This window comes from Neolamprologus multifasciatus, chromosome 3 (genome assembly GCF_963576455.1).
Source record: "Neolamprologus multifasciatus chromosome 3, fNeoMul1.2, whole genome shotgun sequence".
In the NCBI taxonomy this organism is placed as follows: Eukaryota; Metazoa; Chordata; class Actinopteri; order Cichliformes; family Cichlidae; genus Neolamprologus; species Neolamprologus multifasciatus.
The window spans coordinates 32,791,291-32,935,469 of record NC_140441.1 but is presented as its reverse complement, the minus strand read 5'-3'; the positions used below and the strand labels follow the sequence as shown (position 1 = coordinate 32,935,469).

The 144,179-nt window shown below is 40.1% G+C and overlaps 5 protein-coding genes and 1 long non-coding RNA gene across 17 annotated transcripts in view; all 6 read right to left on the bottom strand.

Moving 5' to 3' along the window:
- Positions 1-21,636, bottom strand: part of LOC146522634 (uncharacterized) — a 518,363-nt gene extending 496,727 nt beyond the window's left edge. Inside the window, exons 1-13 of one of the 7 annotated variants that reach the window (XM_085153494.1) lie at positions 21,557-21,636; positions 21,227-21,382; positions 20,965-21,140; positions 20,593-20,760; positions 18,250-18,382; positions 17,979-18,159; positions 16,883-17,024; positions 16,503-16,646; positions 14,412-14,467; positions 12,483-14,309; positions 12,295-12,340; positions 12,180-12,206; positions 10,062-12,041 (exon numbers count right to left, since the gene is read on the bottom strand). In XM_085153494.1, the coding sequence (XP_085009620.1) occupies positions 12,203-12,206; positions 12,295-12,340; positions 12,483-14,309; positions 14,412-14,467; positions 16,503-16,646; positions 16,883-17,024; positions 17,979-18,159; positions 18,250-18,382; positions 20,593-20,760; positions 20,965-21,140; positions 21,227-21,367 (3,018 nt within the window). In that variant the 5' untranslated portion in view covers positions 21,368-21,382; positions 21,557-21,636 and the 3' untranslated portion in view covers positions 10,062-12,041; positions 12,180-12,202. Of the gene's footprint in view, positions 1-10,061; positions 12,042-12,179; positions 12,207-12,294; positions 12,341-12,372; positions 14,310-14,411; positions 14,468-16,502; positions 16,647-16,882; positions 17,025-17,978; positions 18,160-18,249; positions 18,383-19,636; positions 19,737-20,592; positions 20,761-20,964; positions 21,141-21,226; positions 21,383-21,556 lie in introns of those variants that run through there. The other 6 variants (XM_085153496.1, XM_085153495.1, XM_085153492.1 and 3 more) reach the window with 6 other exon arrangements.
- A 7,341-nt stretch (positions 21,637-28,977) lies between these two features.
- LOC146522633 (uncharacterized) lies at positions 28,978-36,369 on the bottom strand. 2 transcript variants are annotated; one of them, XM_085153541.1, is made up of 11 exons: positions 36,171-36,369; positions 35,895-36,082; positions 35,558-35,698; positions 34,552-34,690; positions 34,269-34,449; positions 33,996-34,137; positions 33,326-33,469; positions 31,260-31,348; positions 30,288-30,342; positions 30,093-30,114; positions 28,978-29,735 (listed from the first exon to the last, which is right to left on the bottom strand). In XM_085153541.1, the coding sequence occupies exons 1-10, from the start codon at positions 36,315-36,317 to the stop codon at positions 30,111-30,113; spliced, it is 1,230 nt and encodes a 409-aa protein (XP_085009667.1). In that variant the 5' UTR covers positions 36,318-36,369; the 3' UTR covers positions 28,978-29,735; positions 30,093-30,110. The 2 variants fall into 2 exon arrangements, with proteins under 2 accessions (XP_085009667.1, XP_085009668.1); XM_085153542.1 differs by lacking the exons at positions 28,978-29,735; positions 30,093-30,114 and having other exon boundaries at positions 30,284-30,342.
- A 13,005-nt stretch (positions 36,370-49,374) lies between these two features.
- LOC146522632 (uncharacterized) lies at positions 49,375-57,937 on the bottom strand. Of its 2 annotated transcripts, XM_085153547.1 has the most exons (11): positions 57,746-57,937; positions 57,474-57,661; positions 57,141-57,275; positions 52,717-52,855; positions 52,434-52,614; positions 52,161-52,302; positions 51,491-51,634; positions 50,980-51,056; positions 50,568-50,622; positions 50,373-50,394; positions 49,375-50,039 (listed from the first exon to the last, which is right to left on the bottom strand). In XM_085153547.1, the coding sequence occupies exons 1-10, from the start codon at positions 57,887-57,889 to the stop codon at positions 50,391-50,393; spliced, it is 1,209 nt and encodes a 402-aa protein (XP_085009673.1). In that variant the 5' UTR covers positions 57,890-57,937; the 3' UTR covers positions 49,375-50,039; positions 50,373-50,390. The 2 variants fall into 2 exon arrangements, with proteins under 2 accessions (XP_085009673.1, XP_085009674.1); XM_085153548.1 differs by lacking the exons at positions 49,375-50,039; positions 50,373-50,394 and having other exon boundaries at positions 50,564-50,622.
- A 12,877-nt stretch (positions 57,938-70,814) lies between these two features.
- On the bottom strand, positions 70,815-134,441 carry LOC146522629 (uncharacterized). Of its 3 annotated transcripts, XM_085151963.1 has the most exons (12): positions 87,861-90,745; positions 87,592-87,730; positions 87,317-87,504; positions 86,929-87,066; positions 86,615-86,753; positions 86,194-86,374; positions 85,842-85,983; positions 85,375-85,518; positions 79,728-79,780; positions 76,565-79,633; positions 75,739-75,815; positions 70,815-74,894 (listed from the first exon to the last, which is right to left on the bottom strand). In XM_085151963.1, the coding sequence occupies exons 2-12, from the start codon at positions 87,709-87,711 to the stop codon at positions 74,784-74,786; spliced, it is 4,362 nt and encodes a 1,453-aa protein (XP_085008089.1). In that variant the 5' UTR covers positions 87,712-87,730; positions 87,861-90,745; the 3' UTR covers positions 70,815-74,783. The 3 variants fall into 3 exon arrangements, with proteins under 3 accessions (XP_085008089.1, XP_085008080.1, XP_085008098.1); XM_085151954.1 differs by lacking the exons at positions 87,592-87,730; positions 87,861-90,745 and adding an exon at positions 132,399-134,441; XM_085151972.1 differs by lacking the exon at positions 87,861-90,745 and having other exon boundaries at positions 87,592-87,854.
- LOC146522631 (uncharacterized) lies at positions 97,723-111,501 on the bottom strand. Of its 2 annotated transcripts, none has more exons than XR_014872473.1 (4): positions 105,810-109,380; positions 105,695-105,727; positions 103,436-104,678; positions 97,723-103,391 (listed from the first exon to the last, which is right to left on the bottom strand). XR_014872473.1 is itself a non-coding variant. In XM_085151986.1 (4 exons), exons 1-4 carry the CDS (start codon positions 111,411-111,413, stop codon positions 104,506-104,508), a joined length of 324 nt encoding a protein of 107 aa, XP_085008112.1. In that variant the 5' UTR covers positions 111,414-111,501; the 3' UTR covers positions 97,723-104,505. The 2 variants fall into 2 exon arrangements, 1 of the variants encoding a protein (XP_085008112.1); XM_085151986.1 differs by adding an exon at positions 111,349-111,501 and having other exon boundaries at positions 97,723-104,678; positions 105,810-105,862.
- LOC146522630 (uncharacterized) lies at positions 113,916-115,373 on the bottom strand. The gene is made up of 4 exons (XR_014872475.1): positions 115,090-115,373; positions 114,829-115,001; positions 114,573-114,713; positions 113,916-114,210 (listed from the first exon to the last, which is right to left on the bottom strand). It is a non-coding gene; the product is annotated as an uncharacterized LOC146522630 (long non-coding RNA).
- Positions 134,442-144,179: the final 9,738 nt, after the last annotated feature.

Genomic DNA, 144,179 nt, shown 5'->3' with positions numbered 1-144,179 from the left:
ATCGACAGTAGCTCCCCCTGGTGTTAAAACTAAGAAGTGCAATACACTCAAGCAAAAGTTGAAGTGCGGGCCATATTCGATTCTATTTATAAAATTACTTGCGGGCCAATTAAAAATGGATCGCGGGCCGCAGTTGGTCCGCGGGCCGGAGTTTGGACACCCCTGACTTAGATGTTTATTACATTCAGTATTCTGTATATGTTCTGTTCACAGACCACACACCCACACCCCTCACCACTCTGTAAGCCTGCGGTTGCATTACTATGTTGCTGTACTGTGCTGTTAAGCTGAGGAATCACAGTAAAGACGGTATAACCTTTATCTGTGCGTCCTGTGTGTTCTGACCGACACCCCAAGGTGAACACCACTGCTAATCAGCCAACGCCTATACAGTCCTGGGTTCAACCCCAATTAACATTGGAAATACAAAAATTCCACGTTATAGGTCAGAATTGTCTTCTATCTGTTTAATCAGAGATCACTCAAAACATGAAAAGCAATTTTGCCTAAATCCATTTATAATTTGGTGACAGGCAAACCAGTCATACAGTGTGTTGTAATCTCTCCATGAGTCTCTGCTTTACACAGCTAACATTGCTGCAAGCAGCTGCATTTGACAAAAATCAGTGGATCTTACGTTTAGATAAAACACAATGGTAGATATACAAGGTAAATTTAACACCATAAAAGATTTAATCCAGGAACTTGTCTGATCATTATTCACACTGTAGGTTAGCTTCCTAGCTAGATGACATAAAAGCCCCTAAAATTTCACCGCTCCTGTATAACATTTGTTACTCCATAACTTACTTTACATTAACTTCTAGGCTTTGTTTAACAGCTATGAGTTAACTGAAACAAACAAGTCACTGTTGCCCCAAATCTATCAATCACACAGCGCACACAGATATAGGACACACGCACACATTTGCTCATATTAGTTATTATGCACACACATAGTCAGACCTATGGAGCTTCTTGCCGCGCATTTTCGTCTCTTTACTTGCAAAAAAAAAAAAAATGATGTGTTTCCATTTTCCTCACCCGTCTAAGCGAGACACACAGCGTACATCATTAGCCACAAACACAACTATGGGCATGCTGAGATTTGTCACATGGAATGTGCATGGAGCTGGCTCTAGGGAAAAAAGGTTAAAACTACAATTTACTTACTTACAATTACAGGCAGACGTTGTTTTATTACAAGAAACCCACATGCCTGTCACAGGTTTGAATAAACTTAAAACACCTGAGTTTCCTAATGTGTTCTCAGCCTGTTATAATTCTAGAGAAAGAGGAGTAGCAATTCTAATACATAAAAATATTAATTTCACAGTACTCGATACAGTTATAGATCCAGAGGACAGATTCCTAATCGTCAAACTATCTATACTTAACCAAAAGCTAGGTATTGTAAGTATATATGGTCCAAATGTTGATGACCCCTCATTCTTCCACGTTTTTTTTAGTACACTCTCCGAACACCTAGATTGCACAATTGTTCTTGGGGGAGACCTCAACCTGGGACTAAATGAAGAAATGGATAGGCTCAATACAGCAGGAACTCAGCGTAATTGGCAGTCCACAAATATAATCAAACGACTTTGGTCTTTGCGATGCATGGCGCTCCCTTCACCCCAACAGTTAGGAATATTCTTTCTTCTCACATGTCCATCACTCCTACTCTCGTCTGGATTATTTTCTGGTCAGCAGCTCACTGCTGAGTAACATTTCAGACACTGAGATTCATCCTATAGCTGTCAGCGATCATGCTCCTGTATCTTTAACACTAATACAGATGAATAATATTACACCAAGAAAAAACTGGAGATTTAATACATCACTGCTCACAGACGAAGTTTATCAAATACTTTAAAAAAGAATGGACTCTATATTTAGGCTTTAATGACATGCCTGGAACATCAGCATCTGTCCTCTGGGAAGCAGGGAAAGCCGTGATGAGAGGTAAAATAATCTCTTTCTCATCACATAAGAAGAAAGAAGAAAACAAAAAAATTCAGGAACTAGAAAAAAACATCAAATTCTTAGAAAAAGCCTATGTGTCACACCAAGATCAAGAAATATTAAACAAAATACGCAAGACAAAACTAGAATTAAAGGAAATTATTAATAAAAAGACTAAATTCTTAGTACAAAGACTTCGCCTGCAAAATTATGAACACGGTAACAAATCCGGACAATTTCTTGCTAACCAGTTAAAAATCAATAAAGAAAAAACAACTATATGTGCTGTTAAAGATTTATCTGGGAATACAATATATGATCTTAAAAAAATAAACAAATTTTTAGGCATTTCTATGAAACTTTATATACACCACAAATAAACCCATCTAAAAACGAAATTGATCAATTTCTCGACAACATAACTCTTCCAAAATTATTAGACACCCAAGCAATGGCGCTGGATTCGCCACTGACGCCAGGTGAACTCCAGGAAGCTCTGATAAGTATGCCCAATAATAAGGCTCCAGGTCCAGATGGTTTTCCAACAGATTTTTACAAAGAATTCTGGACAATTCTGGCACCAGATTTTCACAGGATGTTGCAGGAAATCAAATAAAATGGTAGACTACCACCAAATATGAACTCTGCAAATATCAGTCTCTTACTAAAACCAGGCAAAGACCCTGTATTTCCTTCAAGCTATCGTCCAATATCCCTTATTAATGTAGACCTTAAAATAATCTGCAAAGCTCTCTCAAAAAGATTAGAGAAAATAACCCCCCTTTTAATTCATCCTTACCAAACTGGTTTCATAAAAGGTAGGCACTCATCAACAAATACACGTAGATTACTTAATTTAATAGACTACTCATGCAGTAAAAACATTGAAACCATAATATTTTCTTTAGATGCAGAAAAAGCATTTGACAGAGTTAACTGGAAATTTCTATTTGCAACTTTACACAAATTTGGTTTTGGATCCTCTTTCATAAACTGGTTAAAAATATTATATAACTCCCCAACAGCTTGTGTCAGAACAAATGACCAAACATCCTCCAGCTTCTCTCTTCTGAGGGGCACCAGACAGGGATGCCCACTCTCCCCTTCACTGTTTGCAATTTTTATTGAGCCACTAGCAGCAGCAATTAGACAGGCTACAACAATTAAGGGCATAAAATGTAAGAATGTAGAACATAAAATCAGCCTTTATGCGGATGATGTGTTACTTTTTCTCCAAAATTCACTAACCAATCTCTCTGGGGTAATTGCATTGATAAATTCTTTCTCAAGTGTCTCAGATTATTCAATTAACTGGTCAAAATCAACAGTTCTTCCGATTAATTGCTCCTTCCATAATTCTTCTCCTTCCCCACTGCAATGTGGAAATATAAAATATTTAGGTATTAATGTCTCTCCTAAACTTTCAGAATTGACTAAATTAAACCACATCCAACTTTTAAAGACAGTAGAAGGCGATCTGGCTAGATGGAAATCTTTACCCATATCACTCATGGGAAGGGTCGCTGCTATAAAAATGATGGTCTTGCCAAAAATAAACTATTTATTTTCAATGATCCCAAATAAGCCATCACAAGATTGGGTCAGATCTCTAGACTCGTATATTTCTAAATTCCTTTGGAAAGATAAACCCCCACGTATCAGCTTAAAAACACTACAAAAGACCAAGATTAAAGGAGGATTAGAGCTGCCTAACTTTAATCACTATTTTTTAGCCAACAGGCTTCAGTTCATCTCTAGATGGTTTAAACACACCCTCTTAGATGAACCTTGGATAGATGTAGAACAGGCACTATGTAATAACCTAGAAATTTCAGACCTACCATTTATAAGCTCAAACATCAAACGACATGAATGCTTTAAAAGGGCCGCTTGCCCCTCCCTTTCTTCCCTCCCTATCCTCAGCTGCCTCCCTATTCCCGCTCTACCCACCCACACACGCAGGGCTTGGGGTGCAGGTATGTCACCAAGGTGCAGGGGAGGCACTCCCCCTCTGTCCCCTTCTGGCCGCCTGTGCCTCAATTTTATTCTGCAACCTAGACATCCACATTACTCACACTCTCACATAACACATACATATAGGGCCTTGGGGGTGGGCACGTTTTACAGTATCCAGAGGATGGTCGGTGTATTCCAACCCACCTCTGGCGCTGGTGCCCAACCCTCAATTTTAAATGCATATAGACACTAAGGGTTTTCGGGAGGAGCCGTGCTGCTCTCTGAGAGGAAGCAAGTACCATGCTCTCCTGAGTTTTAAATGCACTTTAGAACAGCACACAGCAACACTACATATGAGCGGGCATAGGGAGGTTTGAGGTCTTCACTCACCCCGGTTCTGTTAGCCGTCAGGGCTGGGGGGCTGGGAGGAGGTGCTGGCCGTCAGATTGGGGTCTGGGATGCGGGGCCTCCCTGCTACTGCAGATAAGGAGGTCGTCCGCTTGCCTCCACCCCAGAGAGAAGGGTTACATCTCCTGGGTTTAGGTGTGGCTTGCCCCTCTGGGGGCGGGGGTACTTGGACCTGGGATATAGAGTATGTTTGGGGAGTGTGATTGTCTGTGCAGTGTCTATTTGTGTCTGTCTACACGTTGGGTGAGTGCCAAGTATTTGGTTGTGCATATGGGGTGGGAATGCACGTTTGTGTCCGCGTGTGCCTGTTCGTCTGTGTCTATATGTCAGGTTGGGTCTTAGACTCAACCTCTCTGGGTACATCTCAGGCCCTCCAAAGTACGGAGGCCTATCTCCCCTCACCACACTCCCTGCCGGTGACTGATGCCCTCAGACGTTGGTGTGTTGGTGGTCCTTGCTGTCTGGGGCTGGGCGCTCATGTATGTACCGGCTCACTCCTGGTGGCCGAGTGGCCGATTGGCGGGGCCTGGCACCTGTGGCCCGGCTGGGTGGGTTGCCTTCAGGCCTCTGGCCTCTGGGCCCTACGCTCGGTCCTCTCTGGCACAGCTGGCTGCCGGCAGAGCCCGCGGGCACGCCACTGCAACCCCCTCTGGCCTCTGCTCCGTAGCTGCTGGGTGACCTCTCGTTTGGGGCTCTACTCAGCTCTTCCCAGGAGGGTGGCACGGTTCCCCCCCTTTTGGTGGTCCTCCTCGGGTCCTTGTACTCTGGGGCCTCTGGATATCTGGGGCCTGGATCTCCTCCATACCTGCTTCATACCCTGGGGGATGGGGCTATGGCTCCCCACACTCCCTAGCAGATCGTTACATGGAGAAACCTTTGGAATACAAGCATGCTGATCCACACAGGTATGCACACAGGTGTACACACGGGTCTTCACAGACGCGGACTACACCTTTCTTAGCTGCTGCCTCAAAGCACATTGTGCGCTGTCTATCTTGCGTGCTGCACAATATCGTTTAATATTTAGTATCTACTGCTAGCTAGTTTATTGTGATGGTGTTTTTTTTATTATGTTGCTCTTTTTTTGTTTGCTTTCTCTTCTGTTTTTTTTTCTCCATACAGGTGATCCAGGTGTTTTGTTTGTTTTTCTTTCTTTCTTCCCCCTTTCTCACCGTCTCTTCTCCCCTTTGGTTTTCTTTCTCTCCCTCTCTTTCTTTTATTCTTTCTCCCTGTCCTGTCCCCCAGTCATGTCTGTCCCGTTTGTAGCAACCCAAAATAAAATAAATTCATAATTATAAGAAAGGTCAATCAAATGGACCAATATGGCAAGGCCATGATGATCCACTTGGTAAAATAAATCCGCTTGGCATCTTTCTTGGCCTTAAGACAACAATTCTGATGGCTAAAGATCCAAATGGGACACAAAAAAACCCCAAAAAACCCCCAAAAAAACCAATTTCAGTCTCTAGATGTGCAAAGCTGGTAGAGACATACCCTAAAAGACTGGCAGCTGTAATTGCAGCAAAAGGTGGTTCTACAAAGTATTGACTCAGGGGGCTGAATAATTACGCACACCCCACTTTTCAGTTATTTATTTGTAAAAAATGTTTGGAATCATGTATGATTTTCGTTTCCACTTCTCACGTGTACACCACTTTGTATTGATCTTTCACGTGGAATTCCACTAAAATTGATTCATGCTTGTGGCTGTAATGTGAAAAAATGTGGGAAAGTACAAGGAGGCCGAATACTTTTGCAAGCCACTGTATCTATATGGATGGGTTGGTTTGACCATTTACAAATGGTATAATGTAGGTACTAACTTGGAAATTGCTTGAATAACAAAACAGAAGGGGTGGTCTTCTCCAGCTTGTATCTTGGATTGTGTCATGAACTAATTTATTTAACTATTAATGACAGTTTTGCTAAAAGGATTTGCATCAGTCACATTACCATTAACCAATGATCACCCTTGGCAGAGCTTCAGTGAATTTTGTATAGTAGGTGCCTGTGCCATAAGAATAAGCCTGTTGGACGTTGAAGACAACAGAAGCCTGTCTTCTGCAGACCATCAGCAGCAGGAGCCACACAGAGAGCGCCATAGTGACTCCTTGTCTATCTGCAATAACTGTGAATTCTTGAGCTATGATAGGAACTCCGCTGGTCGTGTGAGCTGCGCACTGTGGGTAACACGCCAGACAGAAAACTGGCTAAACTAGGCTAGAGAATTCTCACTCGTCGCAGCGAGGTATGACTTGTGTGTAAGCCGGCTAACGCAGGAAATACGCCAGGGGAGCACAGCCTACCAAGCCACTTGAGCTCAGCAACTGGCTATCACCCAGAAATCAGGCGACCCAGACATGGGTCCACCCGTCCGGGCACCGCTCCAGTGGCAGCCAGAGGGGATGGAAGCTTCTTCAACCTCCACCTCATGATAATCAACCTTCACCGGCCCAGGCCTCACAGAGGCGGGGCCATGGGAGGGAACACTGCAGCCATCATCCCCATGTTAACCCAAGAGGCACAAAATGGGGGAGGACTCTTCGTATCCCCAGCCTGCCTGCAACTGATGTGTAAAGCTCCATCCTTATACAGGGAGTGACAACTGGATGCCAGCAGGGCATCAGTAACCCTCACACCCCTGTGAGGGCATGCCGCTGATAGGAGCCGCTGAGGTTGCGTGACCTCATCAACCTTGATGTCCGCTCTACTAGACTCTACTGGGACCTCAGGAATGGCTAGTTCACATACCCAGCATGCTGCAATTTAGAGCTGAAGGGACCCATCTTGCCCAACACCGTGTCTGGGGACCAGCAGGGGGCAGCCCATGGACAGTTGGGCGACACCGGAGGAGAGGATGGAAGTTACTTCAACATCCACCTCCTGATAATTGACCAAAACTGGCCCAGGCCTCACAGAGGAAGAGCCATGGTTGGGACACTGTAGGAAGGGCCAGCAGTGAATCAGCAAACAGGGGTGGGAGGGGATCCAGCCCATGGCCTGCCTATCTGGTCTCCACAGCAATGGCAGCCATTTTCGCCATAGTAGCTTGAGAGGCATGAGATGGGGGAGGGGCGCTTCTGCATCACAGTGCTGACAGGTGAAAGTGTATGCTTGGAACTCTGACACCTTTCCCCAATGCAGCCGAGCTATGAGCAGAGCCACGCTGGCTGCGGTAACCCAAGTGACGGGTAAACACAGACAGGCTAACAGACCGGAGAATGCTCACTCGCCGGACCAAAGCACAGCAAGGTCCAAGCGGCGTGAAGCTTGCGAAGCAGGCAAGATGCTGAGAGAACACAGGCCGATCACCACACACACAGATGCCAGCTCAATCGGCAAAGGAGCCGGGCAACGGGAGATCAACTAGGGGAGACTGGGGCCGAGAGAAAGCTAAGGGAAATGACTGGGGAGAGGCTAGCATCCAGGGAGGCTGCCGAAACAGGCTCCGGACGGATGTACGTGCACACACACACAGCACTCTCGAAGAAAAGTCACTCACACGCACAAGTTGAGATCAAACAATCACCGGTGTCACGTCTGGACAGCTGTATTATACGTGAACTCTGGGGTGTGGCCGGGCAAGCCGGAGTGTCTTAAAGAAGTATCCATGTGCCACGACCAAGGGGGGTCATACCCCGTACATATGGAATATGTAATGGTGTGGAGAGAGAGTCTCGATATACTAGAGAACTTCAATGCCTCTTCACCTACAAACAAAGGAACATGTTTTTGTAATGACATATTTGTAATGTTTAAGCAACTATGAACCCAGATTGTTTTTATTTTCCATTTGGCATCTCATTCCCTTCTTAATTACATTTTTTCCACTTAAGGGAGTTTGTGTCTGGTTTTAAGTTACTCATGTACTTTTTGTTGCATGAAAATAAAGTCATACAGCCATTGTACCTGTCTTGTTAAACCTGTTTTGAGCGTAAAAGCTTGAGATTTGACCTAGAAGAAAAAACAATGCACCAACTCCAAGTATCAGCTTTCAAATAGAAATCATGATTACACAAAATAAGTTGTGTAATCACAACAAGAGAAAACACAATGAGAACAAACATTGGAGTAGCTTTTGTCAGGTCACAATTTTGAACTTTGAGTGATGAACTTTATCCAGCCAATAACTTGTAGATTCCGGTTTTTAGATCAAAATAAAATTAAACAACTCAGAGAGATTCTCTGGAAAAACAGAGTTCTTTAAACAGAGTTTATTGAACAGAATCATATATAAAGCAAAAAAGAATGTCACACTACACAGAATAGCAAGACAACACAAATCATCAAATTGTCCAGTTTCTATCAACCATTTGCCACATTCTTGTCAAAATAGGCCATAGACTGTCGGAGTATCTCTGCCCCTCTGTTTATTTATAGGTGTCTTCTCTTCTGTGGTTGTTAGAGTGTCCTGTTAGAGTACCTGGTTCCCTAGTGTCATTCTGTTCCTGTTTTCTTCACACTGTTTCCAAGCCCAATAGTGAGATTAATTATTTTTCTCTTGAACTTTGTTTCTTTTTCTCCCCACGGTCTGCATCACCTCAATCAAGTTTTTTGTTAAACTCTGTTCACCTCATGCTAACAAATGAGATTGTTGGAAAATTACCCACAAACAGTGACATTTCTTCTGAACAAGTGTAAAGATATACTTATTTAGCAATTTCGCTTTGAATTTGGTGGAAATGCGGTTCTAATTCATTCTACAAGACAACAACACCATGCTGGTGTATATGGGACACTAATGATCAATGGATGGATCCTAGTAATATCTATGAAAGATAAGAATTAATTTCAGGACAACCAGTTGATATGATATCAGTTTTCATGTAAAATGACTACGAGTTATTATGAGTTATTTTCTTGTATATTCAAAACCTCCATTTACAGTATTACATCTCGTTCTTTTATTCTTTTACTGGACAGAGAGGACACAACTCAGTTGGTCAAAGTATTTATAATTATTTATTCAATCACAATCAATACAAATTATCAATCATTTAATCAATAAAAATACATTTTCACTCTTTTCTCTAAAATCTTGCAGGGAGCACCTGGTTGTTGCAAGTTTGTGATTGCAAAAATAAGGTTGCATAGGTCTTCAGATAGCTCACTGTTTTAAATTATGGGATGTTTCTTTTAATGAGACATCTTTTATAGTTTGAACTGAAACAACTGATATCAATTTGCTCCGAGTGGCAGGACTGCTTTCTAATTACTGATATATATGGTAAAATCAGCATTCTATCACCTCAGACTTTTATCGAAGGTTAAGCCCTTTCTTTACAAGTGTGACTTTTAAAGTGTTATTCATGCCTTTATGTCACTTCCACAGTGGCAGACGAGTGGAGGTTGGAAGTAGATGCAAGCACTGGCTGATGAGAGTGAGCTTTATTGTGACAGTGAAGGTACAACAGCAAAGGAGGTGGCAGGAGTAGAACCAAAGATTAACTGAACTGGGCACTTTGCCACGTTTGCAACGAGTGCAAAATGCTGCGGCACGATTTTTAACTAGGGATGGGTATTGTTTAGGTTTTATCCGATATCAGTACCAAACCGATACTTTTTAAAATGGTGCCGGTGCTTAAACGGTGCTCGAACCGGTGCTTAAAGAATGAAGAACACAAACTTTGTCCAAAAACCTCTCATGTTAGCATTTTCTGCAGATATGGGGGATTTATGGCATCACTCTTGGCTGGAAGCAGTGCTTAATCAATGGGGGGAAAAAACACTAACTTTGTCCAAAAACCTCTCATGTTTAGCTGTTTCCCACTTTTTCTTTGGTCATTTTAGCTTTTTTGGCCAGGGTGAAGGGAGTATCTGCCATCAAACAAGAAGACAGCCGCATGTAACTACGACGGTGTTTGCTAGTTCACCTTACATGCATTAATGTAATAACGTGGTTAGCCTACTCAATGTAAATTACACACAAACAACATTAAGCTACTCACCCAGAGAAGAACGGCTGCTGCTGCCATCATCGGCTGTCATCATTTCTGCTACACTGGCAGGGCTAGGGGCCAGGACTCTCCTCTTCGGGTTTTTGGGGGATGTTGCTAACTCCGGGTCTGATAACAGGCACCACACCCGCAGTAGATGTGCTCGGTGTGAGGTCTTGCAGCAAGCTATCAAATACGGTGCATTTCTCGGCTTTTAAAAAACCGCTATGCGTCGCCAGGTGTTTCATCAGATTCGAGGTGTTACCTCCTTTGCACAGTATCAGCTTAAAGCACTTGTTGCAGGCTGCTGAGTTTGCATCTTTTGCTGTGAAGTACAGCCAGACTTTGACCGCTTCGCCTTGGGCATTTTTAATCTGTAGCTCTGCTCTAAAAGAACGTACGCACCTGGGCCCACCTACTACGCTTGCAATGGTAAAATGATTGGCTGGAATCCAAAGTGTATGACATCTCAGGGGAAAAAAGCACCGTAATATGCGCTGCTTTTTGGTCTGGTTACTACCGTTTATGTCAGAACCGGTGCCATTATACCAGTACCCATCCCTATTTTTAACTGGCAGAAAGATATTCGACCACATCACTCCTGTTTTTGCCTCTCTACATTGGCTTCCAATTGAATTTTGGATCCATTTTAAAGTCATTTTATTGTTTTTTAAATCTCTAAATGGTCTGGCACCTGTTTATTTGTCTGATTTGTTGAAGCCCCATGTCCCCATTCGTTCACTTCAGTCAGCTGAGCAGCTGTGGCTTTTAGTCCCTAAGTCATGGCTGAAACTTAAAGGAGACCGAGCGTTCTCTGTTAAGGCTCCGATGCTTTGGAATAATCTTGCTCTTCAATTTAGACAAGCTACATCCGTGCTAGTTTTTAAGTCCACATTAAAAACCTATTTCTATTCCCTGGCTTTTAACTCTGTGGGTAACTAACATTTTTATTAATTTTATTACTATGCCTGGTTTTTGCTATTTTATTACTATATTTATGGTAAATGGTAAATGGCCTGCATTTGTATAGCGCTTTACTCAGTCCCTAAGGACCCCAAAGTGCTTTACACTACATTCAGTCATTCACCCATTCACACACACATTCACACACTGAATATTTATGTTTGTATTGAACAGCACTTTGGTCTACCAGGTGTATTTTTAAAGTGCTATATAAATAAAAGACGATGATGTATTTTAGCTGTTTTTATGACTTTCCATACCCTTTTGTACAGCCCATTTTTCACGTGTTCAACATTTTTTTCCCTGTGTTATTTCTCATGGACAACTGTGGTTTCATTTTTTTTTTTTTTAATTAATTAATTAATTAATTAATTAATTTATTTATTTTGTGGTTTCTGTGGTTTCATTTCTTTGCATGTGTGGATTGGACAGAATGTTACCAATATCTGGTGAGAATTTCATGTCAATAGCAGCTCTGTTGTCATCTGTAGTGTTGTTATTCATTACTTATTTTAGCCACTGTATTTCTAATAGCAACAACTGATTAGAGAAGGTATAACATGAAAGAAAGAGGACAGCCATTTAACAACCATTACATAAAAAATTAAAATGTGAAATAGATGATTAACAATAATAGACTTCATTCGATTTCATTCAATATTAAAGAAGAACAAAAATGAATGAGTAAATAAACTTAATAAACAGATAGAATTCAAGAGTTTCCTGCAGGTAGATGTTCGTGTTTTAAAATTAGGTGGTGCCACACTCATCTGCACTGGCTGTTTTTGAGGTTTGGTGTGGTATCTTCTGGTCCTGTCAGCACATGGATAAAAAGGAACAGTGAGCTTCAGGTGTTACTGTCATTGATCATGACTACTAATGCAAACTTTCCCTGAGTTGTAAAAAGAAATTATGTGATACTGTTCTGTGGCTTTATAAGAATATACCAACCTCAGGTAGCAATGTGTCCACATTCACCTGAGACAGAAACAAAGACTCAAAATTATAATGATAGCAAGAAGAGTTGACTGTTAATGTATATACACATAGACGCATAGATACTTACTTATTAAGGATAAGAGTTGAAAGTAAAGGTCCCATGATCAGAATAACTGAAAGAAATAGAAAACAAAAAACATTGAAAGTTAAAAGTGCTAATCTTGATTAAAAATGTTTATCAACAATGGCTTGCATGACACTTCAAAACTGGTGTACTAGCTGGAGGGGTAAATGAAAGAGTTGAAGTTGCTTTACTGGTGGGAGTTGCTGCATTTGCAGTAGTTGCTATACTGGGAAGAGTTGCTCCAGTTGTAGTGGTTGCTTTACTGGTGTGAGTTGCTGCATTTGCAGTAGTTGCTATACTGGGAAGAGTTGCTCCAGTTGTAGTAGTTGCTTTATTGGTGTGAGTTGCTCCAGTTGTAGTAGTTCCTCCACTTGTTTGAATTGCTCCAGTTGTAGGAGCTTCTACACTTGTTTGAATTGCTCCAGTTGTAGTAGTTACTTTATTGGTATTAGTTGCTCCAGTTGTAGGAGCTTCTACACTTGTTTGAATTGCTCCAGTTGTAGTAGTTTCTCCACTTGTTTGAATTGTTCCTGTTGTAGTAGTTTCTCCACTTGTTTGAATTGCTCCAGTTGTAGTAGTTTCTCCACTTGTTTGAATTGTTCCTGTTGTTGTAGTTTCTCCATTTGTTTGAATTGTTCCAGTTGTAGTAGTTTCTCCACTTGTTTGAATTGTTCCTGTTGTAGTAGTTTCTCCACTTGTTTGAATTGTTCCTGTTGTAGTAGTTTCTCCACTTGTTTGAATTGCTCCAGTTGTAGTAGTTTCTCCACTTGTTTGAATTGTTCCTGTTGTAGTAGTTTCTCCACTTGTTTGAATTGCTCCAGTTGTAGTAGTTGCTTTATTGGTATTAGTTGCTCCAGTTGTAGGAACTTCTCCACTTGTTTGAATTGCTCCAGTTGTAGTAGTTTCTCCACTTGTTTGAATTATTCCTGTTGTAGTAGTTTCTCCACTTGTTTGAATTGTTCCTGTTGTAGTAGTTTCTTTATTGGTATGAGTTGCTCCAGTTGTAGGAGCTTCTCCACATGTTTGAATTGCTCCAGTTGTAGTAGTTTCTCCACTTGTTTGAATTGCTCCAGTTGTAGTAGTTGCTTTATTGGTATTAGTTGCTCCAGTTGTAGGAACTTCTCCACTTGTTTGAATTGCTCCAGTTGTAGTAGTTTCTCCACTTGTTTGAATTGTTCCTGTTGTAGTAGTTTCTCCACTTGTTTGAATTGTTCCTGTTGTAGTAGTTTCTTTATTGGTATGAGTTGCTCCAGTTGTAGGAGTTTCTCCACATGTTTGAATTGCTCCAGTTGTAGTAGTTGCTTTATTGGTATTAGTTGCTCCAGTTGTAGGAGCTTCTCCACTTGTTTGAATTGCTCCAGTTGTAGGAGCTTCTCCACTTGTTTGAATTGCTCCAGTTGTAGTAGTTTCTCCACTTGTTTGAATTGTTCCTGTTGTAGTAGTTTCTTTATTGGTATTAGTTGCTCCAGTTGTAGGAGCTTCTCCACTTGTTTGAATTGCTCCAGTTGTAGGAGCTTCTCCACTTGTTTGAATTGCTCCAGTTGTAGTAGTTTCTCCACTTGTTTGAATTGTTCCTGTTGTAGTAGTTTCTCCACTTGTTTGAATTGTTCCTGTTGTAGTAGTTTCTTTATTGGTATTAGTTGCTCCAGTTGTAGGAGCTTCTCCACTTGTTTGAATTGCTCCAGTTGTAGGAGTTTCTCCACTTGTTTGAATTGTTCCTGTTGTAGTAGTTTCTCCACTTGTTTGAATTGCTCCAGTTGTAGGAGCTTCTACACTTGTTTGAATTGCTCCAGTTGTAGTAGTTGCTATATTGGTATTAGTTGCTCCAGTTGTAGGAACTTCTACACTTGTTTGAATTGCTCCAGTTGTAGTAGTTGCTCCAGTTGTAGGAGCTTCTACACTTGTTTGAATTGCTCCAGTTGTAGTAGTTGCTTCACTGGTAAGAGTTGCTGCAGTTGTAGTAGTTGCTTCACTGGTAAGAGTTGCTGCAGTGGTCGTTGTTATATTTATTTCTGACTCTGTGAATCAAGTTAAGTAGAGATGTTAAATTAAATACATGAATTGGGTACATCAGTAGGAAAATGTAAGACTTGGGAGAAAAGGGTAACGGCTTTGCTCACTGTTTCCAATGCTCACAACGCATCGAAGCTCTGAGTAGTACTTGGTTCCACTGTGGCTATAAATTAATGTAGATACATCATTATTTGTGTTACAAATTGTATTTTTTTTTTCAATTCTTTTGGTTCCCAAAGTATTTACTTTCATTCTTAAGCTTGTAAATAATTAATGGTTTATCAGATTTAAAAAATATGGTGCTGTACAGTTTAGCAGAGCTCAAAGAATTTTAGTCATACAGTGCTTAATAGATTCATTAAATCACCACCTAATGTAATCTTTATGGCACAGCTGTCATATAATTTTCTATTTCTTTCTTATTAAGATGCCAAGTTATAGTCATTTGCTTGCATTGGCCAACAGCAGAATGAGAGAAGTCTGTCCATCCATCTTTTGCCTGTAGCTTCTTCAGACTGAGCTCACCTAGGTCTCATGGGCTAAGGCCTAGCCACCAGATACTCACCCCGGAGTCTCTTCCCCAAACGTGGCTCCAGGGTAGGACCCTGGTAATCCTGCCCTAGGCAGGGTGCACCTGGACCCTTGGTTTTTTGCTCAACATAGGGGGTTGTCTGAATTTAAGTGTGGCCCAAAACATGCACTTTATTTGCCTAATAAATACTAATATAATAATTGTTTATAGATGTTTTTGGCAGGTTTCTAAAATATTTATGGTTTTTCTTTTGTTTGTTTTTATGATAGCTGGTCTAATAATTTTTTTAAGTATTATAGACATTTCCAGGACTTCATGTCATCTTCTGGCTCCAACTGTAACCTCAAAAGATGAAAAAGTTTACTGGGAAAAAAGTGAGATTCGTGCAAAATTTCAAATGTGAAAATACATGTTAAAAATTATCAAGTAAACAAGCAAACACTTCTAGACAGTGTAGATTTCATATAAAGACCAACATCAAAACAGGTCATTTTATAAAATCTGCAAGAAGTTCACTCTTAAAAAAGTTTACACTTCAACACAGCCAAGCTTTCTTATACTTTCTTTAAGCAGTCTCAAGGAATGGTTCTCCAGGCTTCTTGAAGGACAGTCAAAGCTCTTTTTTGAATGTCGGCTACCTTCTGATCCATTCTCTGTCAAGGTGATCCCACACTGCTTCTGTAATGTCAAGGCCTGGGCTCTGGGGCGCAAATTGATGACTGACAGTTTTCCTTGGTGCGTTTTTTACTGCAATGTGTTTGGGATTATTGTTGTACTCAAAAATGAATTTGTTGTTAACCAGACACTTTTCAAATGGCTTTGTGTTGTTGAGCAAAATCTGCTGATACTTTTCTGTATTCTTAACTCCTTCACTTTTCACTACACATGTGGTGCCAAACCATAATAGAGATGTCAGTATTTTTGCAAATAGCCATAGGTACCACTGTTGTACATCTCTCCTGACCACCTCCATCAAATTTGGATTAATAACTGCTTTTTAGTGCAGTTCTTTTGCAGTTTTGTATACATCAGCCCTTTTGTCTGTGTTTTGAGTAGAAAGCTCAACTGAATGGCTAGATGCAAAACATGATTTTCAAATAATATTCATGTTCTTTCAATAGATTTTTAAGCCTGTCACTACTTTAAAAAATAATTAAGGGTGCACCACACATCAAGCTTAGACATTCAAAGTTTGAGTCTCATAGCTATCTGAGAATCGTCTTGTTGGTGCAAAAATACTATTTTATTTCTGTCAAACTATGTTATCTTTATCATTTTTTATGGAATCAATTGAAGAAATAGAAAACAATTATGTGTTTTTGAAACAGGATGCTAGTATAGCAAAGAGCCTAAAGATACAATTGAAAACTCGCTATAGGGGAGTACAGCTAGATACTTACTACTTCCTTGAGTTGGGGTGCACCCATAATGCTTTGATAATTCATAGGTCATTTCTCTGGAAATGGTCAGGTACAAGGGCTAAACTGAAAATTTGTGAAAAACCAGCCAATGTGTTAAGAAAACTTTAAAAGACCTCCAGAAAACCTGGAGAACACTCACTTAAAAAATAAGAAAGCCCTTCTACTCGAAACCTCCTTACAAGCAAAATATGAAATAAGAGCTAGTCAGGACTTTTGCACAGTACTGTATAAATCAAGTTACTTACTTGGAGTCTGCCTGTATAACAAAGCAGAATGGATGGCTTCCACCATATTCTCTTTCAGACGGCATCCATCCCAGACTGAACTGCCCTGGTCCCGTTTTATTCACAGTTACATTAGATGGACCGGTGAACAGCAGCTCAGAGATCCTTCAGCAAACAGAAAAGCAAAACACCTCTTTACAAAGATGTATTATGAATTCAATATTAGATGTAATAGAGACAAATAATATCATTCCTTTGTCACATTCTTCGCTGCCTTGTGAAATCAGATTGCTCAACTAATCACCTGGAAAATCCTTACCAACTTCCACAGATGATTTGTAGAGATATATCTCTAACAAGTTCAGCCCTGAAGATCTTATTAACCTTTCCCTTTCACTTACGTAGAGTTTGTTGCCTCTGCAGTGATGTTAATTTCCAGAGTCTGACGGGCATTGTTGTAGAGCTGAGCACCGTTGGCTGGTGTTGGAGGCAGGAACTTGGGCAAAAACGCTCCTTCTTCACAGGATGTCACAGCAGTAGTCACTGAAACAATACATAAAACAAATTTGTAAGTCATACTGACATTTTTATACTGAAATAAACTGCCCACTTCAGGTCAGGGATGCGTTACTACCCAGGTGGTGGAGTATAAGAGGTCTTGCTCATGAGTGAGGACCTAGTGGAGCATATAGACTCACAGGTTTTGGGTACACCAATGTGTTGTGGTGAAGAGAGCTGAGCATGAATGTGAAGCTGTCAGTTTACCAGTGAATCTATTTTACTACCCTCAGCTAGATTGCAGATATAAGCGGTTAGAAATTAGTTTTCTTCAAAGGGGGGCTGGGCTCTACTTTAGGGGAGTACAGCCTTTAATCTTCCTATTGAAAGCAGCATCTTGTGATGGTCCGGGTATGGGTAGGTGACTGGGGTGAGTCTGGACTTCTCCCCTAAAGTCATTTTAAAATGACTTTACTTGGCCCCTTTAAATCAGTGTAGTCTGTAATAGGAAATGATGTCATCACTAGACAGGAAGTCAGTGATTTGAGGAGGCTTGTGCAGCATGGTGACTTTAGCTAATTAAACCCAGTGGCATCCACATATTTTCTGCAAATTTCATGATACAAACAGTATCCTATGATTTATGCTTGCAATCGCTCATTGAGTTACACAAATTAAAGGTGCAAGCAATTCATTACAGCAAGAGTTGTTATTATCATAATTTAATATGTATGATGTAAACCATCCCCTTACAGTCAACTCACAGCTTTGTGTTTTTAATGAAACTGTAGAGGCTTGAATTCTTTTTGTCAGTGTCGGTCTTAAGTTAATAAGTGACACAGTTTAAGCTAGTGATGCAACCTTGGACAGACAATGTTTTCACTCCCTGTGAAGATCAGCCCAAATATATACAATATTTTAAATTCAGTGCATATCACTGATGTTGCCAAATATTTAAATGTTTATAAAATATGAAAACATTATAATATAGACATATACCTCTCAAAATAAATTGGACTGGCACTTTGCTGATAGCATCATCGGTCGTTATTTCTGTCTCTGTCCCATTAGTTTGAGTCAGTGTGATGTTCTTTATGGGAAAGTCCTCCATCATCAGCTGTACTACATACACGCCTTCAGTAGTGCTGCTGGTGGGGCTGAATGACAGAGTACAAGATGACTGCAAGAGGACAGAAAAAGGACATGTGGTCAAAGTAGCCTAATAAATTAGTTTGGGGCCAACTATCCTCTAAATGAAAGCCATACTTACTGGTAAAATGGTGAGGAAAGATGACAAATTGCACGGCTGACACTCTGATGTGTTTCCAAATCTGCATTTAACCTTGTCTCCATCAGGATCAAACATCAACAAGGTGAAATTCATCTGACAGTTTGAAGGAACTCTGTGAATTATAAATATCCACTTAATTAAGCAGCTCAATTGGAACAGTTTTTGGTTAGCAACTTTATTGAAGAGCAGTAAGTTTTTACTGAGCTTATTCATGGCCACTAAACATGAAGTTAGTAGTTTCTCTTTGGTGTCAAAAAGGTTTGTTAGTCAGCAGTCATTGGATTGACCAATGCTCGAAACACTGGAAAAGTACAAAGCACTCAGAGAAGCTCTAAGAAGAAAAATTGTACATTGGGAAGGTTACGTGGAAGCATTTCGAAAAAATACAGATTCCAATATCTGTGTTGATATGTAGATGTTGATGTAATGATAGGGTTTACCAGCAGGGGGCACTGTATTTAAGAAAGCTCATGAATGCCTCGGGGGGAGCACATAAAAGAAGACTGGTCTGTGATGTTGCACAATGATTAGTGATGGGATTTCCGGCTCTTTTTAGAGAACCGGCTCTTTCGGTTTGACTCACTAGAAAGAGCCGGCTCTTTCGGCTCCGAATCGGCTCTTCAGGTTGTTTTGTTGCTTTAATTAATTTATTATTAACAATAATATAAAATTATGCACAAGGAATTACTAATGTAAAAAAAAAAGTGGTCTTATTTATATATGTTTATATATAAATATATACGGTGGCCCCTAGAGACAAAGCACGTACAAACTCCAAAAAACATTTCTAGCGTTAACTGAACTTCAAGACAGAGCTACCTAGATCACTTAAATTACACAATTGAAAGCATATGTGTATGGTTTGTGCATTTATACACAAGCAGTCATATATATTCAAATAATTTAAAAAAAAAAGTTCATTTACCTGTTACTACCACACACCAAATCCGGTCGTTGGTACTTGCTGGCTTGTGTAGCCACTAGGTAACAAAAGCTCAACACTGCCCCTAGCATCCTGGAGCACTTCTGTTGTGTTTTGGAGTTTGTACGTTCTTTGTCTCTAGGGGCCACCGTAAATATACTTTTATTTATTTACTCCACATAAAATGTAATAAATAAATCATATAATACAAAAACCAACTATTCACAGTTCAACTTTTAACTATTTAAATTTTCAGCTTTTTCCTTTTAAACAAATTTAAAGTGAAACAACACAAAACACTGCAAACCACAACACAATTAAATATAAATTAAAATATGAAAACAAAAAGAAGATGCATATTCTCTGTCATATGGACCTACATGAATAAGCTTTCTGAATCCTTTATCATCTGCAACTGAAAATAGTTGTGGATGATTACTATACCTTTCTAATGTGACGTTGTTGTCCCTGGCTCTCTTTCTCTCTCTCTCCCTCCCGCTCTGTTCCTGTGCTACTGAGAGTGTAACTACGGCCCCTCCCCCCTCTGCCCAGCGCAAAGCACAAGGGAAAAAAGTGTGAGAGAGGGGGTGAGAGAAAAAAAAACAAACGAGCCATTTAGTTCGCAACCGACACATCACTAATAATGATGTTAATAAAATGTTTGGAGCAGTAGTTTGCAAAGCATAAGTGGATGCTGTGTTATTTTTGACAAGTGCTATAAAGACAACACAATATGATCAATTCAAACAACAGCATTTATGTGCAAGTTATTTGGATATTTCACCATTTTATAAAGACTTGGAGGAAGACCCAAATGGTCACCCTCAGATCAGAAGAAAGTGGTTAGGATGTACAGGAATGACCCAGTAACCACCTAGGTTCAAGCCTGACATGAATTGACAAAGTGTTTACCATGAAAGAAGCCCCTGGTCTAAAATCCACAACTTCAAGTTCCAAGACAACCTCACTGACGAACCAAATGCCTTCTGGAGAAGAGTTTTAGAGTCAGATGACGCAAAGACTGAGCTATTTGGCTTCAATGAAAAGCAGTATGTGTGGAGGAGTAAAGGTAAGGCTTTCAAACTTAAGAACACTCCTAGGTTGTAGCATCATACTCTGGAATTGTTTTGCTTCCTGATATATTGCACAAAGTGGATAGAAGAAGGTGGACTACCTCCAAAACAAGATATTCTAGTTGTGTTGGGAATAAAACAGATGCAGATGTCAGTACAGCCCAGAGAAATGTGAAATGTTGGAAATTTTAGGATAAATTGCACTATACAAAAGCACAGAGAGGGCCAGATCTAAAACACACACACACACACACACACACACACACACACACAACGGTTTAAAGCTTTCAGCTGTAAAACAGTGACTCAAACAGTCAGCAAACTTACATCATAACTGGCAGGATGGTGGTCTGTGGAGATGAATTTTCTTTGCCAGTGTCGGAGCGGGTCCTCAGGTCTATCAGTGCTTCAGTTGTAATGTTGCTCATGACTCCATTTGTCTCGTTAGCACCAGAAGTCAAGTTACTGGCATACATCCAATTATCACCATGCAGCCTTCAGTAGAAATTTGTTGGAGATTGAGTTTTCACTATGTTCCATGGTGTATATTAGGTATGTACTATACACTAGGACAATCAAACCTAATATAAAATGTGTTGTTATATCATCAGAGTCAATCGCTTACTTTTCTTTTAATAAAGTTCATGTTTAGTTGAAATATTAAAGTTTAAGAGAAGGTTATTCCTAAGATGTACTCACATAACCAGGTGCACATCTTTGTCAGGAACCCTACCATAATAGATTTCCTCCATCTGGCACCACTCTCCACTGATTTCACTGATTTTGTTTGTCACATTTCCACAGCTGTTATCTTGGCAGTTATACGAGGAAGCATTGTAGCAGTAGCGGTTGTTCAGTGTATAACGAACAGTCAGCTGCGGAATAACAGCCAGTATGCTTTTACTAAAGGACAAGAAAATTTAAAAAAGTAAGCACATTTTACAAAAGAAAGCACACATACCATAGCAGATCCATTTACATCAGCGTCTTTTGTGTAGTATGTAGCTGTGCCATAAAATCCAGGATGCTGGTTACTCAAGAAGTCAAAAGCCTGTGTGCTGCAAACCACAAAGAAGAGCAGCGGCAGCACAGAGCGCGACATAGTGAGTCTGTTTGTCTGTGGATAAGATAAGATGCACTTTTATCCTAAGCTGAGAAATTACTGTTACAACAGCCAAAATATCAAAATCAATGAAATATATAAAATATTACAGCTCAAAATAGCTCAAAGAGGTTAAAAGGGGATGAAATACAAAAATTACAAAAGAGGTGAAAATAGAAAAAAAAATACCTCACTAAACCACTTGAGTAAAACCTCGCTAAGCAAAATAAGCAACTGAAGTCATTTATTTGTAACTACAAAGACAGCCTCTTTCTGACTGACTCATGTATTTTTAACATGTCATGTGATTTAGTTTACAGTATACAAGATTTTATTCCACATCAGTGAGAATTTCCATAACTAGCCTGCAGGACTGAGGTCAGCAATGACAAATACTAATGTGCTGTGATTGCCTCATACAGGTGGCAGAAATTAGTTTTATTTGTACGTAATATCTTTGTCAAATGTTTTCTTTTGCCTATCAATTGATTTGATTGGTCAAATGTCTGTATTTTAATCTTTTCAGTCATTTTTCAAACAACTGCATTACCTGCATGTCTTTTGTGGCTGTTCAGTGAATTAATGTGAATTTCTGTGATAATTTCTGTGCAGACTTGTGATCAGTGAGAATAATTTAGGTTTTAAATACTGATATAATTTCCTGATTTGCAGCCACTGTGTATGTTTCAATATTTATCCTGCATAAATGTGGCACTATGCTTACTTACAAATTGACTTTACTTATTTCACTCCAAACTGTTAGCAGAATATTGTTACCTCTCAATATGGTGGGTCTTATTGAGAGGTAAATACAGCATGTGAAAATACCTAATGCAATAAGGTGTTTATTCAGTTATGTTAAATAGTATTTTGTGTGTGTTTCTTTAGATAAGACAGCCAGACTTCGGTAAAGGGGTCTTTATGTCTTTTGTCCTTGACAAAGTGACACCAGCAACACCATGAAATGCTTGATCAGCACCCTTCAACGCACTTGGTACCCACATTGTCAACATACATCAACACTTTATGTATACAGGTTTTTAACCTAGAGCTTCACTGTTTCCTAAACAAACTCACACAGTGAGTTTAGTGTAAAAAGTGAAACTAAAACACAAAGCCGGTAAAGAGGGCACACATGGCTCTCTCTAGGTGCCCTATTGCAGTTTCTTGAACCAGAGTTTAGAGAAATTCCTGCTTTTATATAAAAGAAAGAGATGTTAACTTGAGCCAGAAACCATGGTTACTGAGTCTGTGAATTTAAGCTGCTCGCTGACAGTTTTCGTCAATACACTCTGAGTCTCTCTCTGAGCCCTCCCCTCCTGCTGCATCTGAGCTACCTATCTGATACTGATTCCTCATAAATGATGTTAATTCTATATTTTTTGTAGTTATGAACATGAACAGTTTTATAATTAATTATTAATGTGGCTTTATTATCAGTCCCAAATAATAATACTGGGAAAATGTGTCACATTTAAGGATTTGAAGATGGTATAGTTTTATTTACTTATTTTTTGAGTGAAGATACTGAAACTTGTTCACAGATCAGATTCACTCATTGCTCATTACTCAATGAGATCAGACGTTTCCAAAGGTAAACTGACTTGAGCGCACATCTGCCCCCAAGTTTTTCATCATTTTGTTCTGCTTGTGGTTTTGTCAGTGGCTGAATTCGAATTTCTAAGTAATTTGAAGGTAAATGAGCTCCTCAACCTTTAGGTCTTTGGGCTTTAAAAAGAAAGAAAAACAGAAATCACTCTCAGGGAGCGGCAGCTACCTGCTGTCACTGGTTGAAGGTGAGGGGAGGAAGGCAGGGCTAACACACTGTGGAAGAGAGCCAGAGATGCACGGGTGCACAGGTATGTTGGTATGGGTATATATATACACTGTATGTATGGATAGATAGAAACATATATGTATAAAAAAATGAATGATAAAAAAAAAATACACATGACATATAATGTAATTGCAAGGAGGTATTTCTGTAGTCTATTGATTACTAGATAGTGGAAAAGGGGTGGGATTAAATAAGCTTATGCTTCTTCCTGCTCCTTTTTGAACATGAGTTATTTGTAGTTGTGGTTGCTCGTTTTCCTTTTGTTTTCCTTTGTTTATTTGTCTCTTTAAACTCTATGTTGTTGTACTTTTTCAACATGTTCAAAATAAAGATTCAATCAATCAATCAATCAATCAATAGCTGATAATTAAATGCACAGAGTTTTATAAACACATACTGTAGTAACAGAAAAAGGCAACTGAAGAAGAAGAAGGGCCTGTGCGCTGAAGGCTATACACTCACATTCTACTTCTAAAAACTCTAGAAACCACAAGTAAGCCTGCAGTCTGAGAGTGAAGTTCTCTAATGGGGTGTTATGGTGCTATAAGGTTATTTTTTTTATTTTTTTTTATTGTTTTTGCCTGTCCCGTTTGGCTCTTTTGCCATCAGAATTATTGTCTAAAGGCGAAGAAAGATGCCCAACGGAAAATGGACCATCCCACCCTTGCCATAATGGTCTATTTGATTCACCTTTTATTGTTTATTTTATTTTATTTTCACTTGCTAAATACAGGACAGACCTGACTGGGGAAAAGAAAGAGGAGAAAGAAAGAGGGAAAGAAAAACAGCGGGGAAGAGGGACGGGGATAAAGGGCAAAAAACAAAAACCAACAAAACAAACAGACAAAAAATACATATATCGATCACCTGGATCACCTGTTGAGAAAGAAAAAAAAAACAAGCAGAAGAAAAAAAAGAGCAACATAATAAACAACATCACGATGATCTATGGGAATGTAACAGTAAATACTAAATATTAAACATTATTGTGCAGCACGGAAGATCGACAGTGCACACTGTGCTTCGAAGTAGCAGCCAAACGGGTGTAGTTTGTGTGTGAGTCCCCGTATGTACACCTGTGAGCATGAGCGCGCTTGTATTAAAAGGTTCCTTCATGTAATGATCTGCTATAAGGTTATTAAGATAAGATGGCATCTGATTATTCAACACCTTGTATTTGAGGAGAAGGATTTTAAATTTAAAATTTTTTAAATGTTAAATTCTTCATTTAACAGGGAGCCAATGAAGAACAGCCAGTGTGGAAGAAATCTGCTCTCTCTTTCTGGATCAAGTACTTTTCAGTACGATTTTAGGACATGCAAAAAGCAAGAAAGCAGTTAAACAACTTTGTATAATGTACACACTGAAGGACATATCCTGGTCAACAATGACTCCAAGATTCCTCACAGTGTTACTTGCAGTGTTGGGACTAACGCGTTATTAAGTAACGCATTACAGTAACTACGTTATTATTGTGGTAACGAGCACGGTAACTAGTTATTATGCCAAAATCAGGAACGCGTTAGTCGTTACTGGGATTTAGATAGGGTCGTTACTCGTTACTTCGTGTGGTGGCTATCGCGGAGTTTCCACAGATTTAGTAATGTTAGCAAGTGGTGGAGGCCAGCAGGTGGATGAGGGAAAGGGGACGCAGAAGGAAAAGAGACCCGAGGCGGCCGCCGGTCCAAGTGTGAACTTCAGGTAAGAAGTTATGACCTGCAGTCTATCTGGGTCAGATATAAACCAAGTTTAGGTGGAGTTTATTTTCGTTATTCTGACTTTTTCCGTACTGCGTACTAGCTAGCATGACGGAGTTTCTATACAGCTTGGTGGGTGCTATGAAGTTAATGATGTTGAACTTTATTTTGTTCATAAGTTATTAGAGTTGCCAATCGTCCCGTCTGGTATTCAGAGAAAATATTACGCGTTTCTTATTGAGGTGAAAAGGAACAGTTTGTCCCGTAATTCAGCTACAATGAAAAAAGACACAAAGCTGGAGGTATTCTGTGTCTTTGCTGCACAGCTGCCTCTTCTTCTTTCATTCTCCCCCCTCCATCTCCTATTTCTATTTCAATCATGAAAACTGATCAATGATCAGTTGATGGGCTCTCTTGTTTGTTTATCGCCCACTTTGCGCCAGAAAGTAGAAACCAGCGGATGTCGTGTTAAACAACAGCAGCACGTTTAACCTTGATCAGCTGTTGTTAGAATTTATTTAATATTAATTCCTAGTATCAGCTGATGTTTGCTGGAGCTGCAGCTGCAAAAAAGCTGCTGGTCATGATATCGGTTTGGTTATCTGGTGAGAGGGAAACATGAAGATGAAACCAGGAGATGTCCTTACTGAATCATCGGAGCTGAATAGTTGATGGAGAAACAGGTTTACCTTTTAGTAAACTGTAAACTGTTTCTGAGAGACAAATAACACCAGGATCCTTTTCTAAGTAGCTGACAGCTGGTAACTGTGCAGGTGCGGATCTAGCAAAGTTTTGCCAGGGGGGCCAGGTAGGGCATTAACAGGGAGAGGTGGGCACAAGGAAATGCTTTTCTTTCGATCGTGGCTCAAGAGTTGGGAGTTCGCCTTGTAATCGGAAGGTTGCTGGTTCGAGCCCCGGCTCGGACAGTCTCGGTCGTTGTGTCCTTGGGCAACACACTTCACCTACCACCTACTGGTGTTGGCCAGAAGGGGCGATGGCACGATATGGCAGCCTCGCTTCTGTCAGTCTGCCCCAGGGTAGCTGTGGCTACAACTGTAGCTTGCCTCCACCAGTGTGTGAATGTGAGAGTGAATGGGTGGATGACTGGGTGTGTAAAGTGCTTTGGGGTCCCTAGGGGGGACTAGTAAAAGCGCTATACAAATACAGGCCATTTACCATTTACTTTCTTATTCTCATTTAAAATGTCTAGCTTTTAAAAGATAATTATCTGAATCTTACAACAAACGATTGATAGATTGATACATATATACCATCAAGACAGTGTACATCACTGTCACAACAGCGTTTGTTTTCATTCAAAGGCTTTATGATTTTTCCTATAATGGTGGGCATTATAGTCAAAATGCCCAGGCCAATTTTTTGTCCCAGTCCAGCCCTGTATGCAGCTCATCTGCAGTCTGGTGTTGCCTACATCTTCCTATTCAGAAGGCAGAATTTCAGAGTTCTGAGTACAATCGAAAGCATCACGACTGCAGTTTTTGTGTTGGATGTAAAAGGCGCACATGACGCTGTGACGTAGGCTAGAATCGTGGCAGCAGTCAATGACGGTCCAGGCGTGGGATTTCTCTCGTGGAAATATGCACATTATCTTTTCCTTTCTATTGGTAGGTGGCACAGTGCACTTGTGGCAAGTAAACAAGCTAGAAGACTGGCAAAGTTATGGAAGCAACACATTAACAAGAGAATTCTGAGTAAAACTAAAGTTACTTTCCCTAGTAACTAGTTACTTTGAAAGTAACGAGTAACTTGAAGTAACTGAGTTACTTTTGATAGAAGTAACTAGTAATGTAACTAAGTTACTCATTTAAAGTAACTTACCCAACACTGGTTACTTGATGTCAAGCTAATATCTTGACCCCTGACTGTAAATGTCATTCCAGTCCCATCGCCAACATTGAAATAATCACTGAAAAGCAATGCATTTGTATGTGTAGATGGACCTGTAATGTGTAATTCTTTACATTCCAGTCATCAAGACTTTGTGTGCCCAAGAGCATGTTTAAAATTAATTAGAAATTGAGCTTTTTTCATAAACCAAACACAATAAAGACATGATTTTATTGTTAGTTCCCAACGAGTCAAGAGCTGGTGTTTTGCAAAAGTTGTGGCATCACAGACAGATGTTGGTAAAGATATCTTTGCGCTCTGGGATTTTTTGTGTAACGATAGGGTTTCACTGGGTTTCATATTGAGAATGTTCAGCCCATTAGAATGTTAGAATTAGAATTGAGAATGTTCAGCCCTGCATGTTGATCTTAATATCAACATGCAGGCACATGTGCATTACTTTTTAACGACCAGTGTTTAGCAAACATAATCCAACCAGGAATGAAAACCAAAACCAAGACAGCATTCTTCTGGCAGACAGTTCTGTGATTCAAACTTGAACTAACTTTACAGCAGCGAACTGCAATTATTATTTTTTAAATCTGATGTCAAGTCCATGATATTTTATCTTAAATTAAGCTTGCTCGGTTTGGCATTAATCCCATATTATCCCGTATGAAGTTTGAGTTTGGTCAGATCATTTCAGACTTCAAGCCATAGTTTGTCCACACCACCAATCAGCTGTTGACCAAATACAGTTGGCATGGCTCTGTTGTGGATAACGTTTTCAGTAAGCTTGTGTCAGGCTTATGTGAGTGGCAAGTAAAGGGCATCTCTTATACTGTTAATGATGCATACATATTGGGAGAATATCTGGGCTCCCACACGATTGGTGGGTCTACTGAAAATTTCAGCTCTTGTGAGTATTTCTATAGATACTGTCTAGTTACAAAAAGGTGAATCTAGGTGTTACGACTGTTGTTGTAATTTTAATATGTAAATCTGAGTGTGCAGGTGCTTCTCCGTGATTGGTGCATCCAGATTGGACGGATCATACTGATTGGCTAATGACTGGGAGGCAGCACATAATAAGAGACGTGCTGACCATGGACTGCCAGGGGATTCATCCTCGGCCCAACCCAACCGGCAGACTGTGTTCACTGTTTAGCAATGTTTGTTTAATGTAGGAGCATGTAGGGGTGGACCGCCTTTTTGTTTGAATACAGTTTTCTCCTGTTTTTGTTAGGTAGGGAGGTAAGTCATTGTCGTTTGGTTTAATTCTTTTGAATAAGTAAGTTTGATTTACCCCGGAGATCCCTTTTGTTTGTTTGTTTTTTGGCCCAAGTTATAACTCGCTCCCTGCCTTTGTTTCTAAATTCACTCATTGTAAATAAATCACTGCCAAAAAGTATTATTTGCGTGATGTGCTGCTTGGGGTTGGACAGGGATGGATCACCCTTATGTTATGGTCTGGCCACGCCTAGACGGGCCATAACACTAGGTCTAACTCCCTCGCTTTTGCCATGCATATTCCTGTTGCATAATGAATCTCTGAATGTTTTGGAGAGTCGCCCTGATATAAAAATGCATCATGGAGTTAAAGGTAATGGTGCTTTTAACAAACTGTCTAACTTCCACGTTTGTCAGCCTGGATTGCTGCCATGTATGACATGTGAGCTTTTCTAAGCTGGTTGTAACATAATAACTTGGTAATACTACAATGTGGTGCTGCAAAATTGAGCTCTGCAAAAGCGCTTGCTCTAGAAAGTTGGTGACATTTTAAACTGACTTTGTGCAATCAAGGAAAAGCAACTTTGTCTTGGCTGTATATCTAACTAGACCTTCAAATAATCATCAAGCGTTAGTCCACTGGCTAACCTGCTAGCAAGGCACCAGAGCCTCTATAGTTTTGTCACTCCTATCTAATAGTTTGTCAAATTTAGATGATTACTACACTTTTTATGTTATCACCTACCTACAACTCAAAGAATACATGTGCTAGTATTCTTAAATTTTGAGATATCCTTATTTGTCTACAGCAAGTAGCGATCTCTTTTAACCTCTTTAAATATTTCACATGATTAATTCACTGTTACATCCCAGTACCCAACTGGGGTAAGTTCCAACACAAAATCTGTATTTTACCAACTTCTTGGTGTTCATCAGTGCAAAAAAGCACTTGCCTCAGTCAGACATACTCAGTTAAAAGAAAGTCATCATAGGAATCGTTGTTTCTTTTAACAAATCATTTATACCAGTTCGGGGTGGAAGTTGGCATCCATGGAACTGATCACATGATCTGAGTAAAAGTGATGTTACATCCATTTATCTGTTCCAATCTTCCCTGCCACGCCTACAATTCAATGCTAACATGACAATAACAACATCATCACACACATCCAATCCAAATCTGTGTCTCTGTTTTTCCTCTCAAAGATCAGCACTGCCATCAGAGAATGATGAGGATTTCTATCAAGTAAAACTGATACAAAAATTTGCTGTTTAGATTTTAATGGTCATTAAAGCATGCAAGTTTAGTTTTTGCTCTTGATGCGACATGTCTATGAAGCTTTAGTGTTTGGTAACAGTTACTATCTGTAATTCATACTCATAAACAGGAGTATTTCCTGGGAACGTTATTTTTGAAAGGTTTATAAATGTAGTGTTTAGTTGACTAGAAAGTGTTGGTTAAAGTGTAGTAGTTTGTGGACTAATAGGAGGTGTTGCTACAGATGATGTGATTAATAACTTGATAAAATAAATCAAGGTAAACTATCAGAAATGAAATTTACATCAGTTCAATAAATCGCCTGGAACAAACGAGGACAAGTGAGTAAAAACTCCACTTAGTGCTTGGATTACATTGGTTGGAATAAAACTTAAAGAAACTTGAAAAAAGTTATTTGTGCAGAGTCAGATGACATTCATGTTGTAACAGTAGAGGGTGATACTGTTGCATCAATCCAGAGTCAGGTACATCTTCAATCTAGAATGAAATTAGAAACAGTGAATTCATATAATTTTTTTTCTTTACATTTGAGATAATCCTCAGATTGATATGTTATTTAGTGATTGGATGATGTGACTCATTTCTGGAATATTTCATAGAATAAGTTGTGCTTTGTGTGGCGTTAGCATATTTACAATTGTTTAATATACAATTATTTGTATGCTCCTACAGAGGTTGCCATAGCCATTGTGTGTGTGTTCATAGTTTTCTGTAGCTCAGTCACTGGACATCAACACTACTACTTTTAGCAATACCAGTTGTACTATTAGTACTTAGTGGTAAAGAGCAGTTATTGATGCTTTGGTAGAAAATCTGATTATAGAAGAGACTTACCTCTGATTTTATCCATATTCATCTGAGACAAGAGACAAAAACTCAACATCAGAATGATGATCAAAGGGGTTGATTTTGTTTCATTTTAAAAGTTAACAATAGTAATCATAATTTTATGGGCCTAACACGTTTAAAAAATACACAAAATGTCAAATGTTGACTTAAACAGATCTCAATAAGCAGACACATACTTACATGGAAGGTAAGGCAAGAATAAGAGTTGAAAGGAAAGATCCCATGACCAGGACAACTAAAACAAGTAGAAAATGATTAAAGAACTTCTGACCAACCAAATAGACTTTTCATTTAGAAACAAACACAAGATTTAGTCGACCTGATTGGCTGACAAATGCTGTCACAAAGTTTAAAAACTACTATCTATATATGGCTTTTAAAGATAAAATAAGGTCTGAGCACTGCCCCGGCAATACAAATCGTTTCATGAGCAGGTAAACGGCTATAAAGCTGACTTAAAATAAACTCAATTTTAGTTATGTGTAGCCTTGTTAGCATTCTCCCTGTTAAAATTCATCCATCAGATATTCAGGAACACAACTGGTGTAGATTTGTGTCGGTGAAAATTGGTGAAGGATTAATTTGAGTATTCTAAATATGTTTATGTCATATTTATGACATAACATAAATTGACATAACAAATATGTCATATTTATGCAATGCTAAATATGATTATTGCCTGTCAACAGCAGAATGAGCAACTAGTAAGTTAGCTGCTGAACGTCAGACTGTTCGATAACTAGCTAACAGAAAATAATTTCTGCCTCTAAGAAAACAGATCAATATGAAGAGAAATTCATTTATGTTTGCCAGTTGTTGAACTCTCTTGTGTTCACCAACTAATTTGCTGGCATGGTACATTACCTTCTTTTTTTAGTCTTAGCTAGAGCTCGAGAACAAATCAGTGGCATTTGACTCAATCCATGTAGACGTTGTGTTTTCTGTGTCATTTTGAATACTCTGACCAGGGAATAAAATGTAAAATATTTAACACATTTGAATAATCTACAGTGATTTATCCTGTTTTAGCTTTTCATTTCTAATGAAAGAGTTTTGCAACAATGTCAAAAATTATTTACAAATACGCAGATTTAGAAACATTTAGCAACTTTATATATTTGTTAACAGTTACTTCCTGGCATTGATACTTACAAGCTGAAGCACTGGCTGGGGCACTACTAACAGGACTATTTCCAACAGTCACGCTGACACATCGAAGGTCTGAGTGATACTTGGTTTCCCTACGGAAATAAATCAGAACAGTGATTACATTATTTCCATGAGATTATATTATATTTTAAGATCGTCTTTTCTGTTAATGACACAAAGTATATGTACAAGTAATATGGGTGTGTTTGATTAACAGTTCAAGATTACCCTTAGCCTATTTCCACACGTACACAGGTATTTTTGAAAACACAGGTTTTTCTATACATGTGGGCCTTTTGTTCACATGTAAACTGCATTTTGCGTTTAGCTGTGGATGAGGAAAACTGAGATTTACTCACAATGTTTTTGGCATCACGCTCTGTGCCACATTATTATTTATATGAGATGAATTTTTACATATATTTAATAATATATATATAATTTTGGATATAGACAAAATACTGTTGCTGTTAATCTTACTATGTGCAGTTTTTACGCACTTACATATACACACACAGTTACTGTCCCTCCATTTTAAAAGGATGGAGGAGTCAGAGTGAACTTCTCCATTCAACAAAGACGCTCTCACAACCCAAATCCGTTACCATGGTTTTGAATAAATTTATGCATTTTTTTCCTTCCTAGGTTGCTACTCTACACCAGCCAAAATACTGTCTTTGGTTATTAACATTCAAAATTATAAAGGCACTTGAACAGTGGCACATAATTAGCTGCTTTTCCAACTTCTCTTTCCCTCCCAGGCTTCTACACTTGGCCAAATGTTGATTGGCCAACATTTCTACATGATTAGGATTTGGCATGTTCTTGACAGACTTTGAATGCGTTTTTGGTGTTTTATTGTGGACAGAAGTATTTTTTCAAAACTGTACACGTGTGCACAGGATTTTTGGGAAAAAATGAAAAATACCCATGTAGTTGTGGATGTAGCCTTGGTTTGTTGGCAGTAAGTAGACTCATACACAGATTTGCCTGATTAAAGCATTTCCTGCACTGCAACTTCCCCTTCTAACAGATACGCTATTTTTCCTGTTTTAGATAGTTTCTTGTTTTTCACATAATCTTATAATCTCTTCAGATAAAACAAAACAAAACAATAAAAACATTTCTAGGACAGCTACACCTGTCAATCACCAGTTTTGGGCGCAACCCATTTCAAACTAATGTGTTATTGTAATCTGGTTATATTTTTAACTAACAGCATAATATATGTTACTGTTCTAAATAAGTAGGTAATTAAGGAACATTATCTCTTTTAACAAAAGGAATGAGTAATGCGTAATAAGATATTGTTTCGAGTCAACATTAAAGTGGGTCTTTGTGTAAAATCTGCAAAATAAAGCATATAGGTCAAACTGTCTAACTAAGGTCAAATTTGTCCTTGAGTTCACCTTTTTCATTTTAGTAATTATTATTTCAAATGCCGGTAGTGTAGACGGATTCAATGAAAAATCTGTTTGTGAACCCCCACAGAGTTATCTGTTTTTGTTGGCTAATATTTATTATTTTTGAATTTCTGTTGTATTTTACAGCCTGTATATCTTGGTAAGTACAGAAGATGTTCACATGAAATTTTCAGGGCTGAAAAACATGTTTGGGATCATCTGTAATTTCACACCCGCTCCAAATGTCACGAAGTTAAAATGTAACCATATATGACTAAAGCATAAAAGCATCACATCATACCTTCAACAGCAAAACTCCAATTTATTATCTAGGATGTAGTTTAACATAAACAAACTTTGTTTATGTTAAACCAATAACTTTTTGGTTGGTCATTGGAAGCAGAGGAAGGGGTTTTGGTTTTTTGGGGAATTTAATTTTCTTGCCATGACTCCTTCTGAGCCTGGAGTCTAAATAAAAAGTCAGATTTAAACATTCACCAATATAGTTTATGGCTGCAAATGTAAATGGACTGATTCTTCTTTAGTGCTTTTCTGCTTTATGCAGCACGCCTCATTCACCCATTCAAAAAGCTCTTTTGTCTATGCTTAAGTGCTTTCTGCCTAACACTCATGCTCTAAGGGATGAATTTGTAAAAAGGTACTGACTTGGAAAGTGCCTGGACAACAAAGCAGAAGGGGAGGGTGTCATTGTCTTGTGATTTAGACGGTGTCCATGTCAGGGTGAACTTTCCTGGTCCAGTTTTATTCTGAATTGCATCATATGGTCCGCTGAACAGCAGCTCAGAGATCCTTCAACAAAGAGAAAAACAAAAAATGAATCAACTTAATTCTCATAGCTTCTTCAACTACATACAAAGCAAAGTGTTTGTCTGTGAATGAGCATCACTTTGACTCACTTCTGTTTGGTTTTAAGGGTTTGAGTTAATAAGCCAAATTTTACTTAAACATAATTTCACGAGTTTTTATTTACTCATGTTGCATTAAAGCAAAATAGCCTTAAAACAGATTTGACTTCTCTTTGGATTAAATATGTGTTGAACCTACTCTTTATAGCTCATACAGCCTTGTATATATCTGACTGTGTTACGCTCTTACGTGTCTTGTTAAACCTGTTTTGTGTGCCAGTGCAGGACTGATGCACAGATTAAACAGAACACAATGGATAAAATCTTGATTTGATCAATGAACAGAAACATGACAGGAACCCACTGAAGTGTGAATGTATTTCTTGTCTAAACTGAAAACAGTTCTGTGGGACATAGTTAACCTTACTTTACAATGTCAAGAATGTCAAATGTGTTTTTCTTTGACTTACGTGGAGTTTTGTGCCTCTGCACTGATGCTGATTTCCAGAGTCTTATCAACAGGCGTGTAGAGCCGAGCTCTGTTGTTTGGGGTTGGAGGCAAGAATTTGGGCAAAAAGTCTCCCTCTGTGCAGGATGAGACCTGGGGATCCACTGAAAGATGACAGAAAACCAACGAGTTTTTTTTCGGGGTGGAATTCATAGTTCGAAGTTAGAACAGTATTTCTAAGTTTAGATCAGATCTTTACAGGTTCAACGCCATCTATTAAAATATGGACTTGTACCTATCAGAACAAACTGGATCGGTACTTTGCTGAGAGCATCGTTAGGTGTTTGTGTTGTTTTTGTGCCATTGACTCCAGTCATGGTGATGTTCTTCATGGGAAAGTCCTCCATCAGCAGCTGTACTCCATAGGAGCCCACATTACTGTCGGCAGTGGGGCCGAACGACAGGGTACAAGTGGACTGCATGAGGAATAAAAAAGGAAAAGAGATCAAATGAGCAAATTTTTATTATTACAACTATTCTTCTGTCTCATTAAACACTAGATTAACAGTCATGCTCACTGATGAGAGGCTGAGGACAGATGGTGGATCACAGCCGTTACACTCAAAGAGTGAGGAGTTTCCATATCTGCATTTAACCTGATCCCCATCAGGGTCAAACATCAACAGGCTGAAATCTCTCCGACAGTTTGAAGGAACTCTGAGAAAGAATTACAAATACAATCTTCATTTTCCAGGATTCACTTTAGCGTGAAGTTAATGTGCAGCTCCATGCATTCACTCTTAAAATCTGCAAAATACAGCCACAGCCTGATCACTGGAACTGAAATATTTTTGGTTAAAAACCACACAAGGTCATTTTAAACACAGCAATATTCAGTTCACTGTCTCAAAATAAAACTTTAAATTGTATATATTAAGTGAGATTTAATTTAAAGCATCACTAAACTACTTAAATATTACAGCAAACATGGAGGAACATTAAAATTACTCTATAATTTGCTGCCATAAGGAACAACAACAGACAAATAAAATATCTTTTTAAATTTAAACTTGCCACACATATAAAATAACTGCATATTTTCTCTTTGGGAGGTTTCTGACAGGAAGTCTGTTTGTTAAACTAAACTTAAAAGAGATTTTTGTCATTTGGTGACAAAGACGTTAACTCATCTTCATTTTCTGTTTTATTCCTATTTGGAGCCTGGAGGTACTGCAAGAGAAACTCTTTAAGGAAAGAGTTATAGGATTACAATTAAAACCTTTAAATGCAAAAGCTTTAGTGTGGAAACTATTTTTGGTAAATTATTTTTGTTCATTTAATTAGTTTATTGCCACTCTATTACGGAGGCAGTGGTTGCAATGGCTGTTAAAGTTGACCATGCAGCAAGTTAAACATTAATAATGTTTTGTCTATATTTTTAGACTTTGCCCTTATACTGTGAGCAGTTTTGTCTTCTACATGGAAACAATATCAGATTTGAAGTTTGCAGTAATGCCACAGTCACTCTTGTCCTGCTACTGCTGTTGCTTTTTTAGCAGAGACACAAACAGTGAGTTGGCTCACCTCACAAATGGGATCACGGTAGACTGGGGTGAGGAGTTTTCTTTGTTGATGTCAGAGCGGTTCCTCAGGTCGAATGCTACTGCAATCGTCCATGATCCAATGTTATTTTTGATGCCACTCACCCAATTAACACCAGGGACCCTTCAATAGAAAATAGTGGGAGAGTCAGTTTTCAGCGTGTTACACTGTATATAGCAAAACACATGGACTAATATATATATATATATATATATATATATATATATGTGTGTGTGTGTGTGTGTGTGTGTGTGTGTGTGTAAGAATGATAACAATATGAGTAATAAGTTTGTTTTATATATTTTCGAGGTACACTCACCTGAGTGAACCAACCACATTAATGGGAGATGGCTGAACAGACCTAAGTTCATTCTGACACCACTCTCCGCTGCCTTCTTGGTCGACCTTGTGTACCAAAGTGCTCACAAACCCACAGTTGCTATTTTGGCAATCAAATGAGAAATCGGGAGTGCAGTTGAGATTGTTCCCCATTAGGCGAATGGTCAGCTGTGGGGTCACAGTGAATAGGAATTTAGTAAAGAAAACCTACATTTCAAAATATAAACACATTTTAGAAAAAAAAACCTATACATACCGAGGAAGAATCCTTTATAAACTTCTCTTTTGTATAGAAGTTGATTGCGCCAACAAAGCCATTTAAATTGCTACGGAAGAAATCAATATTCTGCGAGTTGCAGACCGTCAGATGCAGCAGCAGCAGCAGCACTGCGGAGAGCGACATGGTCAATCTGTTAGTCTGTCTTCACAAAGACACTTGTACGTCAAATACAGCCCCTCTCTAACTCTCCTCCTTTTATCTACTTGCTGTTTCCCACATCCTGTACAATGTGTAGTAAACTGTTCTGGTATGAGGAAATGTTTCATGCTCACGAGTTTGAGATGGTACCTGATAACTGATAATGAACAAATGTCTCAACCAACTGTCAGTAAATGAGATTAGTTTCCATCCATCTTCTTCCGCTTTATCTGGAGCCGGGTCACGGGGGAAGCAGCCTAAGCAGAGAAGCCCAGACCTCCCTCTTCCCAGCCACCTCCTCCAGCTTATCCGGCACAGAGGACCTCCAGCTGCAAACTGCTGATGTACAATTTCTATAGTAAAAGACAGATATTATTGCAACAGACCAAATCCACTGTCCAACTAGCTAGATGATAATTTGTTCAATACAATTTGTTGACAAGAATGTCTTCCTTGACTTCCCAGTCTCACCTTTAAAGTTTCTATTACAAATCATTAAACTGACTTACGTTACTCACATAGAGAAAATCATCTAAGAGCACAGTAAGTCAGAAGTTTACATCCACTAATCATGGGAAGGAATATCATGATAATATGGGACTTTTAATGATTTATTGAAATTTAATAACAAGAATACTTGACTGTAGAAGTTTGAATTTGCTGAAGGTTATGACTGATATTTTTTACCAGCATGAAAATTTGTTTGAACCACTCATTTCACTGACCAAAAAGCAATGGAGATGTCCAGGGAACTCAGGTTACGTCCACACTGTTTTTGTGTTTTTGTCTGAAAACGCTCTGCGTCCACACTAGTGTTTTCAGTTGTTTTCACAGAGTTGTGCGTCCACATTGAAACCGCCGAAAACACTTACATTCCAGTCCTGTGCATGCGCAAAAGTGAGTGAGAAATAAAGAATTGGAAGAAAAGTTATCTGGAGCATGTACAAATTGATATTAATCTTTTTTAGGGCTGTCAAAATTGAGAGCAATCCAAACAACTGCAGTATAATGCCCTCTGCTATCCTAGTTTAATTGGTCACATGACTGCATCACATGAATAAAATGCGTCTTCATTTTAGAAAGTCTGTCGAGTGTCCACACTGCTACGGGACAGCTCTGTTCTGAAATATATGCGTTTTTCCTTGGGAAAACACGGTCTCAGTGTGGATGGAAGGCCAAAACGGAGAGAAAACGATGCGTTTTCAAATAACGCATCAGTATGGACGTAGCCAGTGAAGCGATTAGTCAGAGAAATGTAGATTTACAAGCCATTTCTAAACGGACTGTTTTCATAGCGTGTTTTCTGAAACTTGAAGTTTTTTATGCATGTCTCTATTGCCCATTTACTTAAACTAACTGCAGACACTGTGTGTCTGGAAGAAAACCCAAACTGTCACCTTCAGATGAGAGGAAATTAGTTAGGATGGTAACAATCCAGGAACGAGGCTCTATGTTCTTTAATAATACTAATTATCATCATAATGATTTAAGTGACATGTAGATAAATTATTTTATGCTGACAAAGCAACACAAATCACCACATCAGCAAATGATGAGATGTGAGCTCACACAATCTTAACTTACTGTTCTGGAAAGTCTGAACTGTTATCTGTTCTGATCAGTCACTTTTTTTCTTTTTAAAATCAAAAGCACGCTCATGCTTAGATGTCGGAGAATGTGAATAATTTGATAAGGACTGAGATCTCTCCTCAAACACGTCATCACTAGACACCACAGTGTCAGAATGTGCGTTGTTCTTTACAAAAGGCTACAACTGAGACAGACAACAAGACAACTTATCAACAGAAACTGAAAGAATGTTATCTGACATCAGATAATTTTGGATGCCTTGTGTGGATTGTTGTTTAACGGGTAATTCTTTTGTGGTTTGACACCCTGCACATCTTCATCAGATGTGACAACCATACAACCTTTCAATGCAGGAAGTAGGTGAACTAACTACGGTTGTTACGGTTGTTACAGTAAAGTATGATGTCAGTCACTGGGGTAAACAACTCACAGACCTTTCAGATTAAGGAAAAATAAGAAATAAAAAATCAAATTTTTAATTTTATGAAGGTAAAGGCATATTTGAAGAGTGCAAGTAATTCTGTGGGGAATACAGATTACAGTTATGATTTTGGCACGTCAGTTTGTTCAGTTCTGCTGAAAATTATGTGTTTTGTTTGTTTGTTTTTTCCACTTTATGTTAAATGACACTGGACTTAAAATCAAAACACAACTCCTCCCCATGGAGGGGGCAGGGGCGGGGGCGGGGGGGGGGGGGGGGGGGGGAGTAGTGTTTTATGTAAAAAAATTTCATTACACTCTAATGAAATTATTATGATATTTATTGGCTGAAGATATTATAACATCTATTGTTTCATATTATACGCTATTGTTGGTTTCGTGGTGTCGCAAAATGTTTGCAGCAATATTTCTTCATGGTTTTGATGGTCACTGTAGTGGCTACATTAATTTCTTAAAGTTCTCTCTTTCACTTATATTTAAAATAACCACACCATGGACTGACGAGCGACTGTTTTTATGCTTAATTTCATTAGCAACAACGACGGTAAAACCACTGCGTGGCTCCACCGTCTGCTTGCTTATTTTCTACATAAACCTTTCACAATAAAGCTAAAGATCCTGTTGAGACTTCTCAAAATAAACTGAAACGATATACATTATTCTCTCTCTTTTTTTTTTTTTTAGAAAACTGTACTATGCAAATTGTGCTGCAAACCGTTTTGCGGCACATTACCAGACATTACCAATAAGTTTGATGTGTCACATGGCCCTCTTCATATTGAAAAAACAAAAGTTGTATCCAAGATGGCCGACTTCTAAATGGCCACCATGGTCACCACCCATCTTTAGGAGTTTGCCCCCTCACATATACTAATGTGCCACAAACAGGACTTTAATATCACCAACCATTCCCATGTTATTATGGTGTATCCATATAAATGGCCCACCCTGTAGATGCCCTGCTCCCTGTTTATTATATTGCCACTTATTTGAGTTTATATGTGTTTAAGTATGTTTCTTATTCATGGCCTCAGAGCCATCTGCGAACACTATATAATTTATTTCTTTTTACTCTCTCCACAAAACTAGACTTTTTAGGTTTTTTACCTTACAATACAAAGCACCTTGAGGCTACTGTTCTTGTGATTTGGCACTATATAAATGAAATAAAATTGTTTACATAACCCGTTTAAACAACAACATTTTTCTCATATTTGACATTACTTCCTGTCAAAGGTCCCTAGTGTGCAAGAACTGATAACACAATAAGCGGCATCATTCCTAGAGTACCATCTAATGCTGCTTTGTGATATTTTTGAGTGTCAGGGATAATCACAAGATGTTTGTTGGCACCTTGAACTCTCAGCAACAGTGACAGAAATCTCACTTTTAACTTTTCACGTACTTTGTTTATGATTAATGAAAAGCTCTGAACATCTCATTTGGATGAGTTTGATGTTGTGAAACGGCATTTAAACCCAAACGCACTGTCACTTCCATCTTTTTTGTTCCCAAAGCTAAAAAAAATAAGAAGTTAAAATAAAGTCAAACAAAATACTGTCTTCTGATTGAAAGTAGTGGTAGCACTTTTTTTTTTTATTGCAGATCAGGAATAATGTGGCAGTCAGTGTTGCTGTCTTTAATTTAAAAAAAGCAGGAAAGTATTAAAAATAACTTGGAATGTGGTAAGTAATAGAGTATGTTATTTAATTACTCATTGGACAAAGTAATTTGTCACACTGCTCATACATTACTTTTCTTTTTACTCCATTAAATTATCATTAATTGTTAATTGCAAGTTAACAACATAAACCTGACGCTACAGTCCATCTGATAAACAAAAACACTGTTTCCTGATGAGGAAATTACCCCTTTTCCATTAACACCTACAGAGATAGATTCAGATTGACTGGTTTACCATTACAAGTACATCAAGTACCACCTAATGTGGGTTATTGTTGTCATAGCAATGCATCCAAGCGTCTGGTGATGTAATTAATTTGTGGCGCGAACGCTACAACACAGGTAGACATCAAAGCAAGAATATAATTGCTGTGGCTTTTTGTCAGACTCGGGGACCATGGCGATGTTTTTTGTAGCCATTTTCCCCATTGCTGGGTTTCAAAAATGACAGTGATGATTTTCTTGAACAAGACGCCCTCATACCACACTGAGTCACACAACTGACCATCGAGTTGTTTGCATGCTGTCTGACGGAGTCATATTTTAGTACCTGCTCTGATCACTTGGAACACCGGCTGAGCGTGTTATTTTACTAGTGGTACCAGGTTCTATGACCTAATAGAAAACCCAAAAAACTGTGTTGGACTGTGGCGATACAATCTGAGATTAATGGAAAAGGGGCTATATAATCTTTTTTTTAGTGTTAACATGTGAACACAAAGCTGACAAGAGAAAGGAAAGTTCAAAAACAGTTCAAAAAGATCTATTAACAATAACCACAGTTTTTCTACTTTAGAAACATGAACAAGCAGTAACAAGGTATTCCACTTTGTAGAATCAATTCCACAATCGTAGAAACACGATGTCTAACTTGATGTCATTACCTTAGCCTCCAGTAACACTATGAGAAATCTTGGAGTAATTTTTGACCAGGATATGTCATTTAATGTGAACTCCTAATGTCCTACTAAGTATCTCTGCATTCCGTTACATAGTCCGTATTTTAGCCCTTTTGTTGCCAGAAGTATGGGCCCCTACATCCCAAAATTGTTTGGAGTATTTTGGATTGTGGAATTTCCATGCCATTAGAGGATGGTCATGATCATTGAGTGTTATGTCTAGGCTCGCAGCATTTTACTTTATTAGCCAGGGAAACCCCTGAGACATTGATGAGGAGTACGTCTTTTCCATTGGTGACACCCACCTGTCCTCTGGACATCCCACAGCTGGCTCCCCAGGAGCACGATGTCTGGCCATTTGGTGTTCTTCCAGATTATGGACAAAGCATCCTGAATACTGGAGCTGGCCCCATAGCAGATCGACACTACTCTAAATCTGTTAACAAACTGATTTCATAGAGGCTCTCCCCATTTCCCAAAAGTGGCATCATGGGGTCTGCGTTTGGTTTGCTCCACCCTGACCTGTGATGTTAGAGTTGCTGGAGTGAATTAATGTCTGTCCTTCTATCTTCCGAGTCGGGTGATTCTCTGCTCCTCTTCTTTCATCAACTTCCGGAGTAGACTACCCTTCAGTTCGTTACATGGATCAGGGGATTTATTCTGACACTGGGCTGGGATCCATGTATGGGTAATTAGTTGAGTCCTCCTTTTTGGCCTAGACCCTTCCAGACCTCCTAGGCTCTTCCGCCACAGCACACTGGTTCCCGTGTTGCCAGGTCTTGACTTTCCCTTTTAGCTGGACTGGGTGTGAAATCCTTTCCATCACCTCGAATTGTCTGGTCCAGCTTGGGCCTGACCACTTCCTCTTGAACCCTTTCCGACAGACCCACTTCTCCTCTGGCACTGCATGCTCCTGGTGTCTGTACTGCTTACAGAACCATAACTCCATCGCTCCACCTGTAACTGAAAAACAAATCTCCCCAGAAAACCCTCTTTTGGCACATGGACCTCGCCATGCGTCAACTCCACACAATTAGAGATTCACAAGAAAGTTGCACATTCTCTCAAAAAATTCCCAGGGCTTCTCCCTGGGAGTAACTCTACTCCAAGCCTGTATCCATTTCATAAGAAAACATTAGCCAGTGGTTAAATGTCAAGATTGTTCAACTCCCAGCCTCACCTGGAGCCTGTATCCTTGAAGACAAATCTGTACGTTAAATCAAACTTCACATTTGCAACCAACTGTAGCTCATAAGCGTAATAAAGTATTCAGCATAAAAGACAAGTATCATGTGCAGGTTTTCTCAAATCATTAAACCACAATTATTGCCATAATTTGCCCCAAATCATGAATCATCCCAATTTATTTCACATTGTAATCAGTGACTTTCCTTAACCAATGTCACTCATTTATCACTTTGAGCTTTATATTGGTCATCTAATGAGCCACATATTAAACTATTCCATAAACACTGCATCTCTTATTTATTATCTCATGTCACTTGTCTGTCTCTGCTGAATCCTCTACAAGCACTCATAAAGAAAACAAACAAAACACACAGATCCTCCTGGTGGTCAGATGTAGGTCAACAGGTTCCAGAGGTGCTATAAAAAGTCATAAAGTTAACACTGCTGTAAAAAGCATGACACTGGTTTCAAGACAGGATGTGTCTCGCACTACTTTCACATTTTCCCCTATAATATTCAACATTTTCTCAACAACACAGTGTAATAGCACAACCAACACACAGCCTGTAAACAGTTTCCTTCACACATGAACCCAGTAATCCTGTGTTAGAAACACACACATACACACTTTCTCACAGTGACCTCTATGAGCAACACAAGCCCATGAATAACACAACCCTGGTAAATTCACAGGCACCCAGAAAAATTACAACTAAAAGGTTAAATTGGGTTAGTAGTCATGTGACCCTAAGTCAAAGGAGCTTGCAAAGAAAAGCGTCTGGACTTCTTTAAGTTGCTTGAAGACGTTTCACCTCTCATCCGAGAAGCTTCTTCAGTTCTAAGTTCAAATGGTGGGGAGTCCCAGATATAAACCTAGTGGGAGTATCCCCCCACAGAGGGACAAAAGGACCCCCTGATGATCCTCTAATAGGGCTTTGGAGTTGACGTCACGCCGCAATGCATTGTGGGAGCACGGCGCCATGTTCGGGGTCTACGAATCAAAACAGACACTTGCTGTGTCCCAATTCGGGGTATGCACGCTTGAAGTACGCATTTTAAGTGCGGTTACGTCACCGCCACGCGACGACGGCTGTCCCAATTCGAAGTGTACTTGAAATGCATACTCCAAATGCGCCGTCGATTTCCCCAAATATCAAGCGTGGTCCGGTGCACGCTTCGTGGTCCCATATATCCCACAATTCATAGCACGGCGGTGGGTGTGGATAATTTTGCCGCAAAATACGGCAGAAGGGAGCGGCCGAAAAGTGAACTGTCAAAAGTAAGTACCGAAAATGACGTCACTTATTCATGTGCGAATGTTTAATAACGAAGAACATTAAAACATTGCTGTTGGCCACATGTAGGCAAAGTTGTGTGACACTAGTGATGTTTGTACTTTCAGCATTAACTTGGTTTTAAAGCCTCTACTTCTAAATATACATATAGTCGACCTTAATCTTACAGAGAATCTGATGATTTTATGGATAATTAAAGTCAGTCATATATCCACAAACACAAGCTGAAAGTCAGTGATATATATATATATATATATATATATATATATATATATATATATATATATATATATATATAATCTGACAATACTATAATATTGGCCATATTATATTTACATTACCACAGTGAGATGACTTTAGTCTCATGAACAACATTAACTAATTATTGTTTACTAGCTAATCTTAAATGACTGTTCAGTACAGAAATGAAGCCCTTGAATCATGTTTTACAGTCCTGTGGTTTCAGCCTCAGATACTCAACTAATCAAAGTGATGTCATGACAAAAATGATTGACCAACAAAACATTTTTCTCCTTCATTTCTGTCAAACAAAGCTGTATGTAACGTGTCTCGCGGTTAGTATCATGGTTGCTAGGCAACCTGAACAGCGCGACGAAGCATATACCGTCCCATTTCACAAGCCTCTCACTTCCGCACTTCCCGTACTTATAGTACGCACCGTCCGTAGTACGCGTAGTGTGCGTACTTCAAGCGTGCATACCCCGAATTGGGACACAGCAACTGTGTTGGAACGACGACGACAAGAATCATGCTTAAAAGCAGCTCCAAAGAAAACGGACGGTATAGAGACCGATTGCGTCCAGAGGCGAAGCAGCAGTACTTGCAGAAAATAGCGTGCATTGGAAATGTGGACCCGTATGAAATACGGCCGTGGAGTAGAAACCCTGAAGACCAACCGCTACTGATGTAGCCTGACATATTTTCGTACCTTATCTGTGGAGTCAGCTCGTACAAGTCGTCATTCAAACAAAGGTAAGTCAGCTCGAGTACTCTGTGTGAAATGCGTTTGATTTCCCTGCAAACATTCAGATTAGTGCAGCATAAATTCATTCATGAGGGGAAATTACAGTGAGAACATGTGGAGGCTGTTAGAGGGATAACATAGTGAGTTCAGTGCATTGATGTGACATTGTCCTGAAGGATTTAGTTATTCTTTATGGTTAAAGAAATTGCAATTATTTATTAATGTTTATTATAAATGATTCTAATTATACATCTTGCTTCCATATTTGTATGCTGTGTCACTAAAAATACATTTTATTTTAACTTTATACATTGATTAATGACCTGCAGAATCTCCTCATCATCATATTACGTGATTCATAATTATCACTTTATGCTTTCTCCATCTCTAAAGTGATTACATCCTTGCATTACATACTTTAGGTTCATTTTCTGCAGGCAGGTTTCTGACAGAACAGGCAGATTTACACTATAACATGCAGCCTTCTATAGATGGACACATAAAGAAATGAAAAATTACATGTATGTGCTAACTTTCTAAACACTTTGTTACATTTATGATAAAGTAGATTAAACACATTTATGTCGGCCTTGGCTCATAGTTCCTGTCTTTAAATTAACTTTGTGTGTGTTTCAGGTCCTTCACTCTCAAAGACTGAATGAACCAGCATTGCAGCCATGGGTCACTGTGAGCATCACAGGGAAGGTTTAAGCCGCCCACTGCACCTGTACGGCCGGAGTCGTGGAGACCCTCATCCATGTCACTGCTCTTCTGTTTAATGTAGAAGCAACAGTGTTGATCTGTGGCACGAGGACTGTTACAGATGAACCTGCATACTGGGTTTTGCTGGGTAATGTGACCAAGATACAGCCAGAGGTTGGCCATAAGATAGACTTCTCCTCTTCAGCTGCCCAAAAAAAGGCTCTTGATCAAAATATAAACAGACCATCCATATTGAAAGGTAAAAGGAGCCATCCTCAAAAAAAGAAAAATCCCACCTGCTACTGTGGAGGAGTTGTCACTGCTAATAATGCCATAATGTTTTATCTAGGGGTCTAGATTTATGCCTGAAGTGCACTGCCGTGTACATAATTTGCATTTACTGAATATGTACTGACTGAGTCCCACTGTTCAAAAATTGAATAAAGAAACAAACTAATTTTTGCCCCTTTTTTTATTATTAAAACCACTTAATAGAACATCACATCAGTTACAGTGTAGAATCCATGTCATTTATAGTTTACAAATGACAAAATGTTTACATAAAATCATGACAGTGTTTACATGATATCACCCACCACTAACATTACTATTAGTCCTAGATGGTCTCTAACTGTCTGCTTCTCAATTCAGTGAAAACTGAGGTTATTGTACTCTGCCCTGAAAACCTTAAAAACATGGTATCTAACCAGATTCTTACTCTGGATTAGTGATGGGAATTCCGGCTCTCTTTAGAGAATCGGCTCTTTCTGCTTGGCTCACTAAACAGAGCCGGCTCTTTCGGCTCAAAAGTGGCTCTTCAGGTTGTTTTGTTGCTTTAATTAATTTATCATTAACAGCAATATAAAATTATACACAAAATGAATTACTAATGCTGAAGCACCCCCAAAATGAATCAAAGCACCCCCAAAGATTTCAGTAGCATACCGTACTTTGTTGAGATGTAATATTTTAACAACAAAAGTATAGATACCCCCCCCTCCCAAAATGGTTTGTTCCAGCTCACCTCTCCCCTGCTCTGGTTGTAGTGCTCTTGCTGCCAGAGCGATGGTGGCTGAGACGCAGCGGAGCGGATGTGTAAGTGCCTGGCTTTAAACAGGACACGTTAGCGGCATTTAACCTTCAGTTACTCTTTATATAGTTAGGTAGGAATCAGGCCATGTTTCTTTTTAGCTGAAAAACATTACACCCAGGTAACTTGCTGTGTTGAAAACATGTTTTCCGACAATGTTTGCTACCCTACAATCCGTCCTACTCTGTAGTAAAATCAGTGACATTTGACTGTCCTGTTGCTCACGTTGAAATGTATTTAGCCTATTTAAAATATAAAACTTAAAATTATCTGTAGCTTGCTGTTGTTACCACTGTCCTGTTTGAAAAGGAATGAGAGAAGCTGCTTATTTTGTCATATGTGCCGATATTACACCCAAGGTACTTACTAGCTAACTGACTGGATTCCCATTAACCTTATAACTCCTGTTGTGTGTGTGTGTGTGTGTATGTGTGTGTGTACAGAGAGACAGCCAGGTTCATAATGGATATAAGTTTTTTCAAAAAAAGGATCCACATTCAGGTAAAAGTGTAAGAACAAATAATCCGTCAATAAAGGATAATGTTGGATCAGTGTTTTAGTATTTATATCTTTTATTAGATGTTCATGTGGTTTGGTTATTTGCCTTTTGGTCGAAAGTACACTGAGAGAGGACTTTTCTATTAGTGATTTCAATAGTATTTTTTTCAAATTAATTTAATTTTTTCATCTAATACAATCTATTTGGGTATGATTGTCAGTCCAAAGAAGGAGAGAGGAAAGAGGGGAATGTGAGGAGAAAGTACAAGGTCAGGAAGAACAAGGTAAGAAAACAGACAGGGAACAGTGACAGGCAAAACAGAAACTGTTAACCTTACGTTATCCTTATTAAATTGTGTTAAAATGTACAAAACAGTGATCTCATGTTTTGTGACGAGGACCCAGGCACAGAGAGACTTGATGAATTTAAGAATCTTATGATTTAATAAAGAAATTTGCAGACTTGCACAGAGATGGTAAAATTATGATGACTGATAACGGAGACGAAGACAACAGACAACGAGGACAGGGAGGAACAGGGGTTTAAATGCACCAAGGAGACAGTCAGAGAGAACTCGGGACAACTGGAGGCATTTAGGGATGCAGGGACTGACAGAGATGGGGAAGAAGTCTCATTGTGACAAGTAAAGTTTATCTGGCCTGGCTGGGCAGCTCTCTGGGTGCTCAGCACCCCCAAAGCTCTGATCCTAGAATCGCCTCTGCGCCATATTATAATGTTGCAAACAATCACAAACTACAGTCTCTCTAACTCCAATGTATACCAAGCAATCTATTATTCTCAACACTACTTAATGACTTCCTAAATGCACGGCATCTTCTGGGTGAAGTCGCGTCTGATTGGGAATAGGGCCTTGTGTCGTTCCAGGATCTCTTTCGGAAATTGGTTGTTCATGTTGAAGTCCGTTCCTTTCCTTTCCTACCTGCTATGACACTTCACCTGCTCCTTCTACTTGAAATGGCCAAATTTGGCCACAATTGGATGTGGTCTCCCAGCCCCCGATCTCTTAGCTCTGATAATCTTCTGTGACTGTTCTTTATGGTGTCCTCGGAAGCTTCAGGTGGGTTTTAATGAAGCTTTTCACTGTTGCTTCTGTGTCCTCTCCAGCAGATTCTGGGATACCAGAAAACACAAGATTGTCTTTCGTACTACTGGCATGCAGTGTAATAACAGTCTTTTCTTCTTTTATTTTCTAAGTTCAACTTGGTCCCATTCTCGGTAAGAGACTTAACCGGCTCCCATAGTGTGGCTTTTTCAGCAGCGTTTCCACCTGCTGCTGGTTGAACTCCATGGATTCTCTCACAGATTTAAATTCATGGTGTAAAACCTCCACCAGCACAACCTTGCATCGAAGCTGGCATTTCCATATCGATTAACTCCAGGACATTAGCAAAGTCAGACGATGTTGTGCCGGGGGAGTCTGCCTGGCGACATCTTTTCGATGATGGCATCCTAATTTTGGCCATGGAGGCTGTGTTCTGGGCTTTCTTAATCACTATATCCTCTTGTTTAGATTCTCTCCAAGATGTAATGTTAATATAACTGAAGCTTAAAAAAACATTTGTTACAATTCTAAGCTACCATTTGCTTCCTTTCTGCCAAGAGTCCGGCATCTGACATCACCTACAGCATTCTCTAGTGTCACTTACCTTTTCCGGCTGTCAATAGAAAATTGGACTTAGTAGTCAGTATAATCTTTTAATAATATAAGTTTGCATATGGTGGAATACTGCATGTTGACCTTTTGATGACTTAGGCTGTTGTTCACTACAAGACTTGGATTCCAGAGTGCTCTGGCATTCACACCCACATCCTGGGAGCATGGGAGAGGGCGTACCTTCTCTTATTGTTTTGTGGTAGGATAAACGTATCTATGTCAGTTTTAGTCTAAGTGCCTTTTGTTTAGATGAACTGCTGGACTTCCAGACCAGCAGGTTTAGGGAAGTCTTTATGGGGTCACACTCTGACCCCCCCCCCCCCACACACACACACACACGCGCGTGTACACGTATACACATCCACATTCCAATGTAAGGAATAAACGCACCTATGGATGTATAAATTAAGACCAGGGCAGTGGCAAAGCACGAGTCCCTGAGCTCTCACTCCCGTGCGAGCACTCTGTGGCTGCCCTTGCTGCAAGTAAGTAAGAGAAGGGAGCTAACAAGTTAACTTCTACGTGTGTCAGCCTGGATTGCTGCCATGTATTACATATGAGCTTTTCTCAGCTGGTTGTAACATAATAACTTGGTAATACTACAATGGGGCGCTGCAAAATTGAGCTTTGCAAAAAACGCTAGCTTTAGAAACTTGGTGACATTTTTAAACTGACTTTCTGCAGCAAATAACAATTTTTGTTTAACATTTTTAACTATTTCACATGATTAATTCACTGTTAATTCACCAAGTTGGAGTATTGCCAGGGAATGTTGTTTTTGAAAGACTTGTAGGAGTAGTGTTTGGTTGACTAGTAGGTGTTGGTTCAAGTGTAGTAGTTTGTGGACTAATAGGAGGTGTTGTTACAGATGATCTGATAAATAACTTGGTAAAATAAATCAAGCTAAACTATCAGAAATAAAATTTATATCAAATTCAGTAAATCACCTGAAACAAATGAGGACAAATTAGTAAAGATTCCAATCAGTGTTTGCAACAGTGACACTTCCAAGATCAGTCATACTTGCACAGCACTCTGCAAATAAATAAATACCACGAGTCCATTTTGGATGTTATGTTATACCTTATTAACAGCTTAAAAATATTTTGATAGATTTTGTTTCCAGATAAATATCAGTGTGATAGTGTTATTAGGTCAGCTCTTCATACTATTATTAGTTTTACAACATTTCAAGATTTGTAATTGTTCCATTCCTCGAAAAGCAAGGTTACAAAACCAGTAATTATATTAACAATAATTCCCACTTTACTAGGACAATGATTTACTGGGTGATGAGTACTATGTTTATTTATGTTGAATACAGTAGTACCCCAAATATAAACGCAAAAGATTGTAAAATCAATAAAACCACAGTAAAATAAAAAATAAAAAACAGTTCCAAAGCACCGATTAAAAGAACTGATAAATGAAAAGAATGACAGAATCAAATAAATTCAGATATATAACCTTGCACTTAACATTATATTTTTTACTGTACTTATTTAATTTGATTACATTGGTTGGAACAAAACTTAAAGAAACTTGAAAAAAAGTTATTTGTGCAGAGTCAGATGACATTCATGTTGTAACAGTAGAGGGCGCTACCGTTGCATCAATCCAGAGTCAGGTACATCAATCCAGAGTCAGGTACATCTTCAATCTAGAAGGAAATTTGAAACAGCACATTCATAGAAATTTAAGATAATCCTCAGATTGATATGTTATTTAGTGATTGTATGATGTGACTCATTTCTGGAATATTTCATAGAATAAGTTGTGCTTTGTGTGGCGTTAGCATATTTTGCGAATTATTTGTATGCCCCTACAGAGGTTGCCATAGCCATTGTGTGTGTGCTCATAGTTTTCTGTAGCTCAATCACTGGACATCAACACTACTGCTTTTAGCAATACCAGTTGTACTATTAGTACTTAGTGGTAAAGAGCAGTTATTGATGCTATGGTAGAAAATCTGATTATAGAAGAAGAGACTTACCTCTGATTTTATCCATATTCATCTGAGATAAGAGACAAAAACTCAACATCAGAATGATGATCAAAGGGGTTGATTTTGTTTCATTTTAAAAGTTAATAATAGCAATAATAATTTTATGGGCCTAACACGTTTAAAAAATACACAAAATGTCACATTTTGGCAAAAAAAGATCTTAATAAGCAGACACATACTTACATGGAAGGGAAGGCAAGAATAAGAGTTGAAAGGAAAGATCCCATGACCAGGACAACTAAAACAAGTAGAAAATGATTAAAGAACTTCTGACCAACCAAATAGACTTTTCATTTAAAAACACAAAGATTTAGTCGATATGATTGGCTGACAAATGGTGACACAAATTTTAAGAGCTATATTTATGTCACCTATGGATTTATGGCAATTAAATATAAAATAAGGTCTGAGCATCATTTCTGCCTCCAAGAAAGGAGATAAATATGAAGAGAAATTCATTGCCGTTAGTTGTTCATTTTTAGCTTTTCATTTCTAATTAATGAATTTTGCAACAATGTCAAAAATTATTTACAAATACACAGGTTTAGCAACTTTATTTATTTGTTAACATTTACTTCCTGTCATTGATACTTACAAGCTGAAGCACTGGCTGGGGCACCATTTCCAACAGTCACGCTGACACATCGAAGGTCTGAGTGATACTTGGTTTCCCTACGGAAATAAATCAGAACAGTGATTACATTATTTCCATGAGATTATATTATATTTTAAGATGGTCTTTTCTGTTAATGACACAATGTATATGTACAAGTAATATGGGTGTGTTTGATTAACAGTTCTAGATGACAAACCAATAACTTTTTGGTTGGTCATTGGAAGCAGATGAAGGGGTTTTGGTTTTTTGGGGAATTTAATTTTCTTGCCATGACTCCTTCTGAGCCTGGGGTCTAAATAAAAAGTCAGATTTAAACATTCACCAATATAGTTTATGGCTGCAAATGTAAATGGACTGATTCTTCTTTAGTGCTTTTCTGCTTTATGCAGCACGCCTCATTCACCCATTCAAAAAGCTCTTTTGTCTATGCTTAAGTGCTTTCTGCCTAACACTCATGCTCTAAGGGATGAATTTGTAAAAAGGTACTGACTTGGAAAGTGCCTGGACAACAAAGCAGAAGGGGAGGGTGTCATTGTCTTGTGATTTAGACGGCGTCCATGTCAGGGTGAACTTTCCTGGTCCAGTTTTATTCTGAATTGCATCATATGGTCCGCTGAACAGCAGCTCAGAGATCCTTCAACAAAGAGAAAAACAAAAAAGGAATCAACTTAATTCTCATAGCTTCTTCATCTACATACAAAGCAAAGTGTTTGTCTGTGAATGAGCATCACTTTGACTCACTTCTGTTTGGTTTTAAGGGTTTGAGTTAATAAGCCAAATTTTACTTAAACATAATTTCACGAGTTTTTATTTACTCATGTTGCATTAAAGCAAAATAGCCTTAAAACAGATTTGACTTCTCTTTGGATTAAATATGTGTTGAACCTACTCTTTATAGCTCATACAGCCTTGTATATATCTGACTGTGTTACGCTCTTACGTGTCTTGTTAAACCTGTTTTGTGTGCCAGTGCAGGACTGATGCACAGATTAAACAGAACACAATGGATAAAATCTTGATTTGATCAATGAACAGAAACATGACAGGAACCCACTGACGTGTGAATGTATTTCTTGTCTAACCTGAAAACAGTTCTGTGGGACATAGTTAACCTTACTTTACAATGTCAAGAATGTCAAATGTGTTTTTCTTTGACTTACATGGAGTTTTGTGCCTCTGCACTGATGCTGATTTCCAGAGTCTTATCAACAGGCGTGTAGAGCCGAGCTCTGTTGTTTGGGGTTGGAGGCAAGAATTTGGGCAAAAAGTCTCCCTCTGTGCAGGATGAGACAGGAGGATCCACTGAAAGATGACAGAAAACCAACGAGGTTTTTTTCGGGATGGAATTCATAGTTCGAAGTTAGAACAGTATTTCTAAGTTTAGATCAGATCTTTACAGGTTCAACGCCATCTATTAAAATATGGACTTGTACCTATCAGAACAAACTGGATCGGTACTTTGCTGAGAGCATCGTTAGGTGTTTGTGTTGTTTTTGTGCCATTGACTCCAGTCATGGTGATGTTCTTCATGGGAAAGTCCTCCATCAGCAGCTGTACTCCATAGGAGCCCACATTACTGTCGGCAGTGGGGGCGAACGACAGGGTACAAGTGGACTGCATGAGGAATAAAAAAGGAAAAGAGATCAAATGAGCAAATTTTTATTATTACAACTATTCTTCTGTCTCATTAAACACTAGATTAACAGTCATGCTCACTGATGAGAGGCTGAGGACAGATGGTGGATCACAGCCGTTACACTCAAAGAGTGAGGAGTTTCCATATCTGCATTTAACCTGATCCCCATCAGGGTCAAACATCAACAGGCTGAAATCTCTCCGACAGTTTGAAGGAACTCTGAGAAAGAATTACAAATACAATCTTCATTTTCCAGGATTCACTTTAGCGTGAAGTTAATGTGCAGCTCCATGCATTCACTCTTAAAATCTGCAAAATACAGCCACAGCCTGATCACTGGAACTGAAATATTTTTGGTTAAAAACCACACAAGGTCATTTTAAACACAGCAATATTCAGTTCACTGTCTCAAAATAAAACTTTAAGTTGTATAGTTTATATATTAAGCGAGATTTAATTTAAAGCATCACTAAACTACTTAAATATTACAGCAAACATTGAGGAACTGTCACGGACCTGGCTCTGGAGGACTGGGGGTCCGTGAGCAGTTTTGACGGTTGTTATTATTATGATTATGATTATTATTGTTATTATTATCGTTATTATTTGTGATGTGTGTGTCTTTCTGCACAATGCTGTGTTAGTCTGTGTTCCACTCGTTATATGTATAGGCAGAGTGTGGGGGTGTACATGTGTGGCTGGAGGATGGAGAACAGCCACATGCAGGCCTGATGGGTGTGGCCCTGCAGGAGGACTGGCCACACCTGAAGTTCCTGCCCCACCTGTTGGTGATCAGGGCTCGTCGGGGGAGCTACTTAGGAGAGTGTTGGAGCTCCCACCGGCGCGGGATCATTGAGTTGTCTACCCAAGTTAGTGTGTGTCAGCGTATGACGGTGCAGTTCGTGTATGCCTGCCAGGGTTGGTGTTGATGGCTGTTTTTGTGGTTTTCCCCCCCAGGTGGAAGAGTGGACCAGAACAGCAGCACGCACAGGGTGTGCGAGAACACAACAGCGGGGAGCACGAGCACAGACGTCGGAGGGGAGCACACACACGGGATTCAAGGGAGCAACGGGGAGTTAGTGTTTACAGCCTTCACTGTAAATAAAGTGCACTGTTTGCATCGCAGAACCATGCGTTTTGGGTCCTCATTCCCCCATATCCCAGACAGACCGTGGCAGGAACATTAAAATTACTCTATAATTTGCTGCCATAAGGAACAACAGACAAATAAAATATCTTTTTAAATTTAATCTTGCCACAGATATAAGATAACTGCATATTTTCTCTTTGAAGTTTCTCAGGGGATGTTTCCATTTTAACAGCACTTCTCTTTTTGGGAGGTTTCTGACAGGAAGTCTGTTTGTTAAGCTAAATTTAAAAGAGATTTTTGTCATTTGGTGACAAAGACGTTAACTCATCTTCTGTCATGCGGCGGCTGTGTGAAGGCAAGAGAGGACCCAAATGCACAGCTCAAGACACGTGGGGATAAACTCAAAAGGCAGGTCTTTATTAATAAGAACATAAGTCATACAAAACTATACTGGGAGAAACTAAAGCTGAGGCGCTGGGAAGACACGAGGGAATGCACACAACCTAGAGGGACGACGCAACACGGAACAAAGGGACACTGACATAAATACACAGAAGGTAATGAGGGAAGTGGGAACACAGCTGAGGACAATTACTCATGACTGAGCGGGGAGGACACAAAAACGAGTCCAAAAACAAGATAACCACAAAAACTGGAGCACAAGGAGCAAATCAAAAACAGTTCGGGAGGTCGACCTGGAGGATGGCAACACAATAGTGCAAAACAGTTCAGGAGGCCGACCGTGTGGGCGGCAATGGCGTGGAAACAGTTCCGGGGGCCGACCGCGCGAAAGGCAGCGGTGGCGTTTGGGAGGCAGTCCATAGTGGACTGGCAGATGACCGACGATGTCGAGGCAGCAGTATGGGACCTAAAGGCTGCGTGGCCCCCACAGCACCGGACGAGGCCGAGGCAGAGGCTGGACCAGACGAGGCTGAAGCGGATGCGGAGGCTGGACCAGGCGACGGTGGTGGCTGGACGGGCTCCCCGGGCCCCCCAGCTGACGAAGCAGGTTGCTGGACGGGCTCCTCGGACCCTCCAGCGGAGACGAGAAAGTGCTGGCCGGGCTCTCCAGAACCCCCAGCGGACAAGGCAGGTGGCAGCGTGGAAGCCGCGGAGCGCTGGATGGGCTCATCCGAGCTTCCAGCAGGAGCTGATGTAGAGCCAGAGGGTATCGGGACCGCTGGCTGAATGTTAAGCTGACCAGAAGACCAAACTGCTACAGGGGACTGAACTGAAGACTGAACTGCTACAGGGGACCGAACTGAAGACTGAACTGCTACAGGGGACTGAACTGATGGCTGTAGTAATGGTTGTGGTGACAGTGGAGTAGGCGGTGGAGTGGACGACTGAGTTAACGGTGACTGTGCTAATGGTTCAGCTAAGGAGTGCATTAATGGCAGGACTACAGGTTGAATGACTGAGCAGCAGCCTGAATGGCTGAGTGTCGTGACGGTTGTGGTGGAAGAGAAGCAGGTGGTAGTGTGGATGATGGAGCTAAGGGCGACTGAGTGGCAGACCGAACTCATGACTGAAGTGATGGTAGAGGTGAAAATTGAGCTTGTGGTGGGGTAGATGACTGAGGTGCGGGGGACACGGGAGACGGAGCTACAGATTGAACTGAGGGAGACTGGGTAGCAAACTGAGCTAGTGGTAGTAATGGCGGTTGGGGAGAAGGCTGGACTGTACACTGAGGAGAAGGCTGACTGACTGAGGAGCATTCTGTGCAACTGAGTGTAATGATGGTTGTGGGAGCGGATGTAGGACAGGTGGCGGTGTCGGTTCCCCTGAGCCTGCAATGCGGATGAAAGGTGCAGGCACCTGCTGGACACCAGTCGCTCCCACCTGAGGAGTCGGTACAGGTGCAGAGATCGGCTGGGTCCTGGTGGGCCTCACCTCAGCGGTTGGCACAGGTTTCGGCAGGGACTGGGCGGCTGCTGTCCCCACCTGAGGAGCTGATACGAGTGCAGGGACCAGCAGAGCCTCAGCCGACCCGGAAACCGGAACAGGGATCAGCTGGGCGCTAGCTCCCCTCACCTGGGGAACTGAGATAGGTGCAGGGGAGTGCTGGGCCGCAGCTATCCCTAGAACACAAGGGGCCTGGGAGCCGGGCCTAGAAAGAACAGTCTGCAAGAGATTAATTCCCTGCCCTGAGTGAGCGGAGGAGGAACAGCGCTGTGACTTCGTATTGTTCATAGTGTTAAGTCTGCTAAAGCTGTAGCTTACAGGCACTAAAGCACCACCTTCAGTGTTTACAGACTCTAGAGAAATGTGATCAGCTGATGCACCAACAGTCTTAGAGCTACTTTCTTCAGAGCTAGCCATGCTTATACTGCCAGAGGAGGGGTTAATAGCCGATGTAAACATAGTTCTGTGCACCGGAGAGGCAGATGAAACGTCTTTTACCTCCAGATCGCTGGAAGCAGTAAACCTAGGGAAAACAGTGGTGGGTGTAGAGCCCCCTGACTCAAGAACATTCGAATCAGTGAATACGTCAGAATGGACTTTCCCCTAGGGTGATGGCTCAGAAGTAACGAGCTGGGGTCGAGCTATCACAACTGCAAAACAATCATCCTCAGCAGACACACAGGTAAAGGACACAGAAACAGGTGTCTCCAACTCAGGAAATGCTGACTTCAAGTTTTCAGACCTAGGAAATACTAGCGAAGGATAATCTTTCTCAAATATGAGTCCAAATGTAGGAGAAACGGTCTCTGAGTTGACCCTCTGGGCAGTACAATAGTTCATAAGAAGTTCGGATTCAACATTTACAGATCGTGAGCCTTTAGAGCCTGAGGCAAGAGTCACAGAGTTTGCATTCCTGCATTCAGAGTAGTGAGAACTAGCCTCAGAGTGAACAGTGTCTTTGTCACTCACCCCAGCCGGCTGCTCAGAAGTCCCGGAATCCGGCTGAGGAGAGGACCGGCGACGGCGTGGATGAGGGAACGGAGCATGGACACAGGGGGAATCCAAATACAAAACCACAGGAAAACTAAGAACACTGGGTCAAAATGACCCAGGACCATGACATCTTCATACTCATCTTCATTTTCTGTTTTATTCCTATTTGGAGCCTGGAGGTACTGCAAGAGAAACTCTTTAAGGAAAGAGTTATAGGATTACAATTAAAACCTTTAAATGCAAAAGCTTTAGTGTGGAAACTATTTTTGGTAAATTATTTTTGTTCATTTAATTAGTTTATTGCCACTCTATTACGGAGGCAGTGGTTGCAATGGCTGTTAAAGTTGACCATGCAGCAAGTTAAACATTAATAATGTTTTGTCTATATTTTTAGACAGTTTTGTCTTCTACATGGAAACAATATCAGATTTGAAGTTTGCAGTAATGCCACAGTCACTCTTGTCCTGCTACTGCTGTTGCTTTTTTAGCAGAGACACAAACAGTGAGCTGGCTCACCTCACAAATGGGATCACGGTAGACTGGGGTGAGGAGTTTTCTTTGTTGATGTCAGAGCGGTTCCTCAGGTCGAATGCTACTACAGTTGTCCAGTTGTTATTTTTGATGCCACTCACCCAATTAACACCAGGGACCCTTCAATAGAAAATAGTGGGAGAGTCAGTTTTCAGCGTGTTACACTGTATATAGCAAAACACATGGACTAATATATATATATATATATATATATGTGTGTGTGTGTGTGTGTGTGTGTGTGTGTGTGTGTGTGTGTGTGTAAGAATGATAACAATATGAGTAATAAGTTCGTTTTATATATTTTCGAGGTACACTCACCTGAGTGAACCAACCACATTAATGGGAGATGGCTGAACAGACCTAAGTTCATTCTGACACCACTCTCCGCTGCCTTCTTGGTCGACCTTGTGTACCAAAGTGCTCACAAACCCACAGTTGCTATTTTTGCAATCAAATGAGAAATCAGGAGTGCAGTTGAGATTGTTTCCCATTAGGCGAATGGTCAGCTGTGGAGTGAATTGGAATTTAGTAAAAAAAAACCTACATTTCAAAATATAAACACATTTTAGGAAAAAAAACCCTGTACATACCGAGGAAGAATCCTTTACAAACTTCTCTTTTGTATAGAAGTTGATTGCGCCAACAAAGCCATTTAAATTGCTAAGGAAGAAATCAATATTCTGCGAGTTGCAGACCGTCAGATGCAGCAGCAGCAGCACTGCGGAGAGCGACATGGTCAATCTGTTAGTCTGTCTTCACAAAGACACTTGTACGTCAAATACAGCCCCTCTCTGACTCTCCTCCTTTTATCTACTTGCTGTTTCCCGCATCCTGTGTAGTAAACTGTTCTGGTATGAGGAAATGTTTCATGCTCATGAGTTTGAGATGGTACCTGATAACTGATAATGAACAGTGAAAGCAAATGTCTCAACCAACTGTCAGTAAATGAGATTTCAAAACATAGTTTTGAAATCTCAAAACTATGTTTGAGTTTCAAAACATAGAAATGTTTTAATTGCTGCTTGAGTCAAATACAATAAAACATTTTAGTTTTTGAATTAATTGTATTTTTTAAACTATTTGTATTTAGAATGATCTTTCTCTGTTATTTTACCACTTTTCCAACAATTTTCTTTTTTTATGCCAGGAAAAAGGGCAAAACACACAACAGCTTTAGCCAAGGCACAGAGGTACTTTATGATGTGGCACTCATAAAATATATGGCTCTTGAAGTACCACCCTTAAGACTGACATTAAAGTACAGTAGTATAGGCCTAATTAACACCATATACAGTTTACACAAGAAAATTTAAATTTCTTATATAATAACAACTGTACTGCACTAAAACATTCACATCATGTGGGAAAGCTAATCTTTAAATGATGAACTGATGAACCCTGCTTCCGGGTTCAAACTAGTCTCTGTTTATCAGACTTGTTGTGTTTTTAACATTTTTTTAATGCTGTTTATCTATTTAATCTGAAAAAGCCCCTAAAAGCAGTTTTTAAAACTTTACCATGTAACTACAGCCCAATATATGCAGCAGTATACTAATGACCAATCTCATATGGATGGATTATCTCAGTTGTTCTCTGGACTGAAGTTTGGTCCGTTTACAGCACATGTGTCAAAATCAAGGCCCGCGGGCCACATCCGGCCCGGCGTACATTTATATCCGGCCCGCGAGATCATTTTATATAGATGTTCTATTATTGTTATGCATGGCCCGGCGATAGATGCTAATAATATACAAACTACAGATCCCATAATGCAGCGCTGCAGCCTCCTTGCTGAATGCTAGGCTAGCTGGGAACATTCCCGCGTCAATCAAGTCAAACGTCTGTTAATGCGAAGCTAGCAGCTCAAAATGGTGGAGAGAAAAGTTGATTCTGAAAGCAGAGCCTTTCAGCGCCAGTGGGTGACTGAATATATGTTTACAGACATTGCTGGTAAACCTGTGTGTCTTATTAGTGGAGCTAACGTGGCTGTAATTAAGGAATTTAAGACGGCACTACGAGACAAAATGTCAGGATAAGCTGAAAAACTTAAATGCAGAGAAGAAACTAAAGAAGGTAGAAGAGCTAAAGAAGAATCTGACATTTCAGCAGACTTTTTTTTTATCAGAGCAAAATCACAAAGTGAAGCTGTTGTGAAAACAAGTTTTATTGTAGCAGAGGAGACAGCCAAATCAGCTGGTGTTGTGCCAAAAAGTGATTGTCTGCCAAAAAGTGACTTCCGGTATTTAAACTGCTATAAGTAACTTGTTGGGCTATAATATGTGAAACACATGTCAAATGCATCCCTCATGGATGACATAAAGTCATCTTGAGCCACAAACAACATTCGTGTAACAAGGTAGAAGCCGCAATCAGTTTTTGGCAGTGACTTTTATATAACCTTTATTTATGCGGTTACAAAAATCTCATCAACATTAAAAATGTCTTTTGTAAGAGTAAGTTGGCCAAGAGCACAGCAGAAATGGCAGCAAATATTACAATAGTTCTGTAAAAATATTTTAAGTGGGGGATAAAGAGCTGGATTGGTTATAATTTAAGTACAGTAACAGAGTTATAAAGATACTTGAAAAACAGATAATTTTTTAATTCTATATATAACCCCTTTGTAAACCCTGTTCACTGAAGTCTATTTACGAACATACGTAAAGATATTACACATAAAAAATACACAGAAACATTGGAAATCAGTTTTTGGTAGACAATCACTTTTATTATTATTATATTACACATAAAAAATGTGTCCAGACAAAACGCAGATTTTGGCAAATGTGAGCCTGAGCAGAAATACGATTGCTGATCGGGTTTGTGAGATGGTCACTGATTTAAGAACACAGTTGTGTGAAAGAAGCAAAAACTTCATTGCATACTCTCTTGCTGTGGATGAAAGTATAGACATGATGGACATTGCACAGCTGGCCATCTTCATCCGTGGAGAGGAGATATTGAACATTAAATCGATGCACGGGACAACGACAGGAAAAGACATTTTTAAAAACGTATGTCAAAGTGTAACCGACGTGAAACTGCCCTGGGACAAACTTGTTGGACTTACAACAGATGGAGCGCCGGTGTTGTTACTGTGAAAAAAGCGGACTAGTCAGCAGGATGCGAGTAAAGATGCAGGAGGAAAACTGTACCGGTGAGTTAACAGCATATCACTGCATCATACACCAGGAAAGGCTGTGTGGTAAAGTCCAAAAAATGGAGCATGTAATGATCGCAAACTGTAAATTTTTATCTGAGCTAAAAGTTTAAATCACCGTCAATTTCAGTCTTTTATGTGGGAAATAGATTCAGAGTTTGCCGACATTCCTCATCATACAGAGGTCTGTTGGCTGAGTTGGGATAAAAGTTCTCAATAGAGTTTTTGAGCTCAGCAAGGAAATCTGTCAGTTCATGGACATGACATGTATGATGAGGTGAAGGCATTTCAAGTGAAGCTGTCACAAATGCACCAGTGCAACCTGCCTCACTTTCCCTGTTGCCAAGTAATGTTGAACCAAGTCAGCGGACTTTGCTGAACTGCACCTGTGCAGATTCAGATGGAGCTGCAGTGTAATGATACACTCAGGGGAAAGTACGGCACAGTTTATTAGTTCCATTCCTGAAGCAACGCCCAGCTCTGTCTACATGCGGCTTCAACCTTGTGTTTGCTTTCATTTATTTTTTCTGGGGTTTTTGGCAGCATGTTCATATTTCTAACTTGCATAATTTTGACAGGATATATTTTTATGAAGAGCAAAATATTTAAAGTTAAAGTGTTTTTTTTTTAAGTTTATTTAATCTGGAATAATATTCCTGTCTGTTTTTATTCATATTTATGTTTAAATAACATTGTTTTAGTGTGTTCAATAAATGTTTATCTTGTTTGGCCCGCGACCTAAAGTGTGCCTTGACATTTTGGCCCCCTGTGCAATTGAGTTTGACACCCCTGGTTTACAGCATCCTGCCATGCGATTGCATTTGTCCCTAACCTTCGGTAACCCCCATGTGAACTTTTTATCTAGTGGAAAAAAGTTAGTGCTCATCCTCCAGTATCACTGTGTTTATATTACACTAACATAGCTGTGTAGCTAACCACCATCATTATATACCAGCTAGCCCAACTTCAGTAACCCTACAAACGTCACTGCTGTTTAGTTTTCTGTCTTCATTTATGTTGGAAGTGATAACAGAGCTGTACATTTTAACTTTTGATGTGGCGGTTAAGCTGCTAGATTTCAGCCAACGACACGACATACAATCACGTGGTGTCCTCTCTGGATCCACTGTCCACTCGGGTCTGGGTGATGGTACCACTCTCAAGCTCATGGAGAGTACGCTGTACTTGCTAGGAATGGATGATGGCGGATTCCTCTTCACTAACCTCTGCGTCCGACAGTTACCGGCACCAGTGCAGCTGGCCTCAACAACTTCCCGCTACTAGCCTCGAACCATTACTATTCACTCGCAAAAGAAGCGGATTGCATTCTCTTGGCTACTAGGAGCTTTGGCATCCAGGCCATAGTTGGGACAGCAGCTCCCGCGCCCCCACCGATTTTCCCAGGGGCCTCCGACTCATCGATGGTGGCTGGCATCGTGGCACAGCAGAAAAGGGCTGTGGTTTTACCATCAGCATTTTAGTGCCCCAGCACGGTGCTGTCTGCCGCCTTGCAGATTTAAGGCCCAGGGAAATGAGCCTGCCAGCACTCTGTAGCAGCCGCAACCGCTGGTGATAAGGAATGGCTGCTCTTCACAAAAGACTCACTCAGGGAGACATTTTCTGGTCAATTCATGCTCCCAGAAGAGCATCAGGATCTCTTGTGTCGTCTTCGCATACCTCCACAATGGTAGATTGTTTATCTTAAAAAAAACTGGAGATTTCCTGAGTACCATCAGAGAGAGCCCAAGTACCACTAGTGGTACAGGTACCACAGTTTGAGAAACACTGAGATAGATTAATTTGTTCAATACAGTTTGTTAACAAGAATGTCTTCTTTGACTTCCCAGGCTCACCTTTAAAGTTTCTATTATATATTATCATTAAACTGACCTGCGTTATTCACATAGTGAAAATCATGTAAGAAGACAGTAAGCACAAAATAATAAATAGAGTTCTGGCCAGACGTTTACATCCACTAATCATGGGAATGAATATAATGATAATTTGGAACTTTTAATGATTAATTTGACTTTAAAAAAATGCAAGAACTTACTGTGGAAGTTTTAATTTATTGAGGATTTTCCAGTTTCAAAAGCATATGTTTGTGGTGCTCTTAGAAAGACAATTGTAGAATTACAAGCCATTTGTAAATGGACCTTACATAAGTTTCTGAGACCTGTATCTCACCAACATAATCTATACTTGCCAAAATATCAATTATGGAGAAAACTTTTTTTTTTTTTTGTCTAGAGTTAACATTGGTGTTAACAAAAAGTTACCAAAAACGCACAATGTATCAAATGCACGCTCATGCTAAGATGTCAGAGAATGTGAACTATTTGATCAAAACCGAGATCTCTTATCAAACATGACATCACTAGTTTGCCACACTGTGTGAATTTTTCTTTTACAAAGGCTACAACTGAGTCAGACAACTAGACCATTTATAAACAGAAACTGAAAGAATGTTATCTGACATCAGATAATTTTGGATGCCTTGTGTGGATTGTTGTTTAACGGGTAATTGTTTTTGCGGTTTGACACCCTGCACATCTTCATCAGACGGACAACCATAAAACCTTTAAACGCAGAAAGTAGGTAGGTGAACAAACTACGGTTGTTACAGTAAAGTATAATGTCCCTTTCTTTGGAAAAACAATTCACAGACCTTCCGGATTATGGTAAAACCAGAGGTAAAAAATCAAATTTTATGAGGGTTAAGGCATATTTCAAGAGTAAAAAATTTTTTATGGGGAAAACAGATGAAGCTGGACTTTTAAAAAAAAGTTTTTTATTGGTAGTTATGTTTTATATATAAAAACAACTGCATTACATTTATTCATATTGTCTGGCACAATGAAATTTTTTTTAATCATTTGTTATTAAATTCCTGGTTTTACTAAGATGTTAAAAAATGTATTTAGACACCATATCTAAGACAACAGAACAAGATGACCCGTGCCTAAAATGGGCACGGGTAACATATAAAGGTTGATGTTTTATGCTGATGTCTGCATTGGTAATATGGAAATCCCAAACATTATAGATGCCCTGCTCCCTGTTTATTATATTGTCACTAACTTGAATTTATATATGTTTATGTATGTTTCTTATTCATGTGGTAATGGCCTCAGAGCCATCTGAGAACACTGGATTCTATTATTTATTTCTTTTACCTTCTCTTTAAATTTCTCAAAACTACACTCTTTTAGGGTTTTTACCTTACAACACAAAAGACCTTGAGGCTACTGTTGTTGGGATTTGGCACTGTATAAATAAAATTGGATTGTTAACATAACCTATTTAAACAGTAACATTTTTCTAATGTTTAAAAATTACTTTGTGTCAAAGGTCGCCTAGTGTGCAAGACCTGATATTGCAATAAGGAGCCAGACATCAATCCCAGAGTACCATCTAATGCTGCTTTGAGAGCTTTTTGTGAATCAGGGATAATCACAAGCTGTTTGTTGGCACCTTGAACTCTCAGCAACAGTGACAGAAATCTCACTTTTAACTTTTCACGTACTTTGTTTATGATTAATGAAAAGCTCTGGACATCTCATTTGGATGAGTTTGATGTTGTGAAATGGCATTTAAACCCAAACGCAGTCATTCCCCATTTTCTTTGTTCCCAAAGAGTTTAAGTAGTTGTAGCACTTTATTGCAGATCAGGAATAATGTGGCAGCCAGTGTTGCTGTCTTTAATCAAACAAAGTAGGAAAGTATTAAAAATAAGTTGTAGTAAAATGTAGTATTTAATTACGCAACGGAAAAAGTAATTTGTTACACTATTCATTACATTACTTTCTTTTTCCCTCCATTAAATTACCTGTAAATCTTAAATACAAGTTGACAACATAAACCTGATGCTACAGTCCAACAAAATAAACAAAAACACTGTTTCCTGATGAGGAAACCAGATACTATGACCTAATGGAAAACCCTAAAAACTGTGTTGAAGCGTGGCGATAAAATCTGAGTAGAGATTCATGGAAAAGGGGCTATACAATCTTTCCTTTAGTGCTTACATGTGAAAGACAACTCAAAGAAAAGTTGAAAAACAGTTCAAAATGACCTAATAACAATAGCCAGTTATTCTACTTTAGAAACATGAACAGGGGGCTGCTCATCATTTTATTACCAGGAATGGAAGTAACAAATTTGAAGAATCATTTCCACAATCGTAGGAACACAATGTCTAACTTGATGGCATTACCTTGGCCTCCAGTAACACTGTGAGGAATCTTGGGGTCATTTATGACCAAGATATGGCCTTCAATGTGCATACTAAGCAAAATTCTGGGACTGATTTTTTTTAATTTGCACTAAATTAGAAACACCCTGCCTCAGAGTGACACTGACAAACTAGTTGGCCTAAAATTCATATCGCGATATAATTGAAGCATGTGCGGTAATGATATATATCACGATATATTCTTTTCTTCTGTATAACATATTTTCCACACTATAAGGCACACTTACAAATCCTTATGTATGAATTCTGGTTGTGCTTACTGACCTCGAACCGATTTGGGCATGCAGAAATCTGTTAAAAAATGTTTTAGTACAACTTTGGTAAGCCGCACTGCTTGATGGATTGTCAGAGCATTACGGCTGCTGTAGTGAGGAGCTTCGCGGAGTAATCTGGGTCCAAAACTCCGTCCGCTTCAGGTCCCAAAGTCAAACGGACACTGAGAGTTAAAAACGGTCTAAATTCTTTCATCTTTAATTAAATCATCAGCATTGCTGCTTTATCAGGTGTAACAATTACGTTTTACATCCATGCATCCATGAAAACAGAATTTATTAAATTTAACGGAGTTAGAAGTTAACAGGAAGTTAGCTCGCTAGTTTACACCTAAACATTTCATACCATGCTCTGACTGAGAGATTTTTGAAACTAATTAAAACGTACAGCTCTGCTACCACTTTCAACATAAATGAAGACAGAAAACTAAACAGCAGTGGCGTTTGCAGGGTTACTGAAGTTGGACTACCTGGTATATAATGTTGTGCTACGTGATTGCTAGCGACACAGCTATGTTAGCATAACATTAGCACAGTAAAGCTGGAGGATGAACGCCAACTTTTTTTCCACTCGATAAAAGTTAACGTGAGGGATTCTGGTGGTCAGGGACAAATGCAATTGCATAGCAGGATGCTACACGGGCCAAACTTCAGTCAGGAGAACAACTGAGATTATTCATCCACAATACGAGGTTAGTTATTAATATACTGCAACAACATGGGAATAGAACAGCTGCGAGGGAATTCAACATTAATGAATCAATGTTACGGAAGTGGAGGAAGCGCAGTTTTTGTCTTTCCCCATATTTCAAAAGTGCTTCATCTCTTTGCTATGACTGTCGCCCGCCATAATTTGCAGATGATAATGGTTTTAGCCGCTGCGATGCTTTCGACCAAAACAGGCACAGCTTGATGACATCATCAACATGCGCTATCGCGATAGAGCGATATAGTCAAAATCTCTATTGTTGGCCAAATTTATATTGTTTCTATCGTATATCGTTTATATCGCCCACCCCTAAATGAAGGGACCCTGCAGCGAAACGGTGAGCTCAACCTCTGACTGTGCGCCTGTTTACTTAGTTTGACCACCTGTTGAGGGTAACGCGCTAACATAGCTAACGCATCACCGCACGTAGCTCCGTTATTTTAAGGTCATCTTAGCTTGTGAAAATTTTATGTTGCAGCTGTACGAGTTAGCTAGGTGTTTTATAAGCTGCTGTGCTCTTCACAAATAAAGCTGGAAGCAGCTCAGACTATTAGAACCAGCACTGAGGCCTGTTATATTTATACAGTGTTAGAGCAATGGCTGCAACCTTTAAACTGCCTTTAAACTAGCGATTAAAATTCTGACAAGTAAACTCGTCAGTCCAGATGTTACCACATTACTTTGTGATACTTAAGAGTTAAAACAACTGAGACAGGCTGATTAAAGTAATAGCTGTCAGTTCTCTCATTCCCTACATCAAGACTGGAGATCACACTACTGATTTCAGTTCATTTAACCCTTAGATGCAAAAATGACCCCACAGGTTTTTATTCTTCAAAATGTTTTTTTGAAAAAAAATAAAAAATCATCTGCGGTTTTTCCATGCCATGTCATGCTTTCAGGTTTCCATATCACTATGCCATGTTTAGAGTTTTTCTTGTTTGTTTTCTGTTCACCGGGTTTTTTAATGGTTTATGTTTCCTTTCTAGTTTACCCAGTTTATGCTATTGTTTAGTTTTGCATTGTTTTTGGCATTTTATTTTTGTACAATTTCGTCTGCCTTAATAAACAGCTAACCCTTAGTTAATGTTGAGTTTTAATATGTCCGCACCTGGATCCACTCTTCGCACTTCACACAGTTTGCCCTGGCAGACTGTGGTTGAACAAAACGACAAGGAATTTCTGAAAACACACAGACTAAATACACAGGAGGCAATCAAGGGAAGTGAAAACACATGGGGAAACAGCTGACACACTAACAAAGGACATCTTCAAAATAAAACAAGAAACATAATGCAAAGGAGACATGACAACATGAACTTGACAACAAAAGACATGCAGACGTGAAACACAAAGGACAAGGGAGACTTGACACAGGGGTTGAAAACACAAGGGGAAATAATTAACAAATGAACTTAGAAAACCCAAAGAACTTAAATGAAAGAAACAGGAATGATATAAAGATTTTACAAGCAAGTCGAAGCCCAGAGAAGGACCACATTACAACAAGGTTTCTAATGTTTGACTCAGCAGTTGGACAAAAAGAAGTAAGAACCTAAGTCATGTTGGTGTTTATTTATTGCTAGAGAGCCAACTGGTAACCTGAGTTAAACAGTGGACTGAGGTAAACAACCTATCCAGCAGATGAGGCATAAAAGACATATACAACTGAATGTCAGCTGTATATGTCAGTCGACACAGAAATTATATATATATATATTTTTAAAAAAAAAGGATATATGTGAAAATAATGCCAGCTAAAGGAACCATGTAGAAAGAAAGTAATAATGGACCCGAAACTGAACCCTGTGTAACCCCACAGGTTAGGGAGGCAATGTTAGAGGAGAGCTTGCTTGTTCTAACAGAGAAGATCCTATTAGATAATTAAGAAAAACAGCAAATATACCAGACAAAACCTCAATCCTTTTAAGTACAATTTTGTGGTCAATGGTATCAAAGGCTGGACTCAGACCAAGCAAAAACGAATAAAGAATAATTTTCTGCATCAGAAGTAATTAAAAGATCATAGTAGACCTTCAAGTGGAGCAGTACTTTTGAAAGCCAGACTGAAAAGGGTAAAAACTCTCTAATCTGCATGGTAAAGATCTGAACTGATTTTCTAAAAAAAAATTCTAATAATTTGCTTATGAATGGCATTTTTGAAATAGGCCAATAATTACCAGTGAAGCTGGCATGAAGATTCTGTTTCTTTAATAGAGGAGTTACCTTGGCATGTTTAAAATGGTGTTAAGGTTTGCAAGGCAAGCCAGAAAAGGGAGAATGAGGGCCCTTATAAACTGAAGGATAACTTATGGAGGATAAACTGAAGACAGGCCTTTATTTTTGGCTAAATGAAAACACTTCAAAAACAGCTAGCAAAGCGGAACAGAAAAAAACCTGACAAAAACCTACAGTGGAAGAAGGTAAACATGAGAACCTGCAAACATGGCATGCGGGGGTTGATAAACAAGTGAAGACAAGCAGACGATCCAACAAAAGACAGAAGGAAACACACACTCTATATATGCACACAGAGGGTAATGAGGAAATGGCAAACAGGTGGGAAACACAGCTGTGACTAAACAGACATGATGAGACAGGGATGGAGCAAAACAGAATACACTGACACAGGACACAGACTGTCAAAGTAAAACAGGAAATGCAAGACAGACCCTGAGACGTGAGTGACTGGATGAAAAGCAAGGAACATGGGAAAGGCAAGGTGATGGAAACCAAGGGCAAGAACTATGAAAATGACATAAACATAAACAGAAAACCATCAAGAGAACTAAGACAACGAATAGCAATATTTAAAGAATGGTTCTCGTGTTTCCTCCTGTTCCTGAATGTGTAACATAGAAACATGTTGGGTGGCCAAAAGCGTAACATACCAACGATTTGTCACATAGTGTAGTATGTTACGCTGTGGGAGTAAGAACGTGTTGACCTTACAATATAAAACGCCTTGAGAAGACTGTTGTTGTGATTTGTGATTTGGTGCTGTATAAATAAAATTGAGTTGAATTGAATTGAAAGGTGAAGATGCCCATGTAAAGTGCATACAGGCAGCACAAACAGTACGTCTCTGCTTGCCTTTCTGTAAAGGTCACCGTACGCTAATGGAGGAAGGGTATCAAAGATCCTTCATACTTCATTCAACTTAATCAATCAATACTATGCCTCCATTACTGATATTACTGAAGTTACACTTCATTAATAGTATTACACAGTTATGGGTTTAGTCTTATTAGTATTACTAAAATTAATATTAGTATGAGTAATTTCACAATAAATGCCTGCATGTCCAATTATGTATTCCAATCAGTGAAGTCAAAAACAACAATAGTGTAAAAACAAAAAACATTTTATTATGATTTCATGTTTTTCTCTTAGAACATAAGAGATAGGAGTTACTACATTAATAAAATTTTAGAAACTCAATAAAACATTATGTTAAAATCATAAATCTAATGGAAAAAAGACATTAAACATTATTATAGTCGTTAAACATCCATTAAAATTACTGGGGGGGGGGGGGGGGGGGGGGGGGAACAAACCAAAAAAACAATGAACAGAATGAGAAGTATATTGTTACATAATACTTTCAACCTAACAAATTTATATTTTACTTACTCAATCTGATCATTCTTGAAAAAGGTAGAAATATTTATATAGATTTTCTGGTTTTCCTGATCAGGCAAGGAAGTTCATGTTCTAACACATGATGTAACAGTAGAGGGCACTAGAGCTTCAACAATCTGCACCTCACTGCTTCAGAGAGCTACAGTAACGTCTTCTGTCAGGCTCAGTCCGGTATATCGTTGATTTCAAAAAGGAAAAAGGAACAATGAGATGCAGGAATTTAGATGCAATGTGTTGTAGAAACCATCCTTACATTAGAGACGATCCACTGGGTGTCAGTGTTAGACACCCAGTTAGACACACATAATGCAGAGACTCAGTTATGGGCAATTTTGTAGAATTAATTGTGTGACAGCATATTTTACAAATTATTTGCATTTTTCTAATTATAAACCTGCCTGTTGGCTTACAGGCTTTGCAAGGCCTAAATGTACCTGCAGATGTTATCCGTTTTCTCTGCAGAGATGTTTGCACAATTACAATTACATTTCTAAAGGTGGAAATATACTGGTGATAGAAGATGCAGGTCTGACAAAATATACCTATGGTAAATATCAAGTACCAAAGCATAGAAATTTCTTGATGCATACAAATTTCCTCTTTGCATTAATGGCACAATACTCTATCTGTAGTTAGGGACACACATATAAAATTCAACAAGACAAGACATGTGTTACTATAAGAGACATCATCAAAAGTTCCAGGAACTCAGAAAACTCATCTGATTTAAATTTGGCCAATCTTCCTGTCTTTTTGCACACCGATTGGCTGTTTTCAATTCAGCTGCTATTGTTGGTAGAAGTCCCATTGTGCCTGATTGTCCAAGCAACAGCTTTCCTCCTGTGTGTAAAAGTGATAAAATATAGGAACGTAGAAAAAGTTATGGGAAGGTAAATCTGCTGAGTGGTCCAGGTGGTGAGAAAAAAACTTTCAGTATGGCAGACTTGTACACACCATAGATCACATCTTCCTCTGAATGTTTTCTCTGATACGCCTCATGATTCTCTAGTAGTATAGTAGTCATATTGGAACATCTTAGGAGAGACCTGAAAACAGCAGCCATGCTGGAAGCTGTCCGGACATGCCAGAGAAGATGAAGTTGAAAGGTAGACTGGCTAAATGCTGGAGTTTACGTACATTAACTGGCTTTAAAAATAAACAATTACTTACAAAGAATCAACATTAACAGAGCTGTTATGTGGCTAGATTGTAATTTATTACACATGATTTGGTTACATATCAAAAAGTAGTGGAAAGAAGTGCACACTTATTTAATCCCACCCTTTACCATAAATTATCAGTTAATATAGTTAATAATATCATTATTCAGCTTCTTTACCAATATAAACCTCAATAACAACAACTAATTTATTTCTAATATAATATAATATATACACTACTTAAAATACAACTTCTTATCATATCATCATGTTTTTGCATCTCAGACTTTCCCTCCACACAACAAAGTCAATACCTGCAGTTTTGGAAAGTTAATGTTACAATTCAAATATGCATGAAGCAGCAACTTTTTAAACAGAGATTTTCGCTGTCAGAGCTCTGTTGAGCCTACCGAGGCTTGGTCCTACTTTCTTCTTCTTCTTTTTTTTTTTTGTAATTGAAGTCTTTATTTTTTTTAACATTTAACCACATGAAAACATAAACAAAACAATATACAAAACAACAACAGAAAAGAAAAAAGAAAAGACAGTTTCCAATCCCATGGTTAATTCACCTTTGTATTTTGGGTCTATTTTCAATACTTACTAACTATCGGGACACCCACAAAAAAAGGACAATAAAATCAAATTCTTAAGTCATTCCATTACTGAGTGCCTACACAAACATACAACGCAGCAAGCATAAAATTTAACTAAAGATAATTGCCCTAACCAAATAAATTCCAACCATCTCAGCCAAAAACACGTCCCGATGATTTGTCAAAACCCTCCCTATCATCATTAATCCTAGCCAAGAATTTTTCATACGACACCATTTTCAGCATATTTTCTTTCCACCTATTATATTCTGGAGGAGATGGTTCCTTCCATACACTGAGAATAACTCGAGCCGCTGCAATCACCCCCACCTTTATAACCGCAAAGTCATATTTTGAAACCCCAGGTAACACCGACCGATCCCCTAATAAGCACAGTCTTGGTGACAAGGGTATTATCAAACCAATCCACCTTCCTATTTTGTCCAATACTTTTTGCCAAAAGAGATAAACTTTTCCACATTCCCAAATAGCATGCATAAATGTCTCTGGATCTGAACTACATTTCCAGCATATATTACTGGGACTGATTCCCATTCTATAAAGTTTGGACGGAGTGAAGTACCATCTGTGTATTAATTTGTACTGAGTAAATTTACCCCTGGCCTCTCTTATATATTTATCAGAGAATGAAAAAATTCTACACCAGTCTTCTTTAGAAATTGCACAACTCAAATCTCTCTGCCATATAATCCTCAAGTTTTCACATATCTCTTTTTTTGGATTGTTAAACAGTTTGTAGAAAACAGCTGCTCTATGTGCTGTACTGGACAATTCTAAAAACTCCACCACCATATTTGAGCTTTGAGTAAATTTTCCTTTGGTAATACAATCCCTTATTTGTAAATATTTCCAAAAATTATTTTCTCTTATCAAACCATATTTTTGGGTTATTTCAGCGAATGACATAAACACTCCCCCTGAGTAAAGATCACTTATCCTGTGTATGCCTTTGACAAGCCATTCCTTCCAGAACACTATTTTTCGCCCAATCTGTACAGCGGTGTTGTTCCATAGCGAGGTATAAGGTTGTCTTAAATGAGATGCTCCACACATCTTGTGCACCTCTACCCAGACAGCTTTAGAACACCCGAGCACTGGGTTATTATGAAAGTCTTGTCCATTAATTGCTGAGCCCTGTGAGAGAACATGCAAGGGTGTAAAAGGGCTCACTAGTTCCTGTTCGATCTTCATCCAGCTCAGCTCAGAGTCCAAACCTGTCCAGTGCTTGGCCAGTCTTGACATTTCAAAAGCTAAATTATACAACTTCACATTTGGGAGGGCCATTCCCCCAATGTCTTTAGAGGCCCACATTTTCTTTATATTCACTCTTGGCTTCTTGTTATTCCACAAAAAATCTTTAATTAACTTCTCAAATTGACTAAATATGTGTAAAGGAATTCTTACAGGTAACATCATGGAAACATAATTGAACTGTGGGGCCACCATCATTTTAATCTTAACCCATAGTGTAAGATTCAATTTACCCCATTTATCCGGATTTGTTTTTATCTTTAGGAGGAGAGGTTCCATATTTGAAAGCATAATATAATCCAGTTTGGGTTTTAATAATATTCCTAAATACTTCATATCTGAAGGTAAATACTTAAAATTGAATGGAGTAATGCATCTAGAATGACATGATGCTGATAGTGGCATGCCTTCCGATTTGTACCAGTTTATCTTATAACCTGACAATCTTGAAAATGACTCAACACATGTGAGTAGCGCTGGTAGAGACTGCATGGGATCCGTTAATACTGCTAAGATGTCATCAGCATATAGAAATAACTTGTGCTCCATACCCCCTGCATGAACACCTCTGACATCCCTGTTAGCTCGAATAGCCAAGGCCAGTGGTTCCAGAAATATTGTGAAAAGCAGCGGGGACAAAGAACACCCCTGCCGGGTCCCGCCAGTGAGATGGAAAAACTCTGACACCAATCCATTTGTCAAAACTGCTGCCCTTGGACTTGCATATACAGTTTTGACCCAATTACAAAATCCATGCCCAAACCTGAACCTTGCAAGGGTTGTCATAAGGAAGCCCCATTCTACCTGATCAAAAGCTTTCTCAGCATCCAGCGAGAAGGCCGCATCTGGGACTAGACTAGATTTGTTTTTGTGCATGAGATGAAGAAGTCTTCTAATGTTATCACCTGAAGACCTATTCTCAATAAAACCAGCCTGATCAACATTGATGATATCTGGTAATATTTGATCCAGGCAGACGGCCAAAACCTTCGTCAAAACTTTGCAATCAATGCCTAAAAGGCTTACTGGCCGGTAATTTGATGGGTCCGATAGATCCCTATCCTTTTTAGGAATGAGGGAGATTAGTGCCTCATTAAATGTACTCGGTAAGGAACCTATTTCTAATGCCTCAAGGTAAACTTTATGCAAGACTGGAGCTAAAATATCAATAGAATTCTTATAATACTCAATCGGGAAGACATCCAAGCCTGGCGAGTTCCCATTTTTCATTGATGAGATCGCAGCTCTGACCTCTTCTTCAGTTATAGGCGCATCCAGTCTTGTTTTCTGTTCCTCAGAAAGAGTAGGTAATTGTAGACCTGAAAAAAAATGTCTTAACCTCCCCCTCATTAAGTGCACCAGCAGAGGTATACAAATCTTGATAAAATGATTTGAAAATTGAATTTATTTCTTTTGATGAGGTTACCACTTGGCTGTCTTTCTTAATCATAGATATATTATTTAAATTATCTTGCTGCTTCAGTTGCCTTGCCAATAGTCTACCATTCTTTTTGCCACCTTCATAAAATTTTGTTTTAAGCCTAAATAAGGCATATTCTGCCTTTTTGTTATAAATGTCATTCAGCTGGCTACTTTCTTCTAACAGTGATGAGCAGATGAGTAGCTTTGGGGAGGGTCTTTTTTTTTTCTTTTTTACAGAGTAACACGTGTTAACACATGGCATTGAAGAAGGTAACAAAGGAGGAAGCACTTGCCTAAATTTTGTTACAGTATTTTGTGAGATTATTATACTATCTTATGCCACCTTGTACTTCTAATCGAAGAATTGTTGAATCATTATATGGCTATAGGCCACATTATGCCTTGGATTAAAGATTGTGAAATCATTACACTGTTTTATGATGCATTATACTGCTGATTTATAAGAAATAATGTTTTCAGAGGATCATGGCTTTATTTGTCTGATTAGAAAGAACAGAACATACTGCACAGGAAGCCAAGGTCATAACTTAGGCTCACTGAGAGAGAAAGAATGTGGAAGTTTAGGTTTTATGACTTTGGAGGGGGGCTGAAGCTATAAGAATGTGAGAAACGGTCAGACATTCAAGATCTGGCAGACACCCTCCTGTCCACATCTCCCATCCAGCCATTTATGCTCAAAGTGTTGTATGAAATAATGAGAATTGTATGGAATAAAGAGATTGTTGATTGAGCACTTATACACCAAGTGTTGTTCTTCCTTCAGCCCAAAGATCAAAGAATTGGGATATTTAACAGTTTTCAGAAAGTGAGGTTGTCATTATCAACATCAATTAATGTTAAAATCTTCCACTATAATTATTTTATCTGAGCTGTTCTTCGTGTTTTCCAGTTGTGGATAATCAGTGTATCGGTTCTAGACTAAGGATAGTCACACCAAAAATAACATGTAATCTAACAATTTCTAAGCACAAATTAATTCATTTTAGATTATAGCACTGGAGAGTCAGGCTAACGTGTTGCTTTTAAAAGCTGCTCTTGAGAAGTGAACTTAATTATTAAAAATGTGTGTTAAATAACAGCAGCTGAAATGAAAAAGCTCTTGAAGCTGTCAGTAGATGTTCATGTTGTGCCAGTAGAGGGCGCTGCAGTTCCACCAATCTGTGGTTTGCTGCTTATGAGTCGGATGATCATGTGTTGGGGCAGCCCTTTGGATATAAGCAAATTTTTGATCTACAGAGAGAAAAAAAGAAGAGCGAGAGATATGATCACTGATTTCTTTTTTAAATGTAAGAAAGAAGCAGCAAAGGTTTTACAAAACTCTGCTCACAGAAACTATTTTTATGTTGAAATATGTACTTTTGTGGTTGTGCATGTCTATCATGTGTGAACACTGTGGAGTAAATTAGGATGATTATTCAGTTCATAGTATGGCCCCATACAGTCATTTCTCAGAGTGGGATATTAGACATGCTCACCCAAAGGGATCCTCTGTCCAATGAAAAGGAAATTTCTTTAAATTATGATAGCAGTTTTGTATGCAACAGTTTCGGAGAGGAATTTGGTTGCGTATGTTTGTTTACTTGCATCCTAGCATCTACCACACACACACACACACACACACACACACACACTCACTCACTATAATGAGACGCCACTGCTGCAACAAGTCAATCAATTTCGTCCCTCCTACATATTCCATGATCAACTGTAAGTGTTATCATTACAGAGTGGAAGTTGTTAAGAATCACAGCAACTCAGTCACAAAGTGTCAGACCACATAACGTTACAGATGAGGGTTGCCAGATTCTGGGGCACATCAGCAGAAAAACTGTGCACCTGGAGCTTCATGTCATGAAGTTGTCATGTCATGGTTTTCTTGAGAGATCGGCTCCTGTAGGTTTAACATGTTAGTGTAATAAGGAGCCTGCCCTCATTCCCTTTATCCTTATGAGTCAGTGGTGATAATGGGTGCATTCCCTGTAATTTGTTGTCGATAAACTTTTTCCTTACAGTTCATATGGTGCAGTTGTTTGACGCTCTGATATAATTTCTGAATAAATAAAAATATACTTACCTGTGTAAGGAAGGTATCTCTATCAATTTTAGACAAGTCCACCAAAGAGGTCATCTTAATTTGAAAAACTGCAACATCTAAACACAAGAATGCAACATGTTAGAAGTCAATAGAAATCACTTTGCGCTAAAGTTACTGCAAGTAGTTGCATTTATCAACGTTTCCAAGCAATTCTGTTGATATTTTTTTAATTCAGACCAAATATTTTTTTTCTATTTTGTGTTAGTAATGAGAGATTGTGTCTTGCATGTTGTCCTCCATGACGCATTAAACACAAATGGCTTAATAACTCGAGAATGTGACAATGTAAAATCAATCCGTGTCTCTTTCTTTAAATAGGTGCACACTTTAAAGACTTTTATATCAACCAAATTTGTTTTGTGTTTGTTGTTGAACGAGCCTGTGTTCATCCACCAAGGCTTAGTTAGCTTTACTTAATAATCGATTTACTTCCTGCTGGCATTTTGATTGTGATTGTATATTTCTTACTTTGCTGATCTTAAGTTTATTAACTAATTGACACTGTTGATTGCAAAGACAACCATTATGCTTTTGTGGCCTGGTGAAAATCACCTCTAATCAGCTCATGCCTTTATTTTGGTCTTTGGATTTTGTATGCAGTTAGTGTCTGTCAGTGCTACAAAATTCACTCAGCATATCTCAAAATTATTTTGCTGGATTTACAAATGAGTGATATAAAACTGACGTGAATTTTACTGTTTTGGTGTGACCAACAATCAATAGACATGAATTAAGGTGAGCTTAATAATTGTTACACTGAGACAGAGTAACTCTATGAACATCACCTCATTTTATTCATACTCACAAGATGGTTCACTGGGTGTAGTTGATATAGGAAGAGTTGTGCTTGGAGTATTGGTAGTAGTTGTTGCAGGTTCAGTAGCTGGAGTACTGGTAGTAGTTGTTGCAGGTTCAGTAGCTGGAGTACTGGTAGTAGTAGTTGCCGGTTTAGTAGTTGGAGTACTGGTAGTAGTTGTTGCAGGTTCAGTAGTTGGAGTACTGGTAGTAGTTGTTGCAGGTACAGTAGTTGGAGTACTGGTAGTAGTAGTTGCCGGTTCAGTAGTTGGAGTACTGGTAGTAGTTGTTGCAGGTTCAGTAGTTGGAGTACTGGTAGTAGTTGTTGCAAATACAGTAGTTGGAGTACTGGTAGTAGTTGTTGCAGGTACAGTAGTTGGAGTACTGGTAGTAGTTGTTGCAGGTTCAGTAGTTGGAGTACTGGTAGTAGTTGTTCCAGGTACAGTAGTTGGAATACTGGTAGTAGTTGTTGCAGGTTCAGTAGTTGGAGTACTGGTAGTAGTTGTTGCAGGTACAGTAGTTGGAATACTGGTAGTAGTTGTAGCAGGTACAGTAGTTGGAGTACTGTTAGTAGTTGTTGCAGGTTCAGTAGTTGGAGTACTGGTAGTAGTTGTTGCAGGTACAGTAGTTGGAGTACTGGTAGTAGTTGTTCCAGGTACAGTAGTTGGAATACTGGTAGTAGTTGTTGCAGGTACAGTAGTTGGAGTACTGGTAGTAGTTGTTGCAGGTTCAGTAGTTGGAGTACTGGTAGTAGTTGTTGCAGGTACAGTAGTTGGAGTACTGGTAGTAGTTGTTCCAGGTACAGTAGTTTGAATACTGGTAGTAGTTGTTGCAGGTACAGTAGTTGGAGTACTGGTAGTAGTTGTTGCAGGTACAGTAGTTGGAGTACTGGTAGTAGTTGTTGCAGGTTCAGTAGTTGGAGTACTGGTAGTAGTTGTTGCAGGTACAGTAGTTGGGGTATTGGTAGTAGTTGTTGCAGGTACAGTAGTTGGAGAACTGGTAGTAGTTGTTGCAGGTACAGTAGTTGGAATACTGGTAGTAGTTGTAGCAGGTACAGTAGTTGGAGTACTGTTAGTAGTTGTTGCAGGTTCAGTAGTTGGAGTACTGGTAGTAGTTGTTGCAGGTACAGTAGTTGGAGTACTGGTAGTAGTTGTTCCAGGTACAGTAGTTGGAATACTGGTAGTAGTTGTTGCAGGTACAGTAGTTGGAGTACTGGTAGTAGTTGTTGCAGGTTCAGTAGTTGGAGTACTGGTAGTAGTTGTTGCAGGTACAGTAGTTGGAGTACTGGTAGTAGTTGTTCCAGGTACAGTAGTTGGAATACTGGTAGTAGTTGTTGCAGGTACAGTAGTTGGAGTACTGGTAGTAGTTGTTGCAGGTTCAGTAGTTGGAGTACTGGTAGTAGTTGTTGCAGGTACAGTAGTTGGAGTACTGGTAGTAGTTGTTCCAGGTACAGTAGTTTGAATACTGGTAGTAGTTGTTGCAGGTACAGTAGTTGGAGTACTGGTAGTAGTTGTTGCAGGTACAGTAGTTGGAGTACTGGTAGTAGTTGTTGCAGGTTCAGTAGTTGGAATACTGGTAGTAGTTGTTGCAGGTACAGTAGTTGGAGTACTGGTAGTAGTTGTTGCAGGTTCAGTAGTTGGAGTACTGGTAGTAGTTGTTGCAGGTACAGTAGTTGGAGTACTGGTAGTAGTTGTTCCAGGTACAGTAGTTTGAATACTGGTAGTAGTTGTTGCAGGTACAGTAGTTGGAGTACTGGTAGTAGTTGTTGCAGGTACAGTAGTTGGAGTACTGGTAGTAGTTGTTGCAGGTTCAGTAGTTGGAGTATTGGTAGTAGTTGTTGCAGGTACAGTAGTTGGGGTATTGGTAGTAGTTGTTGCAGGTACAGTAGTTGGAGAACTGGTAGTAGTTGTTGCAGATACAGTAGTTGGAGTACTGGTAGTAGTTGTTGCAAGTACAGTAGTTGGAGTACTGGTAGTAGTTGTTGCAAGTTCAGTAGTTGGAGTACTGGTAGTAGTTGTTCCAGGTACAGTAGTTGGAATACTGGTAGTAGTTGTTGCAGGTTCAGTAGTTGGAGTACTGGTAGTAGTTGTTGCAGGTACAGTAGTTGGAGTACTGGTAGTAGTAGTTGCCGGTTCAGTAGTTGGAGTACTGGTAGTAGTTGTTGCAGGTTCAGTAGTTGGAGTACTGGTAGTAGTTGTTGCAAATACAGTAGTTGGAGTACTGGTAGTAGTTGTTGCAGGTACAGTAGTTGGAGTACTGGTAGTAGTTGTTGCAGGTTCAGTAGTTGGAGTACTGGTAGTAGTTGTTCCAGGTACAGTAGTTGGAATACTGGTAGTAGTTGTTGCAGGTTCAGTAGTTGGAGTACTGGTAGTAGTTGTTGCAGGTACAGTAGTTGGAATACTGGTAGTAGTTGTAGCAGGTACAGTAGTTGGAGTACTGTTAGTAGTTGTTGCAGGTTCAGTAGTTGGAGTACTGGTAGTAGTTGTTGCAGGTACAGTAGTTGGAGTACTGGTAGTAGTTGTTCCAGGTACAGTAGTTGGAATACTGGTAGTAGTTGTTGCAGGTACAGTAGTTGGAGTACTGGTAGTAGTTGTTGCAGGTTCAGTAGTTGGAGTACTGGTAGTAGTTGTTGCAGGTACAGTAGTTGGAGTACTGGTAGTAGTTGTTCCAGGTACAGTAGTTTGAATACTGGTAGTAGTTGTTGCAGGTACAGTAGTTGGAGTACTGGTAGTAGTTGTTGCAGGTACAGTAGTTGGAGTACTGGTAGTAGTTGTTGCAGGTTCAGTAGTTGGAGTACTGGTAGTAGTTGTTGCAGGTACAGTAGTTGGGGTATTGGTAGTAGTTGTTGCAGGTACAGTAGTTGGAGAACTGGTAGTAGTTGTTGCAGGTACAGTAGTTGGAATACTGGTAGTAGTTGTAGCAGGTACAGTAGTTGGAGTACTGTTAGTAGTTGTTGCAGGTTCAGTAGTTGGAGTACTGGTAGTAGTTGTTGCAGGTACAGTAGTTGGAGTACTGGTAGTAGTTGTTGCAGGTACAGTAGTTGGAGTACTGGTGGTAGTTGTTGTGGTTATTACTAGTCCTATAAACAGTCAGAAATAGATGTTATAACTCAGTTACACTGATTCAGTAAATAAAATTTAAAATGTGGCTGATTGGTGAAGGGCTCTACTCACCGTTTGCAACAGTCACAGTGACACATCGAAGCTCTGAGTGATACTTCGTTCCACTGCAGAAATAAGTAAGTTTAATATAGGCCTCCGATGCCATGATATCTTCAAGTCACCTAAACACTGACACTTTCTATCTTAATTGAGCATGCTTTTACAACATGGTGGTTTTCAAACTGCCTGCTTTCTAATACTTGCACCCCTTACTGTATCCCTTACTTACTTCCGGCGCCGCTCCGAGTTGGCAGCCAGTATCAGCAGCTCCGACCTGACCGAGTCCTTTTTTTTCTTCTTTTGTTGTTATTGTGTTTCTTGTTCTTGTTTTTTTTTATTGAGGGCTGTACTACTCCACAATGGAGCTCAGAATTTTATGGACAATCGTGTTTTTTATCACATTTTTTTTACAGCATCTGTGTCCGGAGAGCGCGTGGAGGTCCAACCACCTATTGTTTACAGCAGGGATCAGCTGTTAGCCCTCAGGGCCTCCGCTGTTCTGCCTACCACCGAGCGAGCCAACATCCCCCGCGAGGTGAGGAGGAAGAGACGCAGCACTTGGGCCAGGATCGGGCCAGGATCACAGTAAGGTTAGGAGGTACCAGCCAGCGATTCCATCTATTATTATAGGGAATGTGAGATCACGCCCCAAAAAACTGGGGCTCTAACCCGACATCAGAGCAGCTACAGGGAATGTGCTTCACAGAGTTTTGACTAACCACGCTAACTCCAGACTCACACATAAACATAGATGGTTTCCATCTGATCCGGGCAGACAGAACAACGGAGAGTGGTAAGAAGAGAGGAAGGGGTCTGGCTGTGTTTGTGAACGATAGATGCTATAACTCTGGGGAGTTATCTAACAAAGAGACGCTATGCTGTAAGGACATTGAGCTGTTAGCGGTTAGCATGAGACCGTACTATTTACCGCGAGAGTTTACACACATCATTATGATAGCTGTGTATGTCCTGCCCTCTGCTAACGCTGCAGCAGCCTGTGAGGTCCTGCACACTGTAACCAGCAGACTCCAAACACAGCACCCTCAGGCCCTTTTCCTGATTTCTGGGGACTTTACTCACATCTCCTTGTCCTCCACTCTCCCCACCTTCACCCAGTATGTCACCTGCCACACCAGAGACAATAAAACATTGGACTTACTGTATGCCAACACCAAGGAGGCATACAGCTCATCACCTTTTCCTCCCCTGGTGGGCTCAGATCACAACCTGGTTCATCTCCAGCCTGTGTATAAACCTCTAGCACACAGACAACAGGTTGTGAAACACACAGTTAGGAAATGGTCAGCAGAGACTGAAGAGGCCCTGAGGGAATGTTTCCATTCTACTGTGTGGGACAACCTCTGCAGGCCTTTGGAGCATGACCTCAACAGCATCACAGACTGCATTACGGAATACATGAACTTTTGTGTGGACAACCGCGTACCCATCATAAAGGTACGGTGTTTTTCTAACAACAAGCCATGGGTATATCCTGAAATTAAGGCTCTCCTCAAGGAGAAGAAGAGAGTCTTTAGATCTGGAGACAAACAGGAGCTAAGAGCCGTCCAGAAGAAGCTGAAATGGAAGATAAGGCAAGGGAAGGAAAACTACAGGAGGAAGATGGAAGAGCAGCTGCAACAGGACAACATCAGAGGGGTTTGGAACAGCCTGAAGACAATCTCAGGACAAAAATCAACCACCGAGGCTGCAGGAGACTTGGGGTGGGTGAATGACCTAAATAAATACTTTAATAGGTTTGATCAACCACCCCTCCCCTTGCTGCAATCTCCCTCATCTTCAGGAACTGCCTGTCTTTCATCTCAAGACTTCACACCTCTCAGCTCGCAGCCATCACACCACCCCCGCCTTCTGTGAACTCCAACATACACCCCACCCCCCTGAAATACCCCCTTTCCATCTCAGCACTTCAAGTGAAGAATGAGCTTCACAAGACTGCAGGTCCAGATGGCATCAGCTCCAGGCTCCTGAGATGCTGCGCAGATGAACTGTGTGGCATCCTAGGTTATCTGTTCAACCTGAGCCTGTCACTGGGGAAAGTGCCACAGCTGTGGAAGACCTCCTGTGTGGTACCGGTACCAAAGACCTCCCATCCTAAGGACGTCAGCAGCTACAGGCCGGTAGCCCTGACATCACATCTGATGAAGACCCTCGAGTGGTTGGTTCTACACCATCTGCGCCCCCTGGTGAGGTCTTCATTGGATCCACTACAGTTTGCTTACCAGCCTGGCATCAGGGTGGAGGATGCCATCATCTACCACCTGCACCGAGCTCTGACTCACCTGGAGAAGCCTGGGAGCACTGTGAGGATCATGTTCTTTGATTTCTCCAGTGCTTTCAACACCCTCCAGCCATGACTTCTGAGGGACAAGCTGGAGCTATCGGGAGTGGACCACCACATGTCCCAGTGGATACTGGACTACCTCACAGAACGCACACAGTATATGAGGACACAGGGCTGTGTCTCTGATACATTGGTCTGCAGTACGGGGGCACCACAGGGAACTGTCCTGGCACCGTTCCTCTTCACCCTCTACACTGCAGACTTCTCCATCAACTCCCCACGCTGCCACCAACAGAAATTCTCTGACAACTCTGCCATAGTCGGCCTCATCACAGGTGAGGACGACTCAGAGTACAGACGGTGGACTCTGGACTTTGTTGACTGGTGTCAGCAGAACCACCTGCTGATCAACGCCGGGAAAACCAAGGAGTTGGTGGTGGACTTCTGAAGACGCAGACCCACCACACTGACACCAGTGAACATCTAGGGAGTGGACATTGAGATAGTGGATTCTTACAAGTACCTGGGTGTTCACCTGAATAATAAACTGGACTGGAGCCGCAACACTAATGCTCTTCACGGGAAGAGTCAGAGCAGACTCTACCTGCTGAGGTGGCTGAGGTCATTTGGAGTACAGGGAGCGCTTTTAAAGACCTATGACTCTGTGGTGGCATCTGTCATTTTTTACAGTGTTGTATGTTGGAGCAGCAGTTTATTGACAGCTGAGAGGAAGAGGTTGGATAAACTCATCAGGATGCACCCTGGACACAGTTCAGGTGGTGGGAGACAGAAGGACTCTGGCCAAAATAACATCTCTGATGGACAGAGTCTCCCACCCCATGCATGTAAATGTTGCTGAACTGCAGAGCTCCTTCAGTGACAGACTGCTGCATCCTAGATGCATGAAGGAGAGTTTCCGCAGGTCCTTCCTCCCTGCAGCTGTCAGATTGTACAATCAAAACTGCTACCAACAAACATAGATGTTTACATCAGCACTGTAACTTGGCACTATTTTATCAACCGATTCAGACTACAACCAGGGTTTGCCTCTTATCTGCATTTAATTTAATAACAGTACAGTACTCTGTTTTTGGTAACCATTATCCTCTCCGGAGGTGCAGAGAAGTACACACCCCCATCACCATCAACGGCGCTACTGTGGAGAGAGTGAGCAGCTTCCGGTTCCTTGGTGTACATCTGGCTGAGGATCTTACGTGGTCAGTACACATAAACAAAACAGTGAAGAAGGCGCAACAGCGCCTCTTCTTTCTCAGGAGACTGAAAAGATTTGGCATGAGCCCCCGCATCCTCAGGACCTTCTATCGCTGTGCCATTGAGAGCATCCTCACTGGATGCATCACCCCCTGGTATGGCAACAGCACCGCTTACAACCGCAAAGCTCTCCAGAGAGTAGTGCAGTGTTCTGGACGGATAATTGGAGGTGAGCTTCCCTCCCTCCAGGACATCTACAGGAAGCGGTGCCTGAGGAAAGCGAGAAGGATCATCAAGGACTCCAGTCATCCCAGCCATAAACTGTTCAGACTACTTCCATCAGGAAGGAGGTTCTGCAGTATCCGGTCCCGAACCAGCAGACTGAGAGAAGCTTTTTCCACCAGGCCATCAGACTGCTGAACACTTCACAGACACTTCACCTTCACTACTGGAACTTCAACATTATGCACTCCACACTGTATATAAATGCCACTTATTTTGCACATGTTCAACTACCAACCTCTGTATATTTTATACATTTTATTTTATTGTTTACTCTATTTCATTTGTAAAATATGTATACACATACACACACACACACACACACGTAGAAAAACATATTTAGTATACACACCCAGTAATACATATACTCTTATATTGTACATATATTTATTACTCTCAGATTTAGCCATCCTTATATTTTGCTTGTTTTATGTTATTGTATTTTTGCACACCTCTGTTGCTTGTGAAGCTCGCACACAAGAATTTCACTCGCATGTACTGTATCAGTGTACCTGCACATGTGATGTGAATATAAAAGTGATTTGATTTGATGTAAATATGTAAAAATTGTGTATGTTTCTGTTCTGTGTCTTGTGTACTGTTTGTTTGTATATGTCTTTCTTGCTGCTGTTACACCCAAATTTCCCCTTGTGGGACAATTAAAGGATTATTCTATTCTACTGGTCATTACAGGCAGAAGATTTGCCTCCTGTGTTTCTAACATCCTCTTCAGTCACACCAACCCCATGTATGTCTTCCTTCACTACATCCATGAATCTTCTTCAGTCTTTTTTCTCTTTTTCTCTTTCTATTTTAAGGTCCCCAGTGACCCATATTTATTTACTTGATAAATCCATGATCCTCTACCCAGGTTCTTAGTGTCTTGTCTTATCTAAAAGCAGTGTTGGGGAGTAACGGAATACATGTACCAGCGTTACGTATTTAAAATACAAAATATTAGTATCTGTATCCTGTTACCGTTTAATGGGTGGTAATCAGAATACATCTACTTTTTTAAAATAAATGGAATACACAGTGGTCATTTTCTGTTTCATATGTTAGGCTATCCCATCTCTATGTCTTCTCCAATTTGGTGATTAAAACACAGTTGGGTGCAGGTTTAGCTCAGTTGCAGTCCGCCTGCAGTCATATATGACATGGCTAAGAGTGGCCGGCCCAGGTTTGAGTAGGATTCACAGCCCTTTTTGGGATTAATACAGTTTTTCTGATTCTGATTGCTTGAAACGAAAACAAGACATGCAATAAGAGGCTCTAATGTAAGCATCCTGTTAATATTGGTGGCATCGGTTACAGCAGCCAGCAGTGCATGGGCAGGATACCGAAATAGTTTTTTATACGAGATCACTGCAAAAAGTGCAGCCCTATCTAATGTCCATCCTACTGTTACTCATTTTATATTAAGATTTTTAAAAATCTAGTTGGTATTGGTATGGCGAGTATCCTTCAGTAATAGTAATAAATTACACAGCAATAGTACATTCCTGTAGTTGTTAAAAGCATGACAATATATTAAGTAATCCAAAGTATTCAGAATACATTACTGTCATTGAGTAACGTACAGAATTTAAAAGTAACCTTCCCAACACTGTCTAACCGCTGTTTTTCCTCTTGTTATCAGCTTCCTGGTTTTCATTTTGCCTTCTGACAACAATTGTAATCTCAAACGATATAAAATATTTATTGACTCAAAGGAGAGCTAACTGTCTTCTAATGACGGGACAATCCTTTAAACAGGAAACTTGTTAGGCAGAAAGTTCAAATATGAGTTTAAAAGCTTTCCTTTCAGGAATGTCAGCTGCTATAACTTTCTACAGAGTCATTTATATGAAACAGGAGACTGACCTGAAAACTGCCTGGACAGCAAAACAGATGGGGAGGCTTTGTCCGTCTTCGCTTTCAGATGGTGTCCATCTCAGGGTGAACTGTCCTGGTCCTGATGTGCTGCTGATTATATTGTACGGCCCACTGTAGAGCAGCTCAGAGATCCTTCAAGAGCAAAATCTTGTCAATTTTCTTTTTTTCAAAATCTGCCCATCTGGAAAAGGAGCATATTTCTTTTTTTCCCAACTGAGTACAACTTTTATCTGGCCATGTTTTGTCTCACAGACACTCTGTCATTTAACTTGACATCTGACATGTTGTTAGATATGTAACCTGAAAACCTGAAACATATGTTAAATTTGCACGTCACTCATTTCTCTAAGATTCATGACTCAGGACTATATTTCATTTCTACCCAGAGGCTTCCCTGAATTAAATATTTAAACTTTTATATATTCAGACAAAGTCTTTAACTGTGTTTTACTTACATGGAGTTAAGTGCCTCTGCAGTGATGTTAATTTCCAGAGTCTGACTGACATTGTTGTAGAGCTGAGCTCCGTTGGCTGGTGTTGGAGGAAGAAACTTGGGCAGAAAGAGTCCTTCTGTGCAGGATGGCACTGCAGGAACAACTGGAAGAATACAGAGAAGTTAACCTCAGGATACAAAGATGATCCAGAGTAAAATATCTGTTGGACAGATTAATATTTGTTGGTCCAGAGAATCAGTCCTGATGACACTGGTGGTCAAACATCTCTGTACATCAGGCCGAGCACTAAGTTCATCGTCACCAGCAGCTCTTTAGTGTTTTCATTGTAAGATAATGAAACGTATATTGGTACCTTTCAAAGCAAACTGAATCGGTATTTTGCTGATGGCATTGTTGGTAGTTATTGTTGTTTGTGTCCCGTCGGTTTTAGTCAGAGTGATGGTCTGTCTGGGGAAGTCCTCCATCACCAGCTGTACTACATATGAACCTTCATTACTGCTGCTGGTGGGGCTGAATGACAGAGTACAAGAGGACTGCAAGAGGAGAAAAACAGGCTTGAAGTCAAAATAACCAAAATGTTTTCTGTTATGTAATTCAATTCAAGGATATAAAAAAATGTAGAAAAAACACTTGTTTTGGATAAACTTTAACTTCTACAAAATTTAGATCAATTGTAACTCAAAAAATTCCCATCACATTATTGCGTGACTGTCTGTGCCAGCTTTTAGTCTTTGCCTGTCTCATCTGACATGAGAGTAACAATCATTGCTCACCGATGAGAGGCTGAGGACAGACGGTGGAGTGCAGGGGTTACACTCTGAGAGTGCAGAGTTTCCATATCTGCATTTAACTTCGTCTCCATCAGGGTCAAACATCAACACGCTGAAATCTCTCTGACAGTTTGAAGGAACTCTGAGAGAGAAACAAAGATTGTAGCTCTATTTGCTGTATTCATTTTAATGTAACGAACAGGTGATAAATACTTTGTTAAAAAGATTTTAATATGAAAGGGATGAATGTAAAATATGAAATATAAAAGAAAACTAGGCAAACATAGACACACATTAAGTTTACCTCACAAGCTTACCTCACAGCTGGTATGATGGTGGTCTGAGGTGATGTGTTGGCTTTGCTGGTGTCGGACCGGTTCCTCAGTTCCACCCGAGTCACAGCTCTCCATGATGTGATACCATTGATGTTTGATATCCAGTCACCACTATTCAACCTTCAGTGGAAATTGATCAGAAATTCAGTTTTTAAAGTCTGAACAAAACATGTTTTAATAAATTATTAGTTAATCATGAGCCACCAATACAGCAGAGCGGATCATTAACATAATTCTTCACTTCTCGAAAACATTATTTTTTGTTGAGCCGTTGACATTTTGGGGAAAAGTGGTTTCATTTTGGTTTTGTTGCCCATCACTGAGAATTTAAAAATGTTGTAACAAATGACTTTTGTTGTTGTACACTCACCAAAGCTCAAATGGAGCGTTACTGGAAACCCGTCGACTCATGATTCCCTCTCTCTGACACCAGTCTCCACTGCTTTCCTGTTTTACCACATGTAGTGTGTAGGTTCCAGTCCCACAATCACCACTGAGGCAACTCCATGTGGTATCATGTGTGCAGTCGTGGAAGTTCAGCTTATACCGAAGAGTCACCTTTAAATTTACAACCACAAAGTGTTCACTTAGGTCTTGTAAGATTTTTAAAATAAGTACATTATTTTAGAAAGAAAATGTACGTACTGTGACAGATCCATTTGCAAAAGTGTCCTTTGGGTAGTAGGTCATGACTGTGCCTAAAAAATGTGAAGCCTGAGTGGCGCAAACCATCAGCAGCACCAACGTTGTCACAGAGAGCAACATGATGAATGTGTGTCTCTCTCTACAAAGGCAGAAATCACTGAGAACACCTGTACTTCCAAAGACAGCCTCACTTTCACTCTCTGTCCTTTTGTCTGATGTGTTTTTTTCCACAAACAGAAACTGATTCAGTTTGTAAACCAGAAAATTACCTGGAATGAGGAAACGTCTTTCAAAGATTACAGTCAGATGGGGATTTCACCGAATCCAGCTGTCTAAACCACCAGTAAGAAGCACGAGTATATTTTTAAGTATATTTAAACAAAGTTGTTTTGAATTTGTCAAAACAACAACAAACATTTGTCAAAACCCTTTTCACAGATTTGTTTTTAATATCATCCTTTGGGGGGCGACCGTGGTTCGGGGGGTTGGGAAGCTCATCTTGTAACTGGAAGTTTGCCGGTCACCTGCCCTGTCTGTCTCGGTCATTGTGTCCTTGGGCAAGATCCTTCACCTGCCGTCTAGTGGTGATGGCCAGAGGGGCCGATGGCACGATATGGCAGCCTCGCTTCTGTCAGTCTGCCCCAGAGCAGCTGTGGCTACAACTGTGGCTTGCCTTCTCCAGTGTGTGGATGTGAGAGTGACTGAATAGTGGAAATGTAAAGCGCTCTGAGGTTCTCGAAAAGCGCTATATAAATCCAATCCAATCTTTTAGTTATAATAGTGATTAACACAGTGTCAATTGGTTTTGTGAAACAATAGTTATTTCTGTTCACAACAGATCAGAGAGTGCAAGCTCCATGTTTCATTAGTGTCTTTTGTGCATGGTAAAATGTACTACAGTCAATACTAGTAGTGCAACGGATCAAAAAACTCACGGTTCGGTTTGGATCACGGTTTTGAGTCACGAATCAGCAAAAAAAGAAATAGACAAGACAAATTTAACTCTCAATTTATTTATTTAAATACTTTTTGGCCATTAAAAACACTCAACTCAGAACTCATTCCACGCAATTGTATAAATACAAATTAAGGTGCATAATAGGGCATAATAATCATTTCCTTTAAATGTGGGCACAATCAAAAACAACTTAAAATGCAATTTAAGGTATCATTGCTTCTTACTTTGAAAATGGAGAATGAATAAAACTCCACATCAGCAAACATTTAAATTTACATGTAGCTGTAGAGGTATTTAGGTGGTTTATTAGCTGTAGGCTACATTTATGCTACTTCTTTTTAGGGGGAAAAGATATTGTTGCTACGTGAAGCCCCGCAAGCTGGATTTCACTAACAGAGAAAAGGATTCAGTGAGGCAGAGGCAAGCAACGTTGCTCTGACCTCCGGTTCATGATACAGCTGCATTCACGCTCTTGCCCTTTGAGTTAAGGTTAGGGTAAATGATATGCATAAATATATTGATATATAAATATAAATAAATATAATAAATAGAAATAGAAATAAATATCAATATAAATGATATGCAAATCTCTGCAATCAATCTTTATGTACATTTGACACAACAGCCGGTGACTGTAAAAGAAAATTTGTTTTTGTCATTTTGGGCATTTAGATTAGAGATCTAAAGAGAGCTGAAAATTTATTTGTTTCAGTAATTTTTTAGTAGGTGAACAAACTGCATTTGCTGCTTTGACGTTGAATGCTGAGAGACAAACTTACCAAGCAGGAAATAAAGTCAGTTTATCACAGGAACACATCTTTTGGAAAGAAACTGTGACTGGTATTATTCGTGTTTAAAGTGGAGCAATTCTGAACAATGATCAGCAGAATGAATCATTTCTTTCCAGACTAAAAAGGTTTTTTTTTCAGATGTGGTATACGCAATGTTACTTCATGATTCATGAGTCAGTGATTCAGACATGGCTCAATTTTGTACGAATGCTTTGAAAGCTTTGTTCAGACACACTCATGACAGTGACAGAATGAGAACAAAAAGAAAAGTGTGTGAGAGGAAAACTAAAAAGCTCTGCATTACAGTCTTTGATTTGGTCAATAAGACATCAAAAGCACAATGCTCAGGTCATGAAAGATTGCACAGAACTGACACAAAGTTGTGTCAGTTTGTTGTGTAACTGTTCAAAAAGCAGAGTCAATTCGTAGAGTCTCTTTGTGGCTCAACTATGAAGCAGGTTTTTGGGCTTAATGAGCTGGTGGTGTAGTTGATAAAGACTATAGAAGGTGTAGTAATTGGTGAATTTACTAAAAAACTTAAACCCAGTAACCTAATGCTGGTAGGAAAAAAATGGGGAATGGCATTAAAATGTCATTTATATATTCTGTAGGATACACTTTAATGTTGAGACAATGTAAATGTCCAACAGTCCTTTGGAAAGGCTTGGTCATACCTAGACTGTTCCAAAGGTGATAGTAGGGAAACTGGTAGATGTACATCACTGTCCAACAGCATGTTATCGTCACACTGAAGCCTGTTTTTGTTTTTTATATTTGGATAAGAACTTAACTGATGAATGTCAACAAATAACAATGAACAACAAAGTTCTAAAAAGGTTATACAAACAAATGTTTGCATAGCTCTTTTCTATGACAAAATGTTTTAAATACTTTAACCTTCCATTCCAAACTCAGACTTCCCTTTATTATTTTCCTTCAATTGTTGGATTATTATTGCTTTTTAATAATTGTTTTGTTAATTCAGTGTTAATTCAGTGGTTCCCAAACCACTGAATTAACAAAGTGGTTCCCAAACTTTTTTTGCTAGGCCCCCCTTTGTTTTACAAGAAAAATGTATAAGAAAAATGTTGTGTTTGTACGCACACGTACAAATACATCCTCCAACCACACACACCCATATTTTGCTCCATTGCGGTTTCTTTCGCACCTCAAACATTTAGTAAACAATTAAGCAAATACAAGTAAACTGCAATAAATTACAGGTAGTAAGAAAATAAACTACTAACTCTTTGCAGGTGAAGCCAAAGGGAAGATATGCTTCACCATATTTTCTAGTCTTTGGCTTAGAATGAAGTTGGTTTGGAAACATATTCAGCTATACTTTATCTCCTGCTTTGCGTTTCTGTGGGCAGCCCGTGCTAGCAGTGTCCAAGCGTTTTGTCCCCCCCCCCCCCCCCCCCCCCCTTTCATACTGCGCCCCCCCTGCAATGGCTCTGCAATGGCAGGCCCCACACTTTGGGAAGGTCTGTGTTAATTTAATATTAGGCTTAAAACTATTTTGATTTCACATGCCTTATGGCAGGATTAGTATAAAACCAGTTTTGTGATTCTGATTGCTACTGTGTCAAACCTGTCTCATGCTTCACTGTTGGAAGCATGAGGCCTGGTAATGAACTAATCATTTGATTCAGGTGTGTTGACCCAGGGTGATCTAAAACCTGCAGGACACCGGCCCTTGAAGCCTGGAGTTCCCCACCCCTGCTTTAGAGGGTTAAAAGTAAATGCTGCCCAGAGAGTGAGCTACTTGTTTTTCATCTGTGCGCTTTACTTAGTCCCTAAGGACCCCAAAGCGCTTTACACATTCAGTCAACCACCCATTCACACACACATTCACAGACTGGTGAAGGCAAGCTACATTGTAGCCACAGCTGCCACAATGATTTTAACCTGTTAAAAACACTTGGAAAATACTGGTTCTAGTTTGGCATTTTTTAATATTGAGTCACCAGCAAACAGTGGAGGAATTAAACTCTGTGGGAACATGAAAAACCTTTACCTGTTATGCTTAGTCTGCAAGACAGGAATTCTGACAATTGAGAGGAGTGATCTGTGTACGGCTTTCTGTCATGTTGTATGCAGACAATGTGAGTGATGAGGAAATCTTTCTTTTTTTCAGACTTACAAGAACTCCAAACACAGGTGTTGTTCTCAGTGCCAACATACCAAATATGCAGTCTATAAGGCAGTGGTGTCCAACTCCAGTCCTCGAGAGCTACTGTCCTGCAGCTTTTAGATGCATCCCTACTCCAACACAGCTGAATCAAATGATAGAATTACTGCTACAGTATTGCATCAAGTTTGGCAAAGGCCTAGGCCCTTTCTCAATTCTCAAGTACGCGAGTACGTACTCGCGTTCTCGGCGGGTACGTACTCGCCGAGAACGCACGGGAGTACGGACTCGCCGAGAACGCGAGCACGGACTCGCGATTTGTACAATTGGAACACCAGCGTACTTGATGATGTCACAGGTCCGGAGTTTTTACTGCCATCCTTAATTTAACTGTGAGTAATATGTTATGAAGCTTAACTTTAATCACAGCCAAACCGGTTTACTCAGGAACAAATAAAACACTGAAATAAACCAAACATTAACACTTAGAAGTGATCTAAGTGACTTATATATCATGTTTAACCTCAGTAGTGAAATCTCTATTAATAAAAATAGTGCACATGTACATACGTGTACATACCTTAATAAAAACAAGCAGGTGAGATGTTAGAACGCTTTTATTTTTATTTTAGTGGACACTCAATACAATAGACAGCTACTGGGGTTTGTTTAACCTGAGTAGCGAAAAGACCGCGGGGGGGTTGAAAACGATGTGCTGAGAGTCCGCTGTTCTCGCCGGCTGTAATAGTCCTCGACCTCGCTGTCTGCTATGGAGCTGGCGGGTCACAGACGTCTCCGAAAACGTCGGACCTCGTTTGGAAATATATGATATCTTGATAAACTGAGCAGATATTTGAAGTTTACACAGCTACATTCTCGCTTGAAAAGAACTTAAAAGTTTATTTTGTGACCCAGAAAGAGTAATATTTAAAAGTTTTTAGCCCCGCTCGTCCGCCATTGCCGCGTTTGAGTTTTGGACGAAATGCATTCTGGGATATTTAGCTGTACCAAGTCCAAACAAGTCACCACCGATGCATGCTCGATAAAACGGGCAGAGCGAGAACACATCCGGGACTTTTTCGCGTTCTCGGCTTGATGCGTACTTCAAATTGGAACAGTACTTGGTCTCCGACTGATGACGTATCACGAGTACACGAGAACGCAAGTACGCACAAGTACGCATATTGAGAAAGGCCCCTAGTAACAAGCCATGCATTTGATTCAGGTGTTTTGAAACAAGGATGCATTTAAAGCTGTAGGACAGTAGTTCTCGAGGGCTGGAGTTGGACACCCCTGCTGTAAGGTAGTCTGACCAAAGCCCAGACCAGACAGGAAGTCCAAACATGACTGTCTGTTCATCAACCTGCTAAAACAGTTGTGGAGCTAAACATTACTTACATTAGGATACAATTTAAGTTTTGTTCAAAGTAACCTGTCCTTGAACAACAAGAATCCATAGGAAATATATGGTCTTAACAAAAACTTAATTACTTGCTGTTTTCCCTCTTGGTTTCAAGCAACTTAATTTGTCTTTGTCTGTTTAATCCTAAAAATGGGCACCAAAGTCTTTAACTTAACAATATTAATTCTATTTGTATTTTTTTTTTACTTGCTTTCATCTGGAGGAAAAAGGTTAAAATTCTCTTGAGTGCCACAAGAATACCTTAATTTAAGCAACATCATAGTTTTATGGTCTCTGCATTGCGTTATCCTGTTTTTATTCTAATATTACAGATTGATATTTTTTGCCAGATAAGGAAAGGATATGCAGATTGTGTTGAACTTGCTGTACAATACATGCCCCTGAACAGAAATGGTTTTGTTGCCACTTAGCTCATTCAGCTATGCAAACATCCAGAAACAGATTACACAGTGTAAATAACATTGATTTTGCTGGACTTATATTGGGTTTCCAGTTGTAGTGGCTGGCAGCTGAACTGGTTGTGGAAGCATTTATCATATTTTTTATCATGTTGTGCTGCTGTTGCAATAGTTGTGGTTCCTGGGGTAGATTTTATATGATATATGTGCATTTTAGATTTTTATCCATGTACATTTGGCCTTTTTAGGAAACTGGTATGATTCGTTCACTTTTCATAAACATGATAAACTCTAGTATTTGGTTAAATAGTCATGATTACAGACTATGTAACGTGCTTGTGATTACAACATCAACCTTATATCACATGTTTTACACTAATTAAACATTAAGTACTGTAAGTCCTACAAAAGCATTCTGTGAAGCAGGCATATTGTGCATCTCTGAGACCCCAGGAAACCTTAGGAGTCAGTTCTTCTTCTCATCAGAAAGAAGAACTGACTCCAAAGGTTTTAACATTTGGGAACCAAAGTCACCAAACAAATCAAAGTTGACTTGTTTCGTAATTAAAGTTTTATATTGCCCAGTGACCACTGGAAATTAAGGTATGGATGTTTCCAGGTTCATTTTGATATGGACTTTGTGTTGACTTAGCCAAAATGACCGCCCAGGAGCATTGCCAAGATTACTGCCAAGTAGCAATCATCACTTTTTAAACTAGTTAACACTTTTTAAATTCTCTTGATTGATTTGATGATTTTTGAGTCTTTATAAATGATTTTTTCTTAAGTGTTTCTGTTTGTTATAGGATAACATTCAAATTGTTTCCAAACTACACACCTACAAATAAACCAGTGGTGACAAAATGCTAAAGCAACAAGAGCACCACTATGACTGGAAACTACCTGGCAGCAGACATTATTCTCAAGTGGTTTTCATTCCCAGGAGATTGTTATCTCTCTTTTTTTTGCTTTAATGATTATACAACTGACAGCTTGTAAGTGCTGCTATCTTGTCAGACCAGTCTTATGTGGGTGTTTCATAACACCACAGAGAAAATCGACTTCCTCTTCATCTGATCACCTAAATGTTAGTAAACCCTTGTGGGTATGCCCTGTTGTTTAACCAGAAACGGTCGGGTGATTCTCTTTTTACGGCAACATTTTACCTTCATAACTTTTAAAAAATAAAGATTTATGTTTTATATTTTTTATAATAATTGTCAATGCTGACATGTTTAACTATATGAAATCCATTATGATCAAGCTCAGGGATAAAATAGTAATTACAGGTAGTTTTCTTTAACATCGACTCTGAATGTGTTCCATCCTGTTAGGGGCATTTACATATAGACCAGAAATAGTTAAACATGTAAATATTGATCAATTGTGACTTTTTCTTGGCAGAGTATGTCCCTTTTGTTAATACAATGTGTTATACTTGAAACGGAAACAGGTAATTTAATTACAAATACTATAGGTCTGTGTTATGCAAAAAACAATTTGTTTTTAACACATTTTTTTATGACTGCATTGAAAATACTTGCAGTCTTAAAACATATACATATTTGTGCATTTTAATGTTCCTGGCTTCTCAACATGGCACAAGTTTCAGAAGATTTCTGATTCTGTTCAATTATTTTAAAAAAAACGTTTTTTCAAACAGGGTGGAACAGAGGTGGCAAATCAGTGTTTGTGATTATGAAATCTGAATAAACATCTACAGTTCATTTTTGCTTGTTATATATTTTTGAATTAAAAAGTAGATCTGAATATAAAGATTATGACACACAGCATAGTACCACTTATAAATTCCCTGCTTGCATCTGTGGGTGGTCTGTCCTTCAAGCTTTGGTCCTCTACCGGAGGCCTGGGAGCTTGAGGGTCCTGCGCAGTATCTTAGCTGTTCCTAGGACTGCGCTCTTCTGGACAGAGATCTCCGATGTTATTCCCGGGAGCACTCGCCTAGCCTGGGAGTCACCTAGTGCTCCGATTACCACTGGAACCACCGTCACCTTCACCCTCCACATTTTCTTGAGCTCTTCTCTGAGCCCTTGGTATTTCTCCAGCTTCTCGTGTTCCTTCTTCCTGATGTTGCTGTCATTTGGAACCGCTACATCTATCACTACGGCCGTCTTCTTCTGTTTGTCTACCACCACTTGTCCGGTTGGTTAGCCACCACCATTTTGTCCGTCTGTATCTGGAAGTCCCACAGGATCTTAGCTCAGTCATTCTCCATCTCCCATTTTGACCTCGGGACTTCAGGTTATACTTGGCACAAATTTTCCTGTATACTATGCTGGCATCTTGCACCCTGCTGTTATGTGCTGGATTGTCTCAGGGGCATCTTTACACAGCCTGCACCTGGGGTCTTGCCTGGTGTGATAGACCCCAGCCTCTATGGATCTTGGGCTCACTGCTTGTTCCTGTGCTGCCATGATTAGTGCCTCTGTGCTGTCTTTCAGTCCAGCTTTGTCCAGCCACTGGTAGGATTTCTGGATATCAGCCACCTCCTCTATCTGCCGGTGGTACATACCGTGCAGGGGCCTATCCTTCCATGATGGGTCGTCCTTTTCCTCCTCTTTCTTGGGTTTCTGCTGCCTGAGATATTCACTGAGCACGCTGTCATTTGGGGCCATCTTCCTGATGTATTCGCAGATGTTCGTTGTCTCATCCAGGACTGTGGTGCTGACACTCACCAGTCCCCGGCCTTCTTTCTTCCGCTTAGCGTACAGCCTCAGGGTGCTGGACTTGGGCTGAAACCCTCCATGCATGGTCAGGAGCTTCCTTGTCTTGATGTCAGTAGTTTCTATTTCCTCCTTTGGCCAGCTTATTATCCCGGCAGGGTACCTAATCACTTTTAGGGCGTAGGTGTTGATAGCCCGGATCTTGTTCTTACTATTCAGTTGACTCCTCAGTACTTGTCTGACCCTTTGCAGGTACTTGCAGGGCTCTAGACTAACTTTTTGCCATGGGCGCACCGGTGCACCTAACTCGCACAAAAGTTAGGCGCACTCAAATTTTTCAACCGCATCGCTTAACACCGCAGTTTTAGACATGCACTTTTTGGGGGGGATTGCAGTCCATACAGACAATATTCAGTTCTAAATTATTAACTAACAATCTTGTGCTTAAAGTGCTTTGTCAATATTGTAGAAAATGTTAAACTTAATCATCATCTTGGCCTCCTCTGACGACCTGTTTTCTGTTGCATGCTGCTGAAAGGCAGTGGGTAGAGGGGACACTTGCATTTATTGCAGCATATAATGTGTTTTCTGGACACACTGTGCTTTTTCAACGTTCAAAGATTGATGGCACCGTGTCAGATCACTGCCTATGAATTTCAGATGGATCAGGCCTTAACTTAACAAAAAGTTATCAATAGTTCTTTTCATCTTTTCTTATTACCCACAGCTACATCCACTTCTGTCGGGCGTAGGCTGCTCACTAGGGCTGGGTATCATCACTGATTTCTATAATCCATTCGATTTCGATTCGATTCAATTTAGCCTCAGACAGTCAGAAATATTATAATTCTGATCATTTATCAGAACTGACTTCATCAGAATTGTGAACATCACAGCAGATGCCTTTGTGTGAAAGTAACTGAGAATAAAACACAGAAAAACATGAAGGAGATTTTCCTGGTCTGGCTTTTTATAGCAGATAACCTTAAAAATATTCTACAATGTTCTGCATATAAAGTTTAAATTTCTTCAGTATTGAACAACAGAAAAAATAGGCTTTCTTGTCCGAGGTCATTTAAGTGAAAAAAAGAAAAAGAAAAGAAAAAGACAGCAGCTGACAGCGCTGTAAACAACGGTAGACTGGTGGGTAATAAGCGAATGAATAATACAGAAAACAGAGATTGGAGACGGGAAACTGTTCTTGAAGTACAGAGATAGATAGAGAGAGAGCTAGCTGTGCATGAAGTGTGATTTTAATAGTCGTGGAAGCAAAACAGCAAAATTTATGACGACATTGATCAAATGTGAAGCGCAGTTTGCTGCTTCTTTTGCTGCTGGCTCTGCGAATTTTGGTTGGAGAGAGACAAAACCTGCAGATCAGAATCAGCGCAAAAAGACGTAAACACAGCGCGGACCGGACGCATCAGAATCGCTAAGCTCCGACAGCGTGTCCGTCTACGGGCCGTCGGGTGAGAAAGCCGAGAAAGACAAAGTTGATTCTGATGCGTCGGGTCCGTTCTGTGTTTACGTCTCTGTGTGGAGTCCGTGTACCTGCTCTCATTTGCTGTTTGGTTGTTGTTGAAATGGTTTTGTGAGCTTTAATCTGAGAATCTGGCGTTTCTGGCAAAACAGTTATATTTAAAAGTCGATTCAGGATTTAATGAATTGATATCGCTTTATTCAAGCTACTCACCTCCCACTTCCACCTGCACTTTCAACTGGACCACAGCCAATCAGAGAGGTCCCGCCCCTTACTATCTCTGATTGGTTTAGTCCACGATAGGGGCATAATGTGTGTCTGTTGTTGACCACAGGGAAGGTTGCAGATTTTTTTTTTTTTGCTACCCGAACAGTTGGTTGCACAGGTGCAACCAAATATTTTTTTTTTAGTCGCACCACTGAAAAATTTGGTCGCACTCTAGAGCCCTGATTTATAAAGACTCAAAAATCATTAAGAGAATTTAAAAAGTGTTAACTAGTTTAAAAAGTGATAATTGCTACTTGGCAGTAATCTTGGCAATGCTCCTGAGCGGTCATTTTGGCTAAGACAACACAAAGTCCATATCAAAATGAACCTGGAAAGGTCCATAACTTTATTTCCAGTGGTCACTGGGCCATATAAAACTTTAATTACGAAACAAGTCAACTTTGATTTGTTTGGTGACTTTGGTTCCCAAATGTTAAAACCTTTGGAGTCAGTTCTTCTTTCTGATGAGAAGAAGAACTGACTCCTAAGGTTTCCTGGGGTCTCAGAGATGCACAATATGCCTGCTTCACAGAATGCTTTTGTAGGACTTACACTACTTAATGTTTAATTAGTATAAAACATGTGATATAAGGTTGATGTTGTAATCACAAGCACGTTACATAGTCTGTATTAATGACTATTTAACCAAATACTAGAGTTTATCATGTTTATGAAAAGTGAACGAATCATACCAGTTTCCTAAAAAGGCCAAATGTACATGGATAAAAATCTAAAATGCACATATATCATATAAAATCTACCCCAGGAACCACAACTATTGCAACAGCAGCACAACATGATAAAAAAATATGATAAATGCTTCCACACAATAAATAAACACAATATAAGTCCAGCAAAATCAATGTTATTTACACTGTGTAATCTGTTTCTGGATCTATATATAGCTAAATAAGCTAAGTGGCAACAAAACCATTTGTCACGGACCCGGTTCCGGGGACTCGAGGTCCGTGAGCAGTCTGGACTACTATTGTCGTTATTATTATTATGGTTGTTTCTGCTGTCCTGTGTTCTGTGTTTGTGTACTGTCAGGTGTTTATGGGTGTGTGCGTGTGTGTGCGGGTTTCGGTTGTGGCACGCACTTTCAGGCCTGATGGGTGTGGCCCTGCCAGCTGACTGGTCACACCCAGGAATCCACACACACCTGGCACCGATCAAGCCTCGTCAGGGGAGCTTCAAGACACTGTGGCTGAGAGCTCCTCGACGCTGGATCGTTGAGTGACCTCCCGTCAGTCTTAGATTAATGTGCAAGGTTAGTGCAAGTCTGCCGTTAGGTTTTGTACTCACGGCTGCCTTTTGTATGCACGTTTCCTCAGGAGGAATTGTGGCGACCAGGAGGCAGCACACGGACAGTACACAGGAAACGGAGACAGAGCACGGGATAAGGGAGAAGACACGGAACAGGAGTTGGGATCGCACGGGGGATTTATTGTTGTCTGTTTTACACCACTGTAAATAAATGCACTGTTCGCACACAGAGCACCGCGCCTGGGTCCTCCTTCCCTACACCCCCCACGGTCTGCCAGCCAGACCGTGACACCATTTCTGTTCATGGGCACGTACTGTACAGCAAGTTCAACACAACCTGCATATCCTTTCCTTATCTGGCTTCTCTTACAATAACACTGATAAGCAGTCACACAGAAGTGGTCATCAGTTCAAAAGGTCAATGCATCAAACATATTAATATAAAAGGTACAATGCAGCACCACAGGCCAATCACAAGCATGGACAGGTCCCCTTGAACCACAGTGACATATTCTACAAAAAATATCAATCTGTAATATTAGAATAAAAACAGGATAACGCAATGCAGAGACCATAAAACTATGATGTTGCTTAAATTAAGGTATTCTTGTGGCACTCAAGACAATTTTAACCTTTTTCCTCCAGATGAAAGCAAGTAAAGAAAAAATAAAAATATAATTCAAATTGTTAAGTTAAAGACGTTGGTGCCCATTTTTAGGATTAAACAGACAAAGACAAATTAAGTTGCTTGAAACTAGAGATGGCACGATACCACTTTTTTATGTCCGATACCGATACCGATATTATAAATTTGGATATCTGCCGATACCGATATGAATCCGATATAGTGTGTTTTTTAATCAATAAAACGTTTTTTTTAATATCTTGCTGCATTTTGTATAAGTTTATACTCAAGTTTAAATAAATAACAACACTAAAGCTATTCTGTTATACCTGTATGTAAAAAATACAACAAAATATTTCATAGTTCAGCAATACTGATCAATCTAATAAACGTAAACCTGCTCCATCCTCCCTATTCTGGTATTTTAAAGAGTACTTAGCAGAAATATCAAGCAACCTAACTAATAGGGTTGCAAACTCCCAGCAAAAAAAAAAGGGAACCACCCCCCACCCTCCAGCTCATGATGCTTAATCGATGTAATCAAATTTAATTTGATGCAGGGGGAAAATGCACAGAAAGAAATTATTTTTCAAGAATAATTAAATAGATTCAACATCTTTCTTCAACAGAATTGCAGACTGCACAGATGGTATCTTCCCAAAGGAAAAAGTACTATAGCTTACTAGCGTATATTAGACTTAAAAGTTACTATATACAGTAATGGACTTCTATATATTTTACATCAGATTAAAACTTTGGGTGTAAGAGTCAGATAATTATTTATTAAAAGATAGATATTTTAAATGAGAACAAGAAAGAAATGTATGTCTTTGTGCCCCCTTTTCCTTGTTCATGCCCTATCGCCCCCCCTGGCTAAACTTTGCTAGATCCGCCCCTGCACAGTTACCAACCGTCAGCTGCATAGAAAAGGATCCTGGTGTAGAAAGTAATATTAAATAAATTCTAACAACAGCTTATCAAGCTTAATAGTGCTGCTGTTGTTCAGCCGCTGGTTTCCTCTTTCTGGTGAGAAGTGGGCCAAAAACTAAGAAGAGAGACGGACTCTCGACAGAAAAGCCGATCAGCTTATCATTAAGCAGTTTCACGATTGAAGTAGCAGGAGAGAGAGAGAGAGAGAGAGAGAGGCAGTCACTCCATATATCTGTTGTTAAGCTTAAGGTGGGAATGCTTTACAAACATTCAGAGATGAACTTACACACTTGCTTTACTTCTCTCTGGGAAAACTTCCTCGGAGATGCTAGCAAACCAGCATTTCGCTAGCAAGGCTACAAATACACACAGCGGCTCTATCACGTGAGGCATACTGCTGACGTGCTACGGTTATGAGCCGAGTTACGCCGTGTAGCAAGCTTTGTGAGGTGCTTTTTTGATATTTAATGGATCGGATTACATTTTTTATTTCTCGCCGATATCCGATCCAGTAATTTGGGTCAGTATCGGACCGATACCGATACGTAATATCGGATCGGTCCATCTCTACTTGAAACCAAGAGGGAAAACAGCAAGTAATTAAGTTTCTGTTAAGACCATATATTTCCTATGGATTCTTGTTGTTCAAGGACAGGTTGCTTTGAACAAAACTTAAATTGTATCCTAATGTAAGTAATGTTTAGCTCCACAACTGTTTTAGCAGATTGATGAACAGACAGTCATGTTTGGACTTCCTGTCTGGTCTGGGCTTTGGTCAGACTACCTTACAGCAGAGGTGTCCAACTCCAGCCCTCGAGAACTACTGTCCTGCAGCTTTAAATCCATCCTTGTTTCAAAACACCTGAATCAAATGCATGGCTTGTTACTAGGCCTTTGCCAAACTTGATGCAATACTGTAGCAGTAATTCTATCATTTGATTCAGCTGTGTTGGAGTAGGGAGGCATCTAAAAGCTGCAGGACAGTAGCTCTCGAGGACTGGAGTTGGACACCACTGCCTTATAGACTGCATATTTGGTATGTTGGCACTGAGAACAACACCTGTGTTTGGAGTTCTTGTAAGTCTGAAAAAAAGAAAGCTTTCCTCATTACTCACATTGTCTGCATACAACATGACAGAAAGCCGTACACAGATTACAGACTAACCATAACAGGTAAAGGTTTTTCATGTTCCCACAGAGTTTAATTACTCCACTGTTTGCTGGTGACTCAATATTAAAAAATGCCAAACTAGAACCAGTATTTTCCAAGTGTTTTTTAACAGGTTAAAATCATTGTGGCAGCTGTGGCTACAATGTAGCTTGCCTTCACCAGTCTGTGAATGTGTGTGTGAATGGGTGGATGACTGAATGTGTAAAGCGCTTTGGGGTCCTTAGGGACTAAGTAAAGCGCACAGATGAAAAACAAGTAGCTCACTCTCTGGGCAGCATTTACTTTTAACCCTCTAAAGCAGGGGTGGGGAACTCCAGGCTTCAAGGGCCGGTGTCCTGCAGGTTTTGCGATCATTTACTGTTCGGTGGTTGTTGAAATAGTTTTGTGAGCTTTAATCTGAGAATCTGGCGTTTCTGGCAAAACACAGTTATGTTTAAAAGTCAATTCAGGATTAAATGAATTGATATCGCTTTATTCAAGCTACTCACCTCCCTCTATCCACCTGCACTTTCAACTGGACCACGGCCAATCAGAGAGGTCCCGCCCCTGACTATCTCTGATTGGTTTAGTCCACGATAGGGGCATAATGTGTGTCTGTTGTTGACCACACAGAGAGTTGCAGAGATTTTTTTTTTTTTGTTACCCGAGCAGTTGGTCACACTGCTGCGACCAAATATTTTTTTTAGTCACACCACTCTAGAGCCCTGACTTGGTGTTTGCAGCTTTCCTAGCGGCCTCTTGATGGTTCCCATTTGCCTGTGGGATCCCCAGGTACTTGTAGCTGTCCTCTATGTCTGCAATGTTGCCTTCTGGTAGTTTGATCCCCTCAGTTCTGACTACCTTCCCTCTCTTTGTTATCATTCGACTACATTTCTTCAATCCAAACAACATTCCGATGTCATTGCTGTATATCCTGGTTGTGTGGATCAGTGAATCGATGTCTCGTTCACTCTTGGCATACAGCTTGATGTCATCCATGTACAGGAGGTGGCTGACAACTGCGTCGTTCTGTAGTCGGTATCTGTAGCCAGTAGGGCTGGGCCATATCATACCGTTCACGGTATTACCAGAATAATGTCGGGCAACGATAAGAAAATGAAATATCACGATAAAATATGGATAAAACGCGCATACGCAGTGCCTTCGTTTTCATACGCACATGGCGGGAAAAAAATGCCCCCGACAGAGAATGAGAAGGGTGAAAGTGTATCGTTCAATGAAACGGATGAACCACTATTTTTGGTAGCGCATGCTAGTGGGCAGTTGTTATTACCCTGTTTTTTGGAAAATACGGCACACTTAAAATCAATCCTTTGATTTTTCTGAAAATTATGTATGAATTCTGGTCGTGTTTACTGACCTCAAAACGATTTTATGTGGTACACGGCGCTCGAAAATCTGTCAGATGTTTTAGTACGACTTAGCTAAGCTACGAACCCGCACCGCTTGATGGATTGTTGGAGCATTACGGCTATCGTAGGCAGGAGCCTCGCGGAGTGATACATACTGTGCTTCAACATAATATTACCGTATTGTATGTGTAATACCTCTTTTTAAGTTTTGTGGATATTATACATGGTTATGCTGAGGATACATCGGCCAATTTCCACTGGAAATGCCTTTTGGTTAAACTGTCAGCAAGGAATTTGCATTTGCACTGTTAAAATTTTATATAACTTTAATGCACATAAAAAACAGCTGCTTGTTTAAGTGAAAATACATTGATGGGTTTTTTTGCACTAATAAAGTTGTGGAGTTGTAAAGTATTTGTTCACTGTATTTGTTGTGTCAATTATATCGTCAGTTATATCGTTATCGCAAATTTTCAAATGTATATTGTGATAAATATTTTTGGTCATATTGCCCTGCTCTAGTAGCCAGTCTTGTCAATGTTCTCCCTGAGAGGGTTCAGGCCTATCCAAAACAGAAGCGGGGACAGAGAATCTCCTTGGTAGATCCCGTATTTGATGCTGACTTCTGCTATGGGCTTGAAGTTTGCTTCTAGTGTTGTCTGCCACATTCACATTGAAGAAAGCTATCAGGGTTCTGTTGATCTTGTATAGGTCGAGGCATTCTAGGATCCAGCTGTGGGACATTGAGTCATAGGCCTTCTTGTAATCAGTCCAGGCAGTGCACAGGCTCATCAACCTAGTCTTGCAGTCTAGGCAGACTGCTTGGTCTACCAGATATCCTTACATCTCACGGTGTGGCTAATTTGCATTGCAGCAGGATTTTTAAAATGAAGTATACATATAATGATATTCGTTTAAAATTTTGATAGAACAGTAGCAATATAATGTCCTAGTAAGTGGATATCAGGCCCTTGTTGAGCAAAATTGAGTATTTTGGTCTAAATAACCCAAAATGTCATGTCCACATATGTGGACGCCAGGTCCTAGGAGGTTAAAGCAAAATGATGTTAATTTACCAAACTTGTTGCTTCTGGGCTTAATAAAGTTTCTGAAATCGATAAACACAAACATAGACACTTCTCTGCAGAAAGTTAAGCATATTTCCAGTCCTGTTGGTGTTTGTAGTTCCTCTTTTCTGATGTTTTTTCACCTGGCAAAAGAAAAATGTAATTTTTGCTGAAAAGAAATGGTTGCAAAAACTGTTTTTCTTAACTCTGTGAGGTCTAAGTCATCAGTGATCCTAAGTCAGATGTTAAGTCTGTGTTTTAGAAAACAAGAAAACGTTTGAATTAAGTGAAGCAAGTGAAGGCAAACAAAACAAAACAAACTTAGACAAAAGTTCAGACACACACTGTGATCTGAACTTTTTTTTCTGTAATCACTCACAAAAGCTGTTTCTATCGTAATGTCTACAACTGCAGGGGTGCAGTTCACTGGTACGCTTATTTGATTTCTGACTGGATATAAGTCTGACCTGATTTAGGAAGACATTCGTATTGATTTTAGATAAATCCATCGACAAGGAAAACTTCATTTTCAGCGCTGCAACATCTAGAAACACAAGAATGTTAGAATGTCTCTAAACCAACAAGAATGTTTTTCTGACTTGATTTGTTTGAGTTATCTAATCATAACATGTCCTTTACAACTTTATGTTCATGTCAGTAGAGATGGGTCATTTTTGTATTTTCAAACATAGTTTTGTAAAACGAATACAATTAGTTTTCTACAATATTTGTTTTTATTTATTTTCTGTCACTTTGTTTATCATTTCACAGTGTTTTTCCCATTAGGAGTACTGAGAAATTAAGATAAATTTTGTAAGAGTCTTCTCAAGGTCACTTTTGCTCATTTGGCAGCAGGATAATAAACTCAGTCTAAGTCATCTTACTCCAGGGCTCAACGCTGAAATGCAGAACACTTTGCAGTCACAATCAAGTCTACTTTGTAGTTGTAATAAACAAAGTTCTTGACTACAATGTGCACTTGAGGCCATTGACTTTCATGTTCAGAAGCCAAACTTCAGAATTAAATTTAACATTTTTAAACCTGGTACAAATAAACACTTTGGTCTACAGCCTCAATAATTAAAGGATATAGAGTGCTGCATGTTCTAGCCTATCCAAGACCTTTATGTTTGACTTGTGGTGAAATTCTAATATTTTATTGGTCTCTTACATATCAATACATACATACATGTATGTATGTATGTAAATATCAATAATTACCAGGTGTGTGCATGTAGCCTTTTAGCTAAGCTTGCTAGCTCTAGTGGATTATATGCCACTTTGCCCTCTAGTGGATGAAGCTGAAAATGACATTTCTGCAATTAGTGGGTGGTTTGAAAGTGAGCAAATGTTTACCAAAGTTGAACTATGCAAAGACCAATTATGCAGCGATTCCACTGGAATGAAGGGAAACTATCAACAAGTTCTGGGTTTTTGGTTTGACTCATCCTTAACACAAGTACGAGATTTTATTCTTCTGCTATTTTCTATTTATTCACTAAATCTATCAAATAAGACTAACTTTGAGTGTTAAACATCACTCCAGGCTTTTATACTCACACTCTGGTGTATTGGGTGATGGAGTTGGCGATGCTGTAAAAAGTCAAAACAGCGATTATTCATGAACTGCATCAGTTGTGTAGTTGTTAGTAGTGGATGTTAATGCACTGCTCACCTTTTCTAACGGTCACAATCACACATCGAAGCTCAGAGTGGTACTTGGCTGCACTGTGAAAATAAATCAGTACAATGGAGCCATTATTAAATTGTGTTTTAAATTTAAAAAATATATATTTTCAATGTTTTAGTGTTGTAACTTGTTTAAATGATCTTTTTTAATGTTTAGAGAGTTTAACTTGTAGATATTTAGTTTGCTACAATTTGATTTATTTTGATTTTAAGTCAAACAACAAGAAAAATTAGTACCTTATGATTACCTTTTTATAATTAGCATCAGTAACTTTACAAGTATAAGAAACACAAAAATATAATCCTTTGATGCAGTCACAACATCAAGTCTACAAACCATTGAACTTTAGTATCTTTGTTGGAAATGCTCTTCCGGTGAAGCAGGATTTCAGCAGATAAAATGTGTCCTCAGTACACTTCAACCCTTAGCAGCCATGATCATGCAGGCACGTGCAGAGGGGGGGGCTAGAGGGGTTTGAGCACCCGCCCCTTTCCTGATGGGTGCCCAAAGTGCCCTTTTGTTGAGGCAACTTTAAAAAAAAATAAATAAATTAATGTGTGTGTGCGTGCGGAGTCCTGTCTGTGCCCCTCAACAATTATATTCAACTATTAATCACAGTTTTGCTAAGTAAAAGGATCTGGCTTGCATCTGTCACATGATCACATTTAACCAATGATCGCTCTTGACGGCAGAACGCGCTGGTTACGAGCCAGGAACGAGCTCACAAAGAGCACGCGCATTTTTTGCGGTCCAGAGCTGTAGGAGAAACACAAATTAACTCAGAGACACAGACTGATGTGACAAAACCAGTAAGTAGGTGTACAGCGTAAACTGTAGTGTATAGCACACAGGAGTATTAGCTTATTATGTACACGTTGGTCAGCTGTCTTGTTGCAACTGACGAACTGAAACAAACGAGCGTGCTGTGTGTGCAACAGCGCGACAAACATTACCTGTCCTTTTATTAACTGCACAAGTAGTGCTGGTCATAGCTGCTGGCTACCTGTGTAAGGCTGGCATGGGTCTGTAGCTCTGTCCACCGTTTTAGAGAATATATTTAGTTTTAAAGTTTTTAGAACATATTTAGTTTTAAAGTAAGTTTCTGGGCTTTTCCTGCCTTTCTGGAGGGATTATATTTCACTAAAAACGATCTAATGTGCAAGTCCACATAATTATGCATTATTATAATTGTATTAAAAAACACACGCTGTATTTTAAAGAACATACATTAAGAAGCAGATTATATTAGATTTATATTTTAAATAAGACAAAATTTGGATTTTACAGCAGTAAAATTATTGTATTCTGAAGAAGGTCTAAAATGTCCCTGTGTGTGCGTGCATGTGTGTGTTTTATTTAGATGGATTTTTAAAAAAAATATTACTCATGATATAACATTGTCCAGACATGGCTGGTAAGGACATGAGGAGGGAACAGTAGAGCTGTGTGAGGCTACTAAAGGCAGTGCTATAACATTTTTCTGTCATCATTTTATTATAGATTAAGTGCAAGAGTTGTTAGGTGTGGATAATTAGATTATAGTTTATTGCAATAGCAAGTTGTGCCTTGTTCTCAGATAGACAGCAAATGGAGAGTGATATATGAAATGATGGGATGGAAGGAAGAAGAGAAGCAAAGAGTGATTCACAGGCAGAGCCGAGTTTATTTCTCACAGTTTTTTGTTGCCTTATGGTTCCAAGCGCTGTCACCAATCTTTGCATTTTGTTATTATCTCATGACACTTGTTTAATCAGCTACCATCTCTCCTATGGACTTTTTAATGTGTACAGTCTCAGATCAACACAGCCCTGCCCTTCCCATATTAGATTCTTGATGAATGTGTGTTGTTGTTATTCAGCCTGGCTCAATGTGCCCCTTTTTAACTTTGAGCACCCGCCCCTTTAAACCTCTCTGCACGGCCCTGTGATCATGAGACACTAACAAAATAGTGTGCACCAAATAATGAATCAGCTATGAAAGGAAAGATAACATGTATATGCCCTATTAAGGGGATATGTGTATGCAACACGTTCTCACTCCCAAAGCGTAACATTTTACGCTAGGTGACAAATCGTCAACATATTACGTTTTCGGCTACCCACCACGTTCCTAAATGACGATCTCGGAAAAATGAGGAAATATGAGAAAATATGAGAACCGTATGGACTCAATCTACACATTTTCGCTCTTTTTCTTCAAATCGCTTAGAAACACGCTATTTAACATCATTAAAGTCCTGGTTAAGATCAGGAAAAAGGTTATGGTTAGGGCTAGGGATAAGGCAGTAGCAGTTTTAGATACAGGTGGTGGGGGGCGGCATCACGGGCATCGGCAAAAAAAAAATGCTCGTACTCATTAGTGATGGGATTTCCGGCTCTTTTTAGAGATCCGGCTCTTTCGGCTCCGAACCGGCTCTTCAGGTTGTTTTTTTGCTTTAATTATTTAATCATTAACAATAATATAAAATTATGCAGAAAAGGAATTACTAATGTAAAAAAAGTGGTTTTATTTATATATGTTTATATATGGCCCCTAGAGACAAAGCACGTACAAACTCTAAAGCATATACAAACTCCAAAAAGCACGTACAAACTCCAAAACACATTTCTAGCGTTAATTGAACTTCCAAAACAGAGCTACCCAGATCACTTAAATTACACAATTGAAAGCATATGTGTATTGTTTGTGTATTTATAGACAAGCACTCATATTTATTCAAATAATTTAAAAAAAATTAATTTACCTGTTAATACCACACACCAAATCCGGTTGTTGATACTTCCTGGCTTCCGTAGCCACTAGGTAACAAAAGCTCAACACTGCGCCCTAGCATCCTGGAGCACTTCTGTTGTCTTTTGTACGTGATTCTGAGTTTGTACGTGCTTCTGAGTTTTTACGTGTTTTGGAGTTTGTACATGCTTCGGGGTTTGTAAGTGCGTCTGAGTTTTTATGCATTTTGGAGTTTGTACATGCTTAAGAGTTTGTACGTGTTTTGGAGTTTGTACGTGCTTTGGAGTTTGTACGTGCTTTGGAGTTTGTACGTGCTTTTTCTCTAAGGGCCACCATAAATATACTTTATTTATTCACTCCACATAAAATGTAATAAATAAATCATACAATACAAAGAACAACTATTTACATTTTAGACTTTTAACTATATAAATTTTCAGCTTTTTCCTTTTAAGCAAATTTAACGTGAAACAACACAAAACACTGCAAACCACAACACAATTAAATATAAATTAAAATATTAAAACAAAAAGAAGATGCGCAATCTCTGTCATATGGGCCTGCATGATTTCTGAATCCTTTATCATCTGCAACTGAAAATAGTGGATGATTACTATACCTTTCTAATGTGACGTTGTTGTCCCTCACTCTCTTTCTCTCTGGCTCTGTTCCTGTGCTACTGCGAGTGTAACTAACGCCCCTCCCCCCTCTGCCCAGCGCAAAGTACAGGCCGCGCGTGCGGAGTTTAGCGGAAAAAAGGGCGAGAGAAAGGGTGAGAGAAAGAAAAAAAAAAGCTCGCGTCGTTCACTTCAAAGAGTCGGCACAAACGTAGCACTAAAAAAGTCAAAAAGTATTTTGGCCCGTTTTGGAGCAGTCTGGGGGGATGGTGACGTCATCGGCAAAAATATAACTTTTAATATCTCGTAAACCGTAGCAGCACAAACGTTAATTTTACCTGCACAAATCAGCACAAACGTAGCACTAAAAAAGTAGACCATTTTGGCCCGTTTTGGAGCAGTCTGGGGGGATGGGGACTTTGAATGACCTATAAAATAATGTTTAATATCTCAAAAACCGTAGCAGCACAAACGCTCATTTTACCTGCACAAATCTGCACAAACGTAGCACTAACCGCTCCGCCTATTTGCCTTTACGTTTCAAGTGGGTGGGGGGTCAGCTTCACTCTGCTCTCATGCTGCCCCGACATCAGCCAGCGCATATTGGGAATGGTACAGGCACCGATCGCCCTTCGTTTGCGAGGTGCACCTGCTGCTTGCGACACAGGGAGGAGAGGGCGGGGCGGCGGGGGGTTCTCTGGCTGGCTGGAGCAGCATCTAATAACCAAAATCAAACAAAATTAAAACAAACCAGCAAACACGAAAACACCAGACATCATGATACAGACTTATAATTTGCACCGATGTTTTTTCGAAATTCTATACACGAAAAGTGAGCGCGAGAGCCCTCGGTGCGCCTGCTCGCTGCTGAAGTCAAAGTAAACTTTATTGTCATCTCCGCTACATACAGTCGAGCATATAGAGAGACGAGACGACGAGGCTCCAGTTACAGCAGTGCAAGTAAACAAACAATAAATATAAGAAGAGTAAGAAAATAAATATACACTTTAGGACTAGGGGTAAAGGGATCAATAACAATTTAAAATTTATAATTTACAGTTTGATGATTTAAAGTCTCACACACAAGCTGTCGAAAGGGGAGGGGGGACTGCTGCTTCCTAATAGAGCACATTTTATTTATAATGTTGTAAATCCAAGCCCATTATGTATTCATGATTTGAATCCTGGGTTGTGTGAAATCTCAGAAATAAACCCTAGACAAAGTGAATCTGTGAACTAAGGTGTAGGTGTGTTAGGTTGTGTTCTGGTGATCCTGGGGTTGAGGGATGGGTGTTCATACTGGAGTGCAAAATTAAAACCAATGGAAGATGGACAAGAAAAGTTCAAAGTCATCAGGTGGTCAGTTTAGAAAAAAGAGAAAAGAAGAGGAGGAGAAACGAGCAAAAGATACAGGTAAGCAGATGTGTGATTGGATAATGGCAGGTCATCCTGAAACAATCAGAATCAGAATCAGAATACTTTTTTAATCCCTAAGGAAATTATGTGAGTTACAGTTGCTCCAAGAAGAAATGGTAAAATAGCAACAGTAACAGACTAAACTCCAAACAATACATGATGTTACAGATTGTAATATTAATTAGTCAGTGTCAGTTGTTGATTTGTCCTATTCTCATTGAATGATGAATTATGATGGCTGTTTGGTAGCCGTTTGCATACTATGCATACTCCCTCTCTTCATATGTGTGTGTGTGTACAACAGCTTTATGTTAATGTACAATCCTTAATATGTTTTGTGTGTGTGTGTGTGGGGGGGGGGGGGGGGGGCGCCAGAAGGAGTGTTCGCCCAGGGCGCCAAGCAGGCTAGGACCGCCACTGGGATAAGGTTAGGTTTAGGGCTGGAATACAGGGCTGGAACGTCTATTACCGCGGGAGCGTCATTGCACTGGATTTCGCCCATAACCCGCCGCGTACCATAAGAACGCCGAAGGTCTCCTTTTGCGTTCCTCAGGAACGCCGCGGGACGTGACAAAACGTCGGCATGTTACGCCTTGGGAGTGGACTTGTTGTCTTACTGGTTTGCACAGACTGAATAATGAAAATTTTAACATTAAATGAGTTATAATTTGTCAAATTAACTGAGGGCTGGGAGGTCAGTTCCTTAATCTGACACTGGAGCCAACATGTCTCCAGTGACAAAAAAAATAGCTGTTACTTACTGGTGAAAGGCTGAGGACAGACGGTGGTGTGCAGGGACTACACTCTGAGAGTGATGCATCTCCATTTCTGCATTTCACTATGTCTCCATCAGGATCAAACATCAACAAGCTCAAATTTCTTGGACAGTTTAATGGAACTCTGAAAGAAAGTTAAAAAACCAAACAAACTCATTTTCCTTTTTTTTTTTTTTTTTTTTTTTTTGCCTGTCCCGTTTGGCTCTTTTGCCATCAGAATTATTGTCTAAAGGCGAAGAAAGATGCCCAACGGATTTTCTTTACCAAACTGACCATCCCAGCTTTGCCGTAATGGTCCATTTGATTCACCTTTTATTCTTTATTTTATTTTCACTTGCTGAATACGGGACAGACTTGACTGGGGGAAAGAAAAGGGAGAAAGAAAGAGGGAAAGAAAAACAGTTGAGAAGAGGGACGGGGGAGAAGGGCAAAAAACAAAAACCAACAGAATAAGCAGAAGAAAAAAAAAAAATACATATATCAATCACCTGGATCACCTGTTGAGAAAGAAAAAAGAAAACAAGCAGAAGAAAACGAGAGTAATACAATAAACCACATCACAGTGATATATGGGAATATGACAGTAAATACTAAATATTAAACATTATTGTGCAGCACGTAAGATCGACAGCACAGTGTGTATTGAGGTAGGAGCCAAAAAGGGTGTAGTTTGTGTGTGTGATCACCCGTGTGTACACCTGTGAGCATGGACGCGCTTGTTTTCTTAAAAGGTTCCCTCATGTAATGATCTGCTAGAGGGTGTGGGGGGCCACTGCCCCGTCCTCCAGGGCATGAAGCAGGTATGGAGGAGATCAAAACTCCAGACATCCAGAGGCCCTCAGAACACAAGAGACCAAGGAAGACCAACAGAGGGGCAGCCGTGCCACTGTCCCAGAAAGAGCTGAGGAGAGTCCCAGATGAGGGGTCACCCAGCAGCCACGGAGCAGAAGCCAGGGGGGGCTGCAGTGACGTGCCCGTGAGCTCCGCCGGCAGCCAGCTGTGCCTGAGTGACCGAGCCCCAGGCCGAGAGGCCGGGGGCACCCCACCTCCGAAGTGGCCCAAGCGAGCCCCAGGCTCCAGGCCCCGATAAGCAGCCGCCAAGGAGTGAGCCGGTGTGTACCCGGACGCCCACCCCCGGACACAAAGAACCACCAACGCACCGATGTCTGAGGGAGTCCGCCCCCGGCAGGGGAAGTGGTGGGGGGAGATAGGCCTCCAAACCTTGGAGGGCCTGAGCTGTCCTCAGAGAGGTGGCATCTGATACCCAACCTGACATATAGACACAGACATACAGGCACACACAGATACAAACATCCATTCCCACCCTCATGCTCTCATATGCACTTACTCCACACTCAACCAACGTGGAGACAGACATAAAGAGACGCTGTACACACAATCACACTCCACAAGCGTACTCTACGAACCGGGTCTAGGTACCCTTGCCCCTGGAGGGGGGAACTGTACCCAGACCCAGGTTGTGTTACCCTTTTCCCTGCGGTGGGGAGAAGCAGACCGCCCCGACTCCGCAGCAGCAGGGAGGCCCCACATTCCGGACACCAGTCGGACGGCCAACTCCTCCTCCTAGCCCCCCTGCTCCAGCAGAAAACAGAGAACGAGGGTGAGAGAAGACTCCTAACCTCCCTCCACCCGCTCATTGTAGTGTTGATGTATGTGTGTTCTAAGGTGCATTTAAAACCCAGGAGGGCATGGAGCTACCTGCCAGAGAGCAGCAGGTAAGCGCATAGTCCCTCCTGCTAGCCCTCAATGTCTACGTGTATTTAAAATTGAGAGGTGGGCAACGACGCCGGGGGTGAGGTGTACACCCTGATGGTAATTGGGATTCCGTGTAGCGTGCCCACCCCCAAGATCCTATATGTATGTGTAATGAGAGTGTGAGTAATGTGAATGTCTAAGTTGCGGGATAAAATTGAGGCAGAGGCAGCCAGAAGGGGACAGAGGGGGGGGGGTTACCTCCTCTGCACCCTGGTGACACACCCCTACTCCAAGGCCCTGCATGTGTGGGTGGTTGTGGTGGAGCGGGAAGAGGGAGGCAGCTGGAGATGGGGAGGGAAGGAAGGGAGGGGCAAGTGACCCCTCCCTGGGGCCAGCTCCCCCGCTGACCCCAGTAGGCACCCCATACTCCGCGACCCGCCAGGGAAGGGGGGCCCAGGCCCATCCGAACCGGGGACCAGTGCAGCGGCGCCGCCCGGCCCCACAGAGCCCGGGGCAGTCCACCCAACCCCACAACAGAGAAAACTGCACCCACCCCATCATCCACTCATCTTCCAGACTACATAAGACAATAGACGCCCAGGCTGAGATCTTCCTCCACCTCTCCTGTATCTCCCCCTCTTGCAGAGAGAGTTCCTGAGAGAGGAAAGCTCCTGCAAGATGTGACAACCCCCCCCCCCCCCCCCCCCGCCCCCAGTTGAAGAGCCCCCCAGGTGCACTGGATTTCGCCCATAACCCGCCGCGTACCATAAGAACGCCGAAGGTCTCCTTTTGCGGGACGTGACAAAACATCGGCATGTTACGCCTTGGGAGTGGACTTGTTGTCTTACTGGTTTGCACAGACTGAATAATGAAAATTTTAACATTAAATGAGTTATAATTTGTCAAATTAACTGAGGGCTGGGAGGTCAGTTCCTTAATCTGACACTGGAGCCAACATGTCTCCAGTGACAAAAAAAATAGCTGTTACTTACTGGTGAAAGGCTGAGGACAGACGGTGGTGTGCAGGGACTACACTCTGAGAGTGATGCATCTCCATTTCTGCATTTCACTATGTCTCCATCAGGATCAAACATCAACAAGCTCAAATTTCTTGGACAGTTTAATGGAACTCTGAAAGAAAGTTAAAAAAACCAAACAAACTCATTTTCCATTATTTGCATTAATTTCCGTGAAATATCTGACACAATTTTTATATGTTCATTTTGATGGCTGGTCAGTACACCCACAGCCTGGATGCTGATCTGGGTTTATGGTTAAAGTTTCACAACTGCAAAAATTAACTTGAACCAAAGGTTAATTTTCACTTGTAGCATTCTCTATCTTTCTCCTTCTCTATGGTGAAACTTTCCATCTTAAAGCAAATTAGTCTGTGAAAAGCAATGAATTTACCAGACGTGACACATAAAATTGTATGAATGTATGTATGTTTGTATAATTACTAAAAAAGGAATGGAGGCACAAACAGGGCTGACCTGATAGCTGGTATGATAGTGGTCTGTGGTGATGTGTTGGCTTTGCCGATGTCAGAGCGGATCCTCAGTTCCACCAGAGCCTGAATTTTAAATGATATGATGCCATTTTTTATGCCAAAGATCCAGTTTAAGCCAGAGACCCTGCAATAGAAATGAATGACTTTTCAGAGGAGGTTTTTTAATGTTCATTCCCCCTCAGACAACAAAAAACATATTTATGCATGTGTAATTATGTACAGCGTATGTGTGCACTCACGGAATTGAAAATATAGAGTTGCTGGAAAAAAGCTGAGAGATAACTCCTTCAGTTTGGCACCACTCTCCTCTACTGTCCTCATCGACCTTGTCTAAAACAAGTGTCTGACCACCGATGGAGTAGGGCACACTGTACAAGCAGGAGCTGTAGCCCAACTTGTAATAAAGGATGCCCTGCAGATTTACAGTGAAGATGTGTTTACTTAAGCACCTTCAAAATTCACAAAGTAAATATACTTGTCTTTCGAGAAAGTGTACTTACAGTGGAAGATCCTGTTGAAACATTGCCATGTGGATAGTAGTTCACCACTATACTGTAAAAATTAGCCTGAACACTGCAGACCAGCAGCATCAACACCAGCGCAGAGCGCAGCATGATAAATGTGAGAAAGTCTCTGCACAAAAGAAAGTCAAAGTAGGCTGGGACATGTTGTAGTATGAGGAAATGTTTCATGGTTGTCTGTTTGACAGCAATTTGCAGTGAAGACAGGGCTAACCGGTTTGCCAGTAACAAGGAAATTAGATTCCTTTCCACATCGTACTGGGACTTTTTGATATTTTAATTACAAATACTTTGATAAACAAATCAATTCACAGTTCAATTTAGTTTTATTTATATGGACCCACAAGTCACCTCAAGGAAAAGGTAAAACCCTAACAATGGTGCAAACCTTACTCAGCCGCACTGCTAAATGGGACGCTCATCCAGAAGGTGATTGGCACAGCTGGTGACGGATCGATGAGCTGCCTCCCACACAAGAGCACTTCTGCGTGCAGAGGTCGCTCTGTGTCTAAAACATCCGGGAGAGCGAACGTAAGCACACAAGGGGAGGGGAAAAGAAGAGAGACTACCCAAAACACAACACACGGACAACAAACATATTTACAAAGAAACAAGCCCTGGGTCCCAAGACTGCCGCGGGAGGGAGAGAGAGAAAGAGCAAAAACAACAAAAACACATGTTGCCTAATACGGGATCAGCTGGTGAGGCACAGGGACCATGACAATATGTTCATTTCAGCTAATCCTTGATCCTGCTTCTCCATTAAGAAAAATTACAAGCACCCGTCAAATATCCCTTAAATGTGGTGCCTGGATGTGTTCCACTTACTACAATAGCCCCCCTGTGAAGGTGCAATTAACAGGAGGCCCACTTGTGATAACATTCTACATGCATACAACTGGTGACAACATGATTCTACTATTGCTATAGTGATATTGTTAAAATATGTGATCAATACATGGAATAAAGAAATCTGCCGTTACAGCAGCCTGTGGCTTTTCGTCAGACTCTGTGAACGAGACACTCTCATAACACATCGAGTGACACGCAGCACCTGTATAAAGAAAGCCAATTCAGACTGTATTTCCTCAGGAGGCTCAGGTCTTTCAACATCCGCTGGATGCTCCTGAGGATGTTTTATCTGTTTATCTGGGGGCTGGCGCCTATCCTAGCTACCATAGGGTGAGAGTCTGTCGCAGAGCTAACACAGAGAGACAGGTAACCATTTGCAACCATTTGCAATGACGTGATATTTTGGCATTTTGGTGTGAGCACCCCTTGAATTCAAGCAGTCTCACACTCAAATCTGTACTGAATATCCCAATACTATGGACTCAGTGTTTGCTATATGCTACTTCTTTTCATTTATACTCACAAGTGATGTAGTAGCTGGTGGTGTAGTTGATAAAGACTTGTAGGAATAGTAATTAGTGGTAGTTGGTAGTAGTACTAGTAGATTCAAAGGTTAGAATTATAATGCACCTTGAGACGACTGCAATACAAATGAAACTAGACTGAATTTACTAAAATACGTATATTCACTAACCTAATGCTGGTGGGACAAAATGAGGAATGGCTCTAATCACCACCTCCAATGCTCCGATTGATGCAAAATATGTTAAAATAAATTAATATGGTAGCTACACTATCGACATTAAAAGGAATGTTATTTATATAGTCTGTAGGATAAGCTTTCATTTTTAGACAATGTAAATGTCCAACAGCCCTTTGGAAATGCTTGATCATACCTCTACTGTGTCATGAACTGGCTGTGCACAGCAGGCAGGATAGGACCCAAAAGCAGACTCACAGGCAGGGCTGACTCTCAAAAACACAACATAATTACAGGCGTGCAGGTTATACAAAATGAAACAAAACTAGAATTTCAAAACCTAAATGTACAGCGAAACACACGAAGAAATACACATCCATGAATGAGGGAGAATGCGACACTGGACTGAGTGAAACAGAGACGAGAGAGACATGATAGGCAGGGGAACATGTAATGACACACATTATTTATATATATATATATATATATATATATATATATATATATAGATATATAGATAGATAGATAGATAGATACAGATAGATAGATAGATAGATAGATAGATAGATCCGCTCAGCTCCAGCCAGCCCAAGGGGCCTGTTCAGCAGCCTGTCTCCGCTGGAGGGTCTGAGGGGCCTGTTCAGCAATCTCCAGTCTCTGCTGAAGGGTCAGAGCGATCCATCCACCTGCTCCATCGTTTGCGGCTGCCACCCCATTGTCTGGTCCTGCCTTGTCTGGTCGTGTGGTCGTGTGGTTGCCGCCTCATCTAAGTGTCGGCGGCCACCTTCCAGGCTGCTGTCTGGACTTCTTCGCCGCCACAGACAGCCTTTGGACCTGCTTTATCATCGCCATCTTCTACGCGACCAGCCTCAGGACCTGTTTTGTTACCACCGCTGCCTTCCGCGCGTCTCTGTCGCTGGCCTCCAGGTCGACCACCTGAAATGCTTGGACTTCTGTGCTGTCGGCCTACGGTTCGGCCACCTGAGCTGTCTCTGTGGACTCAATTTTGGTTATGGTCCGAGCCCTCCATCTTGGACTCTCCACCACCCACATGGACTATAATCCACTTCAAAAATTCAAGTGCCAGGAAAACAGTAAGTCTTTTCCATCTTCATCCTGATATTCCAGATATGTAGTCCTCCACAGAAAAGGTTGTGGAGCATGATGGTGTGAGAAACAAGACAGGATTAGCTGCAGTGTCACAAAACTCCCTGGCTGTGGATTAGAGCACGGCAGTGCTGGAGGCACTGAGTACAGAACAACAAAGAGTTTTTATTTACAGAAGCACCAGTTGATCCATTTACAAAGTGGGCAAAAGACGGGGAATCCACACACAAACAGGGGGGAAAGACACTTGCAGTCACACACGCTCCAAAGACCACACTCCGTCCACGCTTCACACTCCTCTTCACACTCCACAAGAAACACAAAAGCTCGCTCCAATCCTCACACACTTGATCTATCAGGTAGCACAGGGGCAGGTCCACGGAAATCTATTCACAGAGATACAAAAGGTTACTATAGGAAGATCACCAGGGGCACACGACAATAAACTGAGCTGGGGTTAACACTGACGAGAGTCGGCAACAGTCCAGCAACGAGAAACACAGAGCTGCCATCTTATAAAGGGACTGGAACACTGTTTGGTGATGAGCCACAGGTTTGTGGTTACGACCAAGTGCATGGGCCAAGGGCAAGAGCCCACAGGTGAGCTCCGCCCAGGCAGTGAGAGAAGGAGGGACAGAGCAGGAACAAAATCAAAACAAAAACACATGTAGTCACACAGAGCCGACCGGGTAGACACAGGGACCCTGACAGTCTTTTACTTTTAAAGTGAATGTTCTCTTTTCCTTTACTGTGAGCATTTAAGTCAAAGCAGTTTTTGTCTTTGAAGTATTTACTTTTGCTTGGATGCTGGAATTTCATAGCACAAAATATACAATCACATAATTGACCTGGTCAACTGACGATATCCAAAGATGTTTGTATTTTGTGTTTAAACAGAGGCAGTTCTGCAGGATGTGATAAACCCTTAGTCCTTTTCCATTGTGCCATTTTAAAAGTTTCATTTTAATTACCATTCATTTTAAAAATCATTCATATTAAATAACATTTATATCTTTATTTTCATATAACACATATCAAATCCAAACTGCAAATTACTTCAAACAGAAATTATAAATCTCAAAAAGCGTAATGAAAGTATATTGCACACAGTGAAGAGAATAAAATAAAATTTAAACAATTATTAAAATAAATAACAAAAAATATTTGAACTATACGACTTGCATAAAATAAAATGAGGATAGTAAAAAGTAACATAGTACAAATTACTTAATTTTAGATTATAACAGTGAAAAGTCAGGCTAACATTTTGCTTTTAAAATCTACTCCTAAGTTATTTAAAGAACAGTGAAGACAAAACTTCATTCAGCAGATGAAATGAAAATGTTCCAGAAGTTGTCAGTAGATGTTCATGTTGTGCCAGTAGAGGGCGCTGCAGTTCCTCCAATCTGTGGTTTGCTGCTCGTGAGTCGTATCATCATGTCTTGGGGCAGTCCGTTGGATATCAGCACATTTTTGATCTACAGAGGGGGAAAAATGAAGAGAGATATTCTCACTGATTTTTATTATACATGTGAGGGTTGTTTAGAAAGAAGCAGCAAAGGTTTTAAGAAACTCTGCTCACATAAACAGTTTTTATGACGAAGGGTGTGCCTGTGTGGTTTTGCATGTCTAGCATGTGTGAACAGTTTAAGGTATGACCCCATACAGTTATTTCTCCCAGTGGGGTACTGTAGACCAGGGGCGTCAAATTCACTTTACATCACATTCACTTTCATCTAATGCGGGCCGGATCAGTGAAAATGTCGTGGTCCTGGGTCATGCGACCCAGTGTTTCTGAGGTTCATGATGTTTTGTTATTTCATCTGTATTCCAGTTTCTTTTCACTTATCTAGTTATTCGGCCATGCCTTGTTTGCAGTTTAGTTCATGGTTTATCAGGTTCCCCTTGTGTCATGTCTACGTCTCCATGTTTTACTTTGAAAGAGTCCAGTATATCCCTTGTTCATTGTATTTAGTTTCACTTCCCCTGCCGTGTCATTAGGTTCATGTGTGTCAGCTGTGGCCCCATGTGTGTCCACTTCCCCTAATCATCCCTGTAGGTATTTAGTCTGTATGTTTCAGTTCAGTCTTTGTCAGATCGTCTGTTATCGTCACCATAGTCAAGGTCATAGTGGTTTCATAAGTTTTCCTCTTTGTTTACACTGTGTTTCTTAGATTACTCAGTGTTCATAGTTTCTTCATGGTTATTTCACTGAGTTTCATATTCTTTCAGTTTACACAGTGTTCACAGTCTTTGTTGTTTTCTTAGTTTCGTGTTTTGCTACTGCTTACAGCCAAATAAAGGCTCGCCTTTTGTTAACTCCCACAAACTCCTCTCTGCGTCTGCTTCTGGGTCTTAAAAACAAGCAGACCGGTGTACCCCGCTGTGACAGCAACTCTGTCAGTCTAAAAAGAAGTTAATTATTTTATTGTTTTTTTTGGATGATAAAACAACAATGCAGTGATGACAAATAAAAAAATTGTTAGCATTTCTGGACTTAAATTGGAAGAAATGACAACTCAGTCATAGAGTGGCAGACCATGTACCGTACTTTCTGGAATATAAGCCGCTAATTTTTTCCTAGGTTTTGAGCCATGAGGCTTATACAAAGGTGCGGCTATTCTGTGGATTCTTCCACCACTAGGGGGACTCTAACCAGAATTAGAATAAAAAACAAGATAGATAAAAAATCAATGCAAAGAAGAATACGCTACTTTTTCTTTAGCAGATAGAACACGCAGAAGTTCGTATGATGCAAGTTTTAAGTTGAAGGCCATCGATCTTGCTATCCAGGAGGGAAACCGCGCTGCTGCACGCAAGCTTAGCGTCAATGAGTCTATGGTGAGACATTGGAGGCGACAGCGGGAAGAGCTCATGCAATGCCAAAAGTCGAGAAAAGCTTTCAGAGGACATAAAAGCAGGTGGCCTGAACTTCAAAATGTCCTGGAGGAATGGGTGAACACACAGAGAGCAGGTGGCCGAGGTGTATCCACTGTACAGATCCGACTGAAAGCCAAAACAATCGCCCGCGAAATGAATATTGAAGATTTCAAAGGTGGGCCGTCATGGTGTTTCAGATTTATGAGACGTAAAAACCTGTCCATCAGGGCACGGACCACTCTCTGTCAGCAACTCCCCCCTGACTATCAGGAAAAAGTTGAAAACTTCCACAAATTCGTTGAAAAAAAGATACAAGAAAACTCCATCGGACCAGACGACATAATCAATATGGATGAAGTACCTACCTCTGACCAGGACCGTTAACAAGACAGGTGCATCATCCGTGTTGTTGAAAACAACAGGCCACGAGAGGATGCACTTCACCTGCGTTCTGGCATGCACGGCATCCGGACAAAAACCTCCACCAATGGTGATTTTTAAGCGCATAACTATGCCGAAAGAACAACTCCTGAAAGGCATAGTGGTCAAAGTTAACACCAAAGGGTGGATGATAGAAGGGCTAATGAAGGAATGGTTAGTGGAGTGCTATGGGAAGCGCCCGGGAGGATTTTTTAACCGGAAAAAAGCACTGCTTGTTTTGGATAGCATGAGGGCCCACATCACAGATTCTTGATTCAAGAAAACAAACTCCATTCCAGCTGTGATTCCTGGAGGTACAACAAAGTTTTTGCAGCCACTTGACATCAGTGTAAATCGGGCATTTAAAGCTGCACTATGGGTTGAGTGGGAGACTTGGATGACAAGCGGTGAAAAGTCATTCACAAAAACTGGCCGCATGCGAAAAGCATCCTTTTCTGATGTCTGTCAGTGGATCCTAACAGCGTGGAGTGCTGTGAAAGAATCCACCATCACCAATGGGTTCCGAAAGGCTGGACTGCTGCGCGAAGAGAGCGGCGCACCTTCAGAGCCAACTTCATCGGAGGATGACAGTGACACGGAGAGCGAGACTGATGGAGACAGATGTGATGAAGCACTTCTGAGCCTGTTCAACTCCGACACTGAAGAAGACGACTTCATGGGTTTCAGCGAAGATAATTAAAGTGACTTGTGGTTTCAAATACAGGAAAAATGGAGGTAAATAAATAGCGGTTATTTTCTCTTGGTTCTGTTCCGTTTTAATTAGCAAAGTTGCTGCCGTGTTAAAAGGAATTGTTCGGAAAGAATCTGTTCAGGTACATACATGTACATTTACAGTACAAGATTGTTCTGTACATGCAGTGAATATCTAACTTTTCATCATAGATATCTGCGGCTTATAGCCGGGTGCGGCTTGTATATCTTTTTTTTTTTTTAAATTTTTTAAAAATAGAGCGGATGCGGCTTATATACAGGTGCGCTCTATTGTCCAGAAAGTACGGTAAATTTACAGAGCAGGGTTATCAGATACTGAGGCGCATAGTGTTAAAGGCACTGCATTAACATCTGCACAAAAACTGTGTACCTGGAGCTTCATGTCATGGGTTTTCTTGGCAGATCAGCTCCTGTATTTTTAATGCGTTAGTGACCCAGTGTTTTTGTCCATGTAGTGTAATAAGGAGCCTGCCCTCATTCCCTTTATCATTATGGACCAGTGGTCATAATGGGTGTGTTTTAACTCAGACCACCATCTTTTCTCTTTTTGATAGATAAACTAACACAGAAAGTAAAGCAAAGCTCAAAACACAGAGTTCCCAAACTGGATATATACCTTACATGGCCAACACTATTTTAATCTTTAAAGCAGGATCTTTTGTTCTCTATATGCAGTATTATAGCAACCTGTGTGCTGAGTCAGCAGCTTTGTCAAAATGTCAGAATTTGGCACCCTGGGAATGAGAATGAGTTGGACAGTACAAGGATTTTAGAAATTAGAAGGACTGAATGGGCTCTGAAACAGATCCAAAGACTCGTTTACAATTCAGCCAGTAGCGTTTTTAGTGGGAAAAACGTTTCATCCAAGTAACTTTATCAGTCACTTGGATGAGTGAACAGGACAGGGAAGAACGCTGGTTTGCGCAGGGAGTCGAGGAGGTCTTTTATATGAAAAGGGAAATCTCTGAAACGAGGAGATCTTACATCATCATGCAATCACAGGATCTTACAATGCTGTGATTGCAGCCATTCCCCAACTCTCTGCGAATGGTACTCATATCCATTGATCAATGAGCATTAATCAGTGGTTGTTGATCAATGGTAACGACAATTTGCATATTAATGATCAAGGAACTGACTAGAGATGGCACGATACCACTTTTTAATGTCCGATACCGATTCCGATATCATAAATTTGGATATCTGCCGATACCAATATGAATCCGATATTTTGTAATCAATAAAACTTTTTTTTATAAATATCTTGCTGCATTTTGTAAAAGTTCATAATCAAGTTTTAAAAAACAAGAGACTGAAGCTATTCTGTCATACCTGTATGCAAAAAATACACTGCACCCAAAACATTTTATAGTTCAGCAATACTGATCAATCTAATAAATTTAAACCTACTCAATCCCCCCTATTCTGGTATTTTTCTGGTATTTTAAAGAGTACTTAGTGGAAATATTAAGCAACCTAACTAATAGGGTTGCCAACTCCCAGCAAAAATATTAGGGAACCACCCCCCGCCCTCCACCTCATGACGCTTAATTGACTTTAACTTTAATTTAATGCAAGTGTAAGACAAATGCACAGAAATCAATTATTTTTCTACAATAATTAAATAGATTCAACATCTTTCTTCAACAGAATTGCAGACTGCACAGATGGTACCTTCCCAAAGGAAAAAGTAGTATAGCTTACTGAGGTGTATATATGACTTTTTACTTACCATATACAATAATGGATTTCTATACATTTAATGAGATGGCCACTTTTGTTGTAAGATTCAGATAATTATTTATTCAAAGTTTTTAAATGACATAACAAAGAAAAGTATTTCTTTGTGCCCCCCTCTCCCTGTTAGGACCCGCCCCTGCACAGTTACCAGCTGTCAGCTACTTAAAAAGGGTGTTATTTGTCTCTCGGAAACAGTTCATAACTTCCCTTCAACTCACCTGTTCAGCTCTGATGATTCAGTAAGGACATCTCCTGGTTTTATCTTCAGGTTTCACTCTCACTACATATCCAAACGGACATCATGACCAGCAGCTTTTACAGCTGTGCCTCCAGCAAACCTCAGCTGATTCTAGAAAGTAATATTAAATACATTCTAACAACAGCTGATCACGCTTAAACGTGCTGCTGTTGTTTATCCGCTGGTCTCCTCTTTCTAGCGCAAAGTGGGCGATAAACAAACAAGAAAGACGGACTTGTGGCAGAAAAGCCGATCAGCTGATCATTGATCAGTTTCATGTTTGAAGTAACAGGAGAGGGAGGGGGAGAGAATGAGAGAAGTAGATGCAACTGCACAGCAAAGACAGAATAACTCCAGCTTTGTGTGCTATTTTTTTTTTTATTCTAACTGAATTACGGGAAAAATTGCTTCCTTTTCACCTCAGTATGGAACTCCGATGGCCAGTCTAGCTGTGGCTCAATATCCTTTGTTAAGCTTAACGTGCAAACATGCAAACATTCAGGGATGAACTTACACACTTGCTTTACTTCTCTGGGATTGTTTTCGCCGAGATGAAATGCCGCGGTTAGGAAGCATGTAGTGAGGCTCCAAATGCTCCACCAGACCACCGACAGGTCTTGCAGACAACAGCTCTATCACGTGACACATACTGCGCCGATGCGCCGAGCTAGGTTACGCCAAGTAGCGCGTTTTGTGAGGTGATTTTGTGATACTTTGAATCGGATTACATTTTTTATTTCTCTCCGATATCCGATCCAGGATATCGGTCCGATACGTAATATCGGATCGGTCCATCTCTAGAACTGACATCATAGCCCGTTGTTATCCAGTTGTGCTAATCATGCAAATGTATTGTTTATAAGGTTGGGGAAACCTGCAGTCAGCTGAGCCTGAAGAAATCACTTTGACGAGTAATGAAACATTTGTTCCACTGAAAACGTTACGTCCGGATAAACAGAATCAACTTTGAGATTTCCTTACCTGAGTGATTGAGCATGTTTCAAGACATATTAGCCCTTTAAAATTTGAGCCATGAAATAACTGCAAGACATCTTAATTTTTTGATAATGGAGTGTTTGCTGAATCTTTAGACAAAATACATAAAAATCTATCAATTTTTAATCTGCATATATACAAGTTTTAATTTGTATCATGTTTGCTAATGTGGTGGCAGATTTCTTTTCTCATATATTAATCACATATTTAATCATATTACATTAGTTATAGTAATATCACTTTCTCACTTTACTATAGTAAGAGCACTCCTGCCACTACTTTACATGCATGTGGAAAGTTAACACAGTGAGGCCATTGTAATGGGAGACGTTAAACAGATAGTGAGGCTCATTCTGCTTATCAGGGATGTAAATCTTTAGGTGACGGCCAAGCAGAAAACCCACTTAAACCCACTTCAAATCAAGCTCACTGGGTGTGTTGCAGGTTATTGTTAAATTTTCCACGACACTACATGCGCCATATTTTTGCAATTTAGTCACTAAAAATGTGTCATACTTATAATTTTTTGAGGATAAAAAAAGTCAAGCTGATGATCTAGAAGTCTCAAAAACACATGTATCAAATACAATACCCTGGGCGTTAAAGGGTTAAAGGGTAAATTTGAACAAACACATTTAAAGTCGAAAGGTTTAACGGTTTTTGATGCTTCCCTACAGTCCATATGGTGCAGCTGTTTGACTCTCTGATGGGATTTCTGAATAAATACAAATATACTTACCTGTGTAAGTAAGTCATTTCTATCAATTTTAGACAAGTCCACCAAAGAGGTAATCTTCAATTTGAGAACATCTAGAAACACAAAGACATTGTCATGTATGGCTGTGTATGCTGGGGAAAAAAATCCACAAAATAAACTTTCGAATAACAAACCAAAACTTGAACATGGAAACTAAGAAGTTAACATTGGAAACTAGAAACAGAAGCACTAGGAAACGAGGAGCATGAAACTAGCAACGATGGAAACAGAAAGACAGAAACTTAGAGACATGGGACGACGCGATTGACTGGAGATGCACAAACAGAGGTCAAGCAGAAGAGACAAGAACTGTGTAACACAGGTCAGGCAACAAAACAATACCAAAGAACTAGAAATCACCAAAAACGAACTAAAAGAAAGAACATCAATAATAAAAACATAAACACTGAGTCGCCAGACTCAGGACCATGACAGACATGTTGGAATCCAAAAGAAATCACTGTACTCTATTCAGTTCTCAAAGTTTTCAAGCAACGTCAAGTCTGTTGATGATTTTTTAATTCAGACCAAATACATTTTTTTTCTTTTTTGTGTTAGCAAAAAGAAATATGCACTGTGGATTTTGAGATGGTGGTGTAAAACTCATGTCAACCATGTTGTCCTACATGAAACATTAAGGAGTCATGTGTTTGTCCACCAAGGATTAGTTAGCTTTACTTAATCATCTATTTACTTCCAGCTGGCATTTTGATCGCCATTGTATATTTCTTGCTTTGCTGAGTTTGTTCACTAGTTCACACTGTTGATTGCAAAGGCAACCATTGGGTTTTGTGGCCTGGTGAAAATCACATTTTATCACCTGATGACTTTATTTTGGACTTTTGATTTTGTATGCAGTTAGTCAGTACTGCAAAATTCACTCAATATACCTCAAAAGTATTTTGCTGGTTTTACAAATTGAGAATTGAGAGTATTGTGTAGTGATATAAAATTGGCATAATAATATGAAGTGAGAGTAATATATCTTGTACTGAGACAGTGTAAACATCATGTCATTTCATTCATACTCACAAGATGGTTCACTGGGTGTAGTTGTTGTTTCAGGTGTTGTGGTTATTATTGGTCCTATAAACAGAATTAGATCTTATAACTCAGTTACACTGATCCAGTAAATTAGATTTAAAATGTGGCTGAAATGGTGACGGACTCTACTCACCTTTTACAACAGTCACAATGACACATCGAAGCTCTGAGTGATACTTGGTCCCACTGCAGAAATAGGTCAGTGCAATAGATCTGTTATTAAGAGTACAAATTTTTTCTTTATGTAGTTTCACATCATCTTTCCTTTTCAAGTATACCAGTATACCTCTCCAACACTCCTTAATGATCATGCTTAAACCACCCAAAAACAAGTCTAAGCAGAAAAGTTGACACAGGCACACTTAACAGTAAAGAGAAATCTGAGAATAAAGAGAAATCTGATGATTTGATGTTTTAAATGTGATCAAAATACAATAATATTGACAAAAATCCGACTTGTAGTCTGTTTAGGAAATACCTTGACTGAAAGATGTCAAAGCAAATAATAATAAAGTCTAATGTTTCATTATACAGGCATCTGATTCCATGATAATTTGAAGTACCTTAACCACTGATACTTTGTATCTTAATTGAGCATACTTTCATAACATTTTTTTTTCTTAACAATCCAGCAACTTTCTCCTTGTTATTCCTAGAGGTACTAGTTTAGGACAACCCCGTAAGTTGGCTCAGGTGGTACAGCAGGTCATCTACCAATTAGCAGGTTGGTGGTGGATCGATCCCCAGCTCTTTCTGTCCATTCGCCACAGTATCATGACACTGACTCAGCACTAGGGCTGCCACGATTAGTCGACTAGTCACGATTACGTCGACTATCAAAATCGTCGACGACTAATTTAATAGTTGACGCGTCGTTTGAAGCTTTGTAAGATCCCAAAAGACGCAGGAATAAGTAGTAGGATTTAAGAGTGTAATAACGGACTGAAACAGAAGATGGCAGCACTGCATGTACAAGGACGCCAGCTGCCGTTAAACCCCAAAGAAGAAGAAGCTGTCCCAGAATTCATAGCGCAGCCCAGCTCAGTTTCCAACAATGGCGGCAGCTAGTTAGTTTTAATATTACTCTTATTATTCTTTCTGGGTCACAGAATACACGTTTAACATATTTTCAGGCGAGAATGTAGCTGTGTAAACCTCAAATATCTGCTCAGTTTATCAAGACACCACATATTTTCAAAAGCGCTCAGACATTTTCAGAGACGTCTGTTACCCACCAGCTCGATAGCTAGTCGGGGGCAAGGCTCACTAGAGCCGGTGAGAACACCGGACTCCCGGCAAATCGTTTTCAAACCCACCGCCGTCTTTTGCTACTCAGGTTAAACATGATATATAAGTAGGGTTGCCAACCGTCCCTTGAAAAATGGAATCGTCCCGTATTTAGAAACACTGTACTTTTGCTTCTAAATACGGGACGATTCCGTTTTCCAAGCGACGGCTGGCAACCCTACATATAAGTCACTTAGATAGAGATAGAGATGCTCGAGAATATACTCCGGTGTCCTGTTATATTTTAGATAGCAAGGAGCAGACGGCTGAGTTTATTAAACTTCACCGAAACAATCTGCAAATTTTATCTTGTCTTTGTTTTTAGTTAGCGCATACCTTAAACACTTAAAGCTGTAAGCTAATGATAGTTATATAAGAGCAGATGCATGCTGGCGCAATAAGCTGTACGTTTTACATCCATTGGATGCATGATCTGACTAGTTGACTAATCGCAAAAATAATCTGTAACTAGTCGACTATCAAAATAATCGTTTGCGGCAGCCCTACTCAGCACATCCATGTAAATGTTAGATAGAAAGTAATTTAGGTACAATGTGTTTGTATGACACGTGTCTGTCTGTATGTGTGATAGGGTGAATGAGACTTGTACTAGAAAGTGCTTTGAGTGACTCAAAGCACTTTCAAAATTGATAGAAAGATGTTATATTCTTCTTGTTTCAGCTGCACCTTTTACTGGTCACTACAGCAGAAGATTTACATTCATCTCACTCTGTTTCTAACATCTTCATCTGTCACACCAACCCTTTGGATGTCCTCCTTCACTACATCAGTGAATCTTCTTAAGTCTTTTCTCTCTTCTTCTCTTTGGATTTCAAGTTTACTTTGAAACTTTTTCATTTCAGGAATTTCAACTGCTGCAACTTTCTACAGAGTCATTTACATGAAACATGAGACTGACCGAGAAACTGCCTGGACAGCAAAACAGATGGGGAGGCTTTGTCTGTCTTCGCTTTCAGATGGTGTCCATCTTAGGGTGAACTGTCCTGGTCCTGATGTACTGCTGATTAAATTGTACGGCCTGCTGTAGAGCAGCTCAGAGACCCTTCAACAAACAAAATCAAATTGTGTGTGTGGTTTTTTTTTGTTTTGTTTTTTTCAAAATCTCCACATCTGCAAAAAGAGCATATTTCTTTTGTTTCCCAACAAGAACACAGATTTTATCTGGCCATGTTTTATTTCTCAAACCAACCAACCTTGGAAGCAGGGGCGCTTTTAGGCCATTTTTAGGGGTGCTGAAGCACATCAAACATCAAACTATCAAGAATAATGTTGGATCAGTGTTTCAATATTTATATCTTTTATTAGATGTTCATGTGGTTTGGTTATTTGCGTTTTGGTTGAAAGTACACAGAGAGAGGACTTTTTCATTAGTGACCATAATAGTATATTTTTTCATATTAATGGCCTGCATTTGTATAGCGCTTTTCTAGTCCTTAAGGACCCCAAAGCGCTTTACACTACAATCAGTTATTCACCCATTCACACGCACATTCACACACTGGCGATGGCAAGCTACATTGTAGCCACAGCTGCCCTGGGGCGCACTGACAGAGTCATTTTTTCATTTAATTGAATACAATCTATTTGTGTATGATTGTCAGTCCAAAGAGGGAGAGAGGAAAGATGGGAACGTGAGGAGAAAGTACAAGGTCAGGAAGAAACCGGTAAGAAAACAGACAGGGATACCTGGTTGAGAAGGACCATGGGTCAAAGCAGACTCCAGCACCTGGCTGTGATGTCAGTTGAGAAAGAGGCGCTTGAGAGAGTTGACCACCAAAATGTGATAGACAGATTTGCCAACCTCAAGGTGAGGCGACATAGGTTAAAATAAAAGAAAAAAACTGCAGAGCCATAGTAGTATCTGCAGTAAAGATCTTTTCATACATATTATACACTGCACCACAGGCAAAGTTGCCTCCATTTTTATAAAAAAAAATATTAATATTTTGTACATTTGTACATTTCAAGGACTCGTCTGTTTTTGGAGTGTATTTTTATGTATCTGTATTATATTATACATACACATTAAAAGTGAATCTCTGTCCAAAAAATGCACTCAGTTTGCTTTTTACTCACTGTGAGCATCATTCATTATTCTCCCCCAGTAATTAACGTTAGGATATGTATTTTTTTCACTCCAATCCATTCTTCTTTTGCAGCATTTAAATAACCTTTATCAGATTTGTAAGAATTTTAAGTATTATAAGAATCTTATGATTTAATAAAGTGCAGACTTGCACAGAGATGGTAAAATTATGATGACTGAAAACGGAGACAAAGACAACAGACGACGAAGACAGGGGAGGAACAGGGGTTTAAATGCACCAAGGAGACAGTCAGAGAGAACCCAGGAGAACTAGAGACATGCAGGGACTAACAGAGACAGGGAAGAAGTCTCATCGTGACGAGTAAAGTTTATCTTGTCTGGCTTGGCAGCTCTCTGGGTGCTCAGCACCCCCAAAGCTCTGATCCTAGAATCGCCCCTGCTTGGAAGTGTTTCATGTTGCCTTACTTTTAATGTTTACTGTTGTTTTACCTAATCTTTTTGCATTCATGTCCTTACATCTGTGAGGCATTGGCTGTTTCATTTACTGTGTCGTCGAACTTGACTTCTGACTGTAATCTTGTACATCAGCACTGGAGTTTTGTAATAATAAAGATCATCTCACATATGTAACCTGATAACCTGAAACATATGTCAAATTTGCATGTCACTCATTTCTCTTAGATTCATGACTTTGAGGCCTATATTTCATATCTACCCATAGGCTGCTCTGAATATAATATTTAAACTTTTACATATTTAACTGTGTTTTACTTACGTGGAGTTAAGTGCCTCTGCAGTGATGTTAATTTCCAGAGTCTGACTGACATTGTTGTAGAGCTGAGCTCCGTTGGCTGGTGTTGAAGGAAGAAACTTGGGCAGAAAGAGTCTTTCTGTGCAGGATGGCACTGCAGGATCAACTGGATGAATAGAGAAATGTTAAGGTGATTCTCATAGGATGGAAAGATGATCCAGAGTAAAATATCTGCTGGACAGATTAATATTTGTTGGTCCAGAGAATCAGTCCTGATGACACTGGTGGTCAAACATCTCTGTACATCAGGCCGAGCACTAAGTTCATCAGCAGCAGCTCTTTAGTGCTTTCATTGTAAGATAATGAAACGTATATTGGTACCTTTCAAAGCAAACTGAATCGGTATTTTGCTGATGGCATTGTTGGTAGTTATTGTTGTTTGTGTCCCGCTGGTTTGAGTCAGAGTGATGGTCTGTCTGGGGAAGTCCTCCATCACCAGCTGTACTACATACGAACCTTCATTACTGCTGCTGGTGGGGCTGAATGACAGAGTACAAGAGGACTGCAAGAGGAGAAAAATGGGCTTGAAGTCAAAATAACCAAAATGTTTTCTGTCATGTAATTAAATTGAAGGCTATAAATAACTGCTACTTCTTTTGCACAAACTTTCACTTCTACCAAATCGATATCAATTGTAATTCAATTAAAAAATTCCCATCACATTATTGCGTGACTGTCTGTGCCAGCTTTTAGTCTTTGCCTGTCTCATCTGACATGAGAGTAATAGTCATTGCTCACCGATGAGAGGCTGAGGACAGACGGTGGAGTGCAGGGGTTACACTCTGAGAGTGCAGAGTTTCCATATCTGCATTTAACTTCGTCTCCATCAGGGTCAAACATCAACAGGCTGAAATCTCTCTGACAGTTTGAAGGAACTCTGAGAGAGAAACAAAGATTGTAGCTCTATTTGCTGTATTCATTTTAATGTAACGAACGGGTGATAAATACTTTGTTAAAAAGATTTTAATATGAAAGGGATGAATGTAAAATATGAAATATAAAAGAAAACTAGGGTTACAAACATAGACACACATTAAGTGGGCTTACCTCACAGCTGGTAGGATGGTGGTCTGAGGTGATGTGTTGGCTTTGCTGGTGTCGGACCGGTTCCTCAGTTCCACCCGAGTCACAGCTCTCCATAATATGATGTTATTGATGTTTGATATCCAGTTACCACTATTCAACCTTGATAGAAAATTCAGTTTTCAAAGTCTGAACATAACATATTTTAGTAAATTATTAGTTTACCACTAAGTTTACCAGTCACTCATCAAAAAGACTGTTTAGTGAAGCTGCTGATGTTTTGGGGAAGTTGTTTTGTCGCCCTTCACTGACAATTTAAAAATGTTGTAACAAATGACTTTTTCCTGTTGTTGTACACTCACCAAAGTTCAAACAGAGCTTTGCTGGAAACCCGTTGAGTCATGATTCCCTCTGTCTGACACCAGTCTCCACTGGTCTCCTGTTTTACCACGTGTAGTGTGTAGGTTCCAGTCCCACAATCACCACTGAGGCAACTCCAGTTATCAAATGTGCAACCATGGAAGTTCAACTTATACCGAAGAGTCACCTGTAGAGTTACAGCCACAAAGTGTTTACCTAACATTTTCAAGTATTCAAGTCCCTAAATTATTTTAAGAAAGAAAATGTATGTACTGTAACAGATCCATCTGCAAAAGTGTCCTTTGGGTAGTAGGTCATGACTGTGCCTAAAAAATGTGAAGCCTGAGTGCCACAAACCATCAGCAGCACCAACAATGTCTCAGAGAGCAACATGATGAATGTGTGTCTCTGCACAAAGGCAGAAATCACTGAGAACATCTGTACTTCCAAAGACAGCCTCTCTTTCACTCTCTGTCCTTTTGTCTGATGTTTTTTTTCCCACACGGAAGTTGATTCAGTTTGTAAACCAGAAAATTACCTGGAATGAGGAAACATGTCTTTCATAGATTACAATCAGATGGTGATTGCACTTAATGCAGTTATCTAAACCACCTGTCAGGACATATTTTTTGAGTATGGTTAAATAAAGTTGTTTTGAATTTGTCAAAACATTTTCAAAAACTTTTGTCACACATGTTGTTTTTAATTTCATCTTTTAGTTGTAGTAGTGATTGACACAGTGTCAATTGGTTTTGTGAGACAAAAGTTATTTACGTTCATAACTAGGGTGACCATATTTTGATTTCCAAAAAAGAGGACACTTGGCTCAGTCATGAAGAACTTGCTTAAAGAAACATATTTAACATATTTAAACGATGCGTTCTTTGTGTGGTTAATGAATTATGAAATAAAATATGTGATATAGGCTTTTACAAGTCAAGAAATGCAAGAAAATAACTTAAAAGTGTCTGGAATTAAATAATGGTACAGAAACAATGCCTCATCTGCATAAGAAAACTTACCAGTGATAGGTTTGTAGCATAAACCTATTCGCTGGAACGTTCAAGACAATTCTACTACACAGCAAAAACAAGACACAAGTAGGCAAAGCTCTTTATGTTTCTCGTGCACGAGAAAGACCAACTGGACAAACGCCGTTCCTTCGCCTGACCTCAGTCGCTCTCGTCTGCTCCCTCGTAAGACTGCTCTTTTATTGAGGTTACATGAATATGCACAGGCTCATTAACATAGGTACACATGTGAACAAAGGGTACCGTCTGTGTGTGTGTGTGTGTGTGGGGGGGGGCAGAGTGTGACCCCATAAACGACTTCCCTAAACCTGCTGGTCTGGAAGTCCAGCAGTCCGTCTAAACAAAAGGCACTAATACTAAAACAGATATAGATTTCCTTGCTCTACCAAATATCAGTAAGAGAAGATATAACCTCTCTCATGACCTTAAGCTGTGTGTGTGTATGCCAGAACACTCTGGAATGCACACAAAGTCTTTGCAGACTACTAAGGATCACACATCCTATCACTACACAATCGATTATACACCTCTAAGCATATATGGTTAAATATTTCTAAGCATAAATGACAATCAACGATATAACCCTGACAACCAGCACTGGGTCGGTACGAGGGAAATTTCTTTTGCAGTTCGTCTGAAAAGATGCACTTGCACTTTTTATAGTTTTTATAAATCATTAGGCGCGTTGCTGCGCCCTGTTTGGGGATGACGTCACACACATGGCTCCTCTGTCGGAATATAGGAATATATTTTTATCAATCTCGAAAAACCCCCTTCGAACGGAACGTGAAAAGAGGACATATCTGGGGAAAAGAGGACGGTTGGTCACCCTATTCACAACAGGTCACAGAGAGTGCAAGCTCCATGTGGTGCAACAGATCAAAAAACTCACGTTTCGGATCGGACCACGGTTTTAAGTCACGGACCGATTCCATTTTCGGATCAGCAGAAAAAGAAAAAAGAAAAGACTAATTTAACTACATTTTTTTATTTAAGTATTTCTCCCCCATGAAAAATCATTCAGGTCAAGACTCATTCCACACAATTTTATAAAAACAAATGAAGGTGAACTATAGGGCATTATGGTAAGATGAGGGTTAGGGTTTCCACCACGTCAGTGGATCACCATTGACTGGAATGCCACTTGCAGCCACATAGGATGCTACCTCTTCTTTGATGGTGTCAGCAAAACATCTTTCTGTGCAAAGGTCTCGCCAAAAAGCTGCGCCATTGCCGACTCCTTTGGAGGAAGACATGTCTGCTCCTGTTGGTGCTGCTTGACCCTGCAGGGAAAGTTACTTTATAGGTTAAAATTATTTTTCTAATATATATTTCATAGACGTTAAAATGTGGCAATAACTTAAACATCATCATTATAAATAAATAATACATAGTTTTACAAATATTTATTTTCTTTACCTCTTCACAGTCTACAGTGTGAAGACTGCTCACAATCTCAGTAGTGAGATCACTGTATATCCTCAGGCATAGAGCAAGGTCTAGGTAAGACAGGGACTTGAACCTTGGATCAAGTGCAGTAGATCTGTGAAGGTAGATCTGTGAAGGTGGGGAAGTGTTTCTGGGCTTTAGGTCCTCTCTAATGGCAGTCTTGATGTGATGGTGCCATCTTCCTCACTGAGGCCATGGATTGTAGGGTCCTGGTTTTCAGAGGCAGGATCATGAACACAGATGGTGCAGTTTCAGTGAAGTGCAGTGTTCAACAGAGTTGTAAACGCTTTGAGTGGTATTAGCAACTGCTGGACCTTCTCTGCTACTCTAACATCATCATCAGGCACAATGTCTCTGCCATTTTTTCTTCAGGGTTTTATCTGTTAGTGCAGAGTATATAGCTGCCTGCTGTTCAAGATAACTCTCCAACATATCATAAGTGAAGTTTCACCTTGTTGTGACAGCATGTATGAGCTTAACAGTAGGAAGCTGTAGCATATCTTGCTTGGTCTTAAGCACATGAGCAGCTGTTGAGCTTCGGTGGAAGTAGGAAACCCCCTTCCTTATCTTTCCAAGGAAGCAGTCCATCTTACTCACTGTAATTCCCTTTTTTAGGATGCTAAATTAATTGTGCAAAACTCTATCTGTGGGCCCAGTCCTGCATTTATTTGCTTTACAGCATTATCTGTTGTGAATGGGGTGTTAGTATCGGGCCTCTTTGTCCTCCACTCTGCCACTGCTTCTGTCAGTAAGTGCAACAGATTTGTGCCTGTATGATTCTCAGAGGGAGTGTGCCTGCAGTACAGGGCTTGTATCTACCACTCCGCTGTGAGTGGTCATGCTCACGAATATGATTCAATGTGTGGCAGGCAGGAGTGAGGAACCAAGTGGAAGGACTCAACACAGAAGGGGAAACAGGAGCACAGATACTACAAACAGCATTTAAGGGTACGACGTGACCACAAGCAGGGAAAGTAGAGGACTAAAATACATGACGGAGAAATCAGGAAATGGGAGACTGGAGGAAAACACAGCTGCAACATATTGGGAAGAGAGATGAGGGACAAAAGCTGAACACAATTGGGTAAGACGAGACAAGGGACACAGACCTTCAAAGTAAAACAGGAAACCCACAGACTGAAATTACACACACACACTCAGGGACATGAAGCAGAAGGAGCACAGAGCACAGGGACTGGAGTGACATGAGGAGAATAGGAACCAAAAAATAAGAACTAGAAATACAAATCAGAACTTGCATTTGTTAATGTTCACTTACAACAGCTGTCAGAAGTGTCCCTGAGCCAATGCAGTCATTTCTGCTCCTGCAATTTGCTTTTCATTAGTGCCCAAAGATCACACGGGTATTCTGCATTTGTTTTTTGACCTTATCCACAGAGGATTACTAGATTGCTATGAATTATGTAATGTTGTGATGTTTTCTAGATGAGGGAATTCCTAAATCTCTCACAGTTCTGTAGTAAGAAGTATATTGTAGTGTTCTTAAACTGGTGAACCCATTTAACCGAGAGGTAGGGTGGCTGTGGTGATAGGTCGTAGGTTCTAGCAGGAGGCATTGGTATCTTCAGACTGTTTGGGGCACTTGAGTAGTGTAGCTGGACAGTGTAGTGGAGAGATTACCATCTTTGGAACAATAGGTTAGGGTTTGATTCACAACCAGAGCACGAATCCATTACGTATGAATGCTTTGGAGCATTGCTCAGACCTACTCATGACAGTGACAGAATGAGAACAAAAAGAAAAACGGAAAACTAAAAAGTTCTGCCTGACAGTGTGCATGCTTCAGGCGGTTTTGTCACTCTCAGTTTGCAGTATCAGGGAGGTGACTCAACTTTTATGCTACCATAATTGATTCAGCAGATTTGAGATGCATTGTGTTATTCTAATTTTAGTTGGCTGCAAACAATTTTTTTAACAATTTTATTAAATAAAAATTAATATATGATTCTAAAACACCTAGTGAAGTGATGTCAATCCAGCATAAGTGAAAAACATCGGTATTTAAATGATTATGGAAGCAGTCTTCTCTGTATTTCAAACATTTCCAAGTGTAACTTCCCCCTCTTCACCTTTTTCCTGCCTGTCCCGCCTTAGACGTTGTTATACTACACTAGATATAATGTAATAACTGAAATAAAAGGAATAGAAATTAATATTTAAACAGATAAAAGAAACAGCAGCTAAAAAGGCATCAGACTCAGATCCTGTAGGAATCTTATTATAATTTCTTCTTTATGGTGCACAAAAACCTTTTTGTTTTTACACCTCACATTAAAGTAACACAACTTAGACTGAATAAACTCAGTCAATACCTCTAAAGTAAAAACACGTGGCTCACATAACATTAAACATTTGCTTTTTTCACCTTTCACTACCTTTTGTGATCTTAGCCATCAAAACCAAGTTTGATGGAAGGTGTCCTGTACAGCGCTCTGATATATCCTAGCAGAGTTAGGAGATGACGACTCTACATTTGACAGTATTGTAGTTGCCAGCAGTAGTTCAACATTTCTACATTCTGTTCTCAAAGTAGTCTTGTTTCTGCACTACATCGACTCTTCATCACTGAGACATAAAATGAGGCTCCCTGACAGACTACTTCATTTACCCAAGAATACATTGATAGACACATCAAGTACCCACAAGTACCTAGTACCTTTTCCTTCATTACATGAAGGAAATTTTGTCACTAGCAGCATGTTATCGTCACACTGAAGCCTGTTTTTGTTTTTTATATTTGGAAAAGGAACTTAACTGATGTCAATGAAAAACAATAAACAACAAAGTTCTAAAAAGATCATACAAACAAATGTTTGCATGTTAAAAACACTTGGAAAATGCTGGTTCTATCTATAACTCTTTTCCATGACAAAATGTTTTAATACTTTCACCTGCCATCAAACTCAGACTTCCATTTATTTTCTTCCTTCAGTTGCTGGATATTTTTTATTATTGCTTTTTTAAATAACTGTTTTGTAAATTCAATATTAGGCTTAAAACTATTTTGATTTCGCTTGCCTTATCTCAGAATTAATTGCAGTGTAAAACCAGTTATGTGATTCTGATTGCCGTCTTGTGAAACCTGTTGTTTTAAAATTCCCAAACAAACTTTCTCAGCTGTAAAACATGGCAGATACAGTACAAACAGTATAGTTAGTGCTTCAGGACATAACTAAAGTAAGAAAGATTAAGTGGGGTTAAGTATGTAATATCTAAATGATATCTAAAACTGGACACCGGCCCTTGAGGCCTGGAGTTCTCCACCCCTGCTTTGGAGGGTTAAAAGCAAATGCTGGCCAGAGGGTGAGCTACTTGTTGTCCATCTGTTTCAATGATTTTAACCTGTTAAAAACACTTGTAAAATGCTGGTTCTATTTTGGCATCTTTTTAATATTGAGTCACCAACATATCAAACAGTGGAGTAAATAAATTCTGTGGGAACATGACAAACCAAACTGTTATGCTTAGTCTACGAGACAGGAATTCTGACATATGAGAGGAGTGATCTGTGTACGGCTTTCTGTCATGTTGTATGCAGACAATGTGAGTGATGAGGAAATCTTTCTTTTTTCAGACTTAAAAGATGTCCAAACACAGAAAAAAATCTCAGTGCCAACATACCAAACATGCAGACTGTAAGGCAGGGGTGTCCAACTCCAGTCCCTGAGAGCTACTTTCCTGCAGCTTGTAGATGCATCCATACCCCAACACAGCTGAATAAAATGGTTTACCTCTTCAGTATTGCATCAAGTTTGGCAAATGCCTAGTAACAAGCCATGCATTTGATTCAGGTGTTTTGAAACAAGGATGCATTTATAGCTGCAGGACAGTAGTTCTCGAGGGCTGGAGTTGGACACCCCTGCTGTAAGGTAGTCTGACCAAAGTCCAGACCAGACAGGAAGTCCAAACATGACTGTCTGTTCATCAATCTGCTAAAACAGTTGTGGAGCTAAACATTACTTACATTAGGATACAATTTAAGTTTTGTTCACAGTAACCTGTCCTTGAACAACAAGAATCCATAGGAAATATATGGTCTTAACAAAAACTTAATTACTTGCTGTTTTCCCTCTTGGCTTCAAGCAACTTAATTTGTCTTTGTCTGTTTAATCCTAAAAATGGGCACCAAAGTCTTTAACTTAACAATATTAATTATATTTGAATTTTTTCTTTACTTGCTTTCATCTGAGAAAAAGGTTAAAATTGTCTTGAATGCTGTGAGAATACCTTAATTTAAGCAACATCATAGTTTTATGGTCTCTGCATTGCGTTATCCTGTTTTTATTCTAATATTACAGATTGATATTTTTTGTAGAATATGTCACTGTGGTTCAAGAGGACCTGCCCATGCTTGTGATTGGCCTGTGCTGCTGCATTGTACCTTTTATATTAATAGTTTTTGGTGCATTGACCTTTTGAGCTGATGACCACTTCTGTGTGACTGCTTATCAGTGTTAGTGTAAGTAAAGGCAGATAAGGAGAGGATATGCAGGTTGTGTTGAACTTGCTGTACAGTACGTGCCCCTGAACAGAAATGTCTTTGTTCCCACTTAGCTTATTTAGCTATACAAACATCCAGAAACAGATTACACAGTGTAAATAACATATAACATAACTTTGTAAGTTCACACGGGAGAACGTTTTCTATATGACGTCACTGCAAAAAGTGCAGCCGTACCAAATGTCAACCTACTGTTACTAATTTTATATTAAGATTTAAAAATCTAGTTGGTATTGGTAGGGCGAGTAGCCTGCAGTAATAGTAATAAATCACACAGCAATAGTGCATCCACATAGTTGTAAAAAGCATGCCAATATATTAAGTGATCCACAGTATTCAGAATACTTTACTCTTATGAAGTTACTTAACAGAGTACGTTACAAAATACATTTTGGGGCATGTAATCTGTAGTGGAATACGTTTTAAAAGTATACTTCCCAACACTGATTACATGACTATGTATTGTGCTTTTGATTACAACATCAACCTTATATCACATTTTACACTAATTAAACATTAAGTATTGTTTCATTTTACACCATTTAACAGGCTTACTTTAGTTTCTGTTTATCACAGTGACTGATCATTACAGGCCACGTCATCACAGGTGGTTCAGGACCATCCAGACCCGCACTACCAGACACAGAGACAGTTTTTACCCACAAGCCATCAGACTTTTGAACTGCTGACATTCTATACACACCATTACACACTCACTACGATTACAGGACTCTACACACTGCCACTTCAACAAATGCCACTTAAAATGCTCATTGCACAAGTTTTGCAAAAACTGTAAATACCAACTTGTCTTAAATTCTCTAAATATTTAATACTTTTTTCTCTCTTTTTTCTCTTTATCATTATTATTACTGCTATTTTCTATTATTTTCTTCTTAATATATCTGTACATTTTCAATATGCTCATGTAAAGCTGAGGAGCACGAGCCAAAGAATTTCATTATGGGTAAATGTGGCTACACTGTATATCTGTACATGACAATAAAACTTGAAACTTGAACTTGAACTTTCTTTTATGTTTCTTTCATGTTTAGTGTTAGCCATTTGAAAGTTAGTCAGCTTACATTGGGACATCTTTAAGCCATTAAAAAGGCTTTTTTTATGTAGAAAGATTTATAAAGAACAGAAAATATGTTTGATCTCAAGTTTAACTAAATTTGAAACATTGTGTTTTTACTTTTAGGGCTACTGTACAGTCCCTATCTATGTTTTGTTTTGTCAGCACTACTGTAAGTTCTACACAAGCATTCTGTGTAGCAGGCATATTGTGCATTTCTGAGACTCCAGGAGCAAATCAAAGGTGACTTGTTTCATAATGAAAATCTTATACAGCCCAGTGACCACTGAAAATAAAATTATGGATACTTCCTGGTACATTTTGATAGGTATTTTATGTTGTCTTAGCCAAAATGACTATCTAGGAGCTATGATCATTGTTTCCACGTCTACTGCCAGTGGAAACCACCTGTCAGCAGATGTTATTCTCAAGAATTTTTCATTGTCATCTCTTTGTTTGCTTTGATGACTATACAACTGACAGCTGCATTCAGTCTGTATAAGTTGCTGCCTTGTCAGACCTGTCATATTTGGGTGTTTCCTAACACCACTGAGAAAATTGCATTCCTCACCTGATCAGCCAACCGTTAGTAAATGCTTCCAGGTATGCTTTTCTTGTTTAACCAGAAGCGGTCCTGCTGAACATACTTAACCTTTAGTGGTTTTAATTCAATTCAATTCAATTCAATTTCAATTCAATTTTATTTATATAGCGCCAAATCACAACAAAAGTCGCCTCAAGACGCTTCATAGATACAGAGAAAAACCCAACAATCATATGACCCCCTATGAGCAAGTACTTTGGCGATAGTGGGAAGGACACATATTGAGTGAGAAAGGTGACTGGAAAGGAAAAACTCAATGCATCATGGGAATCCCCCGGCAGCCTATGTCTATTGCAGCATTCCGTGTGGAACTCCATGATTAACATCAGTGTGTGAAGAGGACTCTCCATTTACATGTACAAATTGGAGTCTATTAGATAGATATGATACAAACCACTGCAGCACAGTACCTGTAATACCTACAGCATGTTCTAATCGCTCTAATAGGATATTATGGTCAACAGTATAGAACGCTGCACTAAGGTCTAGCAGGACAAGCACAGAGATGAGTCCACTGTCAGAGGCCATAAGAAGATCATTTGATCAAGAAGCCCTGGCACAGGGGGCCTCTTGTGCATCAGCCTAACTGGGGGGCTCTTCAACTGGCAGGGAGGTTGTTCCATTCTTGCAGGAGTCCACTCTGCAGGTGGGGGAGAGACATAGGAGAGGTGGAGAATAAACTTAACCTGGGTGTCTGTTGTCTTGTGTAGTCTGGGAGATGATTAAATGTTGGGGTGGGTACAGTTTCCTCTGCGGTGGGGTAGGGTGGGCTGCCCCGGGTCCTGTGGGGCTTGGCGGTGCTGCTGCCGTAGGTCCCGGTCTGGATGGGCCTGGGCTCCCTTGCCTTGGTGGATACCAGAGGACGGGGGTGCCTACTGGGGTCAGCGGGGGAGCTGGCCCTAGGGAGGGGCATCCTCCCCTCCCTTCCTTTCCTCCCCATCCCCGGCTACCTCCCTCTTCCCGCTCCACCACACCCACCCACACAGGTAGGGCCTTGGGGTGTGGGTGTGTCACCAGGGTGCAGGGGAGACATCCCCCCCCCCCCCCCCCCCCCGTCCTCTTCTGGCCACCTGTGCCTCAATTTTATCTCACAACTTAGACATCCACATTGCTTACACTCTCATAACACACACATATATATTTAGGGCCTTGAGGGTGGGCACGTTAACGGCGTCCAGTAGACGGTCTGTGTATTCAAACCTACCTTTGGCGCCGGTGCCCACCTCTCAATTTTAAATCCATGTAGACATTGAGGGTTCTCGGGAGGGGCCGTGCTAACACCTGCTGCTCTCTGGCAGCAGCACCATGCTCTCCCTTGTTTTAAATGCACTTTAGAGCAACACTACACATGAGCGGGAGGAGGGAGGTATGGGGTCTTAACACCCCCCCGTTCTCTACTAGCCATCGGGGCGGGGGGGCTGGGAGGAGATGCTGGCTGTCCGATTGGCCTCCCTGCTGCTGCGGAGCCTGGGACGGTCTGCTTGCCTCCACCCCGGAGGGAAGGGTAACATCTCTTGGGTCTGGGTGCCGTTTCCCCCTCTGGGGGCGAGGGTACCTGGACCCGGGGTATAGAGTATGTTTGGGGAGTGTGATTGTGTGTACATGTCCATTTATGTTTATTCCTACGTTGGGTGAGTGCTGAGTGTTTGTATATGTGTGCATGAGGGTGGGAATGCATGTCTGTGTCTGTGTGTGCCTGTTTGTCTGTGTCTATATGTCAGGTCGGGTCTTAGACTCCACCTCTCTGGGAACTCCCAGGCCCTCCAAAGTGTGGAGGCCTATCTCCCCTCACCACACTTCCTGCCGGTGACTGATGCCCTCAGGGGTCGGTGCATTGGTGGTTCTTGGTGTCCGGGGCTGGGCGCTCAGGTATGTACCAGCTCACTCCCGGTGGCTACTTGGCGGGGCCTGGCGCCTGTTGCTCGGTCAGGCCTGTTCCGGGGCGCGGAGGGCCCTCGGGCCTCCAGCCTCTGTGCCTGCGGCTCGGTTTACTCTGGCACAGCTGGCTGCCGGCAGAGCCGGCGGGCACGCCGGTGCAGCCCCCTCTAGCTTCTGCCCGGTGGCTACTGGGTGACCCCTCGTCTGGGGATCCTCAGCTCTTCCCATGAAGGTGGCACGGATGCCCCTCCGGTGGTCCTCCTTGGGCTCTTGCACTCTGGGGCCTCTGGATGTCTGGGGCCTGGATCTCCTCCATGCCTGCTTCATGCCCTGGGGGACATGGCTATGGCTCTCTACATCCTCTTGCAGACCATCACATGGGGAAACCATTTGAATACAAGCGCGCCGATCCACACAGGTGTGCACACGGGTGTTCACTGTTCGTAGACTTAAATCACACCTTTCTTGGCTGCTACTTCAAAGCACATTGTGTGCTGTCTGTCCTGCGTGCTGCACTACAACATTCAATATTTAGTATTTACTGGTGTTTACACTTAGATAGATTAATGCGATGGTGTTGTGTATAGTATGTTGCTTTGTTTTTTTTTTTGCTTGTTTTCTATTCTTTTTCTCTCAACAGGTGATCCCGGAGATATTTTTTTTCCCCCTCTTTCTCACTGTCCCTCTCCCCTTCTGTTTTTCTTTTCCTTCCTCTTTCTTTCTCCCTTTCCTATCCCTCACTCATGTCTGTAACAACTGAAAATAAAATAAAAATAAATAATAAAAACAAAGGTCGATCAAATGGACCAATACGGCAATGCCATGATGATCCATTTGGCAAAATAAATCCATTGGGTATCCTTGTTGGTCTTCAGACAACAATTCTGACGGCTAAAGAACCAAAAGGGACAGGCAAAAAAAAAAAAAAAAAGATCATTTGTAACCTTCACTAAAGCTGTTTCTGTGCTGTGATAAGCTCTGAAATCTGACTGAAACTCTTCAAATAAGCCATTCCTCTGCAGATGATCTGTTAGCTGTTTGACAACTACTCTTTCAAGGATTTTTGATATGAAAGGAAGGTTGGAGATTGGCCTATAATTAGCTAAGACTGCTGGGTCTAGAGATGGCTTTTTGAGTAAAGGTGTAAATACAGACAGCCTGTGGTACATAGCCGATTATTAGAGATGGGTTGATCATATTTAAGATCGAAGAATTAATTAATGGCAGGACTTCTTTGAGCAGTTTTGTAGGAATGGGGTCTAAAAGACACGTTGATGGTTTGGAGGAAGTAATTATTGAAGTTAACTCAGAAAGATCAATTGGAGAAAAGGAGTCTAACTTAACATCAATGGTACTAAGAGTAGCTGTAGATAATATTACATCTGTGGGATGATTATTAGTAATTTTTTCTCTAATGATAAAAATTTTATTTGTGAAGAAGTTCATGAAGTCATTACTAGTTAACGTTAAAGGGATGGTTGGCTCAAAAGAG

Coding starts and splice junctions, on each gene's coding strand:
- LOC146522631 (XM_085151986.1), bottom strand. CDS start 111,413: ATGGAGATGCATCACTCTCAGAGTGTAGTCCCTGCACACCACCGTCTG. Junction 105,863..111,348: donor CTGTCCTCAGCCTTTCACCA/GTAAGTAACAGC, acceptor TTATTTTCACAG/TGCAGCCAAGTACCACTCTG. Junction 105,728..105,809: donor GATTGTGACCGTTAGAAAAG/GTGAGCAGTGCA, acceptor GACTTTTTACAG/CATCGCCAACTCCATCACCC.
- LOC146522629 (XM_085151954.1), bottom strand. CDS start 132,563: ATGTTCTCAGTGATTTCTGCCTTTGTGCAGAGACACACATTCATCATG. Junction 86,754..86,928: donor ACCATCATACCAGCTGTGAG/GTAAGCTTGTGA, acceptor TTTCTCTCTCAG/AGTTCCTTCAAACTGTCAGA. Junction 85,519..85,841: donor GCAGAGGCACTTAACTCCAT/GTAAGTAAAACA, acceptor TTGCTCTTGAAG/GATCTCTGAGCTGCTCTACA.
- LOC146522632 (XM_085153547.1), bottom strand. CDS start 57,889: ATGTCGCTCTCCGCAGTGCTGCTGCTGCTGCATCTGACGGTCTGCAAC. Junction 57,662..57,745: donor TTGTAAAGGATTCTTCCTCG/GTATGTACAGGG, acceptor TTCACTCCACAG/CTGACCATTCGCCTAATGGG. Junction 50,623..50,979: donor CCCAGCCAGTGCTTCAGCTT/GTAAGTATCAAT, acceptor TACTTGTTTTAG/TTGTCCTGGTCATGGGATCT.
- LOC146522633 (XM_085153541.1), bottom strand. CDS start 36,317: ATGTCGCTCTCCGCAGTGCTGCTGCTGCTGCTGCATCTGACGGTCTGC. Junction 35,699..35,894: donor AATGTGGTTGGTTCACTCAG/GTGAGTGTACCT, acceptor TTTCTATTGAAG/GGTCCCTGGTGTTAATTGGG. Junction 30,343..31,259: donor CCCAGCCAGTGCTTCAGCTT/GTAAGTATCAAT, acceptor TACTTGTTTTAG/TTGTCCTGGTCATGGGATCT.